This window comes from Antechinus flavipes, chromosome 3, assembly GCF_016432865.1.
Source record: "Antechinus flavipes isolate AdamAnt ecotype Samford, QLD, Australia chromosome 3, AdamAnt_v2, whole genome shotgun sequence".
Lineage (NCBI taxonomy): Eukaryota > Metazoa > Chordata > Mammalia > Dasyuromorphia > Dasyuridae > Antechinus > Antechinus flavipes.
In genome coordinates this window covers 104,016,646-104,160,824 of record NC_067400.1, presented here as the reverse complement: position 1 = coordinate 104,160,824, position 144,179 = coordinate 104,016,646, and the positions used below count along the sequence as shown (strand labels likewise).

The following is a 144,179-nucleotide window of genomic DNA, read 5'->3' as shown; positions in this document are numbered from 1 at the left end:
TGGTCACAAATTCCTTCTTCCTCCACAGGCCTGACAGATAAATTATCCTATGTTCTTCTAATTTGTTTATAATATTATTCTTTATATCTAGACAATGAACCCATTTTGACCTTATCTTGGTATATGGAATTAGGTTTGGGTCAATGCCTAATTTTTGCCATACTACTTTTCAATTTTTCAAGCAGTTTTTGTCAAATGGTCATTCTTATCCTAAAAGCTGAGGTCTTTGGGTTTGTAAAACACAAGATTAGCATACTCATTGTCTATTTTGTCCAGTAAACCTAAGTTATTCCATTCATTGACTACTCTATTTCTGAACTAGTACAAAATGGCTTTGATGACCACTGCTTTATAGTATAGTTTTAGATCTGGTAGAGCTAGGTCACTTTCATTTGCATGTTTTTCATTAATTCCCTTGAAATTCTTGACCTTTTGTTCTTTCAGATGAATTTTGTTATTCTTTATTTTTTATCTTTAAAGTAATTTCTTGGAAGTTTGATTTGTATAGCACTGAATAAGTAGGTTAATTTAGATAGTATTGTGATTTTTATTATATTGGCTCGCCTTATCCAAGAGTGCTTGATATTTTTTACAGTTGTTTAGATCCGACTTTATTTGTATCTAAAGTGTTTTGCAGTTGTGTTCATATATTTCCTGACTTTGCCTTGACAGGTAGACTCCTGAATATTTTATATTATCAACAGTTATTTTAAATGGAATTTCTTTTTGTATGTCTTGCTGCTGGACTTTGTTGGTGATATATAAAAATGCTGATGATTTATGTGCACTTATTTTGTTTCCTGCAACTTTGCTAAAGTAGTGGATAATTTTTAGTAGAGTTTTTGTTGATTCTCTGGGGTTTTCTATGTATACCATTATATCATCTGCAAATAGTGATAATTTAGTTTCCTCATTACCTACTCTAATTTCTTTAATCTCTTTTTCTTTTATCATTGCCAAATCTAACAATTCTAATACAATATTGAACAGTAATGTTGATAGTAGGCAACCTTGTTTCACCCCTGATCTTATTGGAAATGGTTTCAGTTTGTCCCCATTTTACATGATGCTTGTTGATGGTTTTAAATAGATGCTACTGATCTTTTTGAGGAAAAGTGCATTTATTCCGATACTCTCTAGTGTTTTTAATAGGAATGGGTGTTGGATTTTATCAAATGTTTTTCTGCATCTATTGAGATAATTATATGTTTTTTGTTAGTTTGGTTTTTGATATAGCCAATTATGCTAAAAGATTTTTTTCTAATATTGAACCAGCCTTGTATTCTTTATATAGATCCTATTTGGTCATGGTGTATTATCCTGGGGATGACTTTCTGTAATTTCTTTGCTAACATTTTATTTAAGATTTTTACATCAATATTCATTAGGATAATTGGTCTATAATTTTCTTTCTTTGTTTTCATCCTACCTGCATCATGTATCAGTACCATGTCTGTGACATAAAAGGAATTTGGTAAGAGTCTTACCTATTTTTTAAAAATAATTTTAATAGTATAGGAGCTAATCGTTCTTTAAATTCTTGGTAGAATTCACATGTAAATACATCTGGCATGGGGATTTTTTCTTAAGGAGTTAAATAATAGTTCATTCTAGTTCATTTTCTAAAATGGGACTCTTTAAATAATTTATTTCCTCTTCTGTTAATCTGGGCAATCTCTATTTTTGTAGGTATTCCTCCATTTCACTTAGGTTATCAAATTTATTGACATATAATTGGACAAAATAACTCCTTATTATTGCTCTAATTTCTTCTTTATTGGTGGAAATTTCTCTTTGTTCATTTTTAAGACTAACAATTTGATTTTCCTCTTTCCTTTTTCTAATCTAATTAACAAAAGTTTTACCTATTTTATTGTTAATAAAACCAACTCTTATTTTTATTCATTAATTCAATAGTTTTTATATTTTCAATTTTATTAATCTCTTCTTTTATTTTTAGAATTTCAAGTTTCATATTTAATTGAATGTCCATCTTCTTCCCTGAAAGAAAATGCTCAGCTTAGGAAAATAGTTTATTCTTTGCTGCATTCTAATTTTCTTTGCCTTTTCAGAATATGAGATTTCAGATCCTTTGATTCATTAAGCAGAAACCTTCTTGGTCCTGGATAATCCTTCTTGTGGCTCCTTGGGATTTGAATTGTTTCTTTCTGGCTACTTGCAATATGTTGCCTTGGTCCAAAAGTTCTGAAATTTAGCTATGGTATTCCTTGGAGTTTTCATTTTGGGGTCTCTTTCAGGAGGTTATTGATGTATTCTTTCAATGGCTATTTTACCTTCTGATTCTAAGACATGATGATTTTTCTTTGCTAATTTCCTGAAAGATAGTGTCTAAGCTCTTTTTTTTTTTTATTTTAATCATGGTTTTCAGTGTGTCCAATAATCCTTAGATTGTCTTTCCTAGATATATTTTCCAGGTCAGTTATTTTTCCAAGTAGATATTTTACATTTTCTTCTATTTCTTTCACTTGTTTTGGTTTTACTTAACTGATTATTGATGTCTCATTGAGTCATTCATTTCCATTTGTTCACTTCTGATTTTTAGTGAATTAGTTTCTTCCATTACCTTTTTAGTTCTTTTTGTATTTGGCCAATTGAACTTTTAAATAAGTGTTTTTTTTTTCGTTGATTTTTTTCCATTTCACAAAGTTTGTTTTTTAGGGAGTTGCTTTCTTTTTCTATTTTATTAAATCTATTGGTAAAGAGTTATTTTTTTTTCCTTTTCACTCAATCTAATTTGTAAGGAGTTTTCTTCAGATACTTTCTGTGTTTCTTTTCCAAACACTCTTGCAAAGTTCTCATTCCCTTTCCCCATTTTTCTTCTTACTCTTTTTTAAGATCCTTTTCAATTTCTTCCAAGAGCCTTGTGAGATGGGGACCAATTTAAATCACCCTTTGGGGCTTCAGCTGAAGATGATCTGCTTTTAGTGATGTCAGGGCTTGAAATATGTTTTTCTCTTTCAACATAAAAACTGTCTATGATCAGAGTTCTTTTTGCTTTTTTGCTTATTTTTTAATTGATGTATTTTTTTAGGATAAGTGAGAAATTGTCCAAGTTTTCTCTACAAGTGGCAGTGGCTGCACTGGTTTAGTGCTGAATGACTTTCAGTGTTGGGTGGATGTGGCCAAGAACTGTGAAATTCTGGTGTTTTGTGGTTAATTACTTGCCTTTTGTATTTGCATTGGATTTCTTATAATTAATGTGCTGATCTGCTGGCTTGCAACCAGGGCAGAGTAACCAACACTGCTGTAGATTCCTCCTGCAGATTCTCTAGTGCAAGGAGCTCACACCACCCCAGCACTATATGCTGCCTATACTCAGCTTCTGTGCTCAGCCTGCTTGCACAGATCTTTTCTGAAGATTTTCAAAATTATCTTCTGCTGGTAATTTATTATACTCCCAATATTTGTAGATTTTGTCAATCCAAAACTAATTCAGAGGCTGGATTTGCTATTAGTGTGAGGATTGTGGGAAGAACTCATAAAAAATGTTTGTCTTCTCTACCATCTTGACTCCTCCTCTGAATTGATGTCTCTTTGACATTTGCCCTAGTAATCTTTTTTTTTTCCTTCATTGCCTCAGTTACTCTAGGTAAATATCATTTATTCTACTCATTGTATTCTATCATAAGCATAGCTTCTGTGCATACTACTTTTAACTGTCCTAGTAATTATGAAGTTCTTAGGAGTTATGTCATCTTTTTATGTAGGAATGTGAACAGTTTAACCTAACTGAATCTCTTATAGTTTCTATTTTATTGTTTACCTTTTAATGCCTGTTTCCAGTCTTATATTTGAAAGTCAAATCTTTTATTCAGGTATAGTCTTTTTTCCTCAGGAAGGCATAATAGTCCTCTATTTCATTAAATATCCATTTCTCCCTAAAAATGATATTTAGTTTTTTGTTGGATAGGTAATTCTTGATTGCAATTCCATCTCCTTTGCCTTCCAGAATATTACAGTCTAAGCTCTATGCTCTTTTAATATTCAATCTGCTGAATTTTGAGTAATCCTACAATGACTACATGATATTTAATTGGAGTCTTTTTAGTGGCTTAAAGTATTTTCTCTTTGACCCGGGAACTCTGAAATTTGGCAATAACATTGCTGAGAATTTTCATTTGGGGAATTCCATTAGGACCTGCCTATTCAATTGACTTCAAGATCTTCTGCTATCTTGGAAGAGCTTTGCCTGAGTTTACTCCACTTTCACCCCAGTGTGACAGGTGTTCCCTAAGAACCTTCATTGTTATCTTGGGATGGGAAATAGTTTTATATGGTCCTTTAATAGGTTATACCTTTCTGGAATTCATTTTTAGACATTATTTAAAATTGCTTGCAAGGGAATTTGAGAGAGTTCTGGAACATGTCCACTCCTCTCTAACTCCATCTAGAATACATTATTTCTTTCAAAATACAAATAAAGTAGCACATGCTCCATGGGCTAGTTTTTTTTATCATCCAAATTTTTAATGATCACTCATCTATAGCCATACACTACTAACTAATCATTTGTTTTGTATATATTGGCATTATATACATTATTTCTCTTTGTATATATAATGTTATTGAAAGCAAGGGGTTATTTTGTTTTTCCTTTTTGTCTTTACATCTTTCTTACCTAACCCTATGTTTGACAGCTACTGTGTACTAAATACAAAATTTTGGACATTAATTGAATTGGGGAAATTTGTGTTATTATGCCAACTTTTTGATTAATTTCTTCCATGACTTATGATATGTCAACCTCCTTGAAAATTAGTGCAATCAAGCTTTGTCACATGAATGGTTTAATTATAAGACTTCTATTGCTCAAAGAAATTTAATCCTATGTACTTTATCTTACTTAAATTTCCAAACACAAAGCTGATTGTGGAGAAAGTCTGTGATGATAATATTAAAGGTGAATAACAAGAATAAATTCAATTTTTAAAATTAGGACAAATATGTATAAACATTATTTTCTTTTGGTGGGATATTGGAGAAAACAAAATAAGTTGATAATAAACTAAAGAAAGAATTTATTCTACATTACCATAATATCTATGTTTCTTCCAAGAAATAAAAACATGGGAAAAGATTCCATGTACATTTGGTATTGGTAGAATGCATTGTTGGGTCAAACACACTGGAAAAATTGTACAAAACACTTTAGCAAAGTTACTAGGAAGGAATTATTCTAGTCAAATGGAAAGAAATAAGCATCAGAAGACATTAGAAAGGTTCTAGATATGTTTCCAATGAGGCTCACAATTCATTTTAAGTGAGTAAAGGATAAAGGAAAGGTTAGAAAACAAAGATAGAAAGTTATATAAGAATGAGATACATGGAAGAAATTGAATGCTAGTCTAAGAAATCTGGACCTAATTTAATATGCAAAAAGAATTCATTTACCAATACCTTTTAACCATGAAGTGGTAAAATAAGTATTTAATAGGAATTATACTCTGGCCTTAATCGGTATATGATTTGGATGATAGGAGATAAAAACTGAAGATTGAGAGACATTTTAATGTATTAGTATGTTAATTAAGATAAGATATAATATAGGTATGATATAAAGAAATAAATATAGAATGAGTCTGGAAATCAGAAGATACAATAAAAACCATAAGTAAGGAACTGTTAATAAGTTGCATATGTAATCTGGGGATTCAAAATTGAATATAAGTTTTTACATCTAGGAATTAAGTATCTTTTTTTACATTCATAATAAGGAATAAGGAGGAGAATAAAGTTATTGAGTAAAAATTTTGAGTTTGCCTTTAGAAAAATATGTAGATTCATTAGGTAAACAGAATTGTGGACTCATATCTATAAAGATCTAGTAGCTGTGCATATCCCTAGATTCAGCAAACTACTACTAAGTCTACATTTCAAAGAGATTATAAATAAGGAAAAGAGAACTGCAAAAATATTCATAGAAATTATTTTCATGGTGGCAAAATATTGGAAATTGTGGGTATGTCCATCAATTGGGAAATTGCTAAACAAGCTATATTAGATGAATATAAGAAAATAATGTAGTGCAATGAGAAATGATGAACAGGCCAATTTCAGAAAATCTCTTGAAAGTCTCGTAGCAATCATTACACAGTGAAATGATCAGAAGCAAGAGAATTGTACACAGTATCAGCAATACTATGTGACAATCAACTATGAAGGACTCAGCTCTTAGAAAAAAAGTGACTCAAGACAAGTATAAAGGACTTAAGAAGGAAAATGCTATCCATATCCAGATAAAGAACTGGTGGACTCTGAATGAAAATCAAAGCATACTTTTTTTACTTACTTTATTCTTTTTCATTTTTTACCTTTTGTTCTGTTTCTTCTTTCACAACTGTGAATATAGAAATATGTTTTACATGATGGCATATATACAACCCATATCAAATTCACTGCCATTTTCAAAAGAATATTTTTTTTTTCAGAAGGGAAGGGAGGGACAGAGGGAGAAAAATATGGAACTCAAAATTTTCTAAGATGAATACTAAAATGTCTTGGCATATAATTAGGAAAAATAAAATACCACCAACTTAAAAAAAAGAAGATGATCTGATAATAGAATTGTAATCCTGGAAGGCTAGACACAGTGGTGATAAATGAAACCTTGGGAATTAATGTGATCATGAAGGAAAGTAAAAGAAAAGAATGTATAAGATAAAAATTTAAGGAAATATGTCTGTTGGGGGGATGTAAAAACAGCCACTAAAAAAGAAACATAAATAGTGATCATAACTGCAGAAAATCCCAATGTCATTGAGTTTTAGGAAACCAATTAAGGTGAGAGGCACTCAAAGTCTTCAAATGCTAAAGAATTGTTAAGGATGGTGAACACTGACAAAATCCATTGGAAGCCAACATTTATAAAAATTAGCTTTTGATGCTAATTAACCTTGCTAATTATAGATTGACCTAACTCTCTAAAGCTAAGATAAACATGTCGCACTTCACAATGATCCCTAATGATCCATCAGAGAGCCAAACAAGTTACCAGGTGCTGAATAAATTACTTCAGCTACAGTATGTGGGTAAAGTAGCCATATGTACTTGGTTGTAGATGTAGAGATATAGAGAAAAGCATTAAATAATTGGAAGAAGGTAATCCCAAATAATCAAATAGATAATCAGACATACAGATAGGTGGGCTGAGAGAAAGAGAGAGAGAAAGAGAGAGAGAGAAAAAGAAAGAGAGAGAGAGAGAGAGAGAGAAAGAAAAAGAGAGAGAGAGAAAGAAAGAGAGAGAGAGAGAGAGAGATGAATAGATGGATATATTAAGGAAACATTTATTTTGAAAGCAATATGAATCATATTAGTCTTGTAAATAAATAAATAAAAAATGAGGTGGTATGACAGCCCCTACCATTATGAAACTTACATTCTATCAGAAAAAGATAACCCATATAGACAGCTGGAATATGATGGAGGGAAAAGAAAATAAGAAATTCAAAGAGTGAGGAAAGCCATGAATTAATGAAACAAGGAGAGAATTGAAAAAAATACCATAAAAAGCATCTCTGATCAAACACAATCACACTTTTGCCCCAAATGCTTTGCAATAGTCTTAAAGAAGATAAAGATAAGTGTATTAATATATAAAACTTTTTATACAAGATTTTGGGATAATAGATTTCAAAGTATTCAGAAAAAGGATAGGTTAGAACCCATAAGTTGAAATCTGTAACAGATAATGGATTTCAGTGGTTTCTCAAGAAATCTAATGATAGAAATATAATCTGTTCAGTCATTCTAGTGAGGAAAACAATAGAAATGTATAAAGAGAATTATATAGATATTTATATTTTAAAAGGATATATTTAGAAAGGGAAGCCAGATATATCATATATATGATGATAATAGCACTGCTGGATCAAAGAGTATGCAGTTTGATAGCCCTTTGGCCATAGTTCCAAATTGCTCTCTAGAACGGTTGGATCATTTCACAAACCCATCAATAAAACATGTGTTCCAGTTTTCCTGTATCTACTCCACCAATTATCATTATTTTTTCCTATCATCATAGCCAATCTGAGAGATGTGAGGTGATACTTCAGAAGTGTCATAATTTACATCTCTCTAAACAATAGAGATTTAGATTAGTTTTTCATATGACTGTAGATGGCTTTAATTTTTTGATCTGAACATTTTCTTTTCTTATTCTTTGACCATTTATCAGCTGGGGAATGACTTGCATTCTTATAAATTTACCATGGTTCTTTATATGTTTTGGGAAAAAAGATTTTTATCAAAAATGCTGACTGTATAAAAAAAAAAAAGAAATCTTTTTCAGCTTTGTGGTTTCCTTTTAATCTTTCATGTTTTGGGTTTGTTTGTGCAATTTTTTTTATGTAACATAATCAAAGTTGTCCATTTTGCATTTCAGAATATCCTTTAGTTCTTCTGTGGCCTCCTTTCTACAAAGATCTGATAGGTAAACTACTTTTTGCTTTCCTAATTTTCTTATGGTATTACCCTTTATGCCTAAATCATGCACACATTTTGACTTAATTTTAGTATGGGATATGAGATGTAGATCTATGCCAAGTTTCTGACATATTATTTTCTAATTTTCCCAGAAACTTTTGTGAAATAGTGAGTTTTTCTCCAAGAAGCTGGAGTTTGGGGGTTTATCAAATGCTAGATTACTATAGTCATTGAATATTGTGTTATGTATATCTAAACTAATTCATTGATGCACTACTCTATTTCTTAGTCAGTATGATATACTCTGATGACTTGCAGAGGATTTTAAAGAAAGTAAAAAAGAGGAAGTTGGAATAAAAATTCTAGGTGTTTTTTCAAGGAATTTTATACTGATGATTAAACCAAATTAAGGATTTTTAAATTTTTTTTATTATAGCTTTTTATTTACAAGATATAAGCATAAGTAATTTTTTAGCATTGACTCTTGCAAAACATTCTCTTCCAAGTTTTCCCCTCTTTCCTCCCACACCCTCCCCTAGATGGCAGGTAGACCAATACATGTTAAATATGTTAAAGTATATGTTAAACACGATATATGTATACATATCCATACAGTTATTTTGCTGCACCAGAAAAATCAAACTTAGAATTAAGGTAAAAATAGCCTGAGAAGGAAAACAAAAAATGCAAGCAGACAAAAACAGAAGAGGTGGAAATGCTATGTTGTAGTTCACACTCATTTCCCAGAGTTCTTTCTCTGAGTGCAGCAATTTCTCTTCATTAGATGTAATGGGCTGAAGGTCAAGTTGATGCACTGAGGTCCCAAGCATGTGAGGCTAAATAGTAATTGGACCATACTCTATTAATATATATACTTGGAGAAAGAATGGCCCCCGCCCATTCTTTGTGAAAGTCCTGATGTGTTGTATAGGAAATGACGATTTTGGTGGGTGGAGGCAGGGAAGTGGAAAGGGAAGCGGAAAGAGAGACTGCTGGATGGCTTCTTGACACAGCTGCTTACATTGCTATCACGACCCCCGCTTCACCTGCAATCCTCTTTCACCTCTGCTGGCTGGCTTCCTGTCGCAGCTACCCATATTGCTATCACAATCCCCCTTCACCTCAAAGAGAATAAAGATTGAAGATTTTTCCCTTAACATGAATTCCTGACTCTGGCTGATTTTAAATATGCAGTCATCACATTTGGTGCCCAATGTGGGGCCACTCTTTGTGCAAGTATATATATTAATAGAGTATGTTCCAATTACTATTTAGCCTCACGTGCTTGGGACCTCAGTGCATCAACTCGAGCCTCAGCCCATTACAATTATTGAACAATTAGAATTGATTTGGTTCATCTCATTGTTGAAGAGAGTCACATCCATCAGAATTGATCATCATATACTATTGTTGTTGAACTGTATAATGATTTCCTGGTTCTTCTCATTTCACTCAGCATCAATTCATGAAAATCTCTTCAGTCCTTTCTGAAATCATCCTGCTGGTTATCTTTTACAGAAAAATAACATTCCATAACATTCACATATCACAATTTATTCAGCCATTCTCCAATTGATGGGCATCTGTTCAATTTCCAGTTTCTAGCCACTACAAAAAGGGCTGCTGCAAACATTTTTGTACATACAAGTCCCTTGTCCTTCTTTAAGATCTCTTTGGGATATAAGCTCAGTAGTAATGCTGCTAGATCAAAGGATATATACAGTTTGATAACTTTTTGAGAATAGCTCCAAATTGCTCTTCAGAATGGCTGGATGCATTCACAATTCCACCAACAATGTATCATTGTCCCAGTTTTCCCACATCCCCTCCAACATTCAGCATTATATTTTCCCTATCATCCTAGACAATCTGACAGGTGTGTAGTGGTATTTCAGAGTTGTCTCAATTTGCACTTCTCTGTTCAATAATGATTTGGAGCAACTTTTCATTGGGCTAGAAATAGTTTTCATTTCTGCATCTAAAAATTGTCTGTTCATATCCTTTGACCATTTATAAATTGGAGAATGGCTTGATTTCTTATAAATTAGAGTCAATTCTCTATACATTTTGGAAATGAGGCCTTTATCAGAACCTTTGACTGTAAAAATGTTTTCCCAATTTATTGCTTCCATTCTAATATTGCCTGCATTAGTTGTGTTTGTGCAAAACCTTTATAACTTGACATAATCAAAATTTTCTATTTTGTGATCAATAATGATCTCTACTTCTACTTTGGTCACAAATTCCTTCCTCCTCCACAGCTCTGAGAGGTAAACTATCCTATGTTGTTCTAATTTATTTATAATCTCATTCTTTAGGCCTAGATCATGAACTCATTTAGACCTGTTCTTAGGGTATAGTGTTAAGTGTAAGTCAATGCCTAGTTTCTGTCATTATAATTTCCAATTTTCCCAGCAGTTTTTGTCAAACAGTTGTTATGTGCCAGATCTTGAAACAAGGTGTTAAGTCACTGGAATTGATAGAAATAATGCTTATGTACTTAGTTCACCACTTTAAGAGAATTCACACATTAGAGTTCACACCTTTAAGAGAGTTCACACATTAATTCACACATTAGAGTTCACACTTTTAAGAGATCATATATAAGGAGGAGCTCCCACAAGCCAACTAGAAGCTCTGGGAGATTCACAAGTTAGAAACCCACAAGCCCATTCTCTCAGAGGAGGAGTCAAGATTCATTCCAACTTCCACCTTTGTGCTGTCAGGAGGCTTTGGATTCTTAGGGAGCTAGAGGCCGAAGCTGGAAGAGACAAAGGACTAGTGGCAAGAGCTCTTGGAACCAAGGAGAGCGATAGGCCTTTAAGAAAGCTAATGGGCTTTTTGGAAGAGAAAATAAAGGATCTGCATTTTAACAGCTGGTTGCTTTGAGGTGATTAATACACTGAACTGAAACAAAGGCTGCTCCCAGAGGTCCCCCAAGAAACCTGCTCTCAGAGAACATTATATTTAGAGAAGATTACAAACAGTGAATTCTTATCCCAAAAGCTGGGGTGCTTAGGTTTGTCAAACACTAGAATATTATAGTTATTGATTATTTTGTCCTGTGAACCTAATCTATTTCATTTATCAACTAGTCTACTTCTTAGACAATATCAAATGGTTTTGGTGACCACTACTTTATAATACAGTTTTAGATCTGGTACAACTAGGCCACCTTCATTTGTTTTTTGTTTTTTATTTTGTTTGTTGTTGTTTTTTTTCCCCCCCCATTGGTTCCTTTGAAAGTCTTGACCTTTTGTTCTTCCAGATGAATTTTGTTGTTATTTTTCTAGGTCATTAAAATAGTTTTTTGGGGAGTCTGATTGGCATAGCACTAAATAAATAGATTAGTTTAGGTAGTATTGTCATCTTTATTATATTTGCTTAACCTATCCAAGAGCACTTAATATTTTTCCAATTGATTGGATCTGACTTTATTTGTGTGGAAAGTGTTTTTCAGTTTTACTCATATACTGGTTGACTTTCCCTTGGCAGATAAATTCCCAAATATTTTATACTATCAGCAATTACTTAATATAGAATTTATCTTTGTATCACTAGCTGTTGGATTTTGTAAGTGATATATAAGAATACTGATGATTTATGTGGATTTATTTTTTATCCAAAAACTTTGCTAAAGTTGTGGATTATTTCTAATAACTTTTTAGTAGAATCTCTGGGGTTCTATAAGTATACCATCATATCATCAGCAAAGAGTGATAATTTGGTTTCCACATTATCAACTCTAAGTCCTTTCATCTCTTTCTCAACTCTTATTGCTGAAGTTATAATTTCTAATACAATATTGAATAATAATGGTGATAGTGGGCAATCTTGTTTCACTCCTGATCTTATTTGGAATGGTGCCAGTCTATCCCCATTACATATGATGCTTGCTGATGGTTTTTAAATAGATGCTACTGACTATTTTAAGGAAAAGTGCATTTATTCCTATACTCTCAAGGGTTTTTAATAGGAATGGATGTTGGATTTTTATCAAATGTTTTTCTGCATCTATTGAGATGATCATTTTTTTTTGTTAATTTGGTTATTGATATAGTCAATTATGCTAATAGTTTTTCTAATATTGAACCAGCACTGCATTCCTGGTATAAATCCTACTTGGTCATGATGTATTATCCTGGGGATGGTTTTCTGTAATCTTTTTGCTAATATTTTATTTAAGATTTTAGCATCAATATTCACTAGGGAGATTGGTCTATAATTTCCTTTCTCTGTTTTCAACTACCTGGTTTAGGTATCAATACCGTGTTTGCGTCACAAAATAAATTTTGTAGTAGTTCTTCATTCCCTATTTTTTCAAATAGTTTATATAACATTAGAGTTAATTGTTCTTTAAATGTTTGGTAGAATTCACATATAAATCTATCTAGTCTTGGAGATTTTTTCTCAGGAAGTTGATTAATACCTTGTTCTGTTTCTGTTTCTTTTTTTTTTTTAAATGGGACTATTTAAGCAATTTACTTCCTCCTCTGTTAATCTGGGAAGGCTATATTTTTGAAGATAGTCATCCACTTCACTTAGGTTATCAAATTTATTGGCATAAAGTTGGGCAAAGTAACTTTTAAATATTGCTCTAATTTCCTCTTCATTGGTGGAAAATTTTTTCTTTTCATTTTTAAGACTAACAATTTGATTTTCCTCTTTCCTTTTTCTAATCAAATTTACCAAAGATTTATTTATTTTGTTGTTTTTTTCCATAAAACTAAATCTTAGTTTTATTTATTAATTCATTAGTCTTTTTTACTTTTAATTTTATTAATTTCTCCTTTTAATTGTAGAATTTCAGGTTTAGTATTTGATTGGGGTTTTTAATATGCTCTTTTTCTAGCATTTTAAGTTGCAAGCCCAAGTCATTGAACTTCTCTTTCTCTATTTTATTCAAGTAAGCCTCTAGAGATATAAAATTTCCCCTTACTACTGCTTTGCCTGTATCCTACAAAATTTGTTATGTTGCTTCATTGTTATTCTCTTTGGTGAAAATATTAATTGTGTCTATGATTTGCTATTTCATCCATTCATTCCTTAGGATGAGATTATATAGTTTCCAATTACTTTTTGGTCTAATTACCCCTAGCTTTTTGTTGATCATAGTTTTTATTGCATTGTGATCTGAAAAGAATGCATTTACTATTTCTGCCTTTCTGCATTTAGTTTTGAGATCTTAATGTGCTAATATATTTTTAATTTTTGTATAGCTTCCATGAACCGTTGAAAGTTAAATGTACTCCTTTCAGTCTTCAATCAGATTTATCATACCTAACTTTTCTAATATTCTATTTACCTCTTTAACTTCTTTCTTATTTGTTTTGTGGTTTGATTTATGTAATTCTGAGAATGCAAGACTGAGATCCCCCACTATCACAGTCAACATAATTTCATGGGATTCTCCATCTTCAACAAATGAATGGAAGCAAACGCAGTGGATGACTACAGGGAGCATGAACCAGTTGATGACTACAGGGAGCAAGAAGCAGTCAGTTGAAATCAGGAAGACCAGGACCTTAGTAGCTGACTGATACTGGGCAGGCCATTTCAATTCTGTCTGCCTCAATTTCCTCAGCCTCAAAAGAGAGATGATAATAGCATCTATTTAATAAAGTTCTTTTTTTTTTTTTAATTGTAACTTTTTATTGACAGAACTCATGCCCAGGTAATTTTTTTACAACATTATCCCTTGCACTCACTTCTGTTCCGACTTTTCCCTTCTTTCCCTCCACCCTCCCATTTGGCAAGCAATCTTATACATGTTAAATATATTATAGTATATCCTAGATACAATATATGTGTGCAGAACCGAACATTTTTTTGTTGTTGTTGTTGCACAGGAAGAATTGGATTCAGAAGGTAAAAATAACCTGGGAAGAAAAACAAAAATGTAAATAGTTTACACTCTTTTCTCAGTGTTCTTTCTTTGGGTGTAGCTGCTTCTGTCCATCATTGATCAATTGGAATTGAGTTAGGTCTCTTTGTCAAAGAAATCCATCAGAATACATCTTCATACAGTATTGTTGTTGAAGTACATAATGATTTCCTGGTTCTGCTCATTTCACTCAGCATCAGTTCATGTAAGTCTTGCCAGTTCTCTCTGTATTCATCCTGCTGGTCATTTTTTACAGAACAATAATATTCCATAACATTTATATACCACAATTTACCCAGCCATTCTCCAACTGATGAGCATGCATTCATTTTCCAGTTTCTAGCCACTACAAACAGGGCCGCCATAAACATTTTGGCACATACAGGTCCTTTTCCCTTCTTTAGTATCTTTTAGCGCATAAGCCCAGTAGAATCACTGCTGGATCAAAGGGTATGCACAGTGTGATAACTTTTTGGGCATAATTCCAGATTGCTCTCTAGAATGATTGGATTCATTCACAACTCCACCAACAATGCCTCAATGTTCCAGTTTTCCCACATCCCCTCCAACATTCATCATTATTTTTTCCTGTCAGCTTAGCTATTTAATAAAGTTCTTGTGAGGATCAAACGAGATAATGTTTTAAAATTACTTTATATAATATTTATTATATGGCAAGCACTTAATAGATGCTTCTTTCTCTTCCCCTTTTCAAAATTTTAGATAATAAGACCTGATGAACTACCTACTAAGAATATAAGGGAATCAAAGATGTTGCAGTGATAGTCAGTTTGTATTAGTGGATCGAGTATTAGGTTTGGCATTACGTAGATCTGTGTTCAAACACTGCCTTGATGCCTAAGAGCTGACCATGGGCAAATGATTGAACATTCAGCCATAGTTTCTTCATAAGTAAATTAGAATTATAACTATAGTACAAACAGAGTTTTTTTGTGAGAATCAAATTAAATAATGTGTTTTCAGGCATTTGAAAACTTTGAAACATAATAAAAATATCACTTAGAATCATCATAATTTTGATTATCATCCTCATTAACATCACTCACATCACTGAGTGACAAAGAGCAAATGATGAACAATTGGAGAAGACAGTAGGGAATAGAGCAGTTATATATGTTAAGGTGTTTGCATTGGTAAAGAGAAGGGTCATCTCTTTATGAGAGACAGGGTATAAAGGAGGAGAAAGTGAGTGATTTCAGATAGTAGCAGTAGAGAGAAGAATAATTGCTATCTAATTTTTATGGAAGAATGGGGTAGAGTTTTCAAAATATAAATCTTGTAGTTTGATTTTGATTCTTGTCAGAGCTCTGGAATGTGTTTTTAAAGAGTTTGTTAGTATTTACAAAGAGAACCAGGGATAACTTAACATAAATACAACATGACCAAGAACAGGTCATAACACATTAAACTATTTCCCTTTTTCTGATAGCATTATCAGAATTGGTAGATATTTGGTAGTTAAATAATATAATAATAAGTTACCCATTTCTTTTACAACATCCTCATGAACAAGACAGAAGGATATCACCTAGGAAAACTTGATGAATCAAGAACTAGATGAATGAATAAGAAGCAAGGAATAGTCATTAATAGTAGATGTTAATATCAACTAATTATTTTGGAAGAAGGCCCTTGGTCATATGCAGTTCAACATAGATATTAATCAATTCAGTAATTAAAGTCATGAATATATTCATGTATATAATACTTTTTTAATTCATAGGTGATTTCTTATTATGATGTTTATCATAAAAGGCCATGGAGAATCATGACTTTCCCATATGTAAATTCCATCAAATAATTTAAAATGACCCAACAAATTCAAAAAAAATGAATATATTTTTTAAAAGTTCTTTAAAAAGAAGAATGAGATGTTCCAACCAGTATAAAATTGAATAAAAAAGATAACTAAAAATAGGTAAAGGAGTAAAATTCAGAAAATTAAGAGCACCTCAGGTAAATGGAGAAGCCTTAAATCCTGGGAAAAGACTGTGCTCTGGAAATCATCATAAACTTGGGCTGGAATTAAGTAGAAGGATCTAGAACTATAGTATAAAATTGAATGGAGACTAGCTTAAATATGATGATGAATCAGGACCGGTATAATGATAGCTAGACAAAAACCTTTATCTATAGGATACTGGCAAAAGTATAAGCTAGGGGAAATTAAAAGTAACATGTGAAACTCTTCATCTGCTACAAACTGTAATTCTCTCTCACTTTCATTTATTTTACATTTAAAAAATTATTTGTTACATTTATTTAGTACTTTATTTTTTCTTAGGCACATATAAAAAGTAGCATTTGTCTTTAAAACAAGTTACAAATTCTCTCACTCCCTTTTTCTAACCTTCCCACTGAGAAGGCAAGCAAGGTTATACATGTATAGTCATACAAAACATTTCCATTGTGATTGTTATGAAAGAAAATGTAGCCTCGCCCCCCAAAAAACCCCTCAAAAGTAAAGTTTTAAAAAAGTATACTTCAGTCTATATTCAGACCCCATCAGATTTTCTCTAGGTGAGAATAAGATTTTTAATCATCAGTCTTTCAAAGCTGTCTTAGATCATTTTATTGCTATGGATACTTTTATCATTTACAGCTAATGATATTGCTATAATATTGCTGTTACTTTGAATATAGTACATCTCACTTTTTATCAGCTTATGGAAGTCATTTATGTTTTTCTACTAGTATCCATCTCAGCATTTCTTAAAATACAATACTATATACCATTATAATTACAAGTTATAAGTTGTTCAGCCATTCCCCAATTGATAGGCATCCCCTCACTTTCTAATTCTTTCTTCAATAAAAGAGCTACTATAAATTTTTTTTTTATTTGTAGATCCTTTGTTCTTTCCTTTTTTCTTTTATTTCTTTAAGGATAGAGACATAGTAGTGGCATTGCTAGGTCAAAGAGCATACCTGATTATATATTCCTGCAGGCATAGTTCTAAATGGCTCTAAAGAATGGTTGGATCAGTTCACGATTTCTAACAAGGCACATCCTTTACAACATTTGTTTCCTTCTGCTTCTACTTTCCTAAAGAGTAACATAGATTACTAGGATCCAATTGAGTATGCATTTTATTTCTTCTGAGCCTATTCTGATGAGAAAAAAGATTCACTTACTCTTCCTTATTTTCCAGTTCTTCCTCTCCATTGTAAAAGCTTTTCCTTGCCTCTTTTATGTGAAATAATTTACTGCACTCTACTTTTCATTTTCCTTTTCACCTGGTACATTCCTGTCTTACATTTTCATTTTATTTTGTTTTAGATAGCATCCCCTTCATGTTCACCTCACAGTTGTGCCCTCTATCTATCTATATGTATATTGCTTATTATTGACCAAATAATAACAGTTCTTATGAGTATCAGATATCATCTTCCCATGTAAGAATGTAAACAGTTCAACTGTATTAAATAATGTATGATTCCCCTTTCCTGTTTACCTTTTTATATTTCTTCTAAATCTTGGATTTGAACATCAAATTATCTCTTCAGCTCTGGTCTTTTCATCAAGAATGCCTGAAATTCACTCTTGATTAGAGAAATGCAAATTAAGACAACTCTGACATTGGCTCTCAGATTGGTTAAGATAATTAGATTGGAAAAGATAATGATAAATATTGCAGGGGATGTGGAAAACTGGGAAACTAACATATTATTGGTGAAATTATGAACTTATCTAACCATTTTGGAGAGCAATTTGGAACTATGTTCAAAGAGCTATAAAATTGTGCATATCCTTTGATCTAGCAGTGCCACTACTGGCTCTGTATCCCAAAGAAAAAATAAATAAGGGAAAAGGACCCCCACATATGTTAAAAAAAAATGTTTGTAACAGCCCTTTTTGTGATGGCAAAAAAAAAATTGGAAAGTGAATAATGATTTTCAGTTGGGGAATGGCTGAATAAATTATGGTATAGGCATGTAATGGAATATTACTGTTTTATATTTTAAAAAATGACAAGCAGGCTGATTTCAGGAAAGCTCGGAGACTTTTATCAACTTGCTAATGAAATGAGTAGAATCAAGAGAACATTATACATGGCAACAACAGAATTGCCCATCATCCACTGTGATAGATTTGGTTCTTTTAATCAATGGGAAGATTTAAGACAATTCCAATACATAGGGGGGGCCATCCACATCCAGAGACTGTGTAGACTGTATGTGGATCAAAACATAACATTTTCACCTTTTCTGTTGTTTGTTGCTTGTGTTATTTTTCTTTCTCATGTTTTTTTTTTTTCTCTTTTATTTTATTTTTCTTGCACAGTATGACAAACATGGAAATATGTTTAGAAGAATTGTTCATGTTTAAACTATATTGGATTGTTTACTGTCAAAGGGAGGGGCAAAAGGGAGGGAGAGAGAAAAGTCTGAAACACAAGTTTTTTTGCAAAGGTGAATATTGGAAACTCTTTGTATGTATTTGAAAAAATAAAAAGCTATTTTTAAAAAAGCTATAATCTTGTAATTCCTCTATTATATTGAATGTCTTTCCCCCCTGAAAGTTTATACTCAATTGTGCTGCATAGATGATTCGTGGTTGCAATCCAAACATCGGTGCAGTCTAGAATATCATATTCTGAGTCTTCTGAAATTTACTGAAGCTGAGAAATCTTATGTATACTTGAATTGTTTCCTTCTGGATATTTGCAATGATTTGTTCTTGATCTTGGAGTTCCAGAAATTGACTATAATATTTCTGAGAATTTTGATTTTGAGTTCTCTTTGAGGAAGTGTAAAATGGACTTTTTTCATTTCCTACTTTACCCTCTGATTCTAGAATATCAGGACAGTCACCCTTGAAAATAACATCTAAGCTCTTTTTATTTTTATTTTTTTTAATTATGGCTTTCAGGTAACAATAGTTAAAATTATCATTCCTGGATCTATTTTCTATGTGAGTTGTTTATTATGATGAGATATTTCATATTTTCTTCTATTTATTTCATCCTTTTAGTTTTGTTTAACTATTTTTTGATTTCTCATAAAGTCATCAGCTCCCATTTGCTCATTTCTATTTCAAAAAGTATTGTTTTCTTTTTGCAAGTTTTTGTACCTTCTTTTTTAAAATTTTATTTTCTTCTGAGTATGTGTTTTGATTTATCTTGTCACCATAGTAACTTTTTTATTTCAGAATTTTTTATGTTGTTTTCCAATTTTATTTAGCCTTGACTTTTTATTTAACTTTTAACACTTTATTAAAGTAGGGCTCTCCTTCCTGGGTAGAAGATGCAGTGTTCCAAACTTCAGTAGTGTTGTACTATTGTTTTCAGAGATTCTTCTAAGTAGCTCTAAGTTTTCAGTTCTTAAAAGGTGGGATAATCTAAGGAGAAAGTTTTTTTTAAAACTACTTCCCTGGTCTATTCTTTAGTCTGTGGATGACCACAAGCAACCTCTTTTGCCCTGTAACTGTGAGGAGGATCCCTGCTGCAATGAAATACAAATCTGTATTGTACTAGTGCTCCTTCTTCTCCAGAGCCTGTCATCTGGAGACTGCCTTCTGTGATGCATAAAGCAAGAGTCTGGTTTAAAGCCAGACCAAATGGTCTAGCAATTAGCTAGAAAAAAATCTCCGTAATCTTCTTCTGTATAACGGGGTTTTTGACCCCCTTAGTATCTGTGGTCTGAATGCTTTGGAAGCTGCTACTGCTGATGATGATGATTATGATGATGATTTAGTGGTTTTCAACAGTTGTTCCTGGTCTTCTAGGGCCAGGCTTATTTTGGCATGGACTGTGAGATAATGTGCTTCAAACACACACAGATGAGACAGAACTTTCTTGCCTATCTTTTAAGTTGTCTCATGTTGGAAAATTATTTCACATCATCTTTTTGTGATTTCTACCCCTTATTTAGAGTCATTATTTAAAGATATTTGGAGGAGTTAAGGGAGAGCTAAGGTGAGTTTCTGTCTTTACCATCTTGTCTTTGCCTCTATGTGGTGCATTCGTAAGTTGAATATTTGTTGTTTAATGGATTTTTTTTAATGAAGAAAGGGAGACATTATTTATTTATTTTGTTAAAGTTTTTTTTTAATTTTTAAAAGCCATTCATGGATAATTTTTCAATATTAACCCTTCCAAAACCTTGTGTTCCAATGCTCCCTTCTCCCCACTCCCTACCCTAAGTTACAAGTAAGCCAATATATGTTAAACATGGTAAAATATATATGTATATATGTGCATACATATTTATACAATTATCTTGCTGCACACAAAAAAATCAAATCAAAAAGGAAAAAAATGAGAAAGAAAATAAAATGCAAGTAAACAACAACAAAAAGAGTGAGGAGGCTATATTGTGATCCACACTCATTTACCATTATCCTCTCTCTAAGTGTACATGGCTCTCTTTATCACAAGATCAGTGGAAATGATCATTGTTGAAAAGTGTCACTTCCATTAGAATTGATCATTGTATCATCTTGTTATTGCCATGTACAACAATCTCCTGGTTCTGTTCATTTCACTTGGCATCAGTTAATGCAAGATTCTCCAGATCTCTCTGAAATCATTCTGCTGATCATTTCTTATAGAACAATGACATTCCATAACATTCATATATCATAACTTGTGCAGCCCTTTTCCAACTGATGCGCAACCATTCAGTTTGGAAGGGAGTCTTTTAATTTATTTTTTAATTTTTATTATAGCTTTTTATTTACAAGATATATGCATGGGTAATTTTTCAGCATTGACAATTGCAAAAACTTTTGTTCCAATTTCTCCCCTCCTTCCACCCACCCTCTTCCCCATTTGGCAGATAGACCAATACATGTTAAATATGTTAAAGTATATGTTAAATACAATATACACACACACATATACATACAGTTATTTTCCCACACAAGAAGAATTGGACTTTGAAATAATGTACAATTAAACTGTGAAGGAAATAAAAAATGCAGGCAGACAAAAAATAGAGGGATTGGGAATTCTATGTAGTGGTTCACACTTCTTTCCCAGAGTTCTTTCTGTGGGTATAGCTGGTTCAATTCATTACTGCTCTATTGGAAGTGATTTGGTTCATCTCGTTGAAGAGGGCCATGTCCGTCAGAATTGATCATCATATTGTATATTGTTGAAGTATGTAATGATCTCTTGGTTCTGCTCATTTCACTCAGCATCAGTTCATGTAAGTCTCTCCAGTCCTTTCTGAAATCATCCTGCTCATCATTTCTAGCTGAATAATAATATTCCATAACATTCATATACCACAATTTATTCAGCCATTCTCCAATTAATGGGCATCCATTTAGTTTCCAGTTTCTGGCCACTACAAAGAGGGCTGCCACAAACATTCTTGCACATACAGGTCGAAGGTAGTCATTTTAGAGAGTAGGATTATGAGGTGACAACTAATTGCTGTATATTTGTAAATGATTTTGTTATGCTTGTTTTAGGAGCACAAATTTAGTTAAAAAAAGATCCTAGCATGTTAATTTTTTATTTTTTAATCTTTTTTTTAATGAAATAGGAAGTCATTGCTTCCAAAATAAATATAAATTACTTAATATAGTAGCAGGATCCATATTCTGAAAAAAAAAATTATTTTTGTTTTTAAGCTATCTCTTTCAAGTACCAATGACTCAATGAAGTCTTCTCATATTTCCATGGTTAATCTTGGGCAGGTCATTTCATTTCTGTGAAGATCTGTGTCTTTCTTTCTAAAAAAAAAAAAAAAGAGAGAGAGATTATTGTATTAGATGAGAATTCAGTCTTTTTTCTCTGACTTTGTTTTAATCTATGACGTAGTTCTTAAATCTTCAAAAATCCTACCCTTCTCAAAATCCTTTATTCTACCAAATTTATTTATCATATTTAAGTAAAGAATCCATGTATTTGGTAATTATTGTGGTAATCCATATATTTTGGTAATTATACTAATTTTACCTTCCCAACTAAATCTCTTTGACTTAGTAACCATGTATTATATTTATGTTAATTGGCCTATAGTGTTTAATACATAGTGTGTTTTCAATAAATATCTATTGATTGAATACAAAAGAATGTTTTTTTTAAATATAGAAAAAGATGAGTTTTCCCAATCAGTACATATAGCTAAACTCTAAAAATCATATTACTTTTTTTTCCTTATTTAATGTTGATAAAAACATTCAATAATTATTTCCTTAAAGAAAATGAATTCCAGGTTAAAAGTTAAGAATTCTTGTATTCCAGAGAATTCTTTGTACTTAAACATGTTAAATATAATGCTCTTATATTTACATACAACACCTCTAAAATTAGTCAGAAGTTTATTTGTAATAAACAAACTATTTTTAAAGTACTATTATTTAGTGATAAAATTCAAAATACAGAGAAAATGATAGTGAAACATGTAGAAAGGTAGAGACATTCATTTTATTTTTATTTTGTCACAAATTAAAGCAACTAAAGTAACTAAGGTAACTAAAGCATACAGTGAAGAAATGAAATTTAAAAGGAGAACGATGGTAAAAGTAAAAAACACAAAACTAGATTTAAATTTACTAGTGCTAATATAATTTATCAGGAAATAGATATTTATATGCTTGAATTACTAGGTAACATTGCATGGCATTTTTTGAATAAAATATCGAACCCATTTGTTTAGAGAAAAATAAATATATGAGAGAAATTGAAAACATGACAAAATATTCAAAATTAAGTAAAAAAAAAATACAATAAAAATATAGTCAAATAAGTGCCACCACATTCCTTTTCCTTTACCCCTATTCTGATAATGGATTCTTCTAGAATAGTTTCATCATTCAGAATCTTCCCAATAATTTATTTTCAGTGCTTAATATTACAAATGCTTGACAAAAAACATTTCACAGTATTGTTTTTAATCCCAAATTGAATTACCTAGTTTATAATGCCTGATTATTTTACTTTATTTTTATCCCAAATTATATTTCTTACTTTGTCTAGCAACTTAATATACCACATTTGACTTTAAAGAATTTTTGACTTTTTCCAAAAATCAATTCATTCTCAGAGATTGAATATTTGCCATTGAGAACCTGTCAAAACTGGCATTAACTGATTTTTGAATAAACTAGAGTTTTAATTTAAGATTTCTTAGAAAAGAAATCTATGGCAGGAATACTGGTGAGATAAGAAAATCAGTATCAGGATAACAGTATGAAGAGAGTTGGAGGAAGAAAAACCTTGATCCAATTTCCACTTCTAATATATTAACTTTGTTAACCTGAGCAGAATATTTAACCTATAAAAGACAAATCAGTTATCAGAATTTATCAGTTATAGAAAAAGTGCCTGCTCACATTGATAGAAAACAGTTTTTTTTATCTATGATTTCCCTAGAGGATGGAAATCATAGCTTTATCATGAATCTTTGTCTCACAGAAATAAATCAAAGTTTCAGATTTAAATAATGTAATTTGACAAATGTATGGCTATAAAAGAGAAGTAAACAAAATTAACATTCATGTTTTTAAGAAAATAATTATAATTTCATCATAGCTTCTAAAACCATAAAATTATGGCCAGAAATTCTCTCTTAATAATGCCTGACATATAAGTCTTTAAAGTTTACAAAACATATTATTTCATTTAAAATTTACAATAAGCCCGTGACATAGATAATATAGAAATTATTCACTTTATTGAGCGGAAATTAAGGTTTAGATAGAAAACGAAAGCTTAAATTATATAAACACACCTTCTGTCTTCAGATGAACCCCAAGTTCAGTGTTCTACTATGCCACATATGCTCCTTATAAATAGATAGACCTCAATCAAAAGAATAAACAAAATGTGTTTTTGTTGTTTTCTTTTTTAACCATCTTTGAACTACTTTTCTTCAAAAACCTTTAAGCTGTTTACCATAGTTTTAGTCACCAGCAATTTTAGAGGAAAACTAGCATTCTAAAAAAATTAAATGTCACAATGGCCTACAGTCATAGAACCATAGATTTAGAGTTAGAAATGAACTTAGTCATTAATCACTTTTCTCTCTTTACAAATAAAGAAACTGAGGCTGAGAAAAATTAAATGTATTGACCAAAATCACACTTCTAGTAATTAGCAGAGTTATTACTATTCTATTTTCTATTGAATGAGCTGTTTAATACTAATTTTATATATATATATGTATACACATATTTTTATATATTCATATAAACATACTACACAAAAGTATAATTTAAAAAAAATAAGCAATTCATTCCTTATTGTTGTTTGCATAGGTATCTACAAAAATATTGAAAGAAATATAAAGTAAGATAAATATTAATAATCCTAACATGCAGTTGACTAGGATTTTATTGGAGGAGACGATCATAGCTGAAAGTGGAATTCAGAAGATTATATTGGTAAAAAATAGGTAAAAACTGATGAAGTCATTAAATTTTCAAAAGTTATAAATTATCCTGCAAAGCTTCACTGGCTGCAAATTAGCCTTTGCTGTAGCCCTCTGCTAACAATCTATAGATCATTTTATTATTCATGAATTTTAGTAATTTCAGGACACCACAGGTCATCTTATGCTCATTTATTTGCTAAACACCTTGTGCTAGTATGCCTATGCTGAAAAATTGCTACTATTTACTTCCTATGAGACAAGCAAGCAACAAAGTGCCGAGTTTGGCCCCAGACATCCAGTATGCCAGGCAGCATATACATCTTGCTGTCAGCGAAATAAATGAGGCCTTAAATTGGCTGCAAAGCTTTAAGAACTGAAATTTATACGTCTAGTTATCAAACAGAAAGTTCAGAACACCTGCCAATATGAAAGATAATTGTGACAAACTGTTACATTTTACCTTTAACTTTTCAGCTTTAATGTTACAGCTTCATTGTGAGTGTATACATATATTTATACCTATACATATAAATATATATGTGTGTGTGTGTGTGTGTGTGTGACATAATGTCAAAGAGAAAACCAATTATATCCCATTCTCAATACATATATTCTTTTATTAAAACATCATGTCATACATAGATCAGCAGATGAGTAACATGTCAGAAAATAGGTAGAACCCCAGAATTTACTATGAGAAGAAAGATAAAACTCAATGGATTGTTAGAACCCCAAATACAATTTAGATGTCATTCCAGGTCCATACCTTCTTGACTCTGTCAATGTCAATTGTTAACATTGTGGATTGGTGACAATGTGAATTTCAATGTTGGTGAAATAAATATCAATTTACTACATAGTTTGTAAATGACCTTAGCAATTTCCTTATCCTTTCTGTTCTTAACCTAAATGTCTGTGAACTTAACTACACATACACATATACATATAATTACCAATATTTCAACATATTTGGTTTTGTTATATTGCAGATTTTATTTTGTTTTTTTTTTAAATGTTACTCTGAGAAGAGATTATTAGATGTACCAGAAACTACTCAAAAAAATTGAAGAAAAAAAAAGCATTCATTTAATACATCCCTCTTAATTTTAAAGAGCATTTTTGAATTCTACATTCAGAACTAGAAGGCTCTAGGGTCTCCTGTTTCAGAGGCTTCATTTTATAGATTAGGGAAATAGAGAGAGGACATGACTTCCTCCAATGTTAAATAGGTAGCAAATAGCAGGCCCTGTGAGTGAACATGGTTTCTCTGACTCTAAATGCAGAACTCTTTCCATTGAAAATGGGATCTTTGAATGTAATACTCTTTTTTTTTTTTTTTTGTCAAAAAGTATCTGTATTTAGGAAAAGAGGTTACAACAAAATGAAGAGGTAAAATAGGCACCAGGAATGGTAAATATGAAATAGATTCAAGAGTGCAATAGATTAAGCAAGGAAAGGGATTTGGAAGAAGGCATTAAAGACATTTGTCATGAGGTGTGACTGTTCCATTGATTTACAGACTAAATCCATACAGTTCATCAGACTAACCACAGATAGCTACTGTAAGGAGAAATATGCCATTAAAAGAAAAACACTATGAGGAGGGAAAGATTATCTCATAGTGGGATTAGTCCTAAAATGGATTTAGCCAAAGTGATACATTTTTCCTAAGACTACATAGCTACCTATTGTACAGCTGTCACTAGATGCCAAGCCTCCTAATTCCTAATTGGCTATTTTTGCTTATATATCATTCTGTTTCTTCACCCAGGAAGTTTTACTGAATTTCCTAATTTATATGCTTTTAAAATCAACATTATGCTCAATTGCAAATTTTATTTCGACACTAAGAGATTTTGAGGGCAACATTTCAAATGATAAAAATCTAAATCAGATATGTATTTTTTCTTGAAAACATCTCTAGCAAACAGAGTGTTAGAATGCCTGTGTGACTGGGATGATATTAGAGGAAAAGACCTTCAGAGTTAGAAACTTAATTGTTTTCTCCTCGGTCTCATTTACTTAAGAATTCTTCCTCATCAATATGAGGATACTTTATATCTTCAAGGATACTGCATTTTAAATACCACAAAGTAGCTTTCTAGTTAAGATATAGTTAAATCTTTGATTCTATGTTTAAATTTTAACTACAGAAATTTGTAAAGTAATGCAATCTCACAGTAACTGCATTTTTCTCATCAAAGGTACAAAAGAAGCTAAGAATTAAATTTTTCTTCTTTAATGTATTTCAGTTCTTGGATTCTCAGGGCATTTGGAAATCTTTAATAATTCCAATAAAGGAGGACTACAATTTGAAAAAAGACAAAACTTGGTATTTTGATTAAATTCTTTTTCTGACTCTATAATGTTCTTGCTGTCCGAATGATAATAGCTGGTGGTTAGTCCTCTTGCTAAAGGGAAAGAAAATCAGAGGCACTGATACTATTGAGTGAAAGCACCCAATATTTCACCCTAACTTTTTATTTCTTTTTTTGACAATCACTGTTAAATCCTCAATACCTTATTATCTTTATAAAAAGGAATTGAAACATATTTAGAGTCAGTGAACCCAGATTTGAATCCAGCTCTGATATCTTTGATTTCTGTGACCTGGAACCAATTTACTTAATCTCTCTGGACCTAATTATCATATAAAATTTAAACTGGGAGAGCTTAGAAAAGTTATCTAGTCTAATTAGTACCTGAAAAAGAATCTTTTCTATAGAATCTCTAAAAAAAATCACCATCTACTTCCTCTTTGATGACGTGAAAGAAAATCTCTAATTTCTCATGGCTCCAAATTGAATGTTTTAACAATAGATTGTTGGGAGGGTAAAATGTGTACATCTTCAAATTTCATATTTTACATTGTTTTTTCTTCTAGACACAAGAAGAAAATTCACCACCACAGTATAGTCTGACAAATACTAAAGAAAACCACTATCCCTACATGTAAAGATGCAACATTGCTAGCCAAACATGTTTATCCCCTCCAAGTTGATCTTGAAATGACATGATAGCCCCTTACCACAACAGCCACCTTTTCTTATCTTTGTTCCATTTTCAGTATGTTTACTAAATATGTAAAATGAGGAAATTAACCATAAGATCCTTTTCTGCTCTAAGTTTTATGAGTCTAACTCCTTATATCCAAAAAATGCATATCGTATTATCATTTCCCCTCCCCCTTTCTCAGTTTTGTTTCACTTTCTATAATTACTAAAATATATTCTTTCTCTTTTTTTTTTCTTTTTGCTGAGGCAACTGGGGTTAAGTAACTTGCCCAGGGTCACACAGCTAGGAAGTATTAAGTGTCTGAGGCCAGATTTGAACTCAGGTCCTACTGACTTCAAGGCTGGTACTCTATCCACTGTACCACATAGCTGTCCTCCATCCCTTGTATCTTTTCATGATGTGGACTTCATGTTTTCTACTCTTTTCCATAGCTTCTTGGTCAAGTCATTAAGTTTCTCCAAGTTTCATCTCCTCAATATGCAATGAGAAGAGGTTGGTCTAAGTTATCTCTGAGGTCCCATCTCTATCTACCAGTCCTTGTATGCTGTCTTGACACACATTCCCCATTAGAATATTAGGAAAAGTTGCACATTATAGAAATAAAAAAATCTTGATTTGTCACTCAAAAAGACTACTAAAATAATAAAGCAAGGATTTATGGAGAAATTTAAAAATTATTATTTTTTGTATATAAGAGTTTTGATTTTTTTTAATTTCAAAAGCAGTAAAAAAGATATAGAATATTTACAACACTATTTAAATTTTTTTGATTGAGTAAGTAACATATACATATGTTTTGAAGATAAAATTGCATTATAAGCAATTTGTTAGACTCTTATTTTTAGGGAGTTGACAACTAATATATATTTTAAATTTGTGTGCCATATTGTATATGCTAAAAGAATCATAAATCTCAAATGTCACTTGTTAGATAAATTTCCTAGGTGAATTCCATACTACAAGCTGATTTTTCCCTTGAAAGAGCAGATTTCATAACCATTCTTACAAATATATAGTGACAAATTTAATTGTTATTGCAGTACAGTTTTTTTGATCTAATGTTTATAATTTTATTGATCAAAGCATTAAAATTACTTTGCATTACAATAGTTTATTCAATAGACTGCATACTTAGATTTCAGATTTGATCTTCACATAAATATATTGAATAATCTCAAATTGTTTTTAATTTTCAGCATTTTTAAATGTTATATAACTTTAGCTGACTTAATAAGTAAACAATATAATATTTTAGTATTTGTATAGCAATTCTTAAGACAGCATTTTATGTTAGCTGACATAGATCAATAACATTTGTCTTTGTCTATTTTCTTTGATTGTGTGCACCTAAATATGTAACACTATCTGCTGAAAATTTCAAGCAATTGTAACAATTATGATTTGAAATCACATGTAAAAAATGCCAGTGCCTGTAAAAGAGTGAAATTTCCTAGCATTAGTTAGAAATAATTAAATTGATAAAAAATTATTTAGAAGTAATACTGTTACAATATTCTCCCTCCCAAACTGAAAACATAGACATCTGCATATTTCCCCAGATCTACTCCATTCTATTATGTGTGTCTTTATTTAATAGTTGGAAAGAGCAGAATCATATTCATCAAATTTTCAACCTAAGAGAGGTTTTAAGAATAAATTTATGCAATGAAACTTTTCCTTTTATATGTAAGTAAAATAAGCCCCTAAAAGATTAAACGATTTTCTAATGATGATAAAATACAGTTTAAAAAGATATATCTAGAGAGTGCTAGGTGGCACAGTGGGTAGAACTAAGTATGGAATCAAGAAGACTTGAATGCAAATCAAATCTCAGACATTTACTAGATGTATGATTCTGGGCAAGTGAGATTGCTTATTACTATAATTTCCTCTACCTTAAATTGAAAATAGTAACAGAACCTACCTCTCAGGTTGTTGTAAGAATAAATTGAGATTATAAAGTGCTTAGCACAGGGTATGACATATAGTAATTTGTATAAACATGCATATTCCATTTTCTTCAGTTCCATTAAAACTATTATTTCTTTAGCAGTGTCTACCAATGACCACATCATCAAGATCTAGACTTAGTAAAGGCAGGGATTTTCTTCAACTCTCCCCCCAAATCCCTCCAAATACCTTTAAATAGTGACTCTAAACAAATTCTGAAGCAGAAGAACCTGCAAAAATGGTGTGAAGCAATTTTTTAGCCCAGGACAACTTGGAAGGTTAGCCAGAAAGGTTTGTTTCACAAGAGTGTGAATGGAAGGCAATTTGGCACTGTCCATATCAGCACAGTCTGGCCCCAGCAGACCAGAAACAGGCCTCAGGGTGACTGAGTCAGTGGCAACAGTGTTTATTTCCAGATCTCTCAGCCCTAAGATGACAAAGGCAAGTCAAAAAGTCAGCAAGAAAGATTTGTTATGTCTGAGTGAGAGTGGAGAATGGTATCTAGCTCAGACTACTGTAGCACCACTTCAGCCCAGCAAACAAGGAGTAGTCCTTGGGAACCACTGAACAGTAACAAATTCAGGAGCTTTCAGTGCACAGACCTTAAGGGAATCAAATAGTTGGTCATAAGGAAATTACAGGGTCTATTTGCTAGCACTAAATCAAGACATCTTTGTTCATACTCAGATCTGGATTGGCATCCTAGATGGTAATCCCAGGGGAAGGAGAAGCACTAGCACACCAGATCTTATAATCACAACTGAACAGGAACCTTTTTCACCATTCCAGGAGAGAACAAAAATTGTTTGTGGTCACTCAGAGACCAGACCACGGGCAAGGACAATAATAAATACACCTTTTCTTAGATCTTAGAAGATCTTAAAAGGAATAAAAGCTTACAAGTCCCTTGATGTATTGCTGAAATCACTGTAACAAAACCCCTGAGGTTTGGGAGAGTATATCCCACACTAGAAGCATGACCCTATTTACCAAAAAGTCAAAGTAAAGTAATAGAATGGGAAAATGAGCAAAGAACAGAAAAAACCTCTGATCAGAGACAATTACAAAGAAAAATCAACACTTACTCTAAGAAGATATCAAACTCAAAGCTCTTACATCCAAAGCCTCCAGGCAATGTATACATCGGTATGAGACTCTGGAAGAACTCAAAAAAGTTTTTTTTTTTTTTAATCAAGTAAGAGGTAGAGAGAGAATTGGCAAGAAAAAAAATGAGACAAATGAAAGAAAAACATGAAAAACAAATGATTGGTACAGGAGATACAACACAACACTGAAGAAAACAGCACCTAAAAAAAAAAAAAAGACTACAGCAAAAAGTAAGGGAAATAAAAAAAAAAATAAAAATAAAAATAAAAACAGTAAGAAGAATGCTTTTAAAAAGTAAAATAAATCAAATGGAAAGAGAGGCACAAAATGTATCTGAAGAAAAATCTCTTTAAAAAATAAAATTGGCCAAATGAGAAAAAAAAGCAACGGAGAAAATGATTCCTTAAAAATTACATTTGAACGGAGGGACGGAATGAAGAAGGTGGATTAGAGACAAGGGGCTCAGTTAAGCTCTCTCCTAAACTCCTCAAAATTCCTTTAAATAATGACTCTAAATAAAATTTAGACCCTCAGATACCACATAAAGATAGAGTAGAACATTTTTTTTTTCTCCAGCAGAAGACAACTTTGAGGGTTGACAGGAAAGGTTTGTTGCACTAGGGTAGGAATCCAATACAGATCTGCAGGTTGTACGAACAGCCTTAGTCCTAGCCCAAGCCCAGTGCCAATAAACCAACAGTGGGTTCTGATGCCTCTGAACCCAGAGACAACCAAAATGACTTGCAAGATTGTCAGGAAAGGTTTGTTTTACTAGGGAGAGAAGAGCTTGGGAAACCAGGAAACCACAGTGATAGCAGAGGCTATACTGGCAGCAGTTTCTGGAGGCTTCAACACACATCTGGAAAAGGAGGTGCAACTTATTAGATCTTTTTAACTGTCATTAAGGAAAGATCTCTGAAAATGACTGCACACTGGAGCTTGGGACATTAGATATTCCACCCTATAAATAAAGCCCTAATTTAACAGACTTCAAAGTGGAGTAATTGGTTGGAAATTTTATCAAACAACAGAAAAAAAAAAAAGATTCTGACCATAGAAAGTTATTATGGTAATAAGGAAGATCAAAATACACACTCAGAAGAATATACCAAAGTCAAAGCCCCTACATGTAAAGCCTCCAAGAAAAGAAAAAGAAGAAAAAAAAAAAAAAAAAAAGGATGGATCCCAAGCTGTGGAAGAGCTTAAAAAGTATTTTGAAAATCAAATAAGAGAGAGAAAGGAAAAATTGGGAAGAGAATAAGAATGCTATAAAAGTAAGCACAAAAAAAGCTAATATGGAGAAGAATGAAAAAGCAAAATTAACCAAATAAGCAAGGAGACACAAAAACTGGTTGAGGAAAATAATTCCTTAAAAATTAGGATTGAGCAAATGGAAGCTACTTGATTTTATGAGAAATCAAGAAACAATAAAACAAAAACAAAAGAATAAAAAAAGTAGAAAGCACTGTGAAATATCTCATTGGAAAAATCAACTGAACTGGAAAAATCTTTTTTTAATACTTATTTTTTTTATTAAAACATCAATACATGAAGGTAAAATGGGAACTACATTTTAATCTAGTTCTGGTCATATTTGGAAGTGTTTGTTTGACACCTCAACTTTAGGCAATTGTCTAAGACTATAAATTACAAAAACATGTCTCATTCCATTGGAATAGAAAATAAGAGTTTGTTATACCAATGTATTACAGGTCTACTTCCTTTTCCTAGCTTATCTGTAGTGGCTTTCACTTAATAAGTATTTTTTTCATATTTATACAGTTATCTTGTTGCACAGGAAAAATCATATTTAGAAAGAAGGGAAAAATAAGCTGAGAAGGAAATAAAAAACAAAAATGGAAGCAAACATTAACAGAAAGAGTGTAAATATTATGTTATGGTCGATACTCATTTCCCAGTGTTCTTCCTGGGTGTAACTGGTTCTGTTCATTACAGATCAATTGGAACTGATTTGGATCCTCATTGTTGAAGAGAGCCATGCCCATCAGAATTGATCATCATGGAGTATTGTTATTGAAATGTATACTGATCTCCTGGTTCTACTCATTTTACTTAGCATTAGTTCATGTATGTCTCTCCAAGCCTCTCTGTATTCATCCTGCAAGTCATTCCTTATAGAACAATAATATAACTGGAAAAAAATCTTGAAGAAATAATTTTAAAATTATCAGCCTACCTGAAAGCTAATGATCAACAAAAAAAGTGTAGACCTCTTTCAAAAACTTATCAAGGAGGAAGATTCTGATATACTGGAACAAGAAAGTACAATAGAAATTGAAAGAATCTTCTAATCATTCCTGAAAGAGATCCCAAGATGTAATTCCCAAGAATATTATAGCCAAATTCTGCAATTCCTAGGTTGAGGAGAAAATATTTCAAACATCCAGAAAGAAACAATTCAAGTATAATGGAGCCAGAGCCAGGATAATACAAGAATTAACACTTTTTACATTAAAAGATCTGAGGGCTTGAAATGTGGTATTTGAGAGAGCAATGAAACTAGCATTATAATCAAGAATCATCTACCTAGCAAAACTAAATATAAATAGATAAATCTTATTAAGTGTCTTATGATAACACTTTTTGATTATCTCCTTATGCTTCCCCTGTGTCCTGTATTTGAAAATCAAATTTTCTACTCAGCTCTGGTTTTTTGATCATGAATGGTTGAATGTTCTCTATTTCATTGAATATTATATTTACTTTTTCCCTGCAATCATGAGATTGTATAAAGAAACAATTCTTAATGTCTATAACACAAAGAGGCTATTATCTAGGCAACTGAGCAGGAGATGGAAGTCTAGACTGAAGAGTTTCCATAGTTTGCTCTGTTCATTTACTTTTCTTAAATTAGTCAACATCCTCCATTTTCCAGATTTCTTTTTTGCAACAAATACAAAGGAATTCCAAGGACTCAGAAAAGATTATAAGTGTCCTTGGTCAAGTTGCTCCTATGTTATATTTAATAAGGCCTGATTTTTTTCACTATCTAAGGGGCACTATCACTGTTCTACCCACACTGGTGTATCAGTTTTCCATTAAATAGGAACAGGTGAGAGTGCAGGCAGGCCTTCAACAGCAGCCCTGCCTAAAAACTGAAGTACTCATTTGTAATCATAATTGTAGTAAGATGTCTCTTCCCCAGAGATTGATGGGGATATTTTCAACTACAAAAGGAGTAAAAACTCCTGTTTCACCTTCAAATGCCCATCTCAAAGGGATAGTACTAACTTCAGTTGCTATTGATCCTCCTATGCTACATGTATAGGTGTCTGCCTTAAACTTCGGGCCAGCTGGCACCTCTAACAACTGTATGATCTGCAATCCTTCCAATGCTATGCCATTTATATAGATAGTGAGCAGAGGTCAGTCAGCTTTAATAGCTGCTGTCCAAAGTATTCCTGGATTCTGTTTCTGGGAATCAAAATTTGGGAAATATCACCAGATTGCCTATTAGGAATCTGTATCAGTAAACCTGATGTTACTACTTTTCCTGGTTGATAAGTCACACATTGTCTACCTGTATTAATAACTAGGATATTAGCTACACATTCCCCAGTTTCCCACATCTGTGTATGGATGGATACTGTTTTGTAAGTACTTTCAGGAAGTGAAATAGTCAAACCTACTGTGCCGGGAGGCAAGGAATCCATAGACTGAAGAGGAACAGATCTCCAGAGGATATTTTAGTAGTTCCAACTGTATGCAACTCTATTTTCCCCAATTATAATCTCTTTCTCCCATCAGGTTGCTTCTTGGGTGATTGGTCAAGTCTGAGTACTGAACTTCTAAAGACTCTCTCAGTGTAGCATCAGCTGCCATCATGCCCCAATTGTTTTTTTTTTTTTCCTGGGGCCCTGGGGCTGGGCCCCACATCCTGTTTCCTTGAATCAATCTATATTCTGATGCCCAATGGAAGCCTCTGTTGCATTTGGAAAGTGGAGACACTTTCCATAGTATCTGCCACACTTCAGCCCTTATCTAAGTTTCCTGCTTTTCTATTTTAATACTCACCCTATTTTGTGGTCACAGGGATTTCTTCACTGATATTATGGTTCTTAGTCCACATTGATGCCAATATATAATGTCTGGGCATGGGGTTTTGCATCTTGTTCTTGTAACCTATTTTCTCACTCTATATATATGCCAACATTGAGCTTTCAGATGCCCAACCTTGCCACATTGAAAGCATTGACAAGTCTCTCTGGAAGTCCCTTGCCAAAAGGGACCTGTCTTCCCATGTTCAGATCCTGGGAAGTCTGCATCACAGCCTGGGTATAAAAAGTATTTGTGCCCACTGTGACATAGTGTCTTATGATCTCCACTAAAGAAGCATCCTTGTGTAGTCCTTCTATAATTCTTCTACAAACCTCATTATCTTTTTCTTTAGCAAGTTTTCTTATCACAATTTCTGTTGGTACATTTTCACCAATAGTTCATATGACAGCTGTCTGCAGATGTCCCACAGAATCAGTAAAGGTTCATTTGGACCTTGTGCTATTTTTTGTTAAGGCTTCCCCTCTATCTTGCCTTCCTGGGAGGGTGCCCCATGCTCTGATAGCAGCAGCAGCAGCAGCAGCAGCAGTAATTTGCTCATATGCTGCTATAGGGTAATTAATTTGTGCTAAAGTGTCTGCATAAGGATCTATACCTATTAGCTGGTCACAGGTGATTGGTATTTTAACTCCAGTTTGCCTATTTCATTGGGCTTGTATCTTACAGAGTTCATTATACTCAGAAAGCTACAACAAGTTTGGTTCGGGTTCTAAACATGTCCTTGATATAGATTTCCAATCACTGGGGTTTAAAATTTCATAAGCCAAATTTTCTAATACCATCTTAACATAAGATGATGTAGACCCATAAAGGGTGCAAGCCTTTTTCAGATCTTTGATAATTTCTAAAGGAGTGTATCTTCTTTTTGCTTGACCTGAAGCTGTTCAATTACAGGATAAGTTTCTATTCTCAAATCAGCTGTATCCTGCCCTTTCTCTTTGTCTTTAAGTAGTGCTATAGTTTTTTGCAATAGAGTCATGGGAAAGGTTTACTGGGGGGGAGGTGCTGGTGGTATCACTACCCTTCCCACTCCTCCTTTTTCCTTCCTCCAGGAAGGTGAAGTTGGTGGGTCGGGTCAAGAGCCTGCTTGGCTATAGGCGGAGGTGAAGCTGATCTGTGAGAGTGAGAATCACCACACCCTTTAAATTCACTCAAGTAACTCCCCCTGCCTTTGGACTATTTTTTCATTACCCTCCCTCTTGTCTTCCTTTTTCTCTTCATGCTTCCTTCTTTGGCTGTTATTCTTAAAAATTTTCTTTTTTCTAGAATTGGTGGGATTTTTAAAATTCAATTGTATTATGTTTTATATATAGACTGTTTCCTTATAAACTGAATCAGGACCATTATCATTGTAATGTTCACTTAGTTGCTCTCCTACTAGTTTCTTTATATATGCCTCTATTTCATTTTCTTTGGAGAACTAAAGGCATGTGCATTCTAATGTTTCTAAGAGTCCACCAAGTCCATCCAAGTTACAAGCAAACCTGGTCTCTTTATTAACATAAGTATGCTTTTTATAGACCTCCCTCAGGGTGGGGGAGACACTGCCACACTTCAGCCCTTATCTAAGTTTCCTGTTTGTCTATTTTAATACTCACCCTATTTCCTGGTCACAAGGACTTCTTCACTGAAATTATGGTCCTTAGTCTACATTGGTGCCAATATATAATGTCTGGGCTAGATCTCTGGAGGACCTCAGGATCAGTCAGAGTCAGGATCAATCTAAGTTCTTGGTCTTCAGGGGAAGAAGTGAAGGAGGCAGGCAAGCTGCCATGGGGCTTGCCAAAGATGAATCCTGGACTCTGGAGTCCAGGGCCTGAAATCTCTCTCCTCCTCCTTCTTCTGCAGAGCAACTCTCACTCTCTCTCTCAGCCCTTCAATCCTTGCCTACAATTACCTCCCCACCACACATTCAGCAAGCACCAGTGGTGAGGAGAGCCATCACATCACCATTTCATCTAAATATATGTATATAGAACCATTATCTCACATCAAATAGGTAATTAGTCTTAAATGTTCTGCTGTCTGATTCAGGTACAGTTTTTCACAGTTTCAGCCCTCTACATTCTAGGATATCCAGAGAAGTAATATCCACTTCCATAAGACCTTTTTTTTTTTCCCACTACTGGTATGGGTTTGAAGAGTAATTCAGAGAGCACACTACAGCTATAAGGTGTCTTTTGTGTGGTCCAGCTCTCTTCCATCTAGAGCTTCTTGAGGAAGATCTAGAAAAAAAAATGGCAAGTCTTGTTTTTTAATATGGTCATACATTATACTCTAAAAAGGGATAGAACCACCTATATCCATTGCATTGAATTTTTTATTTTGGAGAGAGTTGTCTTTACATTGCACAATGATTGTTCCTATGACATTATCAAAGTGATATAGTCTTATTAAAAGCATTCTAGGAAGACCCATTCTTCCTGAAATGTATTAGTACATCAGAAAAATACTAATGCAATCTTGCTTAATTTTTATTATCAAGTGAATTCTAGCTGAGTAGACTATCTAGAATTCACACATTTGATGTTTTATATATTTGTTGCCATTTTGTACTCTTCTGTAATGTTTGTAGTGATTCAAACTATAAATAATCAATAATGAACACATAGCAATTGCCTTTGTGAGAGCTTCATCTTAAGTAGAAAATCATCAGAACTCTTCCTCCAGGTATTTGTATTATATACATTTCTGTAATCACCCCCTCAATAACTTGTAGTATTATTCTATAAATCCTCCCCTCCCCACAAAAAATAATGAATGACTTCAACTGTCACAGTTTTCCTTCCTTCCTTAATGCACAATCAAGATATTCAACATATCATAAGATCTACACTACAAAGAGATCAAAGAAAGATAAAAAGGATCCATATATCCAAAATATATAAAGCAGCTCTTTTTGTGGCAACAAAGAATTGGAAACTGATGGGATGCTTACAGATTTGGGAGTGATAGAATAAGTTGTGACATATAAATGTGATAGAATGCTATTGTTTTGTAAGAAATGATAAAGGGGAGGGTTTTAGAGACATCTGGAACTATTTGTTTCAAAATGAAGTAAGTAGATGTAAGAAATCAATGTATACATTAATAGCAAAATTTTAAAGATGATCAACTTTGAAAATTTAGTCTCTGTGATCAATACAATGACCACCCATAATTCCAAAGGATTCATGATGTAACATGTTATTCACTTCCAGAAAAATAGGCCATTAACTCAGAGTGCAAAAAGAAGAATATTTTATTTTTTAAAAGAATTTATACCAAAGAAGAACTAGAGATCACTATTGACCACACAATAGAAAATTTTGATTATATCAAATTGAAAAGTTTTTGTACAAACAAAACAAATGTAGAAAACAAATGTAGACAAGATTAGAAGGGAAACAATAAACTGGGAAAACATTTTTACAGTCAAAGGTTCTGATAAAGGCCTCATTTCCAAAATATATAGAGAATTGACTCTAATTTATAAGAAATCAAGCTATTCTCCAATTGATAAATGGTCAAAGGATATGAACAGGCAATTCTCAGATGAATAAATTAAAACTATTTATAGCCATATGAAATATGCTCCAACTCATTATTAATCAGAGAAATGCAAATTAAGACAACTCTGAGATACCACTACACACCTGTCAGATGGGCTAGAATGACAGGGAAAGATAATGTGAAATGTTCGAGGGGATGTGGGAAAACAGGGACACTGATACATTGTTGGTGGAATTGTGAACACATCCAGCCATTCTGGAGAGCAATTTGGAACTATGCTCAAAAAGTTATCAAACTGTGCATACTCTTTGATCCATCAGTGTTTCTACTGGGCTTATACCCCAAAGAGATACTAAAGAAGGGAAAGGGACCTGTATGTGCCAAAATATTTGTGGCAACCCTATTTGTAGTGGCTATAAGCTGGAAAATGATTGGATGCCCATCAATTGGAGAATGGTTGAGTAAATTGTAGTATATGAACGTTATGGAATATTATTGTTCTGTAGGAAATGACCAGCAGGATGAATATAGAGAGGACTGGCGGGACTTATATGAACTGATGCTAAGTGAAATGAGCAGAACCAGGAGATCATTATATACCTCAACAATGATATTGTTTGAGGATGTATTCTGATGGAAGTAGATCTTTTCGATAGAGAGCTAATTCAATTTCAATTGGTCAAGGATGGAAGAAGCAGCTACACCCAAAGAAAGAACACTGGGAAATGAATATACATTGCTTGCATTTTTGTTTTTCTTCCCAGGTTATTTATACCCCCTGAATCCAATTCTCCCTGTGCAACAAGAGAACTGCTTGGTTCTGCACACATATATTGTATCTAGGATATACTGTAACCTATTTAACATGTAAAAGACTGCTTACCATCTGAGGGAGGGAGTGGAGAGAGGGAGGGGAAAATTGGAACAGAAGTGAATGCAAGGGATAATGCTGTAAAAAATTACCCTGGCATGGGTTCTGTCAATAAAAAGTTATTAAAAAAAAAAGAATTTATATGGTTTATAATAACAATTCTAAAAGCATATTACCTTTTAAAAACATTGTAAAGGAGGAATTTATTCTACATGACTATGGATAATTTTAGTTCAAGTGTATAATGAACAAGAGTCTATGATGATTTTATTTCTCATATCTTATAACTCCAGAGACCATAAAATCTTGGAAGCAAGTGAATCAGCTTTTGATAAAATACTAAAATTCCTAATACAGTTCATCATCAGACATAGACTTAATATACTATTCATTTTAGTAAAACTAACTGCAAATTAAATTACAATTATTTTTTGATGAAAGTAGGATCATTGTCAAACATGGTGAAAATAGCCATGTGCTCTTTCAAATTCAGATTTTGTTAAACTAGATCTCAGAATATGAATTGATGTAAAACACATTTTGCTTCTTTCTTTGAAGCAAAGCATAGTTTTAAGTCTATCATACTTTTCAACAAAGATTTCAAAATATTCATTTCTCTTTCGTACTATGAAAAGCAAATTGGTTCCATAAAGATTCTATCTTGTAAGAACTCAATAAAGCACATAAGGCAACAATGAACCAAAAAATGAAATATTTCTGGAACTTCTCTATAGCTCCAAATGATAAGGAATAGTATCTCTAATTTGCATAGTTATCAAATAGAATAGAATGAAAAGTTATCCCTTAGGCTCATCATATCCATTCTGACTTTAATGCTATGTTTCTATAGCAGCCTTTTATACAATATAATTAGATTATAGTTTAAGAACATCTCAATGGAGTCCAAAACATTAATATATTAGAGTATAAGAGATTGGGCTAATTTGTAAAAGGGATAGTCTTAAAACTTTTAAAGTAAAAGTAGAATTAAAACAAATTCACCCTTCAGTGAAGAAGATATTTCTTTTTCTTTTTTTTTCACTTTAACCATATTGTATTTAATTATTTTTGATTATACTCAATCATTTCAGGGTTTATTATCACTTCACACTAAGAGATGAAACTATCACAAACATCGCAAAAAATTTCTGGTTTTTTGGTAAACAATAAATAATTCACTGAGAACATTAACAAATATACAATTACTATAGGCATCAGATACCTTAAAACATTTTCCAATCAGGTATAGAACCTTCTTTCAAATTGTCTTTTGTAACTAAGCACAGTAATGAATTATGGATATTGCAGCAGAACACAAGAAATATGGCATAAGAAGCAAATATAAATATGTGAAATATATATAAAATTATAAAGTAATCTAGTTATAATATCAAAAAATTAATCAAAAAGCAATTCTGTTATAACGTAGTGTGTGTGTGTGTGTGTGTGTGTGTGTGTGTGTGTGTGTGTGTGTTTGTAAAATCTCCTTGGTTTCTCAATAGGACTTTTACAAAACATACAGAGTGCAGGTATTTGGGGAAAAATATGTATTTCTTATAACATTACTGAAGGTAATAATGGGTAGAGAAGGCTTCTCTCCCCCACCCCTGCATGGCAATATAGAATTCAAGTTGGATGTTGGTGTGTCATGTCCTACAATAGAACATACATGTAATCCATTCTAGGCAATTTTTACAATTCTATCTCCTTTTTAACATATGTGCACAAAGTATCCATTTATTAGAATGTATATCAAATAATTCTACAGTTTTGAGACAAGAACTTTCATCATGACTGCTATTGCAGTTTTCCACTTAATATTTCCATACTAATGGTGCTCTCAGATAGAAAAAAGCCTGAGTGTGTTATCTTTCCATTGTATTTAGACAGCTCCAGCAATCAGGCCCACTTACAGCATACATACGGCCTTTCAACACAGCCATCCCAAGGTCATGCCATTGTGTAGATTTAAGAAATATCATAACCAGCAGTATTCAAGTTCTTTGGTTCATCTTTATCAACAATTCATAGCTTGTCATCTAATATTGTAACACCAAAGTGTACTTTTCACCCATTCATATTAATTACTGGGAAATACATATTTTTCTTTTTCTTTTCTTTTTTTTTTTCCTGAGGCAAATGGGGTTAAGTGACTTGCCCAGTGTTAACACAACTGTGTTAAATATCTGAGTCCAGATTTAAACTCAGATCCTCCTGATTTCAGGGCCGGTATTCTATCCACTGTGTCATCTGGCTGATCTGAGATCTTATTTTTCAGTGTTTGTTGCTGCTTTAGTTGAATCCATTCCTCCAACTGTAAATAATCTCACTGTCTAGATTTTGTACAAGGATTTTGTTACATGTGTCATCTCTCTTGTGATAAATGGCATTTCATTCTTCCATAATGAACTTCTGACATTCAATGTCATCCCCGAAATATGCATATCTTCCTATGTCAGCAAGGATGTGTGGGGCAAGAAGAAATAGTCTATTATAAATCAAAATTTTACTGAGATTTTTTTGTCTCTAAATCATGATGACCCCATGTAAGTTGGGCAAAATTTAGTATCATCTCTTCATTAGTTATATTGAAATCACTGTTTTCCAAAAACCTTGCTATTTCACTAACTGGTAATGAACAGATTGTTACTTTCTAATTTCTTTCATGAAATGTTCCAAAATGTAATTGCTAGCCACTTTGTGCAAATATGCACAATCTTAGGTATCAGCAAAAGAATGTATTCCATAATAGTTGAGTGCTTTATTAAGAATGAACAACATGCTTTCACAACCTGAAATAATTGAAGAAGACAGGCTATAGATAATAGACAGTCAGTGTTTCTACTTTCCATTCAAGTGTCCTGTTTGTCTGCTAAACCAATGTTCAAAGTGAATTTCTCTCTTCTCTTTCCATTTTGATTTCTTCTTGTCTTCCTTCCTTATATCATTAATAATCATGGCCACAAAATAATCAGAGGGCAGAGAGTACTAATCTGTGTGCTGGAATATCTCAATCACTAGCAATAAAAAAATAATTTATAATTGTCTCAAGTGGTTTTCCATCTTTTTAAATGTTTGTTCATCAAGATTAAAGACCTAGAAAATTTTCTGAATGAAGATAATTCTATGTTGTGGTAAGATGACAATGCCTTTCAGAGTTCTCCAAATCTGAGGCAGAAAGGATAAAGAAAGGGAAGGAGGAGGAGAGAAGAGATAGGAAAGAGAATCAGAGAAGGGAAAGGGGAAGAGGGAGAAGAGACAGGATATGATACTTCAAGATAAATGGAATGATATAGTGGAAAAAATACAGAATGGGAAGGTCCACTTATCTCATTTGCCTACCTTTTTTTCTTCCTTTCTTCAGTCATGCCCTGTCAAACCCCAATCTTGGATTACTCCCACCATTTGACACCTTTATATCTATCTATATGGTCATGAAGGAGTTGAAGATGCTAATCTGGCTCGCTACAAATTTCTGTTACATAATCTCAACCAGGCATTCACTGAAGTAATAATCTTTTTATACCTCTATAATTGGTTCACTATCTCACTCACTACAGAGACTATTCCAAATTTGTTCATCTCTCCACATCTTACCAAGACAACTCTTAACTTGCCGTTTTTTTACCATCATATCTTTGCTTTTATATATGCGTGTGTGTGAGTATATATATATATATATATATATATATATATATATATATATATATACTTACTTCTTATTCTCATTCACACTGATCCAATATATCTATTCCCTTGGTTTTCTTCCTAAATGTCAACATACCCTAATGTAGAAACCCTCATCAACTCACACCTAGATCACTATGTTGCTTGCTGTCTGGTCTCCTTGCCTCTATTCATCCTTTACTCAGCCTTTCTTGACTCAGATACCAGAGTGAAGTTCCAAGATCAAGTAATGTACAGTACAATCTAGAGGTTCCTGACTGCCTCAGGGATTATTATTAATTATTAAATTATTAATTAATTATATTATTAATTATTAAATGTTTTTGATGATATTAAAATCCAGAGAGGCTGAACTAATACCCATAAATGAAGGAAATAGTATAATATGTAAACATTCACAAAAGTAAGTCTTGTTCATAATTATAATTATTCATATGAGCTCTAAATGACTAATGAATGGGATTACTATGGAATGAAAGAAATGTATTGGGAAAGGGATTAAACTGAATATTTTCTCATATCTCTTCCAACTGTATTTCTTCAAGATAAAAAAATTTGGTCTAAGAAAAAATTATATAAATTCAAAGGATTTCTATGAACAAAAATGATAAAACAATGGATTCATCATTATGAAAGTTGAGAAAAATAAGAGATATCTAGAGCAGGCGCCATATGAGGCTCTTATACATGGAAGTATCATGTTCTCATATGTGTATGTTCTCATATGTCATCTCACGCTATATAATTATGTGGAAATCTGATATTGTAGGCATGATAGATACTAATTTAAAATTCAGAGATATGGGACAAATAAGGTATGATGTTATAAAAGTGATTTATTAGATTCATCCAGCTTTTATTGGCTAGGGTTATGAAATAAGACAATTTTTTTTTCAATTTGGTTCTTCTAGGGGCAATTCTTATTAGAAATAAAAAATGATTTTAATAATATCCTACATGAGCTCCAAATCCTCATTTTCTTTTCAAAATGATGCAAAATATGCACGTTTTAATGAGGACTAATTCCTGGATGGTAATATCTTTATAATTGATGGGAGTCAATAGTTGAGGGCCAATGGAATCCTCACTATTTAAAATAAAAAACTGAATGTTGGGATGTTTGAGTCAATACTGCTAAATTAAAAGGTGTCTATGACCACATGCTACATATATATATATATAAAACTCCATGTCAACTTGGCTTGCAATTGAAAACCTATAATGGCACTGAAAAACTTTCTTTATTTTCCCATTTTTCTGGCATGCGAGCAGTACAAACGAGACTTTCTACTCTTTGGATACTTGAAAGAGAGTTATCTTCAACTTATTCACCATGTTTGAAAATCTAGGATCATGAGATCACAAGATCATAGATTTTGTGGTCTCAAAAATGTTCAACTCCATTCTTCTCATTTCATAGATGATGAAATGAAGTGAGGTGAGCTTAAGAGGTTTGTTCACATAGTTGGTATAGGTTTGTGGTGGGATTTAAAGTCAGAACTCCCTTAACTCTAAGTCCAGTTTTCTATCTATTACTCTATGCTGCCATTCTGAGCTAGTTTATATCTGCAGCATATGGTTTGTGACAGTGATCAACTAGAGATTTCAAAGGGGATTTATGGCATCAAAAAAGATCAAGAAAGATAATTCTGATGGTAATTAGGTATCAACAAAGTTATAGCAACTGGACTGATAAATAGTCCCCTGACTTCTTCTTATACCTAAAGAACTATGTATAATAATCTTGAACGATATTCTGAACAGCAGGGTTGGAAATAGTATTGACCAATTGTCGTTGTGATAAGATAATGTGCTTCACCAGTACAACTAATAAAAGAAGTTCAATCTGAAGACTTTTTCATCTTAGTGTGTCTCTTTTAAAGAAATGCTAGCACTAAGTAACTTTATTATGGTTCTAACTGTGAAAATCTTAAGAGAATTCAGTATAATTCTTTTTTCAGGATGTATGGCCTAGTGATTTCTTACCAATTTAACTGAGTACCAGCAATGTTCATTGTAGGGAAAGCAAAAGCTATTTCAGAAATATAATTCAATGTATTATATAATTTTTATGGACAGATAAAAGAGGTATACCATAGTAAAAGAAACAAGGCTTTACCTTATAATTTTAAACTTACATTTTAAAAAATTTAAACTATGAGGTATTCATTTTTAGACAGAAAGTATTCCAAAGTATATTCTTTGTTCTAATTTGAATAACTCATGTATTTTCTTTAAATATGTCTACCATTCTCATTCATACAAATATGACTAAGTATTCACAATATGTGGTTGAAGTGATTCTCCTGATTATACCTACTCTTCCCGTCAAAAATCATACCCAAAGATGTTTCTAATAATATGCTTCTCTAAGATACTTAACTTAAGTTGTTGTATGTGTTATTCAAAGCCCCAACCTCTTGAAGTTTTAGTGATTGCCACCCCATTTGAAGCCTGGATGATGACTCCAATGGGAGGGTTTTATATTATTGAAATAATAAATATGAGAACCACTCCTTCAAGTTCTTAATAAAGCTGGCATTTATCATAAAGTTTCACAAAGCATTTAAATAGGATAACTCACTTGATGTAATCAACATTCCTTTGGGGTAAATATTTCCATTTTTTTCCCATTTTGCAGATAATAATTTATTTCCATTTTGCAGATAATAAAACAGAAGTACAAAAATGTACCTTATAAGGTGAAGATTCCATACTTGAACCGAGATATCTGATGACTATATACACATTCTACTACAACCTTCTGCTATTTTTTTCAGATTTACCTTTTCAAAAGGCTTATGTAATAATATATAATACTTGGAACTAAGATATGATGATATCATTGACATTTGTTTCTATATATGTTTATCAAATGGATAGCAGAGAACTGTGTCTGAAAGATACTCTCAAACTTCAGGATAATTTCAAAAAACCTAAGATATGGAATGCAATTCTCTGAAAATACTTAAAGTGAAATCCAGCATAGCCATATAGCAAACTAAGTGTTCATATGAAGAAGAAAGAATGTATATGAATGTCCATGAATATATGTCAAACTCATGCATACTTATTTATATTCTAGGTATAAGGGTTAAAAGTGTCTGGTCTTAGAAAGGAGATAGTAAAGAAATAATTGAAAGGAGATAAGGTTATTAATAGATATTTTCAGGGTATTGGTGAAAGAATGGAATTAGAAATGCACCCTATTATAGTTGATAGAGTTCAGGATTTCAAGTTAGGAAGACCTGCATTCTAATCCTGTTTGCAAAACTTAAGGACTTTGTGATCTCTGAAATTCAGGTTCTTCATCTGTAAAATAAAAGACTTGAAAGTGATGACTTCCAAGGCTCCTTTGAGTTCTAAGTCTATGATTCTATTTACTGACAACATAAACCTGAAAGGCGGAACTTGTGGTAATTAGCTAGCTTTAAAAATCAGTTATTAAAGAAGAGATTTTAAGATATCAATTATTCCAGGCCTCTAACTTTATATATTTAAGAGATATATCCATCACATTTATATGAATTTTATATCAATAAACAATTTCACATAGACATAACATCAAGAGGGTTATAAATAAGTCCATGGTTCTCTAATATGTAAAAAATTGACATTTGAAAAAGATTATGTTAAATTTCATATAAGAATATGAACACTTTTCTTTTTAACTTCAGTTTGGTTTCTATTTTTCACTTTTGAATGATCTTTTCTTCTTTGTACACACATCCGTTGTACAAAGGAGGACGTTCTTTTCAAGATCATACATATATATAGTAAATGACAAACCAGGACTGTACTCCAAATCTTCTGCCTAGTTTTTGTGAAGCTCAAGGAAATGTGTTCTAACTTTAAGATAAGTATTCCAGAAGCATTTGGAGTATTATCATTTCCTATTTTTCTCACCTCCTCTACTTGACCATTATCTTCAGTAACTCAAATTAATATAAAATTGCATCAGCTCTTCAATTCACACTTCCTCAGTAACTCCTCATCCTAAGACCCCTTCTTCCTTCTAATTGAAGAGGTTGGATAGTGGGAATTAGAACATTCCACTTAAACCTTCCCTTTAAGGAGGGTCAAGTAGGGTAACCATCTTATCTTGTCTCTGCCCTGACTCTTCTTCCTTCTTTCTTTTCAGCTCTTTTTCCATGTTGTCTTCTCCCATGAGAATCTGAGCACCTTGAGGGCAGGGACTATCTTTTGCCTGTCATTATATCTGAAGATCTTAGCAAAGATTTTGACGCTTAATACACTCAGATTGTGTTGTGTTGTATTGTAATGTATCATAACATATTCAATTATCTTATCATTTTCTCATTTTGTTTTATTTGTAACGTGTACTTACTTCACTAGAATCAATATAGCACATAAAGTTCCAGGCTTGGAATCAGAAAGACTTCTGTTAACATTCCATTTCTGACACTAGCTGAAAGAATCTGGAAATGTCAGTTAACCTCTATAAATTTTAGGAAAGTCTTCTAAGTTGAAATAGGCTCCATTTGGATGTTTAATAGAATTTCTTATTCCAATGAAATTATAAAACTTTAACATTTTTGTTAATTAGTATTTTTACATGATTTAATTAAGCAAAAAAACCAAAATGCCATATATATATATATATATATATATATATAACTCATATAAAGCCTTAGTACTGCACTTAACATAGTAAGTGCTTAATAAATGTTTATTGATAAATTGACTTTATATATATAGAGAGAGAGAGAGACAGAGACAGAGAGACAGACACACACACACACACACAGAGAGAAAGAGAGAGAGAGAGAGAGAGAGAGAGAGAGAGAGAAACTAGGTCATTCAATAGAGACATCTTCCCTATTTAATCTAAAATAAAAAAGAACTTAAAAGTTCAAATTTATAGTTTAAAATGATTTTTACCTTAAAAACATAAATGTATAATAATTCTTTCCTATTCTTGCAAGAGTTTATTTATTTTCACATTTATCATTCTTGTTTAAATGTAAGATTTACCAAGAACTCTGAAGTTAAGGTGAAGTGTGAAGTAAAGATCTACAGTTCATTATATGCACATACAATTTACTTCCCATGTAGTTACTCTGTAAGTAGAAGTAGAGTCTTTTAAATGGTTCTCCATTTTATAACCAATACTGATATTTCTTCTGAACAGTGAAAATTACCTTCAAAAAGAAAATGATTTCCATATATTCTTTTGCTGTGATCGACATCAATTGAGTTGGGACAAACTGGTATAACAATTTTGCACTCAATAGTGGAATGAGTGAGCAATCTAGACATAATGCACATGACAAAAACTTCAGAATTTAATGGATCCTCACCTCAGTCCACTGAAGTGGTCGTCTTTCAGAAGAAAGGCTGAATTTGTATATATCTGTAGCTCTATTAGTTGCTCTGCATTGAAGACATATGAAAAAGATTTATTGCTGTTGTGAAAAAGATAAGGCAGAATGGCTGAAAATAACTAAGTTATAAGCAATAGGTTGTTAAAATATGAGTAATTAGTCAAAAGTACACATTAGATCATGAGTTCTTTGAGGGCATGGATTGTATTTTGCCTTTCTTTGCATCTTCAGGATTTAGCATAGTGCTTGGTACTGATTAGGTACTTATTGAATGCTTAATGACTTACTGATTGTTGAATTCTTTTATAGAGAAAAATGTGGGCCCAAAAAAGCATAAAAGTATGTGTATGCATACTTTTGTATGTGTATAGAATACATTTCTTGAAATTGGTGGGTAAAACCAAGATATTTCTGTGATACTCTGATACATTTAAGATCATTAAATTTTCACAGCTATGGTTGGGAATATGTTCTTAACTAAACAACTAATTGGGGGATTACAAAAGATAAAATAGATAGCTTTGATAATATCAAACTGAAAATTTTTTGTACAAACAAAATTAATGCATCTAATATGAAAAGATACATGGACAACAAGCACATATACACTTTCATGTATGTATATATGTATGTGTGGAGATGATATACACTCCTACCTAGATGTATATGTATTTATGTATTTTATTCTGTTTAGTGTTTATAGAAACTTGAAGTAGATGTATGTGAATATATATGTATATATTTCCATATGCATATAGCATGCATATATGCATATATCTACATTTTGTATATGTGTATGTATGTATGTATGTGTTCACACATGCACCTATGAAATAGAAGAGAGACAAAGAGAGATAGACGGAGGGGGGAGGGGGAGAAGGATAGCTATTCCAATTATCCTCAATACATAAAAGGACAAAGGATATGAAAAAAATAATTCTCAAAAGAATAATTGCAAACCATAAACAGTTACATGAAAAAATTATCCAAATCACTAGCAATAAGAGAAATTAAAATTAACAACAAGAAAATCTTTATCTGTAACACACTAGATAGTACTCATTTTCTATTACTATTTTTTCAAGATCATCATGGAGAGTGATCTGTGCCCTCATTATCAGTAGTTGGTGAATAAGAACTCTGTGCCTACAGTTTTCATTCTGGTTATGACATTATGAATTTTACAGGATGAGGACGGATGAGTCATTTTCAATATATATCCCCACATCTACACATCATTTGAACTTTCAATAATATTGCGCATATTTAAATGTTCATGGTTTTAAGTTAATAATAAACAAAAATTGAAATACCTTTCAAGTGCATTATAGATAATGAAAGTATTATAAGTTATACACCCCTATGTTACCATTAATTTTTAATAAGAAGAGAGAGCTGGAAGACAAGGATCTGGCTTTAAATTGGAGGAAATCAGAGTGGTAATGTTTGTCTGGCTTCTTGGATATTTTCACCAGTGGAAAAAAACATTTGCAATTTTTATAGGTATCAGTACAAAATAACAAAGTGACACCACTGCTTATTTAATTAAAGAATAGTAAGGACATATTCAATACTATTATTAGTTTCAAATTCACCATGAAGATTACACAAAAATAAAGAAGATATCTTTATAAGAAGTAAAATTTTCTTTTCATAAGCACCTACTATGCTTCCCTCTTACCACCATATCCCTATCAATGTTCAGATTCTATTCTTATCACCATTGATGTATTTGAGTTACCTTCATGTAGATGCTAATCAATATTCTAGAAGTATACTTTCTTGCAAATAGATTGGCAGACACTATGCCAGCAGGATTTTCTACCCTCTAAGATTGGGAATGATTTATTGCCCTATGTATTTAATCAGAATATGTCAAATTCTGTTCAGAGTAGCAGTATGATTAAATGACAGATCAACATTGTCATCCACTGTTCCTCAAATTGATGAGAGTTTACCTAAAAACTATGTAACTTTACAGTGAAGTCTCCAGAAACAGTGGTTATGAGTGGTTATGGTATCTATGTTTGTCTCTCTACAGTGACAATAGAAGAAGAGACTAATACTAAAATACATATTTGTTTCTCTCTATATATAAAGCACAATGATGAAAATGTGAGGATATTCTCCTTGTTCAACACTATTAATGAGCTAATTTTTGTTACTGTTAGTTGAAACAAGTGGAAAAATTAGGATTAATTTCTATACTGGTTCAATATTAGAATTACATTTGTTTCATTTGTAAACTTATACTATTATATATACTCATGTATTAGTAACAATAACAATACTTTTTTATTTAGGTTTGTGTAATGCACATTTTAAAATATTCCCTTGGCCTAGATTTAATTTATGTAACTTTCTGAGGGTGTTCTCTTATAAAAACAAAGTCATAGATTTTAAAACAAATTGAATTTATCATATCTGCTTTTTTTTACTACATATTCTCAAATGCTAGATAAATAGATATTGTCACTGGTATGAAATTAGCTTTACAGGCTAATAGCCTTCTGATACTAGAGCTACTGCAAGCTAACTTGTACATAGTCAGAAACTGATGACCAAAAGTTGAGAGCAGCATTGGGGAGATTTTGAGGTCATGCTGGGCTACACACACACACACACACACACACACACACACACACACACACACACATCATAATCACTGATTAAAAGTTTGGGATAATTTTATCAGTCTACTTACTTTTTGCTTGGATTATTGTTTTCTAATTCAAAGCAGATTTTTCTCAAAAGTTTATTTTCATGTTTCAAATTATGAAGTAAATATATATTGTATATACATATATACACATGTGCATGTGTGTGTATTCAATTTATGTTTCAGAGCTCTAATTAACTAGAATTCTCTTTCTTTTCCACAACTAACATCATATATACTATATTCCTTAGGTAGTTGGTTTTGGAACTCTTCTAACAACTAGCAGGCCAGGTTCCTAGAAAGAAGTTATTCCATTCCTTTAAGGATTTAGAGTTAAGCATGAGAAGCTAAAGAGGCGTCCTTCAAGCATTATAGCTCATAAGCCCCCATCAATGTGCCTAATGATTATTAATTAATATCAATTAGTCAGTCATATTTGATAAGCTTTCAGAAGGTGGAAACTTAATAAGGTGTATAGTGAGCACCTTGATGAAAAAAAGACCCTTTTCACAAAAGTTAATGGTACAATTTTTCACATGTATATATAGTCCAGAGAAAAATGTTCTCCAAGTTAGAGTACATATTGTTAATGGATAACTCAGAACATTGAGTCTGTAAGTCCATTTCTCTACTTTTGTTGTGATACTCATAATATTTCCTTTAGGAAAGGAATAATTCTGTTTGTTATCATTGTTTCATGAGTTCCTTATGGAATTTGGAACAGTTTCTCTTTGTTTCCAATGAAAACATTGAATCTACAATATGGGGAGTCTAAGAGTAGAATGGAAAATTTTAAATCTTCCAAACATTAAAAATTCACAAAGTCCCTTTCTAAACTCGAAGTCTAGAAGTGAAAGAAACTAAAACTAAGATAAGGTAAAGGATGGGACACTTTCACTATCCACACAAAGAAATAAGTTGTCAGGGACTTGGCTATAAGATTTATATCTTAAGTTATCAGATGCTTTAATGTCTTTTTTTTTTCCAAAACACCTTGATTTTTATACAGGAAGAACTGATTATGTTAACCATTTTGGACAGACTTTCTATCACATCTCATGAAATGCCTTTATTTATTTATTCATTCATTAATTCAGTGAAGATATCCAGAACTTGTTCATGCTTAGTTTAAATTTATGATTGATTCACTTAAAATAATTTTACAACAGACAAAGATTTAAAGTCTGAGTATTGTGAGGTGATTGATAATTTGTCTATGTGATGTGATGATATATATGTATAAATATACATTTGTTTATATATATATGCAAATATTAATTTATTGCTACAGTAGAAATCGTGTGCTTAACTTTTCTTATACATACTGTTATTTAGTTTCAATGTTTCTCATTTTTATGAACATAAATTTTTAAAAATGAGTTCTGCTCCAAACCCACTAAATAGGGAAAGACTTTGATACTTATTCCATGGACCCTCAGTATAGTTGCAGGAGAGAATGTTTTAGATATTGGGGGACTTATTCTTTGTATTAATTATTTTACTGTGCAATCATAAAAATTCTTTTTTAAAAAAATCAATAATCCTGGTGAGATAACTGATAATTAATGAGGAGCATACTCTGCAGGAATTAGCTGGTTTGTGATGTAAAATCTGAAATGATGATTAAGGGAAATGGGTAGTATGGAATCATTAGAAAATTATTGAAATTTTTTTCTTTTAATTAATAGTCTTTTTTTTTTCCTAGCATACATATAAGACACCATATAAGGAAACTAATAGTGGGCCTAAATAAATATAAAATTCCTTATCTTTCCAATATGATCCTGAATTGTCTTTGTGATCACATATGTAAAAGAATAAATTGAAAAAAGTAAACCTAACATCATCAGATATTTTTCTCAAATCACTTTCATAAATTTCAGAGAATTAGTTAGTTTGACTTTTTTCTGTAATCATATTTATCACAAAGAAATAGTATGACGCTTCTCTTTTTGGAATCATCTACAAGTGTATTAATGGAACTTAAGTTTTTAATAATTTGATATGCAAAGACAGATATTGGACATAGAATGGATATTCTAAATACAATGTTATACTTATTTTCTACATGGCATATTTTATTCCTTCTAAACATCATATTGTTCTAGTTTAACAACTTAGTAATTTATATCCACTATTATTCCACGTAAGATACTTTTCCTTTCTTTCCCTATATATTGACCTATTTCTTACTGTTCTCTGTTTCTTTTTTAACAGCCAAGGTGCTCTGACTATTCACTGCTCTTTAAAATAAAGATTATACTGTCATGTAGCTTTTGCCTTATTGACCTCTATCTTCTTTTTGAAAGAAGAGAATGTTTAACATCAATTTCAGATTGATTTGATTTATCTTCAATCAATAAATGATCAGAAGTGACAAGTGCAAGTATACTAAAACTATCCTCCTTCCCAAATACCAAGAAATTCAACCAGGTCTTATACTGTTTGTACATACTTTAGTCAGTAAATATAATCAATGTCCAAGATCCATTACATCGTCTTTCTTATTGTCCTTTATGAAACAATTGCTTCTTTCTGATGTTTTTTTTTCAAAAAGGAATATACTTATGTTAATAATTCTAGAGTCTTCAAATATTCACAATTCTTTTTATTACCTGCGTGTTTATTTATGTATATGTGTATGTGTATGACATAAATTCAAGCTAAACAGTTTTATAACTTCATTTCAAAGGACAAATCTTTTCATTGTATCTCTCCTCCAATCATCAGAAGTTTGTTTTTCTGTAGGAGTCAGACTTCAGGGGAAAAAAATGCATTAAGTGTGTAGGAACCTTGTTACAAAAGACAGCTGTTTTAATCTAGAATTAAATGATTCAGTACTTTTGAGTATGTATGCTCTTTCTGTTTGCTAGTAATGAGTTGTAGACATCTGCTGTAATTGTTCTATATGTGATAGCCATGGCTGATACTACAAGTCCACTTTAATCAGGTGGAATATTGTGAAGAATCTTTTGTATCATTTCTGATTCTATATGAATACAAACTGTATTACTGCCATCAGACACAGTCATCAGAACTGACTAGTACTATAGTTTCATCATAGTAAATAGTAAGCAGCTGACATGATGCTTGTAGATCTCATTCTCAAACACTACTAATTCCAGTTCACATTTTCTACAACATGAATACATAATGCTAAGGTTATGATGGGATCCTGTCAGAATATTCTTCAGAGAAGTTCTGGCAGCTAGGGCAAGCTCCAGGAAATGTATTAGCACACTAAAGACAGCATTATGCCACAGTACAAACTTTGTTATTTCTGATTGTTCATTTACTATAATAGTTGCCAATGAAACTTGATAGCCAGAATTTGTTCCTGATTTCCAGTGTCTTTCCTTAGCATGATGTAAATGGAAGGCCATAATAAAACAATTATAACTTTACCTTTTATAAACAGACATTCTAAGTAGAGATTTATTTTTTAAACAATTTGCCAAACTTAGATACATTTTTTTTCAGGAGAAGCTTTGGAAAAGATTTGGAAGATATCTGGAGAATAAACTAATTTGACCTTCTTGGGTCCCTAAAGAGATTCTGACACAATGCTTAAAGAAAATGAATCATCTTCAGATTGCCAATTTCTCTTCATAGAAACTTTATGGAAAGTATTTTGTTGGAAACATTTTTTCCTGTACTAAATGACACAAAATAAAAAAAAAAAATTATCTGTGGGAAGTTCATTAAGAATTTTGAAAAGATCTTGAGATCCTAGATTTTCTTTGTTTCCTTTGTTATAGTTCAAAGAAGTGAAGTCATTGTCTCAGAACTAAAATGCTCAAATGGAGGAGGTTTGCTTGACTTGATCCATCTACAAAATTATTAGAATTTCCTAGTCTTATTTCTCTACAACATTTTTTTCTGGTTCGGGTTATAATTCCTTTATTTAGAAAACTCTATTGTTTATTCAAACTTTGGACTAGAAAGATTATCTTGCCCAATGTCCTAATGTGACAACATTCAATATCTATTGATGCATCAAAGCACAGAATCTTCCTTATTACTCCTTTAGACTCTGGCTCATTTGCTGTTTGGGAAGAAAAGAATATATGATAATCATTTACTGTAGAGGACCAGAACTCTGAAAAGGTATAGTTAAATCAAGGACAGCATGGTGCTTATGGTGATGTAATGGTTGCACATGCTTAATGTGTTGTAGTGATTAATCATATTGAGGTATTTAAGGGAGTCTCAGATACAGAAGGCTCTCTCAGCTACAGTTCTCAGCTACATACACAAAAGACTCAAGACTCCAGATTCCAGACTCTGGACTCCATCTTTGACCAGCCACGTGGCCTTCCTGCCTCTTTTCACTCCTCCACTAAGAACAAGGACTCGAGCTGAGCCCGAGGTCCTCCAGAGAGCTAATCTGGACATTACAGTTTACTGTTGTATGATATTGTCTGTAACTTCTGCCTCTGTATTAATCTTCTTAGTATTACAGACCAAATCCTAGATATCAGAAAAATTTTGATTTATTGGTTGGGACTTTTTTCTTAAGAAATTTTGGAAATAGGAATTTGATTCAAATTTCTTCTTCTGGTCTGTGACTTTGATATGTTCATTTATGGGATTATGACAATTTCTTTCTTTTAAATGCTGTTGAATTCTGCTATTCAAAGGCAATTGCTCATTATACTAGGCTCTCTCAATCCATCAAGGATCAAGATTCTAGGATTCCATAAACAGTGTTTCAGGACCTCATTTTCACAAAATCTGATCTGTCCAGAGTGATATGTTATTTGTATTTTATTTTAATTTATTTTAATACACACTGCTTTATCAATCATGTTGAAAAATCAGAAAATTGAAAAACCGTGGAAGAGATAACAAACAGAAAAAAAAAAAAAAGTGAGCGTATCATGTGTTGATTTACATTCAGTCTCCTTCAACCTTTTTTCTGGATGTAGATAGCTTTTTCAGTTCAAAATCTATCGAGGTTGTTTTGGATCACTGAACTGCTAAGAAAAAACAAGCCTTTCATAACTGATCATCATACATTCCTCTGTTATTGTGTACAAAGTATTCCTGGTTCTGCATGTTTTGTTCAGCATCAATTCATGTAAATCTTTTCAGACCTTTTTATTATCAGCTTGCTCATGATTTTTTAGAGCAATAATATTTCCTCATTTTCATATACCACAACTTGTTCAGCCACTCTCCAATTGATTGGCATTCATTCCTTTTCAAATTCTTTACTACCACAAAAAGAGCTGCTACAAACATTTTAGCACATGTGGGTCATTTTCCTTCCTTTATGATTTCCTTGAGATACAGACCCAGTAGTGGCACTGATGGGTCAAAGGGTTTGCACAATTTTATAATCTTTTGGATATAGTTCCAAATTGTTCTCCAGAATGGTTAGATAATTTCACAATACCACCAACAATGCATTAGTGCTCCAACTTTCTCACATCCACTCTAACATTTATCATTATCTTTATTCTGTCATCTTAGCCAATTTTAGCAGTGTGGCACTCCACCTTAGAGTTGTTTTAATTTGTATTTTTCTAATCAATAGTGATTTGGAGCATTTTTCATATAACTATAAATATTTTTAATTTTTCCATCTAAAATTGCCTGTTCATATCTTTTGACCATTTTTTCAATTGGAGAATGACATTCATATAGATTTGATACAATTCTTTATAATGTTTTAGAAATGAGGCCTTTCTAAGAAATACTGATTGTAAAGACTTTTTTCCCCAGCTTTGTACTTCCCTTGATAACTTGTTTCTGTTGGCATTGTTTGTGCAATTTTTTTTCAATTTAATGTAACCAAAGTTATCCATTTTACCTTTAATAATGTTCTATAATTCTTTAGTCATAAATTCCTTCTTTCTCCAAAGATCTGACAGGTAAATTATACCTTGCTCTCCTAACTTGTTTATGGTATTATCCATTATGTCTAAAACATGTATCCTTATTTTGGTATATGGTGTGAAATGTAGCTCTATAGTGATTTTCTGGAATTATTTAAATAATAATAGTAATAATAATAGCGGTAGCAATCCTGATCTCAGAAAGTAAAATCAAAGATAGATCTAATTAAATGAAATAAGGAAGTATTATATCTTGCTAAAGGGTACCACAGATAATGGAGCAATAGCAATACTAAACATATATGCACCAAGTGGTATAGTATCCAGATTCCTAAAGGAGTAATTAATAGAGATGCAAGAGGAAACAGACAGCAAAACTATACTATTGGGGGATCTCAATCTTGTTCTCTTGAAACTAGATAAATCGAAACAAAAATAAATAAGAAAGAAGTTAAATAGGTAAACAGAATGTTAGAAAAGTTAGGTATGATAGCTCTTAGGAGAAAATTTTATGAGACAAAAAGGAGTTTATTTTTTTTTTCTTAGCAGTTGATGGAACCTATACAAAAATTGACCATATATTAGGGCATAAAAACCTCAAAATCAAATGTAGAAAAGCAGAAATAGTAAATGCATTTTTTCAGATCATGATGCAATAAAATTACATGCAAGAAAAGGATAGGAGAAAATAGACTAAAAAACTAATTGAAATTAAATAATCTAATCCTAAAGAATGAATAGGGGAAACAAGAAATCATAGACTCAATCAATAACGTTCTCCAAGAGAAAGAAAATAATGAGACTGATGTGATGTTAATGGTTTGAGAAATGAGGTGGGGAATCCCCTCTGGTCTGTGCAGGTTCAATGTGAAAGAATTCACAAAACCCAAATCTGAATGGCAAAAAGGAATTTTATTATTGGCACTGAGAAGCAAGCTTTGCTAGGAAGACAGACTTTTTAGTGGCAAGATCCTGTCAGGGAAAATGGCAAAGGTTAACACTGAGAAGAGAGTATCTTCACAGCAGGCAAGAATCCTCACAGGCAGCTTTGCCAAGAAGAAAGCTTCATTGATAAGGCAAATTCTTGTTTTGAACTTCTGCAGAGATTTAGAGTTCAAAATTGTCCCTCAATGTTGTCAATGCCCTCAAACCTAGATTTTCTGTTGAAAAGAGAGTACTTATCTTGGAGTTTCAAGCCACTAACTAAAATATCAGGTCAAGATTTCCAATTAAATAAAATCACTTAACTGGGAGTGTGAGCTACTGGAGTGATCCCAGGCTAATCTTCAACTCAATAGAGGATGCAACTAGTCCCCACCAAGATTTCTAATGGAATGAGACCACTTAACTGCCTTGAAAGGTAGTTCTCTGTCAGAGGAGAGTTTCTCAGCATTCACCCCTATTGCTTCCCCCTAAAAGTCAGGGGGCACAATTTTCATAATTTCCCCTCCTCAAGCAGTCCCCCCAAATTAATTTGGGATAAAAGGCCAAAGTTCTAATCTTTTATGATTGCTTCAAGCTAACAAGGGTCATAGAGATGTCCCTAAATTCACTGGGGTTCATGCCAGGAGAGAAAATGTAAGATCTGAAAATAGCAGCAGCAGTATCTAAGAGATGTTGTGTTTCCCAATCAGTCATCCTATGAAGGAGCTGTTGAAAATTCACAGCTTGAGGCCTAGAGGAAACAAATCTTAGGAGCAGATTAAAAGTGGAATGCCAGGGTTGAGATGATGATATTTGGGAATGGGGGCTTTTGTAAAAAATGCATCAGGTCCTATCTATGGGCTGCCTTAAGGATGTGGATAGACCACCTAACAATTCTGAACAATTCCACTGCCCACTGAGCTCCCTAGCTAAAAGGCTAAGAAGGAGTTAACTACTGCCAGGGGCTATAGAATGCTAAGAAATAAATTGCCATAGAAAGCAGTTTGAAATCCCCTACAAGGGGCCATTTGCTAGAGTCTATTTGCCAATCTTCCCCTGGGTATGTGCTTCTTCCCTGAACAGCTTTCAGGAGAGAGGGTGGTCAGAGTTAGTTTCAGGATATTTGAAACCAGCCAGAAGGAGAAAGGATGTACCCCCCCTTTTTTTTTCCAAGGGTTTTTTTTCTTGTGAACTACAGGAAGGAGTATAAGAATGAGGGAGCTAGGGGGTTAAAGGTGCCATAGTCAGTGATAAATGGGCAACAACTTTAGCAGCTGAATCTGCAAACCTATTTCCTTTGGCCTGAAGTGAATCTCCCTTCACACAAAATATGACTGAAACCTCCCTAGGTTGTAGACAGCTTGCAATAGCTGTAGAATTTCTTCTGCATGTTTAATGGAAGAATTTTTTGTTGTCAACAGACTTCTTTCTCTCCATATAGCCCTGTGAGCATGCAAAATATGAAAAGCTATTTGGAGTCAGTATAGATGTTCACTCTCATTCCCTTCCCCAGTTCCAAAGTTCTGATTAGGGTAATGAGTTCAGCCTTCTGGGCAGAAGACACAGGAGACAGTGGCTTAACTTCTAGGGTGCCATTGAGAGTCATCACAGAATAACCTGCCTTTCTTTTCCCATTTTCAAGAAAGCTAGATCCATCTGTAAACCATTCCCCGTCTGGGTTGTCAAAGGGAATTTCCCTTAAGTCAGATCTGCTGGAGTAGACAGATTCTAAAACTTCTTAAAAATTATGGATAATTTCTTCTGGTTGGGTGGAATCAGGGAGCAGGGTAAGAATGTGGCATCCTCTAAGAGTCAGGTGGAGGGTATCTAGCAGGAGTGCCTGATATCTAATAAGTCTCCCACTTGCATTTGCTATTGTAATAGAATTGATAGCTTTGACAATAAAATAAAAAGTTTAAATGAATTAGAATAGGTAATGAAGAAACTAAATTATCCCTCTTTGCAGATAATCTGATGGTATCTTTAAAGAACAGTTGAGAATCAACTAAAAAACTACTAGAAACAATTCACAACTTTAGCCAAGTAGCAGGATACACAAAAAATTCACATAAATCATCAGCATGGTTATATATTACCAGCAAAGTCCAGCAGCAAGAGATAAAAAAAAAAGAAATTCCATTCAAAATACTTATCAATAGTATAAAATATTTGGGAATCTATCTCCCAAGGGAATGTTCAGAACTGCGTGAACACACATAAAGTCAGATCTAATCAGTTGGAAAAATGTCAAGTCCTCCTGGGTAGGCTGAACAAATATAATAAAAATGACAATACTACCTAATCTATTTATTTAGTGACACCAATCAAAGTTCCAAGAAATTGTTTTACAGACCTAGGAGAAAAAAAAAGTTGATCTGGAAGAACAAAAGGTCAAGAATTTCAAGAGAGTTAATGATAAAAAAATGTCAACAAAGGCGTCCAAGCTGTGCCAAACCGAAAACTATATTATAAAGCAGCAATCATCAAAAACATTTGGTACTGTCTAAAAAACAGAATAGTGGAACAGTGGAATAGGTTAGGAACACAGGACAAAATTGTAAAAAATATATAGAGAGAGCAATCTAGTATTTGAAAAACCCAAAGACCCCAGCTTTTGGGGTCAGTATTTGCCAAAAATTGGTGGGAAAGTTAGAAACTATTATGGAAGAAATTAGGCATTGACTCTTACCTAACACCCCATACAAAGATAAAATCGAAGTGGTTTCATGATTTAGACATAGTGATATTATAAGCAAATTAGAAAAAAATAGGCGTTTACCTCTCAGATCTGTCGAGAAGGAAGGAATTTGTATCCAAAGAATTGGGCTCATAATTGAAGAACAAATAAATAACTTTTAATATGTTAAGTTTAAAAGTTTTTACACAAAAAAAAAAGTATTGCAGACAAGAGTAGAAGGGAAGTTATGAATTGGGAAAACAGTTTTACATTTAAAGGTTCTGATATAGACCTCATTTCTAACATGCATAGAGAATCAACTCAAATTTATAAGAATTCAAGCCATTCTCCAATTGATAAATGACCAAAGGATATGAACAGACAATTTTCAGATAAAGAAATTTAAACTATTTCTAATCATATGAAAAGGTGCTCTAAATCATTCTGATCACTTGAGCAGAAAAATGCAAATTAAGACAATTTTGAGACATTACTACACATCTCTGAGATCGTTTAAGATGACAGGAAAAGATAATGATTAATGTTGGAGAGTATGTGGGAAAACTGGGACAATAATACATTGTTGGTGGAATTGTGAACAGTTCCAGCCATTCTGGAGAGCAATTTGGAACTATGCTCAAAAAGTTATCAAACTGTGCATACCCTTTGATCCAGAAGTTTTATTACTGGCTTATATTGAAAGAGATATTAAAGAAGGGAAAGGGAACTGTATGTGCAAAAATGTTTGTGGCAGCCCTTTTCATAGTGGCAAGAAACTGGAAATTGAGTGGATGCCCATCAAATGGAGAATGGCTGAATAAGTTATAGCAGATGAATGTCATGGAATATTATTGTTCTATAGGAAAATATTAGCAGGATGATTTTAGAGAATTCTGTAGAGACTTACATGAACTTATGAAATGAGCAGTACCAGGAGTTCATTATACAGCAACAACAAGATTATATGATGATTAATACTGATGGACATAGCTTTTTTCAACAATGAGATGATTGAGGCCAATTTCAATGATCTTGTGTTGATGAGAGCCATATACACCCAGAGAGGATTGTTGGAACTGAGTGTGAATTACAATACAACATTGTCATTCTTTTTGTTCTTTTTCAGTTTCATTGTGTTTTCTTATTCATTTTCTTTTCTTTTGGATCTGATTTTTCTTGTGCAGCAAAATAATTGTATAAATATATTTACAAATATTGGATTTATCATATATTTTAAAATGTATAACAAATAGTGCATTGCTTGCCATCTAAGGGAAGAGGTGGGGGAAAAGGAGGAAAAAATTTGGAACACAAAGCTATTCAAGAGTCACTGTTGAAAAACTGTCACTGTACATGCTTTGAAAATAAAAAAAGATTTAATTTAAAAAAGCAAAATGGCTTGTATTCTTATTAGAATCAATTCTCTCTATATTTTAGAAAAAAAGGTCTTTATTAAAAATACTTGCATGCAATTTCCCCCCAGTTTTCTGCTTCCCTTCTTATCTTGGCTACATTGTTTTTGTTTTTACAAAAACTTTAAAATTTAGTATAATCAAAATTATCCATTTTTTGTTTTATAATGTTCTCTAGATCTTCTTTGGCCTTAAATTACTTCCTTCTCCCCAGATCTGAGAGGTAGACTATCGTTTGTTCTAATTCGCTTATGATATCACCTTTTATGTCTAAATCAAAAACCCATTTAGATCTTACCTTGGTAATTAGAGTTGTTTGAAATTTCATTTATATAATCAAAAATAATCATTTATGTATATGATTTTTCACTTTCAAAAAGTGACTTAAATCACTTCTTCACGTGCCTATAGATAGCATTAACTGCAAAATTATCTGTTTCCCTTGACCATTTATCAATTGTCAGATGACTTGTATTTTTATTAATTTGACAATTCTCTATGTATTTGAGGAATGAGGGCTTTATCAATGATACTTGCCATAAAAATTGTCTCCCAAAGTTCTGCTTTCCTTCTAATCTTGCTTGAATTTGTTTACAATCTTTTTATTTTAATATAATTAAATTATCTTATTTATATTTAATAATGTTATCTGTCTCCTGCCTGGTCATGGACTTTCCCTCACCTTATAGCTTGGTCTTCTATTTGACTTGTCACCCTTTATGTAAATCGTGTGTATGTTTTGACTTTTACTTGGTATACAGTATGCCATGTTGGTCTATATTTACTTTGTGTCCTATTGTTTTCTCGTTCTCCCAGATGTTTTTGCCAAAAAGTAAGTTCTTATCCCAAAGATGGTCTTCTTCGGCTATCTCAAATATTAGGCTACTATGATTATTGACTATTGTGACTGATCTATCTAATCTATTCCACTGATGAGACAGTACCTAAAATACTTTTGGTAATTAATGCTTTATAAAAGAGTTTAAGATATGAAATTGATAGGCCATGTTTACTTATACATTTTTTATTAATTTCTTAGATATTCTTGACCTTTTTTTTTCCCCTTCTGTGATTTTTTTTTCCCTAGTTCTATCAAATAGTTTTGTTATTGTTTTGGTAATTTGATTAGTATGTCATTGAATATGTAAATTAATTTAGACAAAACTATCATTTTCATTATATTGACCCAGTTTTTTCATAAGCAACTGAAATTTTTTCCAGCTGTTTAAATTTGGCTTTATTTGTATGGAAAATATTTTTCATTTGTGTCCTTATTGTTCCTGATATTGTCTTGGGAGGGAAAGGCCCAAGTATTTTATATTGACTATAGTTACTTAAGTGAAATTTATCTTTCTATTTCTTTATGGTCAGCTTTGTTGGTCAAAAAAAATTGTTGATAATTTATGTGATAAACTTTTGCCAAATAGTAAGTTCTTATCCCAAAGATAGGCTTATTTGCTTTCTCAAACACTGGGCTACTGTGGTTATTGACTACTGTGAAGTTGATAAACTTCAACTTTGCTAAAATGGTTAATTATTTCAAGTAATTTTTAACTGAGATTCTAGAGTTCTCTAGGTATACCATAATATCATTTGCAAAGAGTAATAGTTTTGTTTCCTCATTGGCTGTTCTATTTTTTTTTTCTTCTCGTTATTATAGCTAACAATTTTAGAACTATATTGAATAATACTTATGGGAATTGAATGAACTTATGGGAAGCCTTCTAGCTTATCCTCCTTACATATAATGAATGCTGATAGTTTTAGATTAATACTCTTATTTTAAGAATCATTCCCCTTATTCTTATGTTTCTCTTACTTTTAATAGGAACATGCACCATATTTTGTGAACAACTGTAGAGCATCTGTTGAGAAACTCAGGATTTCTTTTGGGTTTTGTTATTGATATGATCAATTATCTTGATAATTTTCCTGATATTGAACTAACCCTGCATTACTAGTATAAATTACACATGGTCATAATTCATAATACTGGTAAAATGTTATAATTGCCTGGCTTTTCTTTTGATTCAATTTTTGGATTGATATTCATCAGGGAAATTGGTTTATAATTTTCTTTCATCAATTTAGCTCTTCCTTGTTTTAGTATCAACATAATATGTGTTACACAAGAAATTTTATAGGGCTATTTTGCTTATTTTTCCACATATTTTATAGATCATTGGCATTAATTGTTCTTTAAGTTTTTCTTGACTTCACTTGTATATCAGTCTGGACAGGGTGCTTTTTTCCTCAAGGAGTTAATTAATATCTTGTTCAATGTAATTTTCTAAGATGAAGTTATTTAAGAATTGTATTTCTGATGTCTTAATCTGGGTAATCTACATTTTTAAAAATATTCATTTCATTCAGATTGTCAGATCCTTTACAATAAAATTTGCCAAAGTATTTCTTTATTGATTGCATTAATTTTCTTCTTTATTGGCTATATTTTTACCCATTTCATTTTTTATACAACATATTTTGTTTTCTTTTATAAATTATTTTTAAATTAACATAACCAATAATTTATATATCTTATTTTTCATGAAATTAACTATTTTTTATTAACTCAATAGTATTTGATATTACTATTTATTTTCAATTTTATTAATTTCACCTTTAATTTTCAGGATTTTCAATTCGATATTCAATTGAAGATTTTAAATGTATTTTCTCCCTTTTTTTGGTTTGTTACTTAATTATTAATTATAAAAACTTACAAAATAATTTATCTGTTTTTTTTTTCTTTTTTTTTTATGGAAAAATTTAGAGAAATAAATTTTCCCCTAAGTACTGTCTTGGATGCATCCCAAAGATTTTGGTGATAACTTATTGTTGTCATTTTCTTTAATGAAATTATTGATTGCTTCCAAGATTTAGTCTTTGATCCATTTACTCTTTGGATTATTTTGTTTCCAATTAATTTAATCTATTTTCCACTGCCCTTAATTGAATGTATTTTTATTGCATTATGATTTAAAAGAAAAGCCAATATTTCTGCCATTCTACATGTGATTTGGAGATCGTGGCTTTTATTTTTACTTTTGCTCCACTATGTGCTCAATTTTTATGTAGGTACCATATGCCATAAGAAAAATGTTATGTTCATTTCTATTCCCATTCAGATTTCTCCAAAGGTTTGTGATATTTAAATTTTCTAATATTGCATTCCTTTGTTTTTTTTGTTTGTTTGTTTATTTTTAGTAGTATGTATTTAGTATTTATATTGCTTCATTATCGATGATATCCTTCAGCATGATGTAATTGTCTTCCTAATTTATTTTAATTAGGTCTAATTTGTATTTATTTTATCTGAGATTAAGATTGCTATTCCTTTTGCTGCAGTTTTATTTCAGCTCAGGCATGATAGCTTCTGTTGCAGCCCATTACCTTTACACTGTGTGTCTCTGTTTCAAGTGTTTCTTGCAAGCCACATATTGTAGTGTTCTGTTGTTTTGACCCACTCTACTATCTGTATCCATTTAGTGAAAGAGTTCACCTCAGTCAAATTCACCATTAGATTACTGTGTATTTACCTCCAAGTTATTTTTCCTCCTATTTTTCCTTTTTGTCCTTTGACCTTTTTCCTTCCCTACCAGTGTTTTATGTCTATCACTTACCATTATCTGTAGTCCCAAATGTCTCCCATCTTCCCTTTAATTTTCTCATCTTCCAGTTTATTGTTAGGTAAATATTTTATATTCAGCTTCTTGTTTGTATCATTTCAAGTCAATATTGATGAGAGTATGATTCAAGAGATGCCCATCATTCAATCTCCCATCTTCCCCTCTATTGTGATAGGTCTTTTTCATGTTTTTATGTGAAATATTTTTCCCCATTCTCTCCCTTCCTTCTGCACCCAATATACAAGGAACAGGGATTGAACTATAATATGAAATGGAGTGAGCCAGTGAATGAATGAGTGAGTGAATGAAAATAGCATTTTTTAAGTGCTTAGTATGTACTCAGTATTAAGAATGCAAATAGGGAAGTAGGACAGTTCCTACTTCTAAGGAGCCCACAATTGAATAAGATAGATAATGAAAATGGAATATTTTAGCTGCAAGTCAGAAGGAAAGGTCCTATAATATATAGAGTATAGCTACTATTACTACTACTACTACTACTATTAGTAAACATTTATATATATATATTTTTTACCATGTGCCAGTATTATGGTAAGTGCTTTATAAATATTTATCTCATTTGATCTTCACAACAGCTCTGGTAGATAGGAGTTATTCTTATATTACAGTTGAAGAAACTGAGGCAAACCGAGGTTAAGTACCTTGCTCACACAGTTAGTAAGTTTCTCATTTCTTACTATTTTGTAAGAATTATAAGTTTTATATTTTCATATAGGAAGGTGAAAAGTTTGGCTCTATTGAATGCATTATTTTTTTTCCTATTTTTCTTTTCTATTTTTTGTTTGTTTATTCTTCTCTAGAATATTTATATTGATAGTCAAATCTCTGGTTTAATTCTTGTCTTCTCTTTATGGAACTTGAAATCCTTCTATTTCATTTGAGGACTATTTTTTTTTTCTCTTGACATACTATACTGAATTTCACTTTGTAAGTGATTCTTAGTTGTAGTCATAGCTCACTGCGCTTTTGGAGTGTCATATTCCATGACCTATGCATCTTTAACGTTGCAGTATCTAGGTTCTGTGTAAACCTGATTGTGGTTCTCTAACATTTGAATTGTTTCTTTCTGATCATTTGCATTATTTTTTCCTTGACCTGATAATTCTGAAATTTGGCTAAAATCTTCATTGGAGTTTTAATTTTGAGATTTCTTTCCTGAGGCCATTGGTGGATTCTTTCAATGCTTATTTTGTCCTTTGCTTCCAGGATATCAGAATAGATTTCATTGATGATTTCTTGAAAGATGGTTTTCAGGTCCTCCTTTTTATTATGGCTTTCAGGTAATACAATGTTTTTGACATTGTCTTTCCTGGATGTGTTTTCCAGGTCAATCCTTTTTCCCATGAGCTATTTTATATTTTTCTCTCTTCTTTTCCCTCCTTTAAATTTCTTTGATTGATTATTGATGTCACATAGAACCAATTCCATTGATTTTCTCAGTTTTTGTACTTCCTTTTCCATTTGGCCAACTGTACTTTCTAACATTTTTTTTTCCTTTGGTGGATTTTTGTATCTTTTTTTTCCCCATTTAGCCGATTCTACTTTTTACATAGTTTTCTTTTACCAGATTGATAATTTTTTCTCCTCCCCACCTCCTAACTCTGTTCTATCACTCTCATTTCCTTTCTCATTTATACTTTTTCCTCTCTTCTATAATTTAATTTAACTTTCTTGTTGAGGATTTTATGAATTCTTTCTGAGCTTCAGAATATTCTCTGTTGTCTTTTGTGGTTTGCCTAGAGGTTTTTGACATTTTCTGAGTTTGTTGTCTTGGTCTTCCCTCTCACCATAATAAGTTTCTATGATTAGATTCTTGCTACTTTTGCTCATATTTCCCCTTTCTTTTGAACTGAAAGCTTGCTTCTGGGATGAAAGGGTCATTCTTTCAGATTTTTCATGTCTCTGACTGCAGGCCCTGTCAATTTACCTGGTACTATGATGACGCTGTCCCAAAGACAACAGTGATCTTTATGGCTGGTACTGTATTAAGGGGGTTAGGTGGCAGATGACTGGCAGATGTGGACGCCCTGGGGTCTGGCAGCTAACCTGGCTGAACTGTTGATTCTAGTAGTGGTGTCTGGCATGTATTGAATCTGGTTAGGGGCATGTTTCTATGTTTCCATGAGGAAGGTACACTGAAGCAATTGGCCTGGCCACTGGATGTTGCCTGTTTCCCCAGGACTATGCTAAAATATGGGGCAGTTCTCAGAGCAAGAGTGTTCATTTTCCTAGTTATACTAAGGCATGGATGGGGACCTGTTTTGGTGCTTGCCCTCTCTACCTCGCTGGTCCTCAGAATGCTGCTTTGCTGAAGTAGGGCTTGCTATCAGCTTGCTGTAATGCTTTCTTTCTCTGTGCTGAACTCCCCCTTTATCTAATTGAGACATTTCTTGCCCATCTTCTAAATTTATTGGTCTCAAAGGTTGTTTCATCCTCTCTTTTTGTTGGTTCTGCCATCCTAGGATTTGTTTTGTGGTGCTATTTTATGGTTGTTTGGAGGTGAATGTGGGAGGGCTATAATGATTGAATGTTTACTCTACCATCTTGTCTCCCAGAAGTCAAGCTCTTTTCTTGAAATGTACTGGAATCATTATAAAAAGTACAAACATGAGTAGCAACTATAAAGGTACAAATACTCAGAGAAACCTAGAGGAATATGAATGCCCTTATTCATAGTCATAGAAGACCTTATTTCTAGCACTCACGGCTATTAGCAGTTTGTTCCAAAACAGTTTTCCTATATAAGCCTCAGTTGCCTAAATATGAAGTTCATGCTTATTGTTTCTGTTTGAGCTTTATACTTGTAGATTCTTCAACTTTTAGCAAGTGAAATAAATTTGTTAACCTCAGAGTAAGACCTTTTTTCCCAAAGGGACAGTAGGTATGTGACTAGAAAGCCACTAGATTTAGATAGTTTCTTCCTTTAAGTGATTTTATTGCCTAAAGCATTTTTGAACAGTTAGTGTCTCTTGGTAAGTTATCTTTTATATCTCTCTTGGTTCAATGAATTTAATTTGTTTTTTCCCCTAGTAATTTTGATATTCTGTTGCCTTGTTTCAGTTTATTTTAGAATAAATCTGTTGCAGAGATGGGTAAAAGGTTTATACTTCTTAAGAAGTAGAAAGAGGATGAGTCTTGTTTACATGGGATTCACAAACTTGGCTGCTACATGTTCACATCAATCTTTCAGCCTTTCCTCCCTTTTCCCCAATCCATTTGTTAAGAAAGATTCTGGGTACCTATAGTCTTCTATATAGGAAGATGTTTAGTATTCTCCTGACTCCACTTAGTTTGTTGTGTTGTACAGTGCTTCAAGATGAACGATGCGGTTTTCTTTCTCCACATTTTCCAAGTGTCTTTATTCTATCAAGGAGTGGAAGTAAGTGGGTTTAGAGAGAGAATATACAAAATAGGCATGAAATGCAAATTAACATTAAGTGCTACAGTCACTATAACCTTGTGAACTCAGTCCTTCAATTGCTTTCAACAATATATAGAGTTAAAACTAAGGCAACCACAAAAACAAAATAAAATAAAATTACTGTGGTTTAAAACAAGAAATGTAATCAGTGCTATTCATGAGTTTTCATGTCCTACAATTAAAATTAATAGCTTATAAATTGTATTTATAATTATAAATTATATTTATATTATATTAAAATATATAAATATTTTATAAATCTTATAAAATAAAAATATCATATAAAAATATGTTGTATTATAAAGATATAAACATAGCCATAGTTTTGGACATGACCTAAAATACAGTATCATTAGACATAGAAACTCAATATGTATGCTTTAGTTTTATACAAATGGAGGCAGGTACAGCACAATCATGCAAATAGTCCAAGATTTCTTTAAGTGGAAATATTATAGTCTGTTAGATGTCAGTTTATAAGATGCACCATAAGCAGAATGACATAATCCCTATTTGATTTTTTAAAATAATGATAAAATATAGGATATGGATAGGGACCAAGGCTATAAAACTCAGAGGTGGTATATTTTTTCCTCCTGATTTTTTTTTTATTTCACAGTATTTTTTTCCCTAAAGCCTTGTCAGAAAAATTTGAGGCAAAATAACAATAAAAATGCCCTGAAAGAAAATTATTTTAAAATGATTTGAAATTTTAAAATGAAAAGATAAGTAAAGTGAATGCAAAGATATTTTCAGGGAATTACTTAATTTAAAATATGGAATTTGGAATTAGTTCCATATGATGACATTCATATGAACTTAATATGTTTACCTAACTAAATACATTTTGAATTGAAAGTACATAATAGGATTAGACTATTTAACCAATAAATTTGGTAACTATGAAAAGATTGCAACAAAAATCTCAGAAAAAAGTCAAGGACATCATTTTTCTCCATTAAGTAAAATTACAGTAAATGTGAAAGCAAAGGAGAGAAGAACAAACTTAATAAAGAATGTTGATTCTTTGTAATATACAGAGGATGACAAAGAGACTTAGAAATGGGAGGTGATGAGTATAAATTGATAATAAAAACAAAGACCATAAAAAAGATTATCAAATTGGAAATACTGAACAGAAGATGCCAATTGATTGATAAAGGGAAATAATAGCTAGACTTTTGAGAAAAACTCCAAAATTCTCATGGAATTTTATGTAAAGGGCATTATTGCTATTGTATTATTTTTTAAATGTATTATTAAATTTTATAAGTATTTTCCTTCTTTATACTGTGATTTCTGCAATAGTATTTTCCTTTCACTGGTCTACATTTTCACATCCCTTTTGGCTTTCTTTTGTAGGTGACTTTTGTAAGCACAAGACTCTCTAAGGAAAATGTACTATTTTTTAGTTGCTCAGGCTGCACTATTCAGGGTATGAGGCTAAGGCAAAGTGATAAATTTATAGCTTTACAATCTGTATAGTATATAAAATATGATATAAGCCATAGGCATCTTTTTAGATTATCTGTGTATCAAGTGAACTGAGAAAATGCTTCAACTGTTCAATACAAAGACATTTGAAAATCTAAAAAAAAACCTAAATTGAAAATGAAAACATGATTAATGTACATAAAATCAATATTTGGATGGTTTATTGTATGGTTGCTAATATGTGCATGTGCATATGCATATATACATGTATATTTCATATTTACTCATTTATAAAGATCTTCCCATAACTCTTAAATATGAAAACAAAAATATATATTTCCAACAAATTTAAATACACTAATTTCACTTTTTGTACCATAAAAAAGTCTCAGCTTAGCTATATAATCACAAATATGGTGAAGTAAGCACTTTTTTTTTGTTGTTGTTGTTAAGGAATAATAGATCATATCATACTCAGAAATCCTTTCAAAGATTGGGCAGAATTTACACACACACACATACACACAAATACTATACATACACATACACATATATAACACTGGTTATGAGGCCCATAAAACAAAACAAATTACTCCCAATATTCCTCTTAAATGTGAGTAATTTACATAGAATATCAGAATAAAATAATTTATTTAATGCTTATAATTATTGTTATCTAGAATTATAATTTCACTGTTGAGTACTCCTACTGTTGATACTCCCTTCATTGACACAAATTTACAACATTTTTGTAAATCATAATCTTAGAGAATTCCCTGACTCATGAGAGGTTGAACAGAGTCTCAGAAGTACTTCATGTTAGAGGAAGTTCTTAAGTACAAGTTCTCTGGTATCCAAGGCCATCTTTTCTCTCCAGTACACTATAATGTATATTCAACTCAAAATCGAATTGTTTCTTGACATTGAAAGACCTTTGTGAATATACTGACTTGTGAGAGACTGTGTGGTGTGGTAGAAAAATTGTTAGAGAATTCCTTCTCTGTCACTAGTTGTGTGATATTGATCAAATGAGGTGTCCTCATTTTCATCTTAGTTTCTTCATCTTGAAAATGAGATGATTCAACTAAATAACCTCAAAAAACCATTCCAATATTAAACCAATGATCCTATGGGATCCTAGAGTTATAAATAACAATATAGTCTACAGTATGTAGATAAATTTAAAAGTACTCAAGACCAAAGATATTCTTGGCACTAAAGTTTTATATCCTACACACAAATTGATATGCATACATGCACACACAATTCAGGTGCATTTTGTAGATGCAAATTATATACAGGCACATACATATGCATATAGATATATGTATATGCCTATATATAGATGCATGTATTTTGCAGATACATTTTAGAAATGGAGAAAATGAGTCCCCAAATGGTTCTTATCCAAAGTATTCCTGTAGCAAATGGTAGAGTAAGAGGGCAAAAATAACTAAGGATTTTTTTACTTCCAATTTCATTGTATTGAATCTTTACTGTTCTAATAAAACTTTAATGTGGCTTTTTATAATAATCCATTGGGATTGCCTCATTTAATTATTCTTTAAAGTAGTAAAGTAAACCAGTATTTCTTAAAATATCATGAGTAAAGGAATCTACAAAAACAACAAAATTCCTTACTCTCAAATATCTCAAGGTCTAATGGGGCATGCAAACAGTTATGCATAAAAAGGGCACATATAATTATAATTTGGAGATAATCTCAGAGGGAAAAGATTAAGATTAAGTAGGACTGACTGGTTTTTCTTTTCTTTTTCTTTCTTTCTTTTCTTTCTTTCTTTTTTCTTTTTCTTTTTCTTTTTTTCTTTTCTTTTTTTTTTTTTTTGGTTTGTTTGTTTTTTGGAAAAGTAGGGGGATTTTGATTAAGACTTAAAGGCAGTGAGGGAAGTTGGGAAGTGAAGAAGTAGAAGGAAAGATTTCTAGACATAATAAACCAGTCAATGTAAATATCCAGTGTTCGAAGATAAGAGTTCTCATTTTAAAGAAATAAAATGTGTTGGTCTGAGTTCAATTCCCACCTCTTAATCTTAATCTTCATATTTGACACTTAACCTATACTAACCAGGTGACTCTGGAAAAATCACTTAATCCCAACTGCCTTGCCAAAAAAAAAAAAAAAAAGTTTTAGGAGATGGTAATAAAATTAAAATAAGAAATGTGAATTATTAGTTTTTAAACACTCTTTAAAATTGCTTTTATTTTTTGGCATAATATTATACCAACATTATACATCTGACTATATTTGGGGATATTATATATGATTATATCATAGGATAAATCTGACTATATTTTTTCTGAGTTAATTTATAATTGCTCTACACAAATAATTTAACAAGTTGGAAGGTCATATAAAATATAACAAACATAAGGGAATCAGATTCTAGTCACCATTTTTTTTTTCACTGCTTGAATAAACTTGGACTATTTTGATCTTTGATTCTCTGATGAAAATCATAGGATAGACCAAAAATGAAATACCTTTGTGTCCCAGCTATAAAGCCAAAGTAATGGCAAAGGGGAACAATGTAAGTTTAGCCTGATCTAGATCCTTTATGCATCCTTCAGATCTTTTTCAGGCTTCTTTTGATGTCTTTCCAGATCTTGATCTCTAGTTATATAAAACATCACTTGTTGGAATTTGTTTTGATCTGAAACAAAAATTTTGTTGTTCCAAGTAGATTTGTGTCAGTTATATGGGAAACCTTTGCTTAGGATTAAAGTGACAGTGACTCAAAATAGATTAAGAACAATTTTCAAACTATCTTACTTTTTTAAAAAATCCAATTATATTGCCAGGAAATATTGCATTTATTTTTTATCCCTTAAGTTGTGGGGTTTTCCCCTCTCTTAAAAAATGAGAGGAGAAAAAATAAAGCCAGGGAAATAGTATTTCTGTAATATTATTTCTCTATTCAGCTAGATGGCTCAGGGGATAGAATGGCAGTTCTGGAGTCAGAAAGACTCATCTTCCTGATTTTAAACCTGGCCTCAGACACTTGTTAGCTGTGTGACCCTAATTCACTTGACCTTGTTTACATCAGTTTCTTCATCTGTAAAATGATCTGGGAACAGAAATTTCAAACCATTCCAGTATCTTTACCAAAAACAAATAAAAAACAAAATAAACACTCTAAAATAAAGTCATTAAGATAGACAAAACTAAAATAACTAACCAACATTATGCTTAATTATCTAGTCTTCAATTTTTTTTTAAATAATTATTTGCCAAGCCCATTAAAAATATTACCTATTGTTATCTTCTCAAAATGTTTTGCAGTGATGTTATCTGCCCATTTTGTATGTGAGGAAATTCTATGTGATAAAAGTTAAGTAACATATCCAGGATCAAGCAGCTAGTAGATGTCTAAGAAAGGTTTTGAATTCAAGTTTTCTTGACTTTAGGGCTAGTACTGAGCTATCAGTTTGTCTTTCATTCTCCCTTAGATTTGTAATTAAGGTCAGTAGGGAAAAGGTAGATAGATGGGACAGTTAATGGAGCATAGAACCTGAAGTCAGAAAGCATGAGTTCAGATTTACCTATAGGCACTTACTAGCTGTATGATCCTAGTCAAATCATTCATTCTCTCTCAGTCACATTTGCTTCATCTTTAAAATAAGAATAATAATAGCTGTCTCTCATGTTTGTTGTCAGACAAAATGATATAATATTTTTAAGCACATTATAAATCTGAGTGAAATTTAAATGCTAATATATTATTATTTCTGAATTCAAGTTCAATACTATCTAATGTACTACGCCATTCCAGGCAGTGTTCTAAGTACCGTGGAAAAGGGGAAGACAAAATATAGCCCTTGTTCTAAAAAAGTTTACTACCTAATGAGGGAGACAACCTTGGGAAATGCTTCTTATAGAAAGTGAGAATTTAATTAGAAACTACATGAACACAATTACAAGCTACTTTCTACACAAATAAAGTCAGGTCTAAACAATTGGAAGGCTATCAAGTGCTGATGGGTAGGCTGAGCTAATATAATAAAAATGACAGTCCTACCTAAATTAATCTACTTATTCAGTGCCACACCAATCAAACTACCAAGAAATTACTTTACAGAGCAAGAAAGCATAATAACAAAATTCGTCTGGAAGAACAAAAAGTCAACAATTTCAAGGGAATTAATGAAAAAAGATGTAAATGAAGATGGTCTGGCTGTACCAGACCTAAAACTATGTTATAAAATAGTGGGCATCAAAATAATTTGAGATTACTAAGAATTACAGTAATTTATCAGTGGAATAAGTTAGTTTCACAAGACATAATAGTTAAGGACAATAGTAATTTAGTGCATGATAAAACCAAAGACCCCAGTTTCTAGAATAAGAACTCATTATTTGACAAAAATTGCTGAAAAAATTGAAAAATATTATGGCAAAAACTAACTATTGACCAACATGTAACACCTTATACTAAGGTAAGGTCGAAATGGGTTCATGCTTTAGACATAAAGTGATACTTTAAGCAAATTAGAAGAATAAACCATAATCTACCACTCAGATCTAAGGAGAAAGAAGAGATTTATGGCCAAAGAAAAACTAGAGTATATTACAAAATGCAAAATTGACAATTTTGATTATCTTAAGGTAAAAAGTTTTTGCACTAAGAAAACCAATGTAGATGAGTTTAGAAGGGAAGCAGAAAATTGGGGAAAATTTCACATACTAGTGTTCTAATAAAGACCTTGCTTCTAAAATATAGAGAGAATTTATTCAAATGAATAAGAATATGAGCCATTCTCTAATTGATAAATGGTCAAAGGATATGACCAAGCAATTTTTGGATAAAAAAATTAAAACCAAATTTACTCATATAAAAAAATACTCTAAATCCTATTGATCAGAGAAATTCAAATTAAAACAACTCTGAAGTACCACTATATACTTCTTCAATTGGCTAAGATGACAAGAAAAGATAATGATAAATGTTGCAGAGGATGTGGTAAAACTAGGACACTAATACATTATAGACAGAGTTGTGAACTGATCCAACCATTCTGATGGAATATAGTTTCTAGGAGAGGCAGCAGTAGACAGGTCTCCTTGACTTTGGGGTGATTCTGTTCTAACAATAATGTCAAAGATTGTAAAATCTTCTGGCTTTAGAATCAATGATCCCAAGGTGCTATTGTTCTAACATTCTGTTCATCAATGATTGTAAAATTTTTCTGGCCTAGAAATATAATAATATTTCTTCTCATAGGCTTTAGGGAGGATATACTAGTGATTCTGAGACTCTCTAACCTTAGAGAACTATTGCTTTGACAGTCAGAACAACAATGGTTCTAAAGTCTTCTGGCCTTAGGATAGTGCTAGATCTGCTAGTCAGTGATAACCAAATTCCTGAGACTACTCCTCAGTTCTACCTCTTGACCATAAAATTAGCATATCAATGACATGAAGAAATAGATAAATTTGTGTCCTTTCTCTTGTTCCTTTGTTAAAATTCTTTTGGAACTTAGCCCCCTTCATTTGGAACTACAATTACAATAAACTTTGCCCCTTGACTTGTAGAAGGGTTCAAGCCTGCTTTTTTTGAGATACCACAAGACTCTGGTTCATAACCCCCAATCATTTGGGGTCACTTCTGAAACTCAACAATTCTTGAGAACTGTTTGGAGATATGCCTGAAAGGCTATCAAACTGTGCATACTATTTGATCCAGTAGTGTCTCTACTGGGCATATATCCCAAAGAAATCATTAAAAAGGGAAAAGAACTCACATGTGCAAGAATGTTTATAAAAGCCCCCTTTTTGTAGCAAGGAATTAGAAACTGAGTAAATATTCATCAGTTGTAGAGTAGCTGAATAATTTATAGTATATGAATGCTATGGTATATTATTTTTCTGTAAGAAATGGTCAGCAAAATGATTTCAGAAAGACCTGGAAAGATATACAGGAATTGCTGCTAAGTGAAGTGAATAGGGCCAAGAGAATACTGTACACAACAAGATTATGTTGATGAGACTTGAGAAAGTTTCAATGCCTGAGAAACCCTAAACTACCTGGCCTAGGGAGTACTATAAACAATGCTGGACAATCTGGTGGTCAGTAAACTGTGAATTCAATGATAAGAACTCCCTCAACCTACCACCCTTTAATTATACTTTTAAGCCATCACATTAGCATATCAACCTAATCTTTGTGTCTCTTTCCTATTAAATTATCTTCTTGATTCTGACTCTTTGCTAGATTTCCCTGGAATTTCTGTCTTTTTGATTGGCTTCACAAATATAATAAATCTTTGCCCCTTAATTTGGAGACAAACTGAATGTGTAAATTTGTTGACAAATTTATGAACTGACCAGGGGAACCTTAATCTTATTGCATTGTCTTTCTTCTCAACAATACTGGGATCACTTCTGACTGATAGACATGGTTCTTTTCAGACTGTGATAGAGAGAGCCATTTGCATCCAGAAAGAAGACTTGTGGGACTAAATGTGGATCCCAACATAGTATTTTCACCTTTTTTGTGGTTGTTTGCTTACTTTTTGTTTTCTTTCTCATTTTTTTCCTTTTTGAGCTGATTTTTCTTGTGTAGCATGATAAATGTGGAAATATATATAGAAGAATTTCACATGTTTAACACAGATTATTTACTGTCTAGGGAAAGGCATGAGGGGAATGGAGGGAGAAAAAATTGGAATACAAGGTTTTGGTAGGATGAATGCTGAAAACTATCTTTGCAATATATTTTGAAAATAAAAAGCTATTCTTAAAAAAAGAAAGAAAAAAAAAGAATTTAGATAGAATTTAAAGGAAAGCAGGGAGAAAAAAGATAAGGAAGAGAATTCCTGGCATGTAGTACAGAAACATGAAATTGTACAAGAAGAATTATGGAATGTTTTGTCCAAAAAACAGAGGAGGACAAATTTCAATGAATTGCAGAGTACATTGTGTCAGAGATATGAGGAGAAAGGGTTTGAAAAGAAGAAGTAAAAATACTACAAATGTAGGAACAGACAAGTTTATAAAGGTTTTGAAGGGCAAATAGAAGACTTTTCATTATGATCCTGGAAGTGAGAGAGAGTTAATGATGTTTATTGAATGGGGAATAATATGTTCATACATATGCTTCAGGAAGAGATGTATAAAACTATAAAATAAAGTATTGTCACTGATTCCAACAAATAAGGTTTATCTGTTTGCTGGCTATGGAAATGATAGGAACTTTGTAACAAAGAAAGAGGAGAGATATGGAAATATTCTCACATGCATACTAGTTTTAAGAAAATCAGATTCAAAGGATTCAGAGCATATCTGGGTAAGATCCCATGGCTTAAAATTCTACAAGAGAAGCATAGAATTGATATTTAGTTTATGGTAATGATATACTGAAGACACAAAAAGAAAAGTAAAATTACAGTAAAGAGGAAAGGAAAAATTGTCTAAACAGACTGATGTTGATGCAAAAGAAAATTATTGACCAATTTCAATTTTTAAAATATATGTCTAAAAGATAGAAACAAGAGCAGATAACAGAGGATAAGACACACAAATCAAGTAAAGTACCATAAGAAATGTTAAACGTGCTATAGCAGAAATGTGGGAAAACTGCTAAAGACAAGAAAAGGGAGAAAAGAAGTAGTTTTGATCAATCTAACATTAAGCATTTACTGAGTGTCAACAGCATACCCATTATTGGGTTAATTTTCAGAGGATTGAGAAAAAAAATAAAATTATCTTTCCCTATAAAGAATTCTTACATTCTCTTAGGGAAATGCAATATATTCACAGATGAATATGATCACACACACACACACACACACACACACACACACATCCATGCAATTTTTAAAATCAGTGACAAGAAAATCCCATTTTTTGGAGCTAGCATTTAATTTGATCCTAGAAAGGCATCAAGGATTTCAAGATGCAAGGAAGGAGAATATTGCAAACCTGAGGGATAAATTATGCAAAAGTATGTAGGGAGGTCAAACAATGTTGTATATAGAAATGAACAAATTCCAGTTTTACTGGAAGATAAATGTGGTTAATTTGTAATAGATTGGCAAAGGCAAATTAGAAAATATTTGCAAAGAATTGTAAATGCCACAGAACAATTCCCATTTTAGCTTAGGGGCAATAGGGAGCCACTGAAATTCCTTAAAGGAATAACATTGTCTCTCTGGGTTGATGGAACAATGGTAACTGCCAAAGAATTGAGGACAACTATATTCAGCTATTATTTTGACTATTTTTCTTCCAAGGAAAGTAATTTTCATTCTATTAAAAATGTTGAATAAAAGTGGTCACCAAGAAGCTGCAATTAAAAGATAAGCAAGGATATAGTAAGTGGGAATTTAGATATGACCTTTGATGAGCTCAAGCTACCAGTCATGGATGAATAACATTCTAATCTTCTGAATGAAGAACATTGAAAAGCTGATAAATATGACTACCATTTATATAACATTTTAATATCATATATATATATATATATATATATATATATATATATATATATTTGTATGTGTGTGTATTCCAATATTTGATTATCACAGCAACTTTATGAGGAAAAACAAACTGAAGAAGAGAGAAGTTAAATTACTTGACTAAGGCCATAGAGGTAATAAAGGTCTGAGGCAAGATATGAATGCAGATTTGCCTGAATTCATTCTGGATAAGATCATTGTTGCTTGGGAAGATCATAGATTTTTTTTTTTAAGTCATATGTTTTTGGGGAAAATATTGCCCAAATCAAAAAAAAAAAAAAAAAAAAGATATGGGAGACAGCAAGATGGGATAGTGGATAAAGCATTTGCTAGGAAATCAGGAGGACCTATGTTCAAATATGACCTCATTCATTTACCACTTACTTGTTGTGTGATCCTGGGAAAGTCCATAGAAAGAAAGGAAGGAAGGAAGAAAGAAGGAAGAAAAAACAAGAGAGAGAGGGAGAGAGGAGAGAGAGAGAGAAAGAGAGAGAAAGAGAGAGAGAGAGAGAGAGAGAGAAGGAGGGAGGGAGAGAGAGAGAGGAGGGAGGGAGGAAAGAAGAAAGGAAAGAAGGAAGGAAGGAGGGAAAAAGGAAGGAAGGAAGGAAGAAAGAAAGAAAGAAAGAAAGAAAGAAAGAAAAGAAAAAGAAAGAAAGAAGAAAGAAGGAAGGAAGGAAGGAAGGAAGGAAGGAAGAAGGAAGGAAGGAAGGAAGGAAGGAAGGAAGGAAGGAAAGAAAAAAAGAAAGAAAGAAGGAAAGAAAGAAAAGAAAAAATAAAAAGAAAGAAAAAGGGAATGAAGTGTGAAAGATTTAATATAATGGTATTGACTTCAGTTCTTAGCAATATTCTGGAAGGTATTTCAGAACTAAAAGAATTTTATCAAGAATATGTTATGTCACATTAATTTTACGTCCACTTTCTTTTATTAAAGACTTACTATGTGTAAAACATTGTGGAAAATGCTAAAGATATATAACATAGGTGAGCTCAGACCTCCATGTGGGAAGGCCAGGTTTGTTACCCTTCTCCATTAGGAAAAATTGGTTGGTGGATTTCTCACTAAAACCTCCTCCTATTTTGTTTTCCTAAATTCTAGATATCCAAATATCCAAATCCAAATCTGATTGATTAACTTTTACAAAGGATTAATATCTGAGGGGAAGAGGTTAGGTCCACAGTTTAATTGAATTACTAAATAGCATTAGTTCTATTTAATGAAAATCCAAAGATGTTTCTCATTCTCTCAATTCCCTCCTCACTTCTGGAAAACCTGATGGGCTGACTAACCTCTGCCTTAAAATTGTTATGCCACAGTTTCCTTTGATTGGTCTACCTCAGTTTCCCTAATTGTTCTACCTCAATTTCCTTTAATTGTTCTGCTTCAGTCTCCCTAGTTGCAACACCCCCTCTCTGACCATTAGGACTGATATAATTTAGGGCTGGCTACTCTAAGATTATTCAGTGTAAATGCTTAATCCAGATAGGAAGAAAGACCTATGATTCCAGACCTTCCCACATTTATCAGAATGACCAGTGCTCACTTTGCCTCTATCCCTTCTGTCATTGTTCTTCTTTATCACTAAAAATCCTATAAAGAATCTCAGGAATCTCACATTCCATACTGGATACTTAGATACAAGAGTCTGATCCAGTCAACTAATTGAAGTCTCCAAGAAATAAAATATTAAAACTCTCTAATCTCTGTCTTGCCTCAGTTTCTCCAACCTTACAAAATCTTGGGCTATAAGGATTTCCATGGTTTAGGATATCAGATTAGGCAAACAACTAGCCATGAAGAGGTAAAATGAAACAGACCAAAAAACCCCAAGCTGGTTACTTAAAGACTCATTAGTTGAGGGAAAGAAGAAACCCTAAGGCTTTTCCTGGATTAATACATGATGTCACCTGTTAAGAATGAAAAAATCCTTTCCTACTGGAAATAGCAAGAAAAGAAGGAGAGATTATCCCTGTAGGTTTTTAAGATATTTCCAGCTTTTTAGCCTTCAGAAAGAAGCTGTTCCCAATCATATGATAGATCAGTGAAAGATGTTCCAAGATGTGCTACACATGTTTTCTCTATAAACCATTTCTTGGAAATTTCCCATTTGGGCAACTCCGTTTTGGTCATATACCAAATCCCAACTAAGAGAAACAAATAGAAAAGTAAGATAATTCTTGCTCTCAAGGAGTTCACTTTCTCATAGAGGATATAACACATATAAGAAGAATCATAAGGAAAAGATGAAATTCAAAACTTTTCAAAGAGGTAGAGTTGAAGAACAAGGATATTTTTTGGTTAATTTTCTAAATTAAACCTCTTTATTTTCAAAATATTTTCAATTTGCAATTCAGAGGTAATTTTCAAAATTCACCCTTGCAAAATCTCTTTTTTCTAAATTCTTTCCCCTCCTTTCATCACATCCCTCCTTTAGATGGCAAGTAATCCTATATATTTTAAACATGTGTAATTCATCTACATATATATACATATATTTAATCTGGGAGATGACTATGAACCACTACACAGAATTTCCAATCCCTCTATTTTTGTCCACTTGTATTTTTTATTTTCTTCACAGGCTAATTGTACACTATTTCAGTCTGATTCTTTTTGTATAGCAAAATAACTGTATGGACATGTATGCTTTATATTGTATTTAACTTATACTTTAACATATTTAACATGTATTGGTAAACCTGCCATCTGGGGTAGGGGGTGGGGGGAAGGAGGGGAAAAATTGGAACAAAAAGTTTTGCGATTGTCACTGCTGAAAAATAGCCTATGCATATATCTTCTAAATAAAAAGCTATAATAAAAAAAAATGTAGAGGCAAATTTAATGCTAATAAATTTCTTTAATGGCATGTCTATTAATATGATCATTAAAATTTCTGAAATTGAATATTTGGACTATCCAAATGTGGAACTATTTGTGAGGGTTTGAAGGCTACAATTCGTAGGATTCCTAGGGATTCTCAGTTCACCAGAGTCAATGAGTCTTCAGTTGGTATCGGTACTGGGGTGGGGGATAAGGGGGATGAATGCTTTTTTCATAGAGATTCATACATGATATATTTTTAAGTTTAATCTACTTTATTTATATTTATTCCATGATTTTCTCAGTTCTAGCTATCAACAAAACAATAAATTAAACTCTGATTTGAAGATTTTGTTTGTTTTCAAGGTATAAATGTGCACAGTGAAAATTTTATATTTGGCTCTTGTTGCCTCAAACAGTAATGAGATGGTTTCAACATAACAATGAACATTTTATTGGGAGGAAACAAAAGTTTCTTATTATATTCTTATGAACAATATACTCTTAGGATACCAAACTTATTCTATGGTTTAAAGCTTACTTGGAAGTATCCCTTGCAATGCTCTGATATATTATAGACAGGTTAACATATGTAGCAGTGGATTAGGAAAAAGTGCTATGAAATTAAAATGTAAGGTCTTGAGTTCAAATTCAAGTACTTTTATTACCTCATTGGAATTGGACAAATCACTTTTCCTTCCTGATCCTCAATTTTCTTATTGGTAAAAACAGGAGGTGTATATGTATATGTGTATATTATGTGCCTGTGCATTTACATGCATACATATACACATACATATATGTATATAATATTTATTGATATATTTATACTTACATGTATTTATATATGTACATGCATATACATGTATGAACACATATGAGTGTATGATTTATCTACATATCTGTTTATTCATTTTTTATTCTTCATTTATTTATTCATTTGTTTGTTTATTATGGAACTGAAGGAATGCTGAAATTGGAATCCCAAGATCTGAATTCAAATACTAACTCTATGGTTTACTATCTCTAAGACTTTTATTAAATGATTTTTTATTTGGGAACCTCAATTTCTCACTGTATAAAATGATGTGGATTAGATGAGCTCTAAATTAATTTATAACTTTAGATCATAGGATCCATAGGATCAGAGGTCTATGGCAATTACTTTGATTAAAGGTTAGATTTCCCCTTGAGGGGGAATTGAGAAAATTTTAATAGTAAAATTTCAAAAGAAAAAGTACATATAATACTGGAGCATGTTAATTAGAAATCAGCAAGTCCAAGTGCTATTCCTGGTTTGTCCTGTAGCCATCTGTTTGACCTTGTCATTAACTTAACCTTTCTCTAGTCTGAATTGCTTCCTTGAAAAATTAAGTCATCAGCCAAAAGGGTTTCTTTTGAGATCAAAAATCTTGTTATTCTGTGAGTCTAAAATAAACCTTCATATTTATGGATTTGGTGCCAATTAGGAATGAAGTTAAACTTTCCATTTTCCCCCTTCTTATTTATCTAATTTTGATCCTTGCTTTAGAACTCAATATAAATTGGCTAGTGGCCTTTCACATTTAAAATACCCACATTCAATTTAAACTTTCTTAACTTATTACAGTTTCAAAGAAACTGGACATATTCTACTAAGTGACAGCTTCATTACAAGTACTGCATGCTATCTCAAACATTCATCCATTGCTTTGCTCTTTCCTTTTTATTTTTTCTATGAGTAAAAATTGAGTGTAGGCTTTTCTAAATGATTCTCACAGATAAAGTTTCATCATGCTTTATACTCACTATGAAGCATATTGAAAATAATGAAATGTTTAATGACATAGCTTGTTGCTATCTATGAACTTGCTGATTCTAAACTTTGAAATCTTTTTTGAATATGTCTAGACTTTTTGAATAAGAAACCAAATGCTTCAGTTTTCTAGGTCATGCATCAACCATTTTGCTAAGGTCTTTGTAGTTATTTTATGAACTAGGATCATAACTCTAAAGGCAACTATTATAGGGAGTTCAAAAGCAGTGGGCATGTGGATTGCTGGGTGCTTAGTGGGTGGAATAGCCCATATAGCCTTTTGAAATTGATGGTGTCCTTGTGTTGAGTAATGTTTAATTCAGAGGAAAGGGAAAACTTAAAGCAGCTTGGTAATTATTAAATGTTCAAAGAAAATGCCTATCAGTTGTACACATAAATACATATGTGTACTATTTCACATCTGGGCAAATTGTGTCAACTCCCTTTCTGGATAGCTGTGAAATGTAGACTATGGATGAATTGGTATAACACATCACCATTGTCAATAAAATAAATTAAACTTAAGTCCTTGAAATATTAATTATGTTATTGGTTTATATGGAGGAACAATGGCAATATTATATTCCCTTACTTCATTAGAACAAGGCAGTGATTCTGGGTTCCTTAATTTATACCAATGGATTATAAAGTATTATCAATTCTATTATATTGAAAAGGTTTCAAAGGTTTCAAAGATGGCCTTTCTAACAGACTTTATTTACATTCTGATGACTAGCTTCAGCATATGTGTGTGTGCAAGTGAATGCATGTATCATGAACATATGCCTTTATAACATGTGGGTGCATTTTATATATATATTTTTTTCTCAAATATATGTAGATAATATGCATATATGTGAGCATGTGTGTGTGTGCAAATGGAGTATAAGCTTTATAGGCAGGGATTGATAGATATTACCTTTTCATCTTCGACACCAAGCTTTGTCTTACACACAATAGACACTTAATAAATAAGTATTTATTGGATTGAACTGAAATAAATTGAATATAAATATTTTTCTTCATCTTTGAAAGCTACAATTAGGGACTGTAAAAATGGATCATAGATGTATGTACATTTATTTGATTCTCTAGTTCAATTCTCCAAAGCAACAGGTTTGTTACATAGATTGATTGTTGTATTAATTGTGTGTGTGTGCTTAACACCACATACCAAGATAAGATCAAAATGGGTCCATGACCTAGGCATAAAGAACGAGATTATAAATAAATTAGAGGAACATAGGATAGTTTATCTCTCAGACTTGTGGAGGAGAAAGAAATTTGTGACCAAAGATGAACTAGAGACCATTACCAATCACAAAATAGAAAATTTTGATTATATCAAATTAAAAAGCCTTTGTTCAAACAGAACGAATGCAAACAAGATTAGTAGGGAAGTAACAAACTGGGAAAACATCTTTACAATTAAAGGTTCTGATAAAGGCCTCATTTCCAAAATATATAGAGAACTGACTCAAATTTATAAAAAATCAAGCCATTCTCCAATTGATAAATGGTCAAAGGATATGAACAGACAATTTTCAGATGAAGAAATTGAAACTATTACCACTCACATGAAAGAGTGTTCCAAATCACTATTGATCAGAGAAATGCAAATTAAGACAACTCTGAGATATCACTACACACCTGTCAGATTGGCTAAGATGACAGGAAAAAATAATGATGAATGTTGGAGGGGATGCGGGAAAACAGGAACACTGATACATTGTTGGTGGAGTTGTGAACGAATCCAGCCATTCTGGAGAGCGATTTGGAATATCAAACTGTGCATACCCTTTGATCCAGCAGTGTTTCTATTGGGCTTATACCCCAAAGAGATACTAAAAAAGGGAAGGGGACCTGTATGTGCCAAAATGTTTGTAGCAGCCCTGTTTGTAGTGGCTAGAAACTGGAAAATGAATGGATGCCCATCAATTGGAGAATGGCTGGGTAAATTGTGGTATATGAATGTTATGGAATATTATTGCTCTGTAAGGAATGACCAGCAGGATGAATACAGAGAGGCTTGGAGAGACCTACATGGACTGATGCTAAGTGAGATGAGCAGAACCAGGAGATCATTATACATTTCGACAACGATATTGTATGAGGATGTATTCTGACGGAAGTGGATTTCTCTGACAAAGAGACTTAATAATAAGTTTCATTGGAGAAATGATGGACAGAAACAGCTACACCCAAAGAAGGAATACTGGGAAATGAATGTGAACTATTTGCATTTTTGATTTTCTTCCCGAGTTATTTTTACCTTCTGACTCCAATTCTCCCTGTGCAACAAGAGAACTGTTCGGTTCTGCAAATATATATTGTATCTAGGATATACTGCAACATGTTTAGCATATATAGGACTGCTTGCCATCCTGGGGGGGGGGGGCGAGGAGGGAGGGAGGGGAAAAAACGAAACTTAAGTGATTGCAAGGGATAATGTCGTGTAGAAATTATCCTGGCATGGATTCTGTCAATGCGAAGTTATTATTAAATAAAATAAAATTTATAAAAAAAAAAATGAAAAAAAAAAATTGTGTGTGTGTGTGTGTGTGTGTGTGTGTGTGTGTGTGATTGGTCTCTGCAGAATTGTAGTTTAATAAATGGATCCCTTCTTAGGGCTAAGAACAACAATAAAAATGTGTATGTTTAATTTTAAAATAAAAAAAGAAGAAAATTTAAATTTTTAGTTAAAAAGTATTAGAAATAAAGATTTGTGCTGTTGTTGTTGTTAATTTTTTCCTTAATCAAATTGACTTACCCCTTACAATTTGTTCAGAGACTATTTGTAAAGATTTTTGTCTTTTGTTTGTTTTTCCCCCTCAACCTTTTCTCTCAGGACATATTACAAGAACAGGTAATCCTCATTTTAAACAGTGCCAGAGAAAATTTCATATTGTCAGTAGATGCTTGCTGACCAAGTAAGTCTTATTGTTCATAGAAACAAATATCCCTAAAGAGAAGCTGCTCTCTGACTGCTTGGTAAATGTTTATGATTCCGTAGGAGAACAAACTTCCAGAGTGTTTTTTAGTAAAGTTAGCAACCAACTCTGTAAATATACAAAGGAGTCCTCAAAATATCAAACAATGTAAGTCGTGAAAATTGAGTTTATACCTGTTAATGATTTTTTAAATGTTCAAATATCTCTCTACCATTTGAGATTGACAAAATACTTATTGAATACTAGAGAACTTAAAAGCCAGAGGTAGATCAAGCATTTTAATAAGAACATAATTCAAATAAATTGGAGAAGAGAAGGATTATTTTCCCCCCAGACATGAATATAGAACTTAAAAATAGAAAGGTCATTTTTTTTCATTTCTCATTCTTAATTCAACTAAATTTTTCTTTTCAATACCTAGAATAAACAAGATTCCATAACCTGTCACCCATTCATACTTTTTTGGATCCCTTTGTTTTCCCCTTAAATATAGTTCATCATTAACCAAATCATCAGCATGATTAGTATTTCTTTCCAATGAACATTTGCCACAGAACAATGCATTTTCAAATTAGGAAAAATATACTTAAACAGTTTATTTTCTTCCCATTTTATAACTGTTAAGAATTTAGCTATGGAAATTAATTTCTTAATTTTTAAAAAATGAATATCCAATATTACTCCCTTATTCTTTTAAATTATATCTTTTTAACCACTGTATTTTCTAAAGCTGTCTAACATATTATTATATATATAGTATCACTTCCTTATTCTTTTTAATTATATCTTTTTTTAACCACTATATTTTTTAAGGCATGCATCCTAGTAAAATGCTACACTACATTCTAACAATGAAAACTTCAAAGGCTCTATCATTTAGTGTATAGACATCTTTTTTTCTTCAGGGTATGTATGAGTTTTTGTAAGTGTGGATCTTAGGGAATTCATAAGGATATATGTCTTCCTATAGAGTGGACAACTGTTGTTTTTGTGCCCTAGTTAGTCCTTCTTACTTTATTTTCCTTCTATATAGCTATTAGTATTTTCATCTACCATACCCATGACCTTCTCCTCTAACATCATAATTTTTGCTAACCTACACTCAAATTGCTCACTCTGTCATTACTAATGAATTGTGTTGTCTTGATCTTTCTGGAATCTCCCTCTGTCCTTGTAACTAATGCTGCAGTGGATATAACTGGAAAACAACTTGCTCTGCTTTACTATATTTCTGTTGTCTTCTATTGCTTCATAAATTTGGACTTTTGTATGAAGGTTTGAGGGAAAAAAAGGTGAGATGCAAAAAAGGGAGACAAACATTTAGTTTGACAAATTGAGATAAGAGAATTTTAGAAGTCAGATTGTCAAAAAAGTTTTTTAAAGAATGAAATTGTGACCATGTATACACATAATCAAACATACATATTAAAACACATTTATAGAAACATTCATGGTCATCTGAACTTAGGCAAAATAAGGAAAAACACCATAAGGAGTGGTGAACTTAGAGATGGTGAGATATGAATTAATATCTCACCTCTGATACTTCTGTGAACATGGGGTAATCATTTACATTTTTTTTTAACAGGGACAGCTAGATGGTGGATAATGGATACCAGCAGTTGAGTTAAGAAGACCTGAATCCAAATTTGACCTCAGATACCTAATGCTTAGTTGTGTGACCCTGGGCAAGTCACTTAACCCCAGTTGTTTCAAATAAATTTTATGAACTTCAGCTTCATCATTTTAAAATGCAGACAATATTTGGTAGGCTACCTGATTCAGTAGTTCTGTGATTTAAGTAAAATAATAACTATAAAGTGTTTGGCCTACTTAAAGCCTGTGTAAATGTTAAGAGTTTTTTATACTCTAAGTATGATATAAATTTGTTATTATTATGAGATCAAATAAAATATGATTTGGGGACCCAAAGATTTGTAGGAATCTCAGGGCCTTCTATTGACTATTTTTATAACATTTAACAAGTCATTTCTGTTGAGACCTACTCAGTTACTTTAGCCATGACTTTCAAGGATTTTAATAGCTGATCTAGAACTTTCATCATTAGATCTAAGTCTATATTCCTATCAGCGTGATTATTTTACCATTTACCTTTACCATTTATTTGCAAAAGCAACAATAGTGAAGCATAGTTTATAGAGGCATTAAAATAAATAAATAGCAGGTGATGGTTCTGTAGTGGATGAAAGATAAAATGACTGAAGAAACAAATGTTCAAACTTCTAATTCATTACTTTTTTATTTTTCTAATTATTAATTTATTCCAATTTTTAATCAATATGTAGCAAATGTTTAATAAATTGGGGCCAACTCCTGAGTTTAGAGCTGAACCCTCAAAACAGGGCCAAACAGATTTTTATAAATTAAAAAAAAATTAAATAAGAACAATTATTTCAAATAACTGAATTAATCGACATACAAAATTAGGTAATCTGATTTAAAATTTAAGGGAAAATTAAGGATTTTCCAAGTTAGGAGGAGGAGAATGAGTCGGCACAATTCCCTGAAATCAGAAAAAGAGTTATCCCATTCTCTGGAAAGTGATTATATTTAAATAAAGGAACATGAAAACTATAAATCATTTATGAGTGCAGAGATAATTTCCAGATGAGACATATATGTTGCTTAAGGTATATAATTATGAGAAAAATTCTTGCACTCGTGTTCTGTTCTAACTGGATTTCTGCTCAATATAATCTAGGTCCTAGTTAAGAGTCTTGAAGCAATAGGCAGAGATGTGCAGCTTCCTAAACAAGTAGGTTAGGTTAAAACAATGCAACAAAAATCTTTCACAATTCCCACAACTAAATGAAGTGTCCTCAAAAGACAGAAATTGAACTAAATCTATAAATGAAGAGAAGGGATATTTAGTTATTTCCAGAACTGAATCACAAAAGAAAGGCACTGTAATTCAATCAGTTTCATACTATCACTTATTGTTCTAATTTTCTCAATTCTCTTAATTTCATGTATTGTTATTTTGATTGTTATTACTGAATTGACTGGTCAGCTGGTCAATTCAGCAAAGAGTTAACTGAACTAAAAAGTAAAAGACTGACTTCTTTCACTTTCTTTTATTCATACATTCATGTGAGTGCTTATCGAGCCCTTTTAAAAATCCAATTAATTTAAAAAATTTATTATTTTTAAATTTATAATTTATAAAATAAAACAAATATTTCCATAATATAACATGGTTATTGAAAAAAAGTAGATTGCATATGAAGCTTCAAATCTATTGTGACAACTTATGATTCATTTTAAGTATATAATCAAATTGTTGTGAAATTTCACCTTTTTTTCTTCTTTTCTCTCACTGTAAAGATGGCTATTTTCAGGCACAAATGTGTGTATGAACATATATGCATATGCATATACATGTATATATTATATATGTATGCAAGTATATGTATGCATATGTCTGTGTACCTGAACAAAATCATTCTATACTTCCATTTATCAGTTCTTTTTTTTTTTTCTGAATGCAATTAGTATCTTCTTAGATCCTTTATTTTTTTTCTTCTTTTTCCTTTTTATTCCTTGTTTCCCTAATTACCTTTGGAAACAGAGCCAATATTGGTATCACTGAGTCATTTTAAGATCTGCTCATTCACCTTTGGAGTCCTCTTTCCTCCTTTCTCCAACTCTCACTTGTAAGTTCAATCAGAATTAGCATGCACAGTGGTCACACCCTGGAAAACAATCTTAGTTATTTGGCTGAGGTAACTGAAAAGGCATCCATATATCAGTGTGTTAGGGGGAAATCTATGCATGCTTGTAAAAAATCTCTGTGGCAAAATGGGCAATTGAGAAACTTTTGGCCTAACAACCATGAAATCAGCTGAATCGGATACTATTGAGTGCTTAGAGCTTGGTCAAAGAAAACACCATGACTGCACTGGGCTATGATTATTCACCTTGACATTCTCCTGACACTGGACTCTAATGATTCTGGAAGACAGAATAAAGTTGATTATGCAATTCTGCTTCCATTTAATCTAATTCACATTCAAGTTAAGATATCTTCTGATGTCAATGCTCTTCTTTGAAAATGAAGGACAATGACATTCATTACTGTATTTATTTTTGCTGAACAATAGTGAAATTCTAACATTTATTATAACATTGCATGTTCAAGCAGAAATAAATTACTAATACTTCAAAATTTAATGATCTGTGATTTCTTCATTGTGGAGATATCCTTATCCCACATAGAACACAATTTCACTTTTTAAATCTTGGGAAAGAGAATTTTGGGATAAAGCCACAGTGGCAGAGTAAGGCCAAGAAGTTGTTTGAGCTCTTTCAGTTTTACTTGAAAACCACATAAAACCAAGCCTCCGAACATAGTTTGATGGAAAGAAACTACTCTTCAGCTCAAGATAGACAGGAAAAACTTCAAGAAAGGTCAATAACAATGGGATGAAAAAGATGTTCAGTGTATCTCAGATAGACTCTGGGAAAGCCAGTAAAAGTGACTTAATCACAGCAAATCAGCAACTAAGATTCTCAGAGTTGGCTCAGTCAAAGACTAAATTATTGGGACAGGTCCCAGTATCGACTCAGAAATCAAACTCTGGTAAACCAAACTGGTTCTTGAAAAGACCAGACAAAGCTCTTTGTTTCCCTTATAAACACAAGGAGTCCCTGTGCTCAAAGTCAAGGCTCAGAGCTGCAAGAAAGTTTGGGACAGCATCCCCTCTATATAAGGAATACAGTTCAATCATAAAAATAAAAAAAAGAGGAAATACCAAAAGAAAAGGAAAGAAAGTAAGCAAGTTACACAAATGAACCTTGACCATAGAAAGCTAGTATGGTGACAGGGCAGATCTAAACACAAACTTAGACAAGGACAAAATGTCCACAGAAGAAATCTCAAAGTGTGATATGAATTTTTCTCAAATTCAAAGAAGCTTCTTGAAAAGCCTCATAAAAGACATTAAAAGACAAATATGACAGGGAGAACAAACAAATGAGAAAGGAAATGCTAGGAATGCATGGAAGAGTCAACAACTTGGAAAAGGAAGGAAAAATCTCCTTGATCAATGATAACCTGATAAAAAAAGTAGGAGAAAGAGGGGTGAAAAGGGAGGGGCAGAATAGAAGTGAAGGCAGAAACACTAGGAAAAAAGTAAGAGAAGGGGGGAAGAGGTGAAAAAAGATAAGGTAATAGGTGGAGTGAGTTAAAAAAAATTACTAAGAGGAGGTGTAAGGATCAAGAGGAACTTCTCACAGTGCAATGAGGAAGTAAAAAGCCTTTGATGCCTGAGGCACCCAGATGTGATCTCTGTAGTTAGTAGGGACCATCTTGTGAGCAGAAGCTCTAGCTTCATTGAGGACACATCATCAACAGGAGATGTCTCCTTCTCTTATTGGCTGTATGTATGACCTCATAGACCCAATATAAGAAATAGTAGGGATAGGAGGGAGGAGCAAGTGTGAGAGGTGAGCAGAATGTGATTTGATTGAATAAAGACTTAAGCAGGTTGTTCAGGTGCTCTGTTGAACAAGAACCACTGCTCCACAAGGTAGTGGCTAGAGACATCTGAAGACCTGGCATTAGTTAAAACTGGCAGTCAGTAATCTCTGAGGGGAGGTTACAAGGAGGGAGAGAGATGATAGGAGATAAGGTATTAGTTAGAATAGTAAAATAAAACACTACTAAGAATAGAGTGGAAAGAGAAAACAAAAGTATATATAAAATAGGATGAAGGGAAAGACAGAGCTGGTAATCATAAAATAATGTGAATGGGATGAACTGTCCCATAAAATAGAAGTGAATACCAGTGTGGATTAAACAACTGAATCCTATAATATGTTGTTTACAAGAAACAGATTTGACACAGAGAGACCTACAGATAAAAGATTAAAGGCTGGAACAGAATTTATTATGCTTCAGCTAAAGTGAAAAAAGAAGAAGAAGAAGAAGAAGAAGAAGAAGAAGAAGAAGAAGAAGAAGAAGAAGAAGAAGAAGAAGAAGAAGAAGAAGAAGAAGAGGAGGAGGAGGAGGAAGAAGAGGAGGAGGAAGAAGAGGAGGAGGAGGAAGAGGAGAGGAGGAGGAAGAGGAGGAGGAGGAGGAGGAGGAGGAGGAGGAAGAGGAGGAGGAAGAGGAGGAGGAGGAGGAGGAGGAGGAGGAGGAGGAGGAGGAGAGGAGGAGGAGAAGTAGAAGAAGAAGAAAAAGAATGAAAGAAAGCAGGAATAGCAATTTAGCAATTCAGCTCTCAGGTAAAGAAAATGTTAAAATATATCTTATTTAAAGGGATAAGGAAGGAAAGTACATCTTGATAAAGGCTATTGTAAGTCATGATATAGTAATTATACTAAATGTGTATGCACCAAGTGGTATTCTTACCTACTACATTCTGAGAAAAAATTTTAAATCAGTTGCAGGAAAAAAATAGATAGCAAAATTATACTAGTGGGTGACCTCAACTTGCCCTTCTCAGAATCACACAAATCTAATCACAAAATAAGCAAAAAAGAAACGGGGGAGATTAATCGAATCTTAAAAAGCCTACATATGAAGAGAAAATTTAATAGGGACAGAAAAGAATACTGTTTTTTTTTTCCTCTGCAATACATGGCACCTATACAAAAATTGACCATGTATTAGGGCATAAAAACCTTACAATCAAATGAAAAAAAGAAAGAAATAGTAAATGCTTCCTTTTCAAACCATGATACAATAAAAATTATATTCAACACACAAGCAGGGAAAGATAAAACTAAAAATCAATTGGAAATTAAATAATCTAATTCTAAAAAAAAATGAGTGGGTCAAACATCAAAGCACAGAAACAATAATTTGATACAAGAAAATGACAATAATAAGACAATATACCAGAACCTAAGGAATGCAACCAAAGCAATTCTTAAAAACATTTTTTTTAAATCTCTAAATAGCTACATAAATAAAATAGAGAAAGAGGAGACCAATGAATTGGACATGCAACTAAAAAAGCTAGAAAAAGATCAAATTTTAAAACTCTAGTTAAATACAAAATTAGAAATTCTGAAACTCAAGGGAGGGAGAATAATAACACTGAAACTAAGAAAACTATTTTTCTAACAAATAAAATTGAGTTGGTTTTATGGAGGGAGGGGAGGAAACTTTAATTAATTTGATTAGGAAAAGGGGAAAAAAATCACCAACATCAAAATAAAAAGGGTGAAATAATCACCAATGAAAAAGAAATTTAAAGAATAATCAGAAGCTATTTTGCCAAACTGCATTGCATCAAGTCTGACAATCTAACCAAAATGGATGAATATTTACAAAAATAAAAATTGACCAGATTAAAAGAAGAGAAAATAAATTACTTATATAAACCCATTTTAGATAAAGAAATTGAACCAGTCATTAATGAATTCCCTAAGAAAAAATCTCCAGGGTTAGATGGATTTACAAGTGAATTCTATCAAACATTTAAATAACAATTAATTCCAATACCATGTAAACTGTTTGGAAAAAAGAGATAAAGAAGGAGTAGCCAAATTCTGTCTATGACACAAATATGGTGCTGATACCTAAACCAGGAAGGGCCAAAACAGAGGAAAAATTATAGAACAATCTCTCCAATGTATATTAATAATATATTTATTAAATAATTTATTATTTAAATTTAAACAAAATATTAACAAAGTAATTTCAGCAATTTATCAGCAGGATAATATACTTTGACCAAGTGGGATTTATACCAGGAATGTAGGTTGGTTCAATATCAGAAAAAATAGTACCGTAATTGATCATATCAATAAGAAAACAAACAGAAATCATATGATAATCTGAATAGATACAGAAAAAGCTTTTGATGAAATACAATACCCATTATTATTAAAAATCTTAAAGAACAGAGATAAAGGAAGCATTTCTTAAAATAATAAGCAGTATCTATCTAAAACCAATAGGGAGCATTATTTGTAATGGACATTGCTGTAATGCTGGATGCATTCCCAAGAAGAATTAGATGAAACAAGGGTGCTCATTACCACCACTTTTATTGAACATTGTATTAGAAATGTTGGCTTTAGCAATAATAAAAGAAATTAGAGGAATTAAAATAGGTAATGAGGAGATACCAGAATTACTCTTTGCAGATGATATAATGATGTACTTAGAGAATGCTAGAAAATCATCTAAAAACCTATCGGAAAAAATTCACAGCTTTAGCAAAGTTACAGGATATAAAATAAACCTAAATAAGTCACCAACTTGTATATGTTACTGACAATGCATTGTTGGTGAAGTTGTGAAATGATCCAACCATTTTGGGGAGCAGTTTGGAACTATGTCCAAAAGGCTATAAAACTGTGTATACCCTTTGGCCCAGAAATGCCATTATTGGGTCTGTGTCCCAAGGAAATCATATGTGTAAAAAATGTTTGTAACACCTCTTTTTGTGGTAGCAAATAATTGAAAAATGAGTAAATGCACATCAATTGGAGAGTAGATGAACAAGGTGTAGTAAATGAAGATAATGGAATATTACTGTGTATAAAAAAATATTGAGCAAGCTGATTTTAGAAAGGCTTGTAAAGATTTAAAACTGAGACTGAGCAAAACAAGCAGAACCAGGAATGCATTGTACACAATAACAGCAATGATTAACTATGGTTCTTTTTAGTGGCTTAGTGATTCAAAGAAATCCAATAGATGCTGGACAGAAAATGCTATCTGCATCCAGAAAAAAAAAAAAAAAAAAAAAAAAAAAAACTAAATAAACTGAATGTAAATCAAGGTATGGTATGTTAACTTCTTTTTTCCATTTGTTTTATGTTTTCCATGTTTTTCCCTTTTATTCTGATTTTTTCTCTCCCAACATGTGTATTAGAAATAAATAGATAATAAACAAACACAAATAAAAAGAAGAGAGTTCTAGAATCTATAACTGAAACAAAAAGATATGATGATATGTGCAATTGTATAATAGTGAGTCTCAAACTTGGCTCTTCTGGTCTACAAATGACCAGAAAACAGTTCTAAATATAAAATGCTAAAAAGCAGTAGTCATCAACAGTACTTGTCACTAAGGACATGTTATGGTCTCAGGGACCCAGTAAGTCTGAGATTCAAAGAGTGCTCTGGCTGCTTATTGACCCTAGACTTAGGAAGCTATGTTAAGGAATTTGGGGCCAATCAAGTTTCATGGTGGGAAGAATCTTCATCAGGAAAATCTTCATCTAGGCAAATTGAGGCAAAAGGAAACCATATATAAGTTATGCAAGGGGAGAAAGCTGTTTTAGGGAAAGGAAACTTTTGTTAAGAAACTACTATTCTATCCCAATAAATTGTGCACCTTCTTGTTGAGTTTTGGGATTGAAATGAAATGAAGCACTTCACTTGGCATTTGAAATAAAAAAGAGACATGCTTTCTCCTAATACTGCAAAGATATGTTTTAAAGACTCAGAAGTGCTTAGCTTCTCTAGACTTAGCCATATTTATCAATATTTGGAAATTTTTCCAATCAACTATTTAACAGTCAGGTTGTGACTTTTGTGGTGTCAGGGACTCACCAAGTCTGAGATACATAAAGTGCTCTTTGGCTTCTTATTGACCCTAGATTTAGGAAGCTAAATCATCGGGAAAACTGCTAGGTAAACTGAGACAAAAGGAAAATGTGTATAGGTTATGCAAGGATAGAAAGCTGTATTAGGATGAGGAAACTTTTGTTAAGAAACTACTATTCTATTCCCAGTAAGAAATAAAAACATTGGTTAGGGGAATGGATTAGATGCACATTTTACAAATGTAAATTAGCACTTGGATAGGCCATTTTATAAGCCCAAGAATTAGAAAGAATTTACTGTTCAACAAAACTATTGGGAAAACTAGAATACAGTAAAACATAAACAAGGTAAAAGACAACATCTAACACCATATGCCAGGAAAAGTTCCAAATGGATGTGAGTTGGACATAAAAGTTAACATCATAAATATATTTTGCAAATCAAAGCAATAACTTTTCACATCTACAGATAGGTAAAGATCATGATTCAACATGAGATGACAGGAGGTTAAATGAATGATTTTCATTATAAAAAATTTCTAAAATTAAACTAATAATAATTTAATATGGAATATGTATACATACCTGTATGTATATGCGTATGTAAACAGATAAAGAAAATATTAGAAGCAAAGCAGGTAAAGGAAAAATATTATTTCCAACAAATTTCTCTGATAGAAGTCAAATTGTAAAAGTATATAGGAAACTGATTCAAATTTATAAGACTTAGAAGTCATTCTCTAATTGAAAAAAAAACTTAAGAAGATACAACAGATATTTTAAAGAGGGAGAAACCAAAGCCATCCACAGGCATATGGATAGAAAAAGGTCTAAATTACTAATATTTTTTTTTTAATCATGAGGTTCAGCTTCACTCACATTAGATTGACAAATTTGTCAATAAATGGAAATACGAAATGCTGGAAGGCATGTAAAGAAATAATGAAATTTTAACCATTGGTAGGACAATAACATGATCCAATCATTCTCAAAATCAATTTATAATTTTGATCCCCAAATTTTAATCTGTGCCATCTATCCAGTGATACTACTGCTCTTAAGAGCAATGGTGGTAATATAGAGTTGGAATCAGGATAATTCACTGAGCTAGTTATTCAATTATTCTTTTTTTGTTTGTTTCCACTAATAAATCCATTATGCAATAACTCAAATTTGTATGTAAGAGGTTTTTTTTTCCTCTCTCCAGCTGTTTCACAGAACATGTATTACATGTAGAATTTAAACCTAAGTTATACTCTAAGAAATAAAGTGTTAATTATATTCAGAAATTAGACTTAAAAATAATAATGAAGTCCATGGGAAAAACAGAGGAGAAATATATGTAAAATCAAAGCATACTGTATGTTATCAAGTGTGACATCATCTCTTTGTATCACTGACATACAGAAATGAAACAGTATTGGGAGGAAGAGAGACAAACAGACAGAGAGATAGAAAGAGACAGACAGACAGACACACACACACACACACACACACACACAGGGAGAGAGAAAGAGAGGAAGACAGAGAAAGGGACACTGAGAGAGACAGAGAGAGACAGACAGAGAGAGAGGAAGGGGAAGTAAAAATATCAAAATATATCCAGCATACTTAGAGACCATCCTCTAAGATATCAAGGGCAGAATTCAGTTTTAATTTTTTTTCATCTAACTCTTTAATTCTACTTTGCCATTTTAAAAAGAAAGAACAATTTGAGACTTGCATTTTGTGAAAGAAACCCTCATGTCCCTTCATTTAGTGACAAGTGGCTCATCATATTTGATCATTTGGTGTATTAGAAAAGAATAAAGCCTCTTTATCAACATCATATAACATCCTACCCATTTATTTCTTTGTTCCAAGGAAACCATTGCTTTCAGTAGTTAAAAACACTTTAATCACTACACTTTTTGAAGCAGGAACCTTTGCTGACAAGGTTTCTCTATAGACTAGGCAGTTCATGACTAGTATTAAGACATGAGGATATATGGGGATAACATTCTTTGAGAATTTTAATGTTTCTTTTAAACAAATTACTTGAAGTTAAAGTGTGTTAACAAAAATGGCACTAGATGTTCTGTCATATACATTTTAAGTTGATCTCCTGTTTATGGAGGTATAATTGAAATAAAAATAGCAATCATCTAGGTAGGCAAATAGTGCTCAAGAAAGTGTGATATGCCAGGATTTCAAATGAAATTTGAATGATAATTAGGGTCCATAATATTTTGAGCATATAGAGGAGGAAGATCACATATTTTGAATAAGTTAATAGTTACAGGAAGTAAAATTAACTTGTTCTGTATGTGTGTGTGTGTGTTTGTTTGTTTGTTTGTTTGTAAGTCTGAGCCATGATTTCATCTATGTAAACTCTTTCCATGATTTTACATCGGTTAACTCACTTATAAGTTTCATTGTTTGTTCTTCTTTTTCAAAGAGCACCATGATTATCAGGGAGATGATGCCATGATATGCAAGTGGATTGGGTTTAAGTGAGAGAGGGCTGTGCAAGGTCACCTGCTTCACTTTCCCCTCCAGAGCCATTTGGGTCCAGTGGCAAGACACAGATCAAAATTACTGGAGATGGCCCTGGATGTAATGGGAGACTGTCCTTTTTAAACTATGGTTTTAAATAAGTCTAAGTTTGATTGAGGCTGAACCAATTTAGTGTTTAAGCTAGATAACAACTGAGGCAAAAAAATCTTCTCTTTCACTCAGTCCAAAAAATCTCTGAGTAAAGCTGGTCAACAAACTGGAATTGGTCAGCTGGAAGACTCCTTCCTTCCTTCTTTCCTTCCTTTCTGCCTTCCTGCTTGCCTGCCTTCCTGCCTTCTCTCTGTCCACATACAATATCATACCCTTACCTACAAATGCTCTTAAAAACATTCTTTTTTCACTTTTGTGCCTCTAAACTCTCCCAAGGTATTTTGCAGTTTATTATCTACATTTCTTTCTTAAGGACCAGGTCTTAAACCAAACCAATTTGATATTATTTGGCTAGCAATAGATCCTAGGTAATGTCCCATTTGATCATTGTTTGGGTTGATCATTGACTCAGATTGTATGTAAATAGCACTTATTTCTGCTTTGGTTACAAATCCTGAGGGTCTTCCCCTCCCAGATTTATTCATTCATTTATTTATAGTTTTAAAATAGTTGATGGGGGGGGAGGTAATATAGAATTTGTCACTTGCTCATGTTCAACCAACTAATATGATTAGAGAGTAGATTTCAAGTAGTTCTTCATTCTAGAGTTGATTATCTGTTATGTCATTCTATATCTCAGCAATTCAATGTATAAAATCGTTTAAAATATTTCAAATATGGGTTCTAAACATTCCTTATGGTCTGACTAATTTATCAAAAGAATATTAACTGATTTTAATTATCAAAAAAGGAACAAGATTAAAAGGAAAATATGCTATTGGTAATGAAAGATTCCCTTTTCCTCTTTTCCTCTGAGAGTCTGCCCTTTGAAAAGAAGTAAGTAAGTATGAGAATTTTAAATTCATATTTTATATGACATGGAAAATTATGACTTGGGATTTCCATTTTGTGCTATCCTATAAAGATACATTAAACAAAAGCTAAGATCATGTTGAACTCAACTTTAAAAATGAATTGCTCTTAATTTAAAACATAAAATACTGCCTAGATTATTGACTTAATTTGAGCTGTTATTTATTTATGTATTTGTTTGTTTGTTTGTTTATTTTTTGCTGAGGCAATGGGGTTATATGACTTGCCCAGGGTCACACAGCTAGGAATTTTTAAGTGTCTAAAGCCCAATTTGAAGACTTCAGGGCTGGTGCTCTATCCAGGGAGCCACCTAGCTGCCCCTGGGCTGTTACTCTTTGTATTCTAAGTACTCTGGGGAAGGGACTATATCCTCCCAGAACGTCTTTTGAGTTTAGGTTTTAAACATGTTCAGAAAGAGTGTGTTGCTGTATGAAATATCATAAAATGTTATAATATATGAGACAAACACAAACATATATCACACAAATAGCATGAAATTTGATTTGTAAGCAATAAAGCACAAAAGATTTAGTCATTACAAAAACCACCAGTACCAATGCCACCACCATCATCACTATCATTAAATACAAAATTATCAAGATTTTTCTTGACAATCTTAATTAAATAGAATATGCTTTCTTTGAAGATTTTCAAAACATTTTACTAAAATTTTGTCCTACAAAAATACTATTAAAGAATCTTTCTAATAGGTTTTTACTTAACCAGTTTTCTCATAGAAAACAAATGTTTCATTTGTCCACCTTAAAAATTGTTAAACGTATCTCCTTTGTACATTGAAGTTAGAATTTAATTGAGTAAGCAATGTATAGAATAATAACATACATTTGAGTCCATAACTAGTACATAGTAAGTTTGCATTCATTAAATAAATCCCTAAAAGAAAAATAAAGTACAGTGTGCCCCCCAACCAATTAATTTGCAAATCTGCCACACAATTATAGAAAATGCTATTGAAACAATGATTATTAAATTGTAAAAATCAGATAAATAAATCCAAGTTTGTTATATTGATAGCCTTCATAAAATTTTCTTTCCTCTCTTCCTATTCTCTGAAATTTTCTTTTCTCATTTAGATCACATTTGAGATTAATTAAGGGTCAGAGAAAATATAGTCAAATAAGAAATTTCCATCTTACAAACAATCAAGGATCACACCATAGATTTTGTTCCAATGCATGGGCTTCAACACGATTCTCCTTCTTTAAAAAACAAACAAACAAACAAACAAAGAAAAACACAGGGGGGGGGGGAGAGGGAGAGATAGAAAGAGAGACAGACAGATAGATAGACCAGCAGAGACAGAGATAGAGACAGAGACAAAGAAAAACAGAGTCACAGACAGGAAGACAAAGACAAAAATAGAGACAAAGAGTTAGAGAACAAAAAGGCAGAGACAGAGAGATACAGATACAGGGACAGAGAAAAAGAAATCAAAAAATAAATTGTCCATTTCAATTGGCACGTTGATTGTATTATGAGAAAATAGTATCATTTCATCCTAAAAACTCGGGCTACAACACATGGTTTAAAGGCTCTTAACAATAAGCTTAGTTTTTACTTTCTTAGAAAAGAAAGATATTAGTTTGAATTTCAGTTTGTTGGAGTTAGTTGTAGTCAGAAACACATATTAGATGGATACATACAGACTAGATAAGAAAGAGAACAAACAAGTATAGAAGCAGTGGGTGGGAGGGAATTGTGATATCATACATGAGAATGAATAAGACTCAAACTAACATGGCAGAGTTCTTATATATATATACATACATATATATATATATATATATACATATATATATATATAATTATCTTTAAGTTCTTTTAGGCCTTAAATTTATATAATTCTGTGGTTTGGAAAAAAAAAATAAGTCAATTGTATAAATGAAGTAAAGGAGACAGGAAACCTCAAGGTCTATAAAATCATGCTTGTGATTTCAGATATTATTGAGGTTGATGTTCCACATTTTATAGAAAAGGAATCTGAAGAAACGAAGTATAAGTTAGTCGCTCATAGTAACAAAAGTTGTTGGGGACAAAAAAATATTCAGATTGCTCTCCTAGTTCCAAGTCTCACAAATTTTTCATTATGCTACAATTTGTTTTAACATATATTTTGAATATAATTAAATGAATATACCAATTGAATTTTAAATTGTTAATTTATGATGTACCCTGTCATCTGAAGGTAATCCATTCAGTTTTGATTGTCATTTGGCTAGATAATAAAATAAGACTTCCATGAAATATTTATTAAATCTAACACTAGAAATCACAATGAGTTTTTAAATCCTTAATATTGAGAGAAACTGGGACATTAGAGTGGGATGATGAGAAAAATAACTCTGAGACATAAAAAAACTGGGTCAAATTTTTCTACTTTTGATAGTTTTATGGATTGTAAGGTCAAAGAGGTTTTTCTTCAGAACAGCAGAGACTTAGGCATTCTTGTATATAAGTTGTAAGGAGCCAATGGAGAGAAAGAAATTAAATATTAAAGAGAAAAAGTGAATGATTTATCAAACAAGGCCATGATAGAAATAAGATAAGATGGATTTAAGGTCACAGGTAGAAGAAATACATGGGGGAGAACTATACTACTGTGGGACTGAAGGGAAGATGAAAAGAAAGCAAAAAAAAAAAAAATCTTCAGCTGAAAGCATGGGGAAAAATAGATATAATATCTGGATTTCATTATTTAAAGGAATTTTGAAGATAGGAACTGATTGGTTTTCTATTACTCCAGTAACTGTATTTAAAGTGAATTATATAAAAGATACTGTGGACTGTCCACAAGTATTTTTCTCTTGTCCTATGTTTACCAGCTACTACTTATTGCTGGATGCTAAGCTCAGTCAAAATGACACCTGAATTAAATGTTTGAATATGTATGTGTCTGTATATATGATGAGAATAAGTTTGACTTTTCTATATATACACACTACAGAAAAGAACTAGCATTTTTCTTGGTGTCAAATATAAAGCTGTTTTGCAGTAGATATAGTCATTCCTCAAAAAATTTATGGAATGATTTCTAACATTTTAAATCAGAACAAATTTTGGTTACTAAAGCTGTTGAATTATTTAAATTATTTTAATTTGCAATAAATATTTATAATTGTTAAAATTCAAAAGATTTTTTCTAAGACTTCTCATTGTATCACAATGAAGCTAACTGACTTCTTAAACACTGATTTTCCCCACTCTGCTATAAGATCTTCTTTTCAATATTTGCTTAATTAACAAAATCTTTTGATTCATTTTAATTTATTGAACTTTATAAGTAGTTTTCAAGTCCTTAATCTTGAAGGAAGTGAAAAGGGTGGTGAAGAAAAGAAGACCATGTCCCAAATGAACAGGAATTAGCATTGGAAGTCACTTATCTTGGTAGCAGGATGGCATCTCTCATTTGGGGGAGAAAAAAAAAACCTTTGTGAAGGATAGGGAAGAGGAATATATCTATGGTTCTGACTCCACTGCCACCATCATCATACTCCAGGATAAGGAAACTCATCATCTTGGAAATTGCTTCAGTGTAAGTACTCACAATTTATCAGTATTCTCAATAGCCTCTGCTGTCAGATTGGATGATGGAATTCCTGCCAAACCTGCCATTTGAAGAGGTTTTACAAGTCCAAACAACTCTTCATTTCCCATGAGCTATATTCCTTGTATTGTACTCCCTATCATCATGCCCTGGGAGTTTTTCTCTTCATGCCCTTTAGACTATAAACTATAGACTTATCTTTATCTTAGCACTTAGCACAATATCTGGCAATAGTTGATACTTAATATTTTTTCTCAATTGAATTGAATTGATAGAGTATAGGTTAAAAATCAGTGAGGTGTGTATCATAGATAGAACACCAAGTCTGGAGTTAGGAAGAACTGAATTCAAAGTCAGGTTCAGATAATTGCTAGTTGTGTGGCTGTGAACAAGTCATTTAATCTTTTCTTTGCCTCAGTTCCCTCAATTTAAAGTGAAGATAATATCATCTATCTCCAAGGGATATGATGAGGATCAAATGAGAAATAATTAAAAAGCACTTAGTGCAGTGCCTGAAACATGATGAATACTATATACATTTTAGCTAGTAGTAGTATATGTTAAAGTTAAATTAAAAATTTAATTAATTAAAAATTAAAAAGTTTATTGTTTTTTAGTAGTTAAGAAGATTTGCTATTTTTCTACCACCTATCCTCTCACTTCCTAGCACCTTCCTAGCACCAAATCTTGATCAGGTAAGAAGATGTAGATGTATTTACTTTAAAAGGAAGCAGCAGACATGATGGAGACTGAGATAGTCATTTCTTTAAACTAACAATTGGGTAAGCTGAAAAAGAAAAAAAAAAAATAGAGGAAATACAGGAGGGAATTTGACATTGTCTCATGTATTAGCAATTTATATTTCACATAAAGGACTCTTTCTAAGTATCTTTGAAAATTTTATCAATTTTCATGGATTCATCCCCAACTAATAATGGAGAAGTAAGGGAGAAGGGACACTAAATCTGTTTTGCCAATCCAAATCTTTTTAAAGAGCTTTGGTTCCACTAATTTTTTTTTTTTCCTTTTTGCTGGAAAGATCCATCTGAATGTTGTGTTAGTGTCTACAAATTCAACTTAATAAACATATTCTCTCTTTTGCCTAATCCCATTACTTCTAATAAATTCTTCCTCCTAACTCCCATATTATGGTTACATCATTACTATTTAAGTTTCTTAAGTGAGAAAACTTAGAGTCATTCTTAAGAACTTCTTTTACTTTTCTAACCTCTTATATGATCAGTGACATCCTTTAACTTCTATCTAAATTGCAGGGATTTTTTAAAGTTTTCATTTTTTTGTTGTTTTAATCTTTCCCCTCCTTTTTTTTTCTGTATACAGTTTTAAATGTAAATCATGTTGGGGGAAAAAACAAGGTCAAAAGGGAAAAGGCACAAGAAAAAAAAAAAAAAAAAGAAAAAGCAACAACAATAAAAAAGGTATACTTCAATCCATATTCAGTGTCTATAGTTCTTTCTCTAGATGCAGATGGAATTTTCTATCCAAAATCTTTGAAATTGTTATCAATCATTAGATTACTGAGAAGAGCTAAGTCTATTATAGTTTATCATGTTACTAACTACATGTGTTTTCCTGGTTCTGCTCATTCTGTGATGCCACAGTTTCATTGAATTGTTCTGCCTCAGTTTCTCTGAATTATAATATCTCAACTTCTCTGTATTAGTTTCCCTGCATAAGTTTCTCTGAATTATAATATCTCAATTTCTCTGAGTTAATATGCTATGTCTCCCCTTTTCCTGACCATTTGGACTGATATAAATTAGGGCTGGGAGCCTTAACCATTAGCATTCCATTGAGGAGATGGTTCATCTCAGATACCTAGATGGCACTCTCTATCTCTCTTGTTCCACACTTCTTGTCTCTAGTTTGACTACCTTCTTCACTCCCAAATTATCAGAATTTATGGTCCTGTCAGAAACGAATTTGTTGTCCATTCCTGAAAACCCCCACTCACCAGTGCTTTCTGCCTTCTGCCTTTTTCCTTTCTCACTAGAGCCCTATAAAAATCCCTGAAATTTCACTTTCAATGCTGGATACTTTGAAACAAGAGACTTATTCAGCCTTGAGGACAACATGGATCCTATTCCCCCCCCCCCCCCCCCCCCCCCCCCCCGCCCCAGCACAATCTCTCCCTCTCAAATGAAATATTAAAAACTCTCTACTCTCTATATTGCCTCAGTTTCTCCAGCATTACAATTTTGCTCAACATTAGTTCTTGTCTTTCCAAACTTTTCTGAAATCAATTTGTTCATTATTTTTAATAGAAAAATAGTATTCCATTATATTCTTATATCATAACTTTTTAGTCATTCCCCAATTAATGAACATCCATTCAATTTCCTTTGTTACAGCAAAAAAGAGCTGCTAAAAATAGTTTGTTTGTTTGTTTGTTTGTTTGTTTTTTACATATTGATCCTTTTCCCTCTTTTATGATTCCTTTAGGATATAGAACTATATAGATATATATTAGTACTGCTGGTTCAAAGAATATTCACAGTTTTGTCACCCTTTGGACATGGTTCCAAATTGCTCTCCAGAATGCCTGAATCAGTTCACAATTCCACCAAAAATCCATTACTATACCAATTTCCCCACATTCCCCACATCCCCTCCAAAATTTATCATTATATATTCTTGTCATCTTAGCCAATCTGATACGTGTGAAATGGTACCTGAGTGCTGTTTTAATTTGCATTTCTCTATATTGATAGAGAGCATTTTTATGACTATTGATGATTTTAAGTGGTTTATTTGGAAATTATCTTTTTCTATCTTTTGACTGTTTATAAACTGGAGATAAACTTCAGTTTCTACCCATATTTTCTCAATATTTTTTACTATATCATTGTAAAAGACTTCAGAGTTGTTTGTCTTCTAATTTGCATTTTTTTCCTTTCCTACATTGTATTTCTATACTATGCTTCCTAAAGCATTATGCTAGAATTATGTCACTTTCCTGCTCAAGAACTTTCAATAATCTTCCTTTTGACTCTAAAGCAGTCAAGATCTTTGTCAATATATTGTACTTACATTTTTTCCTCCTATTTCTCTCTTCTTATATTTCTTCACTGAACAATTTCCATTTGCCATCTTTCAAAGACATAACGCATTTTATCATATCACTAGATATTTTTAGCCTGGAATGCCCTTTGTATTCATCTCTGGATGCTCAAGCTTCAAGTATATTTTCAAATGTATGCTTTTCTCTGAAACATTGTTGATTGATCATCATCATCAAATAATATTCCCTTAGCTTTTGATCTGGAGGCAATATGCTTGTAACTTTTCATTACCTTCATTATTGTATGAAAGTGATGGCCACATATTTGCCAGCTTTTCTGCAAGATTCTAAGTTTTGGATAAAAAATATCCTATTAGTCTCTTCTTATCTCTTCAAATAATACCTAATAGGAAATTGTTAACTAATTGGTTAAAGAACATATATAATGCATGGCATAGAAAGACAACATAGATACAAGTTGGAAAGTATGAAGTTTGGTAGTACATCTGTGGTTGTATAATAGAAGCCATGATCACTTGCATTTGATGAAGAGCAAGGTAGCGTGAAGTAGAAGAAAGAACAATAAGAAATGTCAGAACCCTGGTTTCTCATCTCAGTTCTGCTAACCACAATTTGAGTGACCTTTTAGAAATCCCTTAAATTATCTTGACTTCATTCTCCTCATTTGTTAAAAAAAAAAATAGGCTTTAGGTTAAAATATTCCTTGTCTTTCCATTTCAAAAATCTACATTTTGAAAATAGTGAGTTAAATGTAAGGATCAATAAAATAAAGAGTTCAAGGAGCCATGAAGACGATATATCTGAAACACTGTAAGCATAAAGAATTGAAAATTCATTTTTAATGTGACCAAGGTGCTAAAATATTCTAAAACAAACATACAAAAATGAATATTAATGCATGTTTTGAGACTTTAAAAAGTAAACTAAAAAAGAGAGAAACCATTTAATTTTGGAGGAGACTAAGGGATGATTTAAAAGGTTAGTTGATTTCATTGGGGAAACTTTGCTGAATTGGTGTATTTTAAATGAAAGGTGACTCATTGAATTCCCTGAGCTTCTAATTTGAAGTGTTAAAAGATATAGAAATAGGAATCTAAGGTTAAAGCAGAAGAGTAAAAAACTGGCAAAATACTTGTCATGGGGTGAAAAGCAGCTTTGTCAGAGCTGCTCAAGAGATCAATAGCAGGAGCAATCAGTTGAAAGGAAGCTTTAGATGTGATTTCTGGTTGCTTAAAAAGAGTCCAAACCCTTTTGGTTAAGACCTTTGATCTTATGTATCACTCTTCAGTTTCTCCCAAAGCTTAAGAGAAGTGAAGTCCTTGCAAAGTACCTGTTTGTCTTTTGTGTTTCTTTCTGGTTTGAGGATAAAAATGAGAGGTATGAAAGATTTATGGGACGGCAGTGGCATCAGAAAGCGTACTGTGATTTAATTGTTTGATGAAGCAGTCTAGTAAGTGAAAATTTTACCAGCCTGGTTTGATTTACCTATAGTCTACCTGGAGTCTTTTGCAATGATCTCCGCTGCTATTTTAACAGAAAATATAGCATCTTGATTAGTAATAGACTGACAAGACTAGTCTCTAATGCCAAGAGATTAGCCCATCAATGAGCTTTTTGTTTTCTTACTAACAATGAAGTTATATCCAAATCAACACTATACATTTAAGGCTAATTTCAAGTTGAAATAACTTGATGCTTTGCAATTTTAAGTATATAAGAAAAAAAAAAAAAAAAGATTTCCTTGCTGGCGATGAGAACTATCAAATGTATATTCTTCCTTTGAATATTTTTTTCCTGCTAGTTTCCTCTATGTGCCAACTCTCCCTCAAAGATACATATTATTTTTTTTGCATTTTTATTACTAAATAATTTCCTGTTTAAGATCATTAACATTATTGTTAGTGATTAGTTTAATTAATTAGAATTCACTGATGGAAACTCAAAAGCTAATATGGTTAGTAAGGTGATATGCATTCCTCCTTAACAAAGTAATCCTTAGGACCTTGAAGTAAGTTTAAAATTATCTTATGGTGGTAGTCCTTGAGGATCCCAGGCCTTCCAATCACAATAGCTGGGGATAAGCATACTAATTCAAAGGGTAGGAAGGGAACTCAAATATCCATATAAAAAAGATGAGAACTAAAGTGAAGGTAGGAGTTACTTCCCACCTATTCACAGAATTATCTAGGTTATCTGAAACTTTTAATCCTGTTATCATATGAAAAACTTAATTTCCATCTCTGTGTCATTCATGAACTGGTGGGATTTATGTCAACATAAATCCCAGAAAAGATGTGGCAATAGAACATTTAATGGGAAAGACCATATTTTATAGGAATAAAGAAATTGACAATATTCTGATGACAGAGTGTCTTTTTCTTGGTAGAAAATGGGGAATAATTTAATTTTAAGTATGAAATATATATGGGGATATAGTTATGTGAAGAAACAATAGATCCTTGTCAAGTGGATACAGAAGAAGTGAGTTCTTTTGTAATGAGATCTGGCACGGTTTAAAAAAAAAAAAGGAATTTAAGAAGAATCAGGATAAGAAGCAAAATGAAGCCATATATAGTTAAGGAGAGATTGAGATTTTGGGTAGTATATAGCCTTCCATATATTTGTAAGAATTAAAGAAAAAAGTTAAGAAAAGCAAAAAGGATGGAGTAGAAAGAGGTATATAAATGAGTAGATATGGAATACAGGTCAGATGCCATCATTTCAATTGGAATATGAAAATTTGAATTATATATTCTTCTTGTATTGCTTTGTATTAATATTGATTAATCCCTATAATTAGTTGACCTAGATTTCCCTTAAAAGTGATTCAAAAGGAGGATACTTTAATTGAAGCATATGAGTTTATGAGGCATTATGCTTCAATGGAAAGAAAGGTAAACAAGTCTTAGACTATGAATTTTAATACTGGCTTTAACTTCTGGATCTTCCCTATTCCCTTAGGATAGTGTAATTCTTGTAAAGTTTTTCTTTAGTAGGATAGTGATCTTTCTGTTTTCTATTGTTGTATTCAAGTTGTTTGACAACAGAAGGAGGAGGAAGGGAACAAAAATTTATTAAGTGCTTACTTTAGATTATTAAGTACTTACTAAGAGATCTACAGATATTTTGCCAATGGAACACACTGAATTGTCAGATTATCTCTTGTTTATGTTTGTTTGTTTATTTTAATCTTTTGTGGCACTCAATATGGTTTTCTGCAAACATTGATAACTGTTACTTGAATTTAGAAAGGCTGAACTGAATTTTTATTTTGGAAATAAGAAATCATTAACTTATTATACAAATTCTATCCCAATAATTGATTTGACTTGTTTTAATTTCATTTTAATCCGTGTAGATGCTTTTAAAATGTGAATTATACATTCTTCTTGTATGCTTTTAAAAAGTTTATTGGACATTGTTGAATGAATTTTCCAATACATTCTTGTATTCGGAGCTAATATTGTTTATGTACTAGGAACTAATATTGTTTATACACTAATTTTCAGTGCTAACATTATCTGATAAAGCAATGATAGAACTATTAACTCTCTTACATGTGAAATAAAATAATAGCATTTAATTAAATAGGTCTTCAACATACACTAAATATGTTGATACAATTTCTGAATAGCTTTGGTGTCCTGAATCTAGAGGAAAAGAGCAATTGAAGTCAGAAATGTACCCTTTGCATCTAAAACCTTTATAGAAAATCAAAGCATTCAACACCTTTTGGAAATGTGTCCTTCCCTATTATCTCAATGAGAAATCCAAAGACTTCCTGGATCAATATAACTCCTCACTTCCTGTTTGGGTTCTTTCTCTTTTTAAAAAAACAGTAACACATGGTAGTTTTTAAAAGTGCAACATCTACACACTTTTAAATTATATTTTTAATGTCAGCTAACAGAGTAGCAGAGTCATATGCTTATAATATTGCAGTAGGAACAAAACAATTAAAATCTTAAGCAATTCCAACAACAACAGCTAATTGTCTGTGTAATTAATTTCCTTAATGAATCTGGTTAGTCTTTAATTTTCAATAATGAATAACAAATTTTCAAACCCTTTGGTTATAATGAAAGATATTCCCTTGAGCTTCTGCCTTTCTGATGAAAGAAGCAAAATCAGACTAAATCATACTCAGAGGAGAGCAAGTATTAACTCTCTTGGGAGTCTCTCTTTCTATTATTGTGAATTGCATTGCAATGACACTATTTCATTTCTAAGGAAAATTGGCTTGTAAATTTTCAGTTAGGTTATTTATTAACAAGTAAGATTCTATACTGTAAAACATAGAAGACTCAACAAACTTAATTGAATGATTAAACAGGATAAAAGTGTAACTAAATAGAATACCAATAGTTACCTTTACCTAAATAATTTCTTTTGTCATTTAATACAGATTGATTGACCTATATTTTGGCCACCTCCCTCCCCTCCCATAAGCCATTTTCATATTTAGTCAAATTCTTAACTATTTTTTAAACCAACTCCCTAATAAGGTTGACTTTGCTTTCTAACCACTTTAAAGTAGTAAGAATATTACTTGCTGGAAACAGCAGGTAATACAACTCTTTTACAAGAAAGTTTTCCAGGTCAGAAAAACATTAGACTAGTATTTCTCTCTTTTCATGAATTAATTCTCCCCTTCAAACCAAAAAAAAAAATAACTCTCAAATTTGTGTAGGACAGTTGTATTTTAATTTCTTACCTATTATTTTTCTCTTTCATATGTATGTTTGTGATTATCCTCTTTTTAGTTTTGCCAACTATTGGAAGACAAATTTTCTCAGGAAATCATTATTTAATAAACCTCATCACCAAAACGTAGATTAATATAAAGCAGAAATTACCCATCTTTTTTTTATTCAAAGAATATAATAACTGCTTTTTCTGTCCAATGTATGTGATTTTATAAAGTAAATTATGCATTAGAATATCTTAATATAAATATAACATTGATATATTAATAATTCATTATATTTAATAGAATTTCCCCATGATCTGTAATTTCATTTTTGTGGACACTCCATCCACCAACACAAATTGTAGCACAGACACAAATACCTTAGTAAATGATTGCATTAGAAACCCTGGCTCCCCAGAAAATCACAATTTAGTGAATAATATTTTGAAAAGATGTCTTTCCTCTGGTTTCCAGGTGACAGTCTATCATGAAGCCTTTGCTTAAAGCTTTTCTTGCTTGATAGAATATGGCTATACTCTCCTAGTCTTTGAAAACCCACGATTTTCCTCCTCTACCAAGAAGAAGCATTAGGTTATGTAAATAAGCAATAATGAATATAAACTTTGTTGTATGAAAGAAATAATTCTCAACAAATAGTTTAATTTGTTTTATAGGGTCTTACAGTAAGCAAGCAGTTATTAATGCATTTGGTTTAGCTATCATTTGGTAAAATGAATCAGAAGTAAGCAAAGGAGCTTGTGCAAAGTAATACATTGTAATAATCTCTAATAAAGGAAAGGGAGGAAACAAGCATTTTTTCAGTAGCTGCTATGTGCCAGGTACTGTGCTAAACATTTTACAGAAATTACATTATTTGATTATTCCCTTAAATATATCCATCTGTATTAAATATTTTTGGTTAGCTTGGGAGATACAGCTTTTAAATCGTTCTATTACCCAGTCTAAGGAAATCTGGCATCCTGATAGATTTGGGGTACAGAAAATCAATCATTTTTCTTGGAAGAAATTCTCCTACCGACTATTTTCATATTTAAAATACCTGTATTTTTTTGTCTGTATCTGCAATTAACTAGTTTTATGGTTACTCAATTCTATCTTTAAGATGGAGACAATATCTTATCCATTCTATGTTCATATGATATAAAAAAGAAATAAAATGATAATGTGCAATGGTACTTTATAAACAATAAAGCACTATATACTATGAACAATCATATGGAGTTCCTTCAACCATCCTTTTGGTACTTCACAAATCTTACACTATTCTACCAATATAATTGTAATAAATATCTATTCTTCACATGTACTTCAATCTGTTAATGTTCCTCATAAAATGTAACAACCAAAACTTAACACAAAACTCAATTCACTAATTCACTGAATTTATCCTATATGATCATCCTTACATATCAGTGCTCTCCAAATTCTCTAGCATTCCTTCCCTTGAACACACATTTCTTATATCACACTCTATAGATTTCTATCAAGCATTAGAACTTTTGGGATGCAATATCTTATCTGTCTTGATGGAGATTAGACAGTAAAATTGTCTTCTAGCCATTTTCTTCCTTTTCTTTCTTTCTTTCTTTTTTTTTTTTTTTTTTTTTGATAATGGAAGTGGTAATGATGGTACAGAAAAAATTTTGTGAAATAGAGTTTAGAGAAAGACTAGAATCTAAAAGAAAACAGGACTAAACTTATGATGAAATCATTCATTCATAGAGTACTTTCTTTGTTTTGTTGTTACTTCATATCAATAAATAGGTTGCATTGTATTTAATGTTAGTGTTCCTGTTTAAGATATCTCAGATAACTTGTTAAATCTTGGTGTAAGATTTGAGACTTTTCATAATCTGACTTGAGTCTATCTTTCTAACTTATGGCCTATTGTTTTATATCATGTGCTCCATGTCCCAACCAATTTGGTCTACTTGTTGGCTGCAATATATGACATCTCATATTCTGCTTTCATATCTTTGTGTAGAATACTTCCAGTGTCTTAATTGCTCTCCTTCCTCATTTCTACTTCTTACAATCATTAGTTTTCTTTAAGTTTCAGTTCAGGTGCCTGTTCCCACATAAACATTTACAAATTCTCCAAGCTATTAGTGTTCTTCAACACCCTTTACCCAATTAATCAATATTTACTTATAGTATATGTGTTGTATTACGTACACCTTGGCAGAATTTAAGATCTTTGAGCATAAAGATTATTTCAGTTTTGACTTAGTAACTCTAGTGCCTAGAATAGTGTCTTACAGAAGGTAGTTAAAATTTATTCAGCTGAACCAAACTGAATTGGAAGAGTTATATAGAGAAATGATAAGTTCAGAGAGGGACTTCTTACCCAATATACATTGTGTTTAATAAACATTTGCTGTCATTTGATACATTTGATAGTCATAAAATATGTTTTAATAGTAACTCTTGACCACTGATCATCTTAACAATAAATCTAGCCCTCCATTCTATTATGTTGCTCCCAGATGACTTAACTCTAAAATCTAGTTCATTGGCATATTTAGCCGTAAACTTGGGCATTTAGATTTAAACATTTTAAAAATATAACAGCATAGATTTGAACATAAACAATTCAGTTCATTTAAAACTAGAAATTCAGAATCATGTTCAGTGATCTCAAAGAAGCTAGTTTAAAAATTATCAAATAGTTACACATGTAGGATAGCTCTCCTCATCAACTTTAAATTAACAAATAGACCCATGAGGCTAGTGTCTGAAATTTCTCATCTGCAGGAGGTATATTGAGGATTAAATTATTAAATAGATAACAAAATAATTGCAAGTATGGGTATTATATTCTTAGCAATTTTTTTTTTGCTTCAGATATTTTTTGTATTAAATCCACTGTTAACTGTTTGAATAGCATAAAAATTAGAAAACACTATCCTGAAAATAATTATCATTTAGATTTGAAATGTTATCATTTTATTCAGTACCCCTTAGTTTTCAAAAATGAATGAAGCCAAATTGCAATCTCAGATATTCTACATAATTCCCATATGGACATTACTAGGAAGACTCAGGCCCAGTGTTAATTTTCTGTTTTTACTTCATCAGTAGTTTCGTATACTCACAGGGATATAAAATATAGACTTTCATCCTTGTAAAGTTGCTAAAGTCAGTCTAAAAACTTTCTTGTTAGTATTTGGAGCTTTTTTCTTTTCTTTAAAGGCACAAACTAATTTTTTAAATTCATAATTGATACTTTTTTTTTTCAAAATGATGTTAGTGTAGATAATGCATGATCATGGTATAGTTTGCTACATAGTGTAAAGATTACAAATTATAGCATCATAATACTTCATTTTGAATCCAGACCTTGACTTTAAATAATTGTAAGACTCTGGGTTAAACCCAAAATATATTTGTGCCTTGTTTCCTTACTTAAATAAAATAATAATGTACTACTTATTCACAATAAAATAATTTTTTGCAATCTTAAAAACTTATGCAACTTTGGGTTCTTATGCTAGTGCTGCCAATAATAATGCTAATGCTTTTATTTGTAATTTGTAATTTAAAGTTTATCTAGAAGACAGCACTTAATTGTAAGAAACACAATATAGAGAAAAATGGAGGTTAAATTACCAAAAGAAATAGTAAAATAATATCTGACTTCTTTAGATAAGATCAAGATGTTTATCTTGGATGGCTTTATGTTTATGGGGACAAAAAGAATCATTTGTTTCTTCTAGATAATCTTACATCAAAAATATCTTTTTTAAAAAGGTCAAATACCTGAAGTTTTAAAAAAAATGAAAAAAAAAAAAGCCAATCTTAATAATTGATTGGTGAGACAAAAATTACCAAAAAATTTCAGGATAGAGTATTATATAGATTGTTATATGCAAATACAAAAGAATACAATCATTGTTAAAGGCAACATGCACTCTCAGAAATTATAGAATTTGGGAATTATCCAGGGATGTCAGTGGCTATCTAATCCTACTTATACAAGAAAAGGTTCCTCACATAATATCCACCAGTTGGTCATTTAGCTTTTATTAGAAGTTCTTGGAATGCAGTATGGGCATCATATATGGAGGTAGCCCCTTATTCATTTTTTTGTTGTTGTTTTTAACAGTTCTAATATTAAGAAATATTGCTTGACATTTAATTTAAATGAAATTTTTTGAAACATTCACCAGTTCTGCTTTCAAGTGTCAAAGAGAACATGTACATTACCTTCTTCACATGAGAAAACTTTAAATATTTAAAGAGAGCCATCATGTTAATTTTATGTTGCATTTTTTCTCTATCCTAGCTAAATGTGCTCAATTACTTTACTGGGTCTGATGTAACATGGACTAATGTGATGTAATCATCCTGGCTACTCTTCTAGAGACACTCACTCTATCAGTGTTCTTTTTAAACTCTTATACTGAAGGGGTTGAGTCAAAATAGAGTAGAGTAGTTTGTCTAAACTCTTCCTGACTTCCCTCACAATTAACATCAGATCAAGAATCTGAATGGATTTTTGAGTGACAGAATCCACCAATATTTGGAATGTAAGAAATTTCCAGCATAAAATATCTCAGAACAACTTCAGGAAAGGTCCATTTCAATTAGGCAAAAAGGTTTTGGAGGCCCAGGGCAGAGGAATTTTTTCAATGACTATTCCAGCATCTGGTTCTATGATATCAGAGATCTTTTACTTGATGATTTCTTGAAAGATGTTTTCCAGGCTTTTATTTTTTCGTGATGGTTTTCAGGTAGTCCATTTTTTTTTTTTTTTTAGATTTTCTCTCCTAGACCTATTTTTCCAGGTCACTTGTTTTTCCAGTGAGGTATTTCATATTTTCTTCTATTTTTTTTTTTTTTTTTGGTTTATTTGACTGATTCTTGATATCTCATTGAGCCATTCATTTCCATTTATTCAATTTTAATTTTTAGTGAGTTATTTTCTTCAGTTTTCTCTTTTACTTCCTTTTGCCTTTGGTGAATTGAAATTTTAAAGGTGTTGTTTTATTCACTGGATTTTCTTTTTTCCATTTCACCAAATCTATTTTTAAGAAGTTGTATATTTTCCCCTTTCTTCAAATGTATTATTTAAGGAATTGTTTTATTCAGTCAATTTATGTTTCCTTTTCCAAACCCTCCTGCAAAGCTGTCATTTCCTTTCCCCATTTCGATTCTATTTCTCTTTTAAGATCCTTTTTGAATTCTTTCAAGAGAACATTTTGAGTTGGAGACAAATTCAGAAACCTTTTGAGGCTTAATCTGGAAATGTTTGCCTTTAGTGTCTTTAGGGTTCATGATCTGTTCTCCCCTGTCTCCATAGTAGTGGTCTATTCTCAGAGCTCTTATTGCTTTTTTTTTTGCTAATTTTTAAATGTTGAGGGCTGGTTCTAGGGTTCAGGAGAGATTGTTTTGAAGGTTCCTCTTTGTGGCAACAGGTGCTTCTCATTGCTCTGGAATGGGTGCTATAGGCTTCCCTCACTGTGTTGAATAGACCTGACCAAGTCCTTTCTGTTATGCTGGAGTTTAGGGGCTATTTGCCTTCTTTACTTGTATTGGAGGCCTCAAAGCTAATTTGCTGATCCACTGACCTTCTAAACCAGGTCAAAGTAGTCAATGTTGCTATATAGAGCTAGAAAAAGTAATAAGCTTCATCTGAAAGAATAAAAGGTAAAATTTTTCAAGGCAATTAATGGGAAAAAATGGAAACAAAGTGGCCTAGCTGTACCAGACCTAAAACTATAATATAAAACAAAGATACTAGATCATTGGAATAGATTACATTCACGAGATATAATAGTCAATGATTATATAATCCTCAATGTCTATAACCCAAAGAGGCCATTCTCTAGGCAACTGAGTAGGAGATGGAAGTCCAGGCTGAAGAGTTCCCATAGTTTCCATCTGTTCATTTACTTTTATCAAATCAGTCAACACCCTCCATTTTCCATATTTCTTTTTTATAACAAATACAGGGCAATTCCAAGGACTCTGAAAAAGTTGTAAGTGTCCTTGATCAAGTTTCTCCTATACTATATCTAATAAGGCCTGAATTTTTTCACTTTTTAAGGGCCCCTGTTCTACCTACATTGGTGTACCAGTTTTCCATTGAATGGGAACAGGTAAGAATGTTGGTAGGCCTTCAACAGCCTGCCTAAAAAACCGAAGTACTCAATTGTAATCCTAGTTGTTGTAAGATGTTTCTTGTACATAGATTGATGAGCATTTTTTCAACTGCAAAAGGAGTTAAAAAAAACCCTCCTGTTTCACCCTTCAAATTTCCATCTCAAAGGGATAGTACTAGTTTCAATTGTTATTGATCCTCCTATGCCAGACATATAGGTGTCTGCCTTAAATTTTTTTTAATGTTGCTCTGTTTTTTTACGACATATTTTATTGTATTTATTTATATATATATTTTATTATAGCTTTTTATTGACAGAACACATGCACAAATAATTTTTCAACATTGTCACTTGCAATCACTTCTGTTCCAACTTTTCCCTTCCTTCCCTTCACCCTCTCCCCTAGATGGCAGGCAGTCTCATACATGTTAAACATGTTAAAATATATCTTAAATACAATATATGTATACATATTTATATGGTTCTCTTGTTGCACAAGAAAAAATCAGATTTAGAAAAGTAAAAATAATCTGGGAAGAAAAACAAAAATAAAAGCATTCCACATTAATTTCCCAATGTTCTTTTTCTGGGTGTAACTGGTTCTGTTCATCACTGATCAATTGGAACTGAATTGGATCTTGTCATTGCTGAATATATCCACTTCCATCAGAATTGATCCTCACATGGTATTGTTGTTGAAGTGTATAATCATCTCTTGGTTCTGCTCATTTCATTTAGTATCAATTCATATAAGTCTCTCCAATCCTCTTTGTAGTCATCCTGCTATTCATTTCTTACAGAACAATAATATTTCATAACAGTCATATACCACAATTTACCCAGCCATTGTCCAATTGATGGGCATCCATTCAATTTTTAGTTTCTAGCCACTACGAAAAGGGCTGCCACAAACATTTTTGCATATACTGGTCTCTTTCCCTTTTTTAATATCTCTTTGGGATATAAGTAGTAAAACTGCTGGATCAAAGGGTATGCACAGTTTGATAACTTTTTGAGCATAGTTCCAAATTGCTCTCCAGAATGGTTGGATCCATTCACAATTCCACCAACAATGCATCAGTGTCCCAGTTTTCCTGCATCCCCTCCAACATTTATCATTATCTTTTCCTATCATCTTAATCAGTCTCACGGGTGTGTAGTGATATCTCAGCATTGTCTTAATTTGCCTTTCAAGATCAATAGTGATTTGGAACACCCTTTCATATGAGTTGAAATAGTTTCAATTTCATTATCTGAAAATTGTCTGTTCATACCCTTTGACCGTTTATCAATTGGAGATTGGCTTGATTTCTTATAGAGTCAATTCTCTATATATTTTGGAAATGAGGCCTTTATCAGAACCTTTAACTGTAAAAAAATTTTTTTTTCCCAATTTGCTTTCCTTCTAATCTTGTCTGCATTAGTTCTATTTGTACAAAAGCTTTTTACTTGCTATAAATTTTTTTTTCTATTTTGTGATCAATGATGATCTCTAGTTCTTCTTTGGTCACAAATTCCTTCCTCCTCCACAAGTCTGAGAGGTAAACTATCCTATGTTCTTCTAATTTATTTATAATCTCATTCTTTATTCTAAATCACGAACCCACTTTGTTCTTATCTTCATTTACAGTGTTAACTATGAGTCCATGCCTACTTTCTGCCATACTAATTTCGAGTTTTCCCAGCTGTCTGTCTTAATCTATGGCCAATGACTGAGCCAGCTGGCATCTCTAGTGATTGTACAGTCTGCACCCATGTCTATCAACTTTTTTAATGGTATGCCATTTACATAGGTAGTGAGCATAGGATGGACAACTGTAACAGCTGCAGTCCAGAATACTCCTGAATTCTGTTGTTGGGAGTAAAAATCTGGGTATATATCACCAAATTGCCTATCGGGAGTATATCAGGAAATCTGAAGCTACTAGTTCTCCTGGGTGATAAATGACACATTTTCTATCTGTATCAGTGTCTGGGATATTGTGTAGACATTCCCCAAATTCCCAAATCAGTGTATGGATAGACATTATGTTGTAAGTACTTTCAGGAGGTGAAATAGTTAAGCCTACTTTGACTAGAGACAAAGGTTCTATAGGCCAGACAGGGACAGACTTCATCTCTCCAGGGGATATCTCAGTGGTCCCAGTTGTACAAAATTCTATTCTCCCCAATTGCAATCCCTTTCTCCCATCAGGTTGCTTCGTGGCTGATTGAGCATGTTGGAGTACTGAACTTCTAAAGATGCTCTGGATGTAACATTGGCTGCCATTATGCCCCAAGTGTTTTTTGCCTAGGGCCCTGGAGTAAAGGCCCACTTCCCATTTCTCTGAGTCATTCTACATTCTGATGTTCAATTGTTATGGGCCAAAACTTGAAACAAGGTAATAAGTAGAATTGAGGAGAAAATGGTTATCTAGTTTAGCATGATGTTTTCTAAGTTCACTATGATTAACTTTAACTTACAACAAATAATGCTTTACTAGAGATATAGTGATTGGTTTATACTCAGTGTGGAGCATACGAGCAAGGACTGAGAGCCACAGAGGAGAAGTTTTCAGATGGCACAGAAGACAGGCAGGAGCTCAAGCTCTCAGAACCAAGGACAGGCATTCATATGATCTTCAGTCAGGCCATTGGTGGCAGGCTCTCCTCCTGTGTTTCTCCACTGAGACTAAGGCTAGTCTGAAAGGCTCTCCAGAAAGCTACCCAGCCCCAGGAAGGAGATAATAAAAAAAAAAAAAAAATATGGACTATAAGAAAGCTAACTGCGCTGCAAGAAAGGAGACAAGACTTTGCAATAATTAAGGATTTGGATTTTAACCCTTGTCTACTCTTGTGGTGATTACTTTACTGCAAGAAAGGCTGCTCCCAGAGACCACTGGAAAATCAAACCAGAGAACATTACACCCAATGGAAGCCTTTGTTGCATTTTGGACAAGGGGTTTTGGGTCTTGTTCTCCCACCCTGTTTTCTCACTCTATCTTTTTGCCAACACTGAGCTTTCAGAAGCCCTACTTTACCATATTGAAAGCATTGACGAGTCTCTCTGGAAGTCCCTTGCTGAAAGGTCCCCTGTCCTCCCATGTTCTGATCTTGAAAAGTCTGCATCATAGCCTGGATATAAAAGGTATTTGTGCCCACTATGGCACAGCTTCTAATGATCTCATTTAAAGGAGTATCCTTGTGTAGTCCTAGTATAATTCTTCTACAAACCCCATTAGCATTTATTTTAGCAAGTTGTCTTATCATAACCTCGGTTGCTACATTTTCACCAATAGCTGTCTGCAGCTGTCTCACAAAATCAGCAAAGGGTTCATTTGGACCTTGTGCTATTTTCGTGAAAGCTTTTCTTCTATCTTGTCTTTCTGAGAGGGTGCCCCATGCTTTGATAGTAGCAAAAGCAATTTGCTCTGATACTGTAAAAGGGTAATTAATCTGTGCTGGAGTTTCTGCATAAGGAACTACACCTGTTAGTTAGTCAAAGGTGACTGCTATATTGACCGCAGGTTGTCTGTTTCATTGGATTTGTATTATGCAGAATTCACTATACAGAAAGCCACAACAAGTTTTGTCCAGATTCTAACCATGTCCTTTCTATAGATTTCCAATCATTATGGATTAAAATTTCAAAAGCCAAATTCTCTAATAACATCTTCACATAGGACAATGTAGACCCATAAAGAGTACAATCCTTTTTCAGAGCTTTGACAATTTCCATATTAAAATGAGTATATCTTCTTTTTTACTGAAGAGTTAAACTCTTCAATCATAGGATATGCTTCTATTCTCAAATTAAGTGTATCCTGTTCTTCCTCTTTAGCTTTACCTAATGCCTTTTGTAATTTCATCATAGGGGTTGCACAAAGCTGCTGCATAGGTGATGCTGATGGTGTCACTGTTCTTCTCTTTGGGTGGAGGAGGCTCTTTTCTTAGCATTTGCCCCATTTCAGCTGAAAAATGAAAGCGACTAGTTTAGCCCTTACCAAAAATTCACATCACTTTGATGATGAAGCTGGATGGAGTCTGGAGTCTGTAGTCTGAAGTCTTCTTTGTATCTTTGGCTGAGACTCTAAGATCCCAGTTCTCTCAGCCCTCAAATATATCACTAAAGCAACTGAGCATGTGCCAGCTGTAGAACCATTACATCACCATTTCATACTAAGTATATGCCAACTAGAGTGATTACATCACATTATGTATATTTTTAACTAGAGAAGCACTATCCCATCAATCACACTGAATAGGTGCTTAACTATAAGCACCCTGCTGTCCTTGATTTAAGTATACTTTTCCAGAGTTCAGGCCCTCTACAAATGCTCACTTGTTCTTTGTGTTTTTAAGATTATTCCTGATATCCACAACATTAAATTTAAATGTCAATTCCATTTTATTAGCATTTATTAAATATAAATATTCAAGGGGTTAAGCTTTGTAAATACATAAGACATAACCACTGACCTAAAAAAATTTTGTCTTGTTTGAAATAAGGTGTGTATAAAAACAATAAATAAAAATAGAAGAATTTGAAGAAGGAGGAAATTATAAAGGGTAAAGGATACTGGAAAAGTTTAGATACTAGAAAAGTTTACAGAGAATATAGAAGCATTAGCTATGACTTGAAGAACATATAGTAGCTTAACAGTAAACATGTGGGGCATGGGAAATCAGAAGGGAGTATAGAGAGATGGAATTCTTAGTTATGAAAATATTTTAACTGAAATATAGGGTACACAAATGTAGTGTAGTTGAAATTTAAAACAGAATGAGAACTTGAAACAAGAGTATAAAGACAATAAACATAGTGGGAATATTTATTTTGTCCTAGGAGTATTTTGTGGTTACTGAAGATTTTTGATAAAAGAAGCCACATAGTCTGATCTTTGATTTAAGAAAACTTTTGATAACAATGTTATCAAAATCACTGGAGAAATGGGAGATTGTAATCTGAAAGACTAAATGGGGTAGGAAGGAGAGGAACTTGCCATTATGTAAGTGAGTTGTGATTAATGCCATAATATGTATGGTCATTTTGAGAACAAAGAGAAGGGTGCATACTACATACCTCTCAGATTAGCTAAATTGGAGGTGATGTGAGAAAACTGGAAGATTAATACCTTGTTGGTTAGTTGTGATTTAACCATTCTGGAGAGGAATTTGGAACTGTGCCTAAAAGGCTCTCAAATTGTGCAAATTCTTTGATTCAATAGTGTCTCTACTGGACCTATATCCCAAAGAGTTAATAAAAAGGGAAAAGAATTCACATGTGCAAAAATGTTTTTGGCAGCCCTTTTTGTAGTGTCAATGTGTTGGAAACTGAGTGGATGTCCATCAGTTGAGCAAAGGCTGAATAAGTTATGCTATATAAATATTATGGAATATTGTTGTTCTGTAAGAAATAAGAAGCAGGATGATTTTAAAAAGGCCTGAGAAGCAGGCCTAATGCTCAGTGAAATGAGTAGAGCCACGGGAATATTGTATATAGTAAGAACAAGTTTATGTGATGATTAATTCTGATGGAGTTGGTTCTTTTCAACAATGAGGTGATTCATTGGAATCCCTCCAGTGGAGGGATGTGGAATTGTGTTCCAGTGGAACCATCTATACCCACAAAGAGAACTGTGGGAACTGAGTTTGGATGAAAACTTCATATTTGCAACCTATTTTGTTATAATTTGCTTTCATTTTGTTTTCTTTCTCACTTTTTTTTTCTTTTTTGATCTGATTTTTCTTGTGCAGCAAGATAAATGTGGGAATATTCACAGGAGAATTGCACATGTTTAAAATATATTGGATTATTTGCTGTCTAGGGAGAGGATGGGGAAATAGAGGGAAAAAATGGAACAGAAGGTTCTACTTTTCCATATTTTCTAAACTATCTTTGCATATATTTTGAAAATAAAAACGCTATTATTACAAAATAACAAAGAGAAGGGTAGAGACTTAGAAGATGTTTTAGGACAAGGAATGAATGCCAGAAAGAAAGAATGTAGGCTGGTGTATGAGGAAAACCAGGAGAATATATACTAATTATGACTATGAATTTCTTTGACTATGGAGACATAATCAACACCTATGACACCTTCTTTCATATAGGGATTAAAGGAGAAGCAAAATCAAAGACAATGTTATGAACCTAAAACCTAAAATGATGTAAGAGTGCACTCAATAAATGTAAGCAAATAAAAAGGTAAGATTAATGAGAGAGAGAGACAGAGAGAGAGAGTGTGTGTGTGTGTGTCTGTGTGTCTGTGTGTGTGTGTGTAAGTTTACTCTTACCATTCACTATCCTTTTGGTGTTGGAAGAAGCTAGAGAATTTCATGATATTGAGCTGATCTAATCCATTTATGCATTTATATTACATAACCACAAATGGGCCTTGACTAATGTAGGGCAATCCTTTTATACCTCTTAATGAACTCACTATACCACTAACCATCACAATTCTTCAAAAGTTTTCTCTCTATGCTAATCTCACTTGGATCACCATTCCCTATATCTGCCTAGCTGAGAACCTAGTTTTTATATTTCCCTGAAAAGAAATGTGTTCATTTGTCAAAATTCCCTCTTCTTTCTCAGTTTTCAGTTCCAGGCTTTGCGGATTAGCAGAGAATGTTCAGAGGAAGATAACCAGACAGTAAAGGACTGCAAATCAATAATCCATTAAAATCTAATGAAGGAATTGGGGGATAGTAACCAGAGGAAAAAAAAAGATGTTTTTTAAGGGGAATAAGATCTTGATTATTGCCTTCATATATTTGAAGGACAGACATAAAATGCATTAAAGTATTCCTTTTGGTTCTAGATGGCTGCACTAAAAATATTTCTTGGAATTTACAAGGAAAATGTATGGATAATCTCAGTTAGATTATAAAAGCAGCCCTATTAGCAATTAGAAGTATACAATATTAGAATGGGTGAACTTTTTTTTTTTTAATAATAGATTCTCCTCCATGGTTCCACTGGCGATTGAATGATCCATTATTGGGTTTGTGGTTTCAAGGATTTTTTTAGGTATGAATTTGATTAGATGGCAACTGAGGTGCTTTCCAAAATTGAAATAACATGTTATGACAACAGGCTATCATTATGATGAATCTTTCAAATACATGGTCTATTAAAAAATAACAACAAAAACAACAAAATAACTTAATTTTCCCTTAAGAAAATATTTTCTGTGATTCTTCATTTGTTTTACCTATGCTATTCTTATCCATTCTGCTCTTTATGGGTGATTTTATCCCATTCACACTCAGAGTTATAGTTTTTAACGGTGTATTTCCCTTATCTCAATTTTTTTTCTGTCTATCTTTCTATCTGTCTCTTTCTCTCTGCCTCTTTCTCTCTCTGTGTTTTTCTGTGTTTCTCTCTCTGTGTGTATATGTGTGTGGCTCTGTTTCTCTGACTCTCTATCTCTATCTCATTTTTATACTCTGTATAAAACTTTTTCATTCTCTGTATTTTTATACTCTGTTTTCAAAATATTTTTCTTTTGCTTCTGAGCACTGCCTCCCTTAATTTGCCCTCCCTCTTATTTGCCCCTCATTTCTCTTAACCTATTTACATTCAATATGTGTGTGTATATATATATATAATTTTATATATAGATATGTAGGCATACACAAACATATATATATATATACATTTCTGTGTACACATTTAGATATACATATATGTATATATATATATAGATATATATATATGCAATGCATATACATGAACATGTATGTATACACCATATTTTTGAATCAGTTTAGATAAGAATATATTTCTTTTAACAAATAAATTATTCCTTTGGGAAAGCACATATTAGGAAATTTCCTGTATTTAAAATTAACAATTTACATATTTCCTATATATAAAGATTAAATTGTCTCACAGAGAACTAGAATTCCTCCATCATTTAAATGTAGAATTATTCTTCCCACATTTTGTACATAAAAATCAACATTAAATATACTGATTATAATATGAATAAACTGCTAAAATTTGTTGGACAATGCTGAATTTTAGATAAACTCCAAATTATAAATTTACCATTCATTCATCGGAGCATGAGAAAGAATGATGAATTTCAGTTCCTTCATGAATTATTTTGATCAACTCAACTTCTTTAAAACACATTTCTTCATGAACAAAAACAGGGATGAGATCCAACTGACAGTAACTGTGTCTATCTCCCAAGTTTTTGTAGGATGCAAATTAAGTACTATCTATGAAAATACTTTGAAAAGTTTAAAATGTTTTATATGCGAAAGAATTTATTTTTTATGAGTCTAAGATGTGTTTTACATACCATCTTCTTCTTAGTATACAGGCATATTCTTATTCATTTTATAGAGTATGTTATTTTGATTAGTAATTCTCTTTTCTCTATGTCTTTATATGATCACAGGGAAATTATGTGATAATAAAGATGCCAGATAAGAATGTATAAAGAATTTTCTACCTTCCTCTCTGTTTTAAAGATGTAATAGTAAGCAAATAAATGCTTATCACTCTGCATTTTATGAAATAGCACTTATAAAGTTCCCAGAAAGCATTTTGATACATAGAACACTATGAGCACGCAAGGAGTATGCTGTTTCTAAAGTGAGTTATAATGTCTGCAATAGTCATAACTAAGTTATCTATTAAGAATGACTGCTGAATCAAACAGAAAGATCATGAAAACATTACTCTAAAAAATCTAGATGCAAATAAAACAATTATACTATCTTTTCCTTTAGATTCTGTGTGGTAAGTCATAAGAGGGATAATGTAAAAACAAAATGGATTTTGACTATCACTGTTATGGTTGAATTAAACATTCTGATTTTAAAATGTAATCATTGATTAAAAGTCCTGAAAACTTCAAGTATTCAATTTCATAATTTTTTTTGGTTTGGTTTGGTTTATTAATTATTCTTCATAAGCAACAATTAGGGCAGCTAGATGCTTTAGTAAATAGAGCACCTAGACTGGAGTCAGGAAGATCTAAGTTCAAACCCAGCCTCAGATAATTACTAGCTATGTGACCATGGAAAAGTTACTTAATCTCTTTTTGCCTCACTTTCTCATATGTAAAATGAGATACAATGGAGAAGAAAGTAAAAACTATTTCAGTATTTTTCAAAAATAAACAAAAAAAGATTCACATCTGAACAACAATAAGCAATTTGGGGTATTCAAATGTCAGAATATTAATTTATGGGTTGCTTGATATTTGCTATAATTTTTTTCAACTTTTTTTTTTGAGACAATTGGGGTTAAGTGACTTGCCCAGGGTCACTAGGAAGTATTAAGTATCTGAGGTCACATTTGAACTCAGGTCCTCCTGATTTCAGGACTGGTGCTCTATTCACTGTGCCACCTAGCTGCCCTGATATTTACTAGAATTTTGATATTTGATTTAAAATATATTCCTGTACAAACTATACCAGACCTATTCGATTTCATGTCCTCTTTGTCTTCTTCAATAAATACTTTTTCTGTGTTCTGCCTTGGTTAAATTTCATTTTCAGCTCCGTTCTGGATAATTTTCTCCTCATTGGTCTTAGCTATTCAAGGATGTAATACTGTGAATTTTACACTTTCATCTTCCTCTATAATAATTTGCAAATGAAAGACAAATGAAGAAATCCTAGGGAAGTAAAGGAAAGGAAAGGAAAGCACAATGAAATGTTGTTTGAGTTCATTAGAACCCATATTTTGTCTAGTTTGTCTAACATTTTGTTTGTTTCTGTACCTCCAAAAAGAAAAGAAATCTATCTTCTGTGGAAGAAGGGGAAAGGGCAGGCATTTATTAATGTATTTGTGCTAGGAACTGTGTTAAGTGCTTTATAAATATTATCTCACTTGACCCTCATAACAATCCTAACAGGTAAGTGTTACTAAAATCTTTTAATTTTTTTTTTTAAATTAATACTGCATTTGAGGAAATTCAAGCAAGTAGAGATTAAGTGAGTGGTTTAGAGTCATAAAGCCTAAATAAGTGAGTGAGTCAAATTTAAAGTGGTCTTATTAATGTCAGCTCAGTCCATTATTATATCATCTAACTGAAGAGGACCATATTATTTGAATGGAATGCCTTAGATCTCCTTTCTTGCATCTTGTTGTTTTATTCCATTATTATTTTTACTTTTAGGAAGTAAAATCAAGCTCCACTAAGTAGAGAGAGAAATTAATGTAGTAGCACCTTCAAGGTACTTTCTTGAAATGAATCATAAGAGAAAAGGAAGTGATCCCAATTAAGCTGCTCATGTACAATATTAGTATTTCAAACCTGTTGAAATAATCAAAGGAAACCTTCCAGTGTTGTGTGAATTATATATGGCACATTTCTGTAAAGATATAGATAAGATTTTAAAATGACTGAAAGATAAAGAGGAATTATAATCTATACAGGTATAGAGAGCATGCCAAAAGGGAAATAACAGATATAATGTGTTGAAATACTGAGAGACCAGGAAGTAAGTCATAGAAGAAGTCAACAAAGTTGGAAAAAATGCAAATTACCAATTAAAAGATACTAGTGTAGAAATACATCTCTATCCACTGCCCACCATTACTGCCAGTTTATTCTCACAATCCTCTCTCAAATTGATAGTTTAGGTATCCAGAATAATACTGGCTGATTCAGTTTACCCTTCAGGTAATATCGAAGGATCAGGTTTCTATTATTATCGCTTACAAGCTTTTAATCATTGAGTTTCCTAATATTGATTCACCAACTGGTATCAATTAGAGTTTTACAAAGAACATGAATTGAAGTTGGACAGTAAGATCAGTTGTTAGAAAAGTTCCCTCTAAAATTCTAAGATACACTCTCCCATAAATCTATATAGAGTTTAGAGGGAACTGGGCTCAAACTTAGAGAACACATGTGGCCAAAGAGTGAACTCTTGGCTCTGGATTGTTTGAAGTTTTTTGCCTACTTTTTGAAGTCCTCATGAAGTTTCCCTAAGATGAAGCTGTCTTTTGGTTTCAAAGGTTTAGCGCCTTTATAGCTGAACTTTGCTCTATCCAAAAGAGATTGTCTCTTTGAAACTGCTTTTCCTTGTGTGTGTCTAGGTTTATCTTCACATCACTGCTATTCTTGGGACATTGATATCAGTTCCAATGGGAAATCAACACTTTTAGAACTTTGGAAGTTCAAAAGGTTATATTTCGATTAAGGAAGGAGTAATTGTAACATTCCATTTGGGTTCACTACCCCGTGCCTCTATGCCCATTTATGGAAGAACTTTTTCTAGTTGATGACTTTGATTAATTAATGCAACAGCAGTTTTTAGGACATTTCACACTTATTTTATGCCTTTTATTGATTCTGTAAAGCAATTAAGTTAATTAAATTAGGTTGAGAGAGATACATCTTCCATATACACACATAATGCCTCTTTATATTTGTATAAATGCACACATGCACATGTGTATGTATATACAAAGTAGAAAACACAAAAATGGTATATATACATATACCTCCACACATATATATTGCAATTAAAGCAATAAAACTGAAGTTCAAATATGATCTTGGAAAGAGTATTCTTATTTTATCATGACATACTGGTTAAGAGAAAATAAGAATCATTTTTTTAAGAAATAAGAATGGAATAGCCATTACTGATAAAGTGTTAAGTCATGGCTGTGAAACTACAAACAGTTCTATGTTGTTTTCACACCTTTAACAATATGCATTTAAACAAAATTTCATTAATTATAATTATGATATTAAATATAATCTCCTAAAATGTTAAGTCATTTATAATTTAACCTGTAAACTATTTTTATGAACATTTCTTTAATTGAAATGTAAGGACAACTTTGGTTTATTTATCATGACTACAAAGTTCAGTGACACTAAATATGTGTGATGTCATTAGTACATGGCAATCTCATTGTGGAATCTCCCTCCACCAATGCAGACTATAACTTGTCTATGATTCTGTAAATCATGTGATCATAGATTTAGGAATAAAAATGACTTTAGATATTACCTAGTTCCCAGTTCCTAAAACTATGGTTTAAGGCCCTATGTGGGGGGTCTTATAATTAGGGGGGATGATCATGAAATAATGATATATTATGAGTAAAGTTTGATTTTTATACTATTTTATGTACAAATATACTCAGAGTCATGCAAAAATTTCTCAGACAGAAAGGAGTTACAAGTGGAAAAAGTTTAAGAAGTGCTGGTTCTAGTCCAAGCCAAATTGTATAGGTAAAGAAACTGAAGCCAGAAGTTAAGTAATTTGTACAGGGTCAGACAGTTGCCAAATAAATTTTAAAGGTGAGGCATAAATATAGTAAATATTTCTCAGGGTTATAAAATGTCACAAGTTTGATTTAAACCCATATCTTTCTAATGCCAAAACCAGCACTCTCTCCACTATAGCAGCCTAACTGTAGTATATACACTTTCCCACAGATTCCAGAGTATATATACCTCTGTGTTTTCTTTTCTATCTGTAATCTATATTATATTGTGCCTGAAAAACTCAGGCACAAGCAATAGACTTTCATTAAAGCCACATTAGTCAAGATCGGACTTAGTCTTAATAAGTACTATCCCCATCAAATACCATAGGTTAATAGGGGCAATGAAGAGCAATGGGACTATTTTCCATCTGACTTCTTAAACTGTTTTATTCTTCATTATTTTGAATCATTTTTTCTCCTCCACAAAGATAATTTTCTTGTCAGGCACCTGAAAAAGTCATTTGCCAATGTAATTAATTCAGATAAATTTCTCCTATGATGAAACTGAAGAACAGAAAACTACACATAAGAGAAAACTCTACCACTATTTAATCACAGTCTGAAGACCCTCAGGAAAATCAGTTAAGGTTAAACTCAACTTTTGGTTTTATGTCAAAGTATTAACAAAGGGGACTTCTGCTTGTACTAGAGGTATAGACAACTCACATGGTCTGTAATGCCAAGGTTCAGAGAGAAAGGTACTGGTCTCATGAATCATAGGGCTTCTAATTGTGCCCATGAAGAATGACATTTGGAGAAAATTATTTATAGCTTTCAAAAAGCATATTTATGAAACAAATAGATTGAGCATGCATTCATTTCAGAAATAAAATTATAAACATGGACATATATAGCTATTTGAAATATACACAAAGAAATGTGCTCAATATAGAGAAGGATTCTGCAGCTGGGGTGAGGTGAGAAAAAGTTTATGAAGGAAATAAATCCCTATGCTAATAAAATAACATTTTTCCCTACAATACAAAATATGACATTGACTTCAATCCCAGTCCACTTTGCATCATCATTTAATAGGGAAATATTAGATGTATTAAATATAGCATTCAAATTGTGTTTTAAATATGTAAGTATATTTACAGTGTTTGTGAATATTTGTGTACTTTCAGTTGTGGAAGTGATGATTCTACTGAAGTCGTTTATTTGTGTTCCTGAAACCCAAAAACCATTGAGCAGTTTACAAAGCAAGATTTCTGCTTAATGGAGCTACCATGTTTATATCTCTCATTTAGAAGTTATTTTACTTTTGCACAAATACTAGTAAGGGGAAATGTTGGAATCCTTACTAACTGCTAAGTAATTAGAGTTGATCTAATCTTACAAGAAGTTGTTTTGGCCAGAACCTGAAACAAGGTACTAAGTAGAACTAATCAAGACAAGGCTTGTGTTCCCACCTTTACTCAAAGTCCACACCTTAAAGCTCTTTGGGCCAGAGAGCACTATGGGAGAAAACCCATAATCCCATTCTCTCAGAAGGTTCAGATATAAGGCGAGACAGCCATTCCAGAATACATTTTTTTCCTCTTGGCTGGCTGATCGCGCTAGACTCGAGAGAAACGACTCTGCTGCAGAGAACACTTTTGACGGACTTCAGTGGAGCTAACGCCAGAAGCCCTCTCTCCGCAAATTGGTGGCTGGGCTCCCCAGAAGGAGATAAGAGAGATCTTCCATCTCTGCTGGAGGCAGAAGAAGGCAGAGGTAGAGGCTGAAGGGCAGAACCTTTGGATTTGGAGACATCCGAAGGGCTCTAAGCCTCTAAACCGGTTGTGCCCTGAGAAGAACAAACTCCAACATTTGAACTCTTAACAGGGAAAAGTATGTCTTGGCATCTTAGTTCAGATAGGATAGGCAAACTTTCACTTTGGTAAGAAATTAGAAGAAGATATAACACATCTGGTAAATATAGTATTTGATTTTCCATATAATGCATAACAAGTTTGTTGTTTGTAGTTGTGTCCCACCCACTTGGGATTTTCTAGGGGAAGATAATGGAGTAGTTTGTCATTCCCTTCTCCAACTCATTTTATAGATGAGGAACTTAGAAAACTTAAGCGATTTGTCCAGAGTCATACAGTTGGTGTCTGAGGCCAGATTTGAACTCAGGAAGACAAATCTTTCTGACCCCAGGCTTGGTGATCTATACATTGTGTTACCAGTTGCTATATGGCAAGTAGATAAAGTTTTAAAATCTATATAAATTATAGAAAATTATTAGTGTGCCTATGAATGATTGAAATTGGAGATGTGCATTCTGTACAATGTGATACAACTATGGGGGCACTTGATAAATGCTAATTTAATGTAATGAGTTATGTCCTTTACAGACAATAACACTTGATTATTTTTTACCTAAATAATACATAGGAATAATGTCTTATGAGTCTTTTGATAAATGTATCAAGAGTATACTCATCAGCATCAAGAAGCCCCTGGATTTATCTTAAGGGTCTTAGGATGGTACTTATAATATGATAATTTGAAAGAGCTCCCTGAAGGTTCAAAGTGCAGCCTAAAGCAATATTCTATATTTTTTTTTTATGTTCTCGAGCAGAATATATAAAACAGAAATAGGAAATAAGATATTTTACATTTTTTTATTTTCCCTTTTTATATCTGAGCATTCTTATTCTGCAATAAGGAAGAGGAGAGGGGAATAATAAAAAGAAAAAAGAGTAGTAAAGAGCAAGAAAAACTAAAAATGAAAGACAGGAATAACTGCTTCAGTCATTCCTATGTGGTTTTTGTTGTTGTTGTTGTTGTTGTTGTTGTTTGTTTTTTAGAAGCTAAAACCTTTCAACAAAATGAGAACTATTTCACTGGTAATTCTTAATATCTTCAATCCTGTTTTCTTCTGAAAGAAATAACCATTCTATCCTGCTTACAGCATCTCAAAATATGATACAGATTATTATACATTTTGCTTATGTTATTCAAGCCTATATAACATGCAAGTTTCTGAAGTTACCTTGTGTCCTATTACTCTCCCATAAATCTACTGAAATTATTATTTGGAATCAAAATGACTTCTGGACTAATAAGCAGTTCTAATTTTTTCTGCCATTTCCATCTACTGAAGCCATACATATTTCTCAATTAGCTGAGATTCCACTGTCAGCCATATTAACAGTTTTTTGCCCAACCTTGATTCCCTTGCATGTCTATCCAGCAAATTCTTTAAATGAAGCAATTCCTGGTACCTATCTATCTTCTTGTTGTTGTTGTTGTTATTGTTGTTGTCGTCCCAATTTCCAATCGGATGGGAGAAAAAAAAAAAAAGCAACTATTTTCTAATTTCCATTAAAAAGTTTTTGTTATTCTTAATTTGGCAAGCGCTAATAATAACATGCATCTCTCAATACAAAGCATAACCAAAAAAAAAAAAAAAAAAGATGATTGCATATGCAGCAATAGATCTCAAGTAGAGTTTTTAAGGGTAAGTTCAATTTAGCTTTTTAGTTTCAAAGCTATCCTCCCAACTTATTTGTCAAACATTTCCATTCATCACTTCTCACTACTCTAACAAAGTTTTCATCTACTTAGGTTACTCCATTATCAAATACAATGTTTCTCTTCAGTCCTAACTTTCTTTATCCTCCTGAAACATCTGATCTATATTACCTTCCACCCCTTCTTTATTTTTTTTTTGTTTGCCTTCTACCTTACTGCATTTTTCTCTCTCTCCTCTCATCTTATTAAGAATGATTTAATAATTTCTTTCTCCCTTGCTATCTTCTATTTTTCTTTTGTCTTAAGATTCCCTAAGATAATGTTCTTGACTCTACTCATTTTATCATTTTTATACTTTCCTTGAGAATTTTATCCACAACTGTTGTAACTAACATCTCCATAAAGATAACTTTCACATCTCTCTTTTTGCCTTTATTAACTGTTCCATGAGGTTATTATTTGAGGTTTGACTTGCTTACCATTCTTTTAACTCATATTCCTTACTGTAGTCCCAAATTTTATATTCTTCATATCAAAGTATTCTTTTTCTCTGCTCTCTCTTCTCCCTATAATTCTGTAGTACAATGGGAGTCACAAACTATATTTGAATTCAGAAAATGTTGGTTCAAATATTGACTTTGTAACTTACTGTGTGACATCAGAGAAATCACTGAATCTGGAGAGGCCTCACATTCTACATTGCCAAATTAAGGGACTTTGGTTAGATGTTTTCTCTGATTCCTCCCAGTTTTATTTTTTTAATCTAATAAACTTCCTGACCTCTCCATTTCTGATATTGTGAGCACCATCCAAATTGAGTAATAATAATCAATTATTGTTTCTTACCTTTCATCTTTTCTTTTTCATTCCCATACTGATAGTTAAAATTGTATGGAAAGAAAGATTGTTTCCTGTTATTTTTGTTCCTCTGCTAACCAATAATGTATCCCAGCAACATGTATCCCTCTAACAGAATCATAACACTATTGGTACTCATATTCTCTTCATGACATACCATTCTCACAAAATACCTTTACTATTGCTTTAGATCTTAACTAGTCATTTTTGTCATAATTATTGTTTTATTTGAAGTTGAAGCCCAACCAATATTACTATGTATTGTACATTAGTTTCATGATGCCAGTTTGCATAGGTTCTGGATAATGAATAATGCTCTCGGACTTTCCCAGTCATCAAGGGAATGAATCAAGGCTATTTCTTTGCTCTTATAGTTCATAACATGGTGTTTTCAGAAATGCAATCAGTTGCTTTCAATGAGAATGATAAGAGCATCAAGGTCAGCTAGCATACTGGTCATAAATTGCTTAAATTGTCTACAAAGATGCTGAAGTTGACACGTGTTGCCAGAATTAGATCATTGTTTGGGAGGCTACAAAGTAAGTGTGGGAGAGAAGAGGTTTGCCTAACAAACAGAAGTTCTACAAAGCTATTGTGCTGACTTCATTGTTGTATGCCTATGAATCTTGAACAATACCATTGATATGTCACGAAATTGAATCAATTTCTTTTGAACTGTGTTAGGAAAATTCTAAAGATAAGGTACCAGTCACTAAGGTCCTTTCTCAAGCTGAACTGCCAAGCATTCAAACTCTACTGCAGAAAGCACAATTCTAATAGTCTGGCCATATTATTCAAATGCCAATTGTAATGTTGTAATGTTTTTTTGTGTTGTTTGTTTGTTTCTGTTTTTGTTTTTTACTGAGAACACACACAAGATAAGCACTTACATAGAAATCAGAGGAAACAATATAAGGACACTCTAAAGGTCTCTCTGGTGAACTTTGTAATCAGTTATGTGACATGGGAGACACTAACACAGGACTACCCAGAATGGCATGTCCTCATTAGAGATGTTATAGTCTATGAACAAAGCAGAATTGCAGTAACTCAAAAGAAACATAAAGGTGAAAATTCAGAGGTATTTATGCTCCAGATATCTGCTCATGTGAACAACTTGTGACTGACCTGTAGTAGAGCCTTCTCAGTTAATATTAGTCTGATTAACCACAGTTAACCACACTCTATCTTGACCCCAACTTAGTGATATCATTTTGCTCCACTTTGAGAATGAAGAACATACAATTGACATTCACTATTTTTTCAACTCACTAGTCATCTAATTATTCAATATCAAGACATCTGTTAAAAGAAAGTACAATGTTCAGTTATGAAACCTTTCACTGAGCAGTCTCCATCATGTTTACATGACAAAAAAGATAATATTTAACCCTTATATGTAATAAATTTTCTTTAAAAACTACAATCTGGAAAGCAGTTCTCCCCCCTAAAAAAAATCATAATAAACTGCTTGGAGTGATGTTACAGATACATGAATAGAATGTTTTTAAAAAAGTGCTCAACCTATCAAATCTTATCAATTATTTTATGATGTCAAAGAAAATTATTAATCTTATTTTAAAAAGAAATTAGATATCACCTGAGGAGACATTTATTTTAATTTTTTCTCTAGCTGTCTCTGTTTATGTTTATCTGTACCCTTCCCTCCCTTCCTTCTCTCCCTTAAATCTTTCCTTCTTTTTTTCCTTTCTTCCTTCTCTCTCTTTCTCTCTCTCTCTCACTCTGTGTGTATATATAATCTAAAATGAGTCAAAGAAAATGCATAAAAATTCAGATATATTAAAAATGTATTTCTACTATTATTTTGAAAATTCAAATGTAAATATACTTAATAAAGGGTAGGTTAACCATATAAGGTTTGCCCTTTCTTGCAGTTTTATCCTTTTTTGTTCAGCAAAATTTATTTTAGGATTATTTCTTTTCTTATGAAACCAAACATTTTCAAATAGCATGGATTTAGAGTGCCCACTAGTGTCAAGATTTAATTTTTTATTGCTTTTAAAAATTATTTTCCAATAATTATTTTAAAAATAAAAAAAGAACTTCTAAAGAAGAACTATAATTAATAGATATGAAAAGTTTTTTGATGATTTTATCTAATGTTATATCTTACATAAATGAAAATATAAACTTACACTAACATATAGATAGATAGATAGATAATACTATATTCCACTACATGCTCAGCATTCACATAAGAGAAAATGAAAGATATATTTATAATAATGATCAAATATGTTAGTCTGCACTGCCTAATAATTGCCTTTCTGCCATCTGGGAACTGAAAGCAAATTAAATTGTGAGTTATATTTGATCACTTGCCTGTGTTGATATCTAGTTATCAGATTTGGCTTAGATGTACATGGGGAAAAAAAAGAGGGAAAAACAAATAAATTAGGCTATTATTCTGGCTATATTTACTTGTCAGTGAATTTCAAAGTTTGCATGAATAAATCATCATCATCATCATCATTTTCATTATCATCATTAACATCATCATCATCATCATCATTCAGGAGACTTTCAAATATATTAACAAGAAATAAAAGTTTCTAAAGAAACCTTTTTCATTAGAAAAGGAAAGTATAGCTTTATTCTCTCTCTCCTTCTAGAAATAGTAAAAAGAAGTTTATGAAAATGCATAGACAATAAAACAAGGAGGAAAAATGCTGTTTCACTGTGAAGATAATCCACAGTTCTTCATGCTTAGGTTTAATAGTTTTGAAAGTAGCAGTTTAGTTAAGTTTAGTAGTGCAGTAAAGGGGTAAAATTTTTATTTTTTTATCCCAAGGGAAAATTTGGGTCTACAGAATCAACCTCGACAGTAAAAATAGTAGTCCATAGATTATTCTTTTCCTTGAACTTTCCTGTTTTGCAAAATTGGACCGTGTAAATTCACTGAAGCTCTATCTAGTATTGTGTTTAAACAGAGGGCATATTACTGAAGGAGAACATTCATTTCTCCACAAAAGAAATGGATAAGGAAAGGAATCCACAAACCCATTAAGAACAAAATTATATTACATAATAAGATTGAACAATCACTCAGCATTATTGGATTTGTATAGAGAGCTAAAAGGAATACATTCAAGTATTGAAGTCACAGAAGTGTAAATTCTAACAACATCATAGTGAACAAAGGAACTTAACTATTAAGTACTCTAAGAATGATGTAAGAGAAATTATTCCACATCTACTTTTAAAAAATTATAAGGGAATAATAAGCAGAGGGAAGAAGCATGACAATATAAAGAGATAATGTCAAAATCATGAATAATTGGGTTCAAATTTTGTCTGACATATACTAACTATATAACCCCAAGAAAGTCGCTTAACTATTCAGTGTTCCAGGAAGTTTTCAACATGCACACACACATGGATACACACACACACACACACACACACACACAGGTTTTTTTTAAATTCCTAATTATATTTAAAAGTAATTTTTAATACTCAATTAAAAAGGAAATTTTCTCCCTCTCTCCTACCCCTATATTCTCCATTTGATAGTTATATATGTGTGTGTGTGTGTGTGTGTCTATTTGTGTGTATATGCAATATATATATTATATATATTGCATTTGATAGTAATAAATATGTGTGTGTTTCCATGTGACTATATGTATATGTACATATATGACAACAAGGAGGTTGATATATGTATACTTATACATGTGCATACATATGTTTACAAATATCTTCTACATTATTTATATATGTAGATGTATGTATGTCTGTATCATATAGATATGTGATGGTAAGGTAGTAGACAAATTATGTATTTTATACCTATACACACATGTTTACACGTAAATATGGTTCATATTATACACAGAGATGTCTATGTATGGTGTGTGCATGTTTAGGTACATACATATATATATATGAAAATGTGCTATTGTCATGTTTTTTATAATCTATACACATAGTTTGTGCATAACTCTTCATGTATTATAAAACATGTGTCCATATTAGTCATGCTGTAAAAGAAGAAACAAAAGGAAAAATAAACATGAAAAAATAAAGTGGAAAATAGTATGGTTTGGTTTACATTCAGATTCCATGAGTTCTTTATCTGGATGTGGACAGCATTTTTCATCACGAGTCCTTTGAAATAGTTTTGCAATGTTGTATTTCTGAAATTAGTTAAGTTACTCATAGTTAATCATCATGGAATATTTCTGTTATTTTATACAATGTTATATTGGTCCTGTTCACTTCTCTCAGCATCAGTTCATGTAAAACTGTTTATTTGAAATCTACCTTCTCATCATTTCTTATAGTGGAGCAGTATTCTATTATATACATATTACACAACTTATCATTTCTTGATTGATTAGCATCCCCTCAATTGTTAATTCTTTATCACTACAAGAAGAGCTACTCTAAAAACAATGTGTTTGTGTGCAAGTAGGGCCTTCCTTTCACCTTTTTTTTAAAATCACTTTTAGATACATTGGGATCAAAAGTATGCACAGTTTGATTGTCCTTTGTACATACTTCCAAGTTCCAAATTGGTGTCTAGAATGATTGGATTAGTTCATAACTCTACCAACAGTGAATTAGTGTCCAATTTCCCCAGGTCTCTTCTAACATTTTTCTCTTTTCTTTCATGATAAATGTGAACAGTACCTCAGAATTGTTTTAATTTACCTTTCTCCAGTTAACTTAGAGCATTCCCCCCATGTAGCTATAGATATCTTTTGTTTTTTCATCTTAAAACTGTCCATATTGGGGCAGCAAGGTGGCACAGTGGATAGTGTACCAGCCCTGAAGTCAGGAGCATCTGATTTCAAATCTGATCTCAGACACTTAAAACTTCCTAGCTGCATGACCCTGGGCAAGTCACTTAACCCCAATTGCCTCAGGGAAAAACAAAAACAAACAAAAAAACAAAAAACTCTGTCCTGGCAATTTTCTAAGACTAGAAAGTGCAAAACAGATACTGATCTGCATTGGTAGAGAGTTTCCTTATGACAATGAAATCTCAGACCTGGTATAAATTAAGATAATAGTAACCATAATTATTATTATTATTACAAATAAGAGTTGCAAATAAAAGCCATTAGCAGCTCTACTCAATTACAGATGCCTCTGTTGCTTGCTACATAAAAAGTATAACAGAGACAACTCCAAACATAATATGATAGACCAAAGAAATCTAGAAGTTTTGGAAAGACCTGTCAGTTTTGACACCAGTGAGAAGTGGCAGCAAGGAGAGATAAGGTCAAAAGAAATAATAAATCTCCCATCTGTGACTGAGAACAAACAACAGAAGATTTTCTATAAAGCTGCCAAAAAGAAAAAAGAAAATAATCCCCGAAGATTTGAAATCTTCCAGATGTAGATATGCTCCAGAATTTGTGGTGAAAACAAAGAATCAATAGAGTGTACAGCCAGGATGCAAATAATTCATTACTAGTCCATCATCATCTATGATGGCACATAGTTTGAATGTAGCCCTGGGATTTCAAAGGAAGTCTTTTAATTGGAAAAGGAAAATACAACTTCACTATCTCCCTATTATATAAAAGGAGTAAGAAGAAATTTTTATAAATGTCATTAATGTGAAAAATAAAAATAAAAATTCAAGCTTAGATATATTCTTCAAAATTAGAGAAGAGTTAATTTCAGCCTTGACAAAGAGGCCTATATGTGTTTTCTGAACACCAAAACGTATAGTCACATCGGAGGGTGATTAATTTCCTCAACCATAGGAACTCCTGAAACTTTCTACTAAATATTAGAGTCCATTAATGATTAAATCTTGGATTATGAAAACAAAAAAGTAGCCCAAGCTATTTTTTTTAATTTGGAAAAAAATTAAGCTCTCTTGCTTAGAAGAAATGGTAATGCTCTCTGTATTGATCTTCCACCCCATCCCCACCATGTTTCAAAGAATAATATTAGTAATAATTGAAGGAATAACAGTAGCTAACATTTATATTGTTTTTATTGTTTGAAAAATGTTTTACATAATCTTATTCAATTTAAACAAACCCCAATAAGGTAGGCATTATAATTATCTCTGTTTTATGGGGAAATAACACTGAATTTTATTTACAGCTAATGTATGTCTCCAGCAGGATTTGAACTAACATGTTTCTAACTTAAAGACCAAGAATCTATTACTGCCTTATATATTTGCCTGAAGTGGGGAGTACCAAAGAAGTTACCAGTAAAAATATTTCTTTCCTAGAATTTTTAATTATTAGATGAAGTTAGACTCTTTTTCCTCTAATAAGAATAATGATAGGGGAAGGAAGAAGAAAGGGAGGTAGTTAATATTAAGATTGATGTGATTATTGCTAGTTAAGTATCTTAGGTTTGTTGGGAATCTCAAAAATATTTATAATCTATTGATAAAAAATATTGGCTCCTAACTACAAAGTTAAACTCATAATTTTCTCAGTGTCAGACTCTTATAATTAAAAGGGATATTAGAGGCCATTTTATCTAAATTTATACCTAAGCAAGAATTTTCTTTGTGGTATACCAGGAAAAATGTGTCTAAAGATCCTCAGGTACAGAAATATCATTTCTCCATTCTTCTGTATTGTAGTAAAGCATACGGCACATATTTTTTTTCTCCATCATTCTCTTTTCATAGAATGCTCTCCTATTATTTTTTGACAATTGATAATATCTTTGAAATTAAAAATTTGTCTCAAAAATGCAATTCATGTAGGAAAATACTGCTGAATCATCCCTCTGACCCTGAACTTCCCTTATTTTTACTTCTCTATGTACTTATTTTGAAACATGATTATATTTCTTTATAACTGTTTATACAAAGTTTCAATATAACTATATAGTAGGTTATGAATTCTTTGAAAAATATGATGGTGGTTCCTATTCCATAGTTAAGTTCATGATACTATGTTATAAATATTTTGCCTCTCAATAAGTGATATTTTCCTTAGAATTATTAAAGACAAATATGGTATAGTTTTTTATAAATTCCAAAACATACTATTCTGATGATGAAATCACACAAAATAATTTTTAAAATAAATTTGAAAATGTGAAAGTATTCAAAACATTTGGGATTTGGGAAGCATAGAGGGAATTTAATCTTCCAAAGAAAATTGGAATGTGTTCATGACTTGCTAGCAATTTTCTATGGAGTTATTTTAGGCAAATAGAAATAAAGTGATTTGTTCTGGGTCTCACAATAAATGTCAGAATTTGGATTTGAACCTGAATTTTTATAACTTTATGCCTAAATTCTATTTTCTATGATATGATGTTTTTGCCAATTTTAGAACAAATTCAGAAAATAACAATCATGTTAAGAATCCTGTGGTTAACACCAAAAGACACATGATTTAGTTCTTGAGAATTCCAAAACTTGTAGACAGGAGATAGATAGATAGATAGATAGATAGACAGATAGACCTATCATAATTTTGAGTTATTTCTCATCCCTTCATTTGTCTATCTTTTAAGCTATAATTTTCTTACGAATAGTTTTGCATTTTGCTTTAAAAAATTCATAATTTGATTAAAATAATCTTTTATATTTATGTGATAATTTGTAACTTTTTTTGTTTCTGGATGCTGAAACCTACAATTACATCAGAGGGTGATAAATTTCCTTGACCACAGGAACTCACAAGAAGAATGAGAATAAAAGACACGAATAAGGTAAAGAAACAAGAGGAACAGAAGGATGTTTACTGAGTGAGGAAGAAGGAGGAGAGGAAAAGGGAGACGTAGCAAAGAAAAGATCTCAGGACAAATACTGGATATTGTTCCAGAGTTAGGGCATGTGATATGGACAATGAGTCAGCAAAGGATAGTGAAGAATGTAGGCAAAAGGAGAACCAGAAAAGAATAGTGTCAGGAAAACACAAAGGAGACATTTTCTAAGACAAAAAGAATGTCAACACCATCTAATTTAAAGGTGTAGATTTGTAGAAGGTCATATGATTTTAAATTTAAGATGCTATACAAAATGCAGAATGAAATTTCAATTGAGCAATGATATCAAAATCTGGTGTTGAAGAGGTAGTGAGAAAGGAAGTAAAATAATGAATATAGATAGCATTTTCTATTAATTTACCAAAAAATGAGCTTAAAATGATAGGTTGAGGAGATAACGGCATCTAGAGCCTTTTTTCAATTCACAAGCCCTTTTTGCCTGAGTTTTTTTTTTTTTTTTTTTTTTTAATGACCATGGGTATATATGTATATAAAATAGATATAAAATAAAACATTTACTTGTTGGAATCCTTACTAACTGCTAAGTAATTAGAGTTGATCTAATCTTACAAAAAGATGTTTTGGGCAGAACCTGAAACAAGGTACTAAGTAGAACTACCCATAATCCCTCTCTCTGGAAGGAGCATAAATAGGCCAATGGGCCAGTCGGAGAGTTCTTGAGAGAGGAAGACGCTACAAGTCGAGATTTCACCAGAATGACATGAAGACTGGAGCTGGCTGGAGGCTGAAGAAAGCAGAGGCAGAGGCTGTAGGACCAGACCTTTGGATTTGGTGACATTTGGAGAGAGCTCTTGGAACCAAGCAGAGAGATAGGCCTCTAAGCTAACCGGGCTATATTGAAGATAATAAAAGATCTGAACTTTTATCACCTGGCTGAATTTTGAGAAGAAAAAGCTCACCACATTTGGTGCCCGAACAGGGACCGATTCAAATCCATCGGAACTAGATCACAACATTTACTAATAATAAACCATAATCTTGTGACATCTACATTAAGTTATATAATAACATATGGGGACAGAATTCACAGTTTAAGAAACTTTGATCCAGAGAATAGGAATTTAGACCGATGATTTCACTGATTTGGAAAAAGAGTAAATGAGGAAACTCCTTCCACCAATTCAGGTGAGCAACTTTCTTCAACCTATACTATGAGAGAAATGTTACCTTGAGGTAGGATCTACAGAAGGTTTTTTAACAATGGAGGTGAGTTAGGCATATCTGAAACCTTGTCTCCACTCACTAATATCAGAAAAGTACAAATATTACTAATGTCTTACCAACCACCATATGTTCTCTCATTCCTCAACTATTTGCAATCTGAAATGATCAAAACAATATTCTTTAAAGTTACCAGTGGTTTCTTAATTGGAATAATCAAATAATGTATTTCTTCATATTCATTCTACTTGACTTATGTATTATTATTTAAAACTGTTTACCTAATTCCCTTTCTGTATTCTTATTTCCTCTTTCTGAGATTTCCTGACACTGATCTCAAACCATTGTGCTCCTAGCTGACTCACACCCTCTTTAATACCTTTACTGGTTCATATGTATAAATCATTTATTTACATGTTTATTCATTTTTTCAACATAGGTCAGATAAGTACATGAAATATGAAAGCATTTAATAGGTGTGTGAATGTATATCGGGATGTACTTGTTAAAAGGTAAATTGTATTTAATTTAGTAAAGACATTTTTCTGTTTGTTCTTTATTAAAGTTTTATTATGCATGTCCCTAATCATGCCAATAAAGAGTACTTTTATATTTTGCATCTATTTTGATCTGTATTGGGCTAGTTTCAGTAAGATCAAAAGATTATAAGTTGTGAACTCCAGGCTTGATTGAAACATAGAAAGATGATAACACCCTGTGAGAGCTGTTTTTGCTTCAAAAATATGCCTCTCTCATTATTGACTGTTGTTTTCTGACTCTTTAGAAAATAGTGTTGATAGAAAAGAAGCTCTCTTGCATAATCATGAAATGTGAAATCTACATTTGCTTCATTAAACATTGCTTCTAGAGCATTATTGTGAAGTTCAACAAAATCCAATGGATATGCATGTCATATCCTTTAAAAAAAAATCACCATATATGTGAAAGTTACACAATGTAATAAATTTATATTTTTGTTGTAGAAAAGAAATGGAAAAAAGACAGATGCCTATATAATAAGATTGATTAAAAGAACTGTGTTTCTGGTACATGAAAGAAATCTCTATTTCTATTATGTGCCTAAAGGAATGATGGACATAAACAATTCAGGTAAGCATAGAAGGATTGGCATACAGTGAGAGAGAATACTATCATCTCTCTTGCAGATGGTGAAACAACAAAGCAACAAAGCTCATTGGTGAGAATATACATCCTTTATAGGGGGATGTGTGGTATGCAGAACCAATTAGATAGGACAATGGATATTATGCTAGAACTGAAGTCAGAAAGATTCATCTTCCTGAGCTGAAATGTGGCCTCAGACACTAACTAGTTTTGTGACCCTTGACAAGCCACTTAACCCTATGTGTGTCAATTTCCTCATCTGTATAGTGAGTTGGAGAGGAAAATGGAAAATCACTCTTAGTATCTTTGCTGAGAAAACTTCACATGAAGTTATGAAGACTCAGACTACACAATAACCACAACAACAATATATAGTGGAATGAGGGTGGTTTGAAGGAATAATTTGACAGGCCTATCTAACAGACATCAAATAGAAAACTGGAATGTAGAAACATTTAAATTAGAAAATGGAGGATAATTTATCCCAGAAGACTGAAATGGTTAGACATTATTTTATTTGCATTTGGAAGTCATTAAAGTTGTGAATGATTTATCACTGATAATGATCACAGAAAGTGAAGAGGAAAAGCTTCTTTAGAAGGCACTTAGCAGACCATTCTTACAACACCAGAAACTATCTTTAGTCTATTTCATCATGCAACAATTATATTTTGTGATCTGACCATTCTCTATGATCAGCTATTAGGTGGTCTTAGGTTCTCCACTTTTTCCAACAAAAATATAAATGTATATGTGTGTGTGTAGGTATATATACATACATATATGTATATTGCATGTAACAATCATTAATAAAAAAATCAATTATTTCTAAGTGCTTAT

The 144,179-nt window shown here is 32.2% G+C and overlaps 1 pseudogene; it reads right to left on the bottom strand.

Moving 5' to 3' along the window:
• Positions 1-40,888: 40,888 nt before the first annotated feature.
• Positions 40,889-120,688, bottom strand: LOC127557055 (kelch-like protein 5; annotated as a pseudogene).
• Positions 120,689-144,179: the final 23,491 nt, after the last annotated feature.